This window comes from Dermacentor silvarum, chromosome 1 (assembly GCF_013339745.2).
Source record: "Dermacentor silvarum isolate Dsil-2018 chromosome 1, BIME_Dsil_1.4, whole genome shotgun sequence".
NCBI lineage: Eukaryota > Metazoa > Arthropoda > Arachnida > Ixodida > Ixodidae > Dermacentor > Dermacentor silvarum.
In genome coordinates, this window is record NC_051154.1 from 318,385,415 (window position 1) to 318,529,593 (window position 144,179).

The 144,179-nt window shown below is 46.9% G+C and overlaps 2 protein-coding genes, 2 long non-coding RNA genes and 1 other non-coding gene across 5 annotated transcripts; all 5 read left to right on the forward strand.

Annotated features, from left to right (window-relative positions):
- Positions 1–7,547: 7,547 nt before the first annotated feature.
- Positions 7,548–30,372, forward strand: LOC125943195 (probable glutamate receptor). Its single transcript, XM_049661766.1, has 6 exons — positions 7,548–7,553; positions 10,753–10,850; positions 15,421–15,511; positions 15,963–16,124; positions 19,198–19,335; positions 30,289–30,372. The coding sequence occupies exons 1-6, from the start codon at positions 7,548–7,550 to the stop codon at positions 30,370–30,372; spliced, it is 579 nt and encodes a 192-aa protein (XP_049517723.1).
- Trnat-cgu (transfer RNA threonine (anticodon CGU)) lies at positions 23,228–23,299 on the forward strand. Its single transcript has one exon. It is a non-coding gene; the product is annotated as a tRNA-Thr (tRNA).
- A 36,190-nt stretch (positions 30,373–66,562) lies between the features above and the next one.
- On the forward strand, positions 66,563–85,034 carry LOC119442666 (uncharacterized). Its single transcript, XM_049661769.1, has 8 exons — positions 66,563–66,660; positions 67,071–67,282; positions 70,563–70,674; positions 73,525–73,609; positions 75,797–75,888; positions 77,292–77,471; positions 80,666–80,759; positions 84,977–85,034. The coding sequence occupies exons 2-8, from the start codon at positions 67,184–67,186 to the stop codon at positions 85,032–85,034; spliced, it is 720 nt and encodes a 239-aa protein (XP_049517726.1). The 5' UTR covers positions 66,563–66,660; positions 67,071–67,183.
- A 754-nt stretch (positions 85,035–85,788) lies between these two features.
- On the forward strand, positions 85,789–101,490 carry LOC125942759 (uncharacterized). The gene is made up of 3 exons (XR_007465339.1): positions 85,789–85,911; positions 87,338–87,503; positions 101,407–101,490. It is a non-coding gene; the product is annotated as an uncharacterized LOC125942759 (long non-coding RNA).
- Positions 101,491–115,920: 14,430 nt separating this feature from the next.
- LOC125942760 (uncharacterized) lies at positions 115,921–121,640 on the forward strand. Its single transcript, XR_007465340.1, has 2 exons — positions 115,921–115,994; positions 121,493–121,640. It is a non-coding gene; the product is annotated as an uncharacterized LOC125942760 (long non-coding RNA).
- Positions 121,641–144,179: the final 22,539 nt, after the last annotated feature.

The following is a 144,179-nucleotide window of genomic DNA, read 5'->3' on the forward strand; positions in this document are numbered from 1 at the left end:
GACGGCTTCCCCGTAATCGCATTCTCCTCAGGCCGACGATGAACACGAGCAGTATGTTGCAGCCACTTTCTCACCGATCGTCCTGTAGCCTCTTTGCGTTCAGACCGATGTTTCATTTTCAATAAGTTTCCAGTTTTTAAGTACACTGAGGGGTGTAATGAGGCGGTTCTTCAGGGTCTCTATTTGCAAATCAATTAGTACGCTATATAGAGTGGTTCATAACAACAGATGCCATCCTATCGTGATAGCCAGCGTAGTGTAAGTAATGGCGGGCGGCAAACGATAAAGTGTTTTTATTTTTTATTTTTTTGCTAATTGAAAGCTTGCTCGCATGCTGGGTCCCACTACTCGTACTACAAGCAGCTCTGTGCAATGCGAGCTCAGAGGTCTGATTTACACAAAAAATTGCGTTAATGTAAGATCTTGTCATTGGCGCGCGAGCCATTGGCGCGAGTCATTGGCGCGCGAACCTTCTAACACTATAGAGTACTCTCGCTGTCACAGTTGGCCAACGCGAGCTTTTACGAACTGATTTACAGTATGTGTACTAGCTGTTATGCTTTACGAGTCCGAGTTGCCGTAGTCGAGTGGACGCTGTCTCGTAGATCCAAAGGAGCGAAACTTCGAATCCGTCTAGGGCGCACCACCAATATTCCAAACTGTATTTAGTGTATGCGCTTTTTACACACAGCTATGGCGAAAGCAAAATAATTTACAAGTGGTCATGTATGCCCGATCGCCTAGGCTCCTCTTCTACCTCGGCAATGTTATTCGCACTTTGCAGATACGCTGACGCGCCGCCACGTGGGCTTTCTCCGGAGCCGCATATATCGGCGACGGGTTCCCTGACCATGCGGTTGCCGCAGTGTTTCAGAGCTCTACGAATTCGCGACAAACAATGGACAGGCGAAAAAATAACCGCACCTGCAGTGTGTCATAATATAAATATCGCCCAACCCCAGAAGATAAAATAAGCCTGCACCGCTTTCCAGAGGATAGGAAATGAACGACTTTGTGAGCGGTTAGAGCTATACGGATTGGCAAAAATGCTAGCGATGAAATAGTCGTGTGCGCCGAGTACTTAAAGACTTCTTTTCAGGCCACCTTGATTAGTGTTATGAATGCTGCGCCAGCTTTGCTTCGACAATGCGTCTGCATGCTACTTCCATTTGCTACGGCTTCTTGATGAAAATGCGCGGGCGTTCGACTTTTTTGTATTTTTTTTTTCTTTCCCCCCATCCCACAGTGGCAAAATCGATATTAGTGCGTGGTGGTGGTGGATGATGGAATTCAAATGTTCAAAAACGAGGGTGTTTAGATGTATATTAGCGAGGAAAGAGTGAGCGGGGTCCTGCTGATTCTTTCAAGTGGTAGTAAATCTTCGTGTGTAAGCAGGCGTTGTCAATCCTGGGGAGCTTCATTTTCCCGGCGATATAGAGGTGTGGCCTTTTCTTGCACCGAGTGGATGGCACTTGTAATGAAGTGGTAGAGAATTTTCGTCTTTGCGGGATGTCGACGTTTGGGCAGAGGTCGGTGAGGACGGTATGCGTTTCGACGGGCCCAACATCTCCGGACCGAATCATCCGGATTGTGTACCTTCATGAAGCGTTATGCGTGTCGTGTCGAATGCGGGAGTTGATTGTTTACCACAGTAGTCGGCTTCTTCGGGCCCAACTTCGTCAACCGATATTTCTGGACGGCCGTCAATTAACACCGAATCGACAAGGACCAGCCGGAGGATTATGTTATGGTCCGTAGGGAGTTCTTTTCTTCTTTTTTCTGTTTTTATGCGAAAGCATTATGTGCCTCATTACGCGAAAATCCGGCGTCCTCGGCGTCGCCACCGAGCGATGGTACCAGAAATGGCCGATGGCGCAAAGAGTAAAAACTCGTCAAAAATGCTCGGATTGGCTTCGAATTTGTCAAGGAGCTAGGTTCCTATAAGCAAGCAAATCAATAGCTTAAAAAATAAAATTTGTTAAATTTAAATTATGAGGTTTTACGTGCCAAAACACCATCTGATCATGAGGCACGCCGTAGTGGGGGGACTCCGGATTAATTTCGACTACCTGGCATTCTTTAACGTGCACCTAAATCTAAGTACACGTCTGTTCTGTACATTTCGCCCCCATCGAAATGCGGCCGCCGTGGCCGGGATTTGATCCCGCGACCTCGCGCTTAGCAGCCCAACACCATTTGGTAAATTTTGGTCTGCGTGGAACCCGGGTCTGCGGGGTGCGAGACGAGCACGCTTCCCCAACACCACGGCGGCTCCACGGTTCTGGTTGACTAAAGGTGTGGCATAGTGCGTGCGTCATTGGGCCCGTGCCGTCGCAGCCAATGGGGAGGAGGTGGCGCCCCATCGTGAGTGCATGGAATGAGCGTATCAAATAACAAGCTATGATGTCCAATTGAACGCCGCTGAGCGGTCCTTCGAGTTGAGAACTCCTCGCGGGCAAGCGAGTATACGTTGAGACGCTTGGCGCGTTTTAGAATGCAGGCGAGAGCTTGCGCGGACAAGGAACGCGCGGAATTTCACCAAAGGGACGATAATGCTTTCGCATTCCCACACGCAAGCAGTTTTAAGTGCCTCTGCAATTTTTATGGTTATTTTCTATTATTGTCGCGTACGGGGTGGCCGGAATGCACGTATAGGATGGGTCACACGTTAGGAGTCTGGAAGACTGTTTTTCTTTTGAAACGTACAATTTTTTGTTTTCCGACGCACACATATTTTTTTTCTTTTTTTTTGGTCGAAAGAGATCTGTCGAGCAAAAAAACTTAATTCGTTGTCGAGGTAGCGTTCCTCGATGGAGCATGAAGTAGAGAGACAGGACCATTTATCCCATTCTCTTTGCTATCCTGCATGGTTTTCGCATTTTATACCGCTGGCTTCATGAATTTCTTTACCGTTGGTGCTGCATTATAGGTGAAGTATGTTTTTCTTCTGTAGCGTCGGCTGAGTGCCTGAGGGGTAAAACTTCGAGTGCTACTCTCTGGTACCGAGGTTAGAATCCACTCGGGGCACTGTGGATTTCTTTTTCTTCCCATGTTTATGGGTTGGAAATGCTCGCAGGGCCCTTGCCCCCGCAGGGTAAGTGAAAACTTTAGGCCTATATGTGATAAAACATATGTGCCTATATCCATGCGTCTTCTAACAGGCTTATATAGTCATGGTGTTTCGACCTGTAGTGCAGTACCAGTGGGAGCATCTCTATTCTACGTAATTAAGCAATAAATATCGGCAGAATGCTTGTTTTAATATAGTCCGGTAATAGGCACCACCTTAAAACCCACACATACCTACCACATACCTAATACACATACACATACACAAACATACACATATAATCACGCTATATTGAATGCCTTCGGACTAGCGACTTTCAAGTATCAGCACGGTAGCGACATGTGCAAGGAACGGGTTCCTTGACAGCTCATAACACACCGTAGCATCAAAAGAGTGTTTTAGGTGAACAATACATCCTCACAGCAACGAAAAGGTTGTTTTGTGAGTCAAAACACCGCTACACCCCCGTTTTCGCAAATTTCTGCTTGGCAAAATGGTCATTTTGGGGCTCGAATGCTCCTTAAGGGTGCAAATTGGTTTACAGTGTAGAACAGCTTTTAGGGCCGAAGGTGCTATTGGTCGCATTCGCTTGTGCTGGAACGTCGTTATTATTATCTGCTAGTTTTCGCAGGTAAACGTCTCTTTGGAAAAACAATCCGAGTAGCAGCGCTGAATGTAAGTGCGCACCCCCCCCCCCCCAAAAAAAAAAAAAAAAAAAAAAGAGAAATGTAATGAAATGGTATTGCTTCCGTAGCTGCACACTCTGTGGTAGTGCCGTTCTATAGGGTGTTTTTGTTTAGCTGCACCAATTTTTTAAAATTGCCTGTGGCAGATCGCACAATTTTAACACTAGAGCTAAATGTCTCGGTGAGACGGCCCATTACTTCAACGAGAAATCAAAATGCTTAATTGAATAATTATCATAATTGCGCTAATGACGTTTTTAGATAATTACATTGCGGCCCATATTTTAATCTATGAATAGCAACCAGGGGGTTTGCAAGGCGTATCGACTTGGAACGATATCTGAGGATGGCACCGGTTTCAAGATATGCGCCGTCAAATTGCGGTAAAGATGCACTGTTGTTCCACTTACTTTTTAAAGAAAAAGCTGTTTTATGCTTTGAAGAACAAAAGTAATTGGAACGCCAATGCATTTCGTCGGGTGCTTTGAAAATTATATCAAAACTCGTGTAGTTATGACAATTCATTCCAAGTGGATACCTCTTGTGAACTCACCGGCTACAATTCGTAAACTTAATTATGTGCTGTAAAGTAAGTAATTAAGAAGTTAACTAGTGTAATTGCGTTAATTAATAAATTAAGCGTTTTCGAGTAATTTAGTAATCGAGTAATTTAGCTCAATGGTTAGAATTGTGCGGTCTACCATAGGCAATTTTTTTATTTAGTGCAGCTAAAAAAGAATAAAAGCACCTGGTATACAGGACTCAGATTTGCTAGAACAATCGAATGTCTTGGCCACATTGTATTCACAATGAACACAATAGCTTTTTTTGACGCAGTTATCTCTCTCACACACACGCACACGTGCGCGCGCACACATGTGTACACACACACGGTATATAGCTGGTATAGATCATTCAGGCATACGCAAACACACAGCTAGTGGACACGTGACGGGCGCATCGAGCACAGTTAAATTGTGGGGTTTAGCGTCCGGAAACTAGAGCATTGGGCTATGAGGGACACCGTAGTGGGTGGTTCCGGATTAATTTTGCCCACCATGGTTCTTTAACGCGCGTCTAAATTGAAGTACACGAAAGTTTCTTTTTTTTTTTTTTTTTTTTGCATTTCGGTCCTATCGAAACGTGGCCTCCGCGGCCAGGAATTTAGCTCAGCAGCAGCATAACCAGGCCACTGTGGCAGGTACAACGCGCAGTGGCTGTGGGGTTTTGCTTCCGAGCAAAATCTCACGTGCTGAAATTTTGTCCGGGATTCTGATAAACGCATGCGGAATGGGCGTTTTACGGGAGGGGCGGAGGCGTAAACGTGAGCCGCTTGACAGGCGATGGCACCTCGTGACGCAGAGCGGAGCCAGACAAACACGAGCTTATATTGCATCAACCAAGTGTATTCTACTTCTCTGCTGGCGTAAATTTTCGGTAGCGGCGAATTGTGACACAATTACGCCGCTGCTAAAATTTAACCAGCAGCGAAAAAGAATACACTTGGTTACAGCCATATTAGCTCTGTTTTTGTCCCGGTTGAGCCACCAGGTGGCTGCACCGCTCCGGTGGCTCACGTTTACGCCTCCGCCCATCCACCCAGTTCGACTACGTTCAGCGGAATACCAGACAAGCTAAAACTCTCCCCGTGGCCCCGGAGCATGTATTTCGTACGGCGTGGTGCACACGGCGTGGTAACTGCTGAAAGAAGTTGCATTTAGCTGCCGCTTTACGTCCATGGCAGTGACAACACGCGAAATTCGGCCTCAACGAAATGGGCCTGCCAACGTGACGCAAAACAGAAATAACTTTCGTGCGGCTGCCATTTCGGGTGAGTTCAGCTACCACGTACCCCACACTTTCACAGGATGAGTAGCCTTGAACACTATACAGGGTGTTTCAGCGAACACTTTCAAAATTTATTTAAGATTGCCTGTGGCAGATAGCCCAATTCTAGTCAATGAGCTGGTCTACTCGAAGAGGCGGACATTACTTGGACAAAAAATTGAAATGCATAATCTACTAATCATAAAAATTAAGTAATTAAGTTTTTAACTAATTATCTGATGGCCCATATTGCAATTTACAAATTGTAGCCGTGGAGTTCGCAAGGCGGATCCACTTGGAATTAATTCTCAGGATGACACCAGTTTGGAGATATTAATTCCCGAACTTTGCGGAGAAATGAATTGACGTTCCAGTTAATTTTGCGCTTCAATGCATAAAACACCGTTTTGTTAAGAAACTAACTGGAACGCCAATGCATTTCTCCGCAAAGTTCGGGAATTAATATCTCGAAATTGGTGTCCTCCCGATAATTCGTTCCAAGTGGATCCGCCGCGGCTACAATTTGTAAATTACAATATGGGCCATCAGGTAATTAGTTAAAAACCTAATTAGTGATTTTTGTTAATTATTCGATTATGCATTTTAATTTCTTGTGCAAGTAATGTCCACCTCTTCGAGTAGACCAGCTCATGAACTAGAATTGTGCTATCTGCCACAGGCAACCTTTACGAATTTTTGAAAGTGTTCGCTGAAGCACCCTGTACTCATCTAGGTCAGTCTTGGCCAGGCGTACGTCTGCGCTGCATGCCCTCACACAGTGCGGAAAGTGTACAAGTGAGCACAAGCGAAAAACGCCTTATGGCGTTTTGAGAAACACGCAAAATAATAGTGATGCATTGATGGTTGTGTACGTTCACGTACCGTCTTATATGTTACTTACATGTTACAGTCGACTAAAGGTGTTGTAGCTGTTCGGTATGCTCTGCGCTCAGTGTTCTTGGCGTTGGGTTTGCATATTGAGCTAATGAACTCTATGGTATAGGGGGTATGCACTGAACCTTGATCCGCGAGGCGGCGACAGCTTCGCCGGGCAGCCGCGCCATGTTTACGGCCGTCGGTTCGTCCGTGCGAGTCTGTACGTCGCGGAAGTATTGGAGATCGCTATCGTCCAAGCCGTCGTGGGGAGTTCGCACACAGCAGTGTTTTGTGCGCGGGGCCGTGAATGCATGTTATTACTTAGAAAGTACTTGAATTAGTGTATCTGCGTGCACGGAGAGACTATACGTGCCGCGCTATTGTACGCCTATGCAGCAGCGGCATAATGGTGAACTGCGCGGTGTCGCCGTCTTCTTTTATAGGAAGCCACGGCGCGAGCGGCTTTTCATTTGAATGACGAAGCTGCCAGTACTAACAGACAGCTTAAACGTCGAGATCTAAGAATTTGAATTCAATTTGAAAATTGTGGTGACTGCAGATCGAGTTGGAGCACTTACTACTTTTCAAAATAAAACAACGTTAACGCTAATTTGTACGATGTCAATGAATGGCATTTACGGGACTACGTAAATGCTGACGATCATTAAAAGGTAAAGAAGTTACAAATACAATACTTGTTTATTTCGAAAGCTGCGCGTCTCTAAGCAGCACTAAAACACATGCACCGCACGCAGCGGTTGTGGAGGTAAAAAAAAAAAAAAACATTTGAAAACAACCGCTGGCAACTGCTGCATCTAATCCCTCTCCGACCGTGACATCCCATTACTGTGGTTATGGAATGCGCACACAATTCACGCGGCTGTTTCACCAAAAAAAAAAAAAAAGAAAATAACGCGAACAAAAATAAACGACGGAAGCTCGCTCACCTTTCCGACAACAACAACAACAATTTGACGAACGGCTGCTGCACCCAGCCGCTCGTCAAATAGTTATGGCCTTCCATGAATTTCTATGATTTTAGTTGCTCGCGCGACACAAAACTTGTTACGTGCACAAGATAGTCCTTGATGTCGGTGAGATCCACGCCGGGCAGCAGCCCGACATAGCGCTAAGTTCAGCGTGTTTAAGCTCAACTGGGTCGGCGCCGCCGCACAAGCGCACTTTTTGTTCGTAGCGCAATCGCTCATGTTTATCTGAATCGCGTGCGTATGCACTTAAGTGCATTATAGTCACCGAACACACCAATGGACTATAAACCTGAAGTGCAACCTTCCGCTGAATCGTCCGTTGCGCTACTGCCAGCGCCTACGCCTATAGGCCACCTAAGGACGGCGACCGCCAACATGGTGGCAGCCGAGGACGACGGTAGCGCTCCTCGTGGATGACGTCAAGTGCATACACCCTATAGCCTACTCAGCCTTTCCCACAAGTTGCGAAGAGCCCTTACACAAACCTCTTAACTCGAGGCACATGCCTCCGTTGTACCACTAGCCCTGCATGTGCGTATGCTTGCTCACGCAATAATGTTGTTATAATATAGTCCGCGGGAGTTTCTCACCACCATGGATGGTGGATGTGACATCATTAATAGTAAATGATCATTAGCGTCTTTCGCGAGCGCAAGGAACGCCTGCGAAAAGCTACTTGCGTGAGCTGCGTGGAGGCCACACATTCCTTCTGGGGTTTGACGTGCCAAAACCAGTTCTTATTATGAGGCACGCCGTAGTGGAGCGCTCCGGATTAATTTTGACCACCTGGGGTTCTTTAACGGGCACTACAACGCAAGCACATGGGCGTTTTTGCATTTCGCCTCCATCGAAATGCGGCCGCCGCGGCCGGGATTCGATCCCGCGACCTCGTGCTCAGCAGCGCAATGCTTTAGCTGACTGAGCCACCGCGGCGGGTTGGAGGCCACACAAGAAAGACGACTGACTGAGTGAATAATTGACCGATTGGTTGACTGCTTGCTTGATCGCATTTAACCTTCTAAAGCTACACGGGGGCTATGGTGAACACCGTAGTGGAGAAGTGCGGAGTAATTTTGACCACCTGGGCTTCTTAAACGCGCACGTGAAGCTCAGCACATGAGCGTTATAGCGTTGCGCACCTCAGAGGGAGTGATCCAACTGGGCGGGAAATTGAAACCGCGCGGCTCTCTGCAGAGCAGAATGCCATAGCCACTAAGCGACAGAGACTTGCCGTCGAAGACGAAGCCAGCAAAAGCGATAAACGTACTCGAAGGCAGGGGCGTAGCCAGGGGGGGGGGGGTTCAACCCCCCCCCCCTCCCCCCACTTATCCGCCCTTTTTTCTCGTCGCTTCGCGCTGACATATTTCAAGAAACCGGTGCTACTATCACAATTTCATTCCTGGGCGCTTCCGTTTTGGTTGGTAATTTACAGCGAATCATATGGAAAAAAAACTGTCACGGTGTTTGTCAAGGCTTTGACACTCTGTGAGGTTTTGGGCGAGAATGTGGCGGCCGCATTCTGCAGCAATAAATGCGGCAGCCGCATTTTAGATGAAGGCGAAAATGCTCGAGGCCCGTTTAGATTTAGGTGCACGTTAAAGACCCCAGGTGGTCTAAATTTCCGGTATGCATTTCCGCCGCTACCCTTCAGGTGCCGGTTAGGTCGCGCTCGCGCAGGATCTTAGTCTGCGCTCGAAACGTCTCTTGTATGCGATTGCGCCCCTACGGAAGGCTGGTAGTTACTGTTGTGTTGTTGAATCCCAAACCAGCAATTACGGAAGGCTGGTAGTTGCTGTTGTGTTGTGGAATCCCAAACCAGCAATGTACACACGAAGGGGTTGATGCCAGCAGTGAAATTCCACCGACTCGCAACAGAATGCACGAAACAGACAGCCGATAGACAAGCATGGATTACTGCTGTGCGCAGTACAGCGTAAGTAAACACTTATTGCAGGCGCCGACAGTTCTCGTCGGAGTTCACGCGTCCTGAGAAATTGATTATGTGCACTATGCACTGAACAAGACCGGAGTTCATTCCTGCATCACTAGTACACCAATCAGTCGAGATTCTGTGATGTACAAGGCCGCTTCCTGTTTGCACCGGCGTAAGTGAAGCAGAAATGAGTTGCACGTACTACTTAAAATGCGTACACATGCCATATCTATGCTGTGCGGTGAAATATTCTGTACAATTCTGAATCTGTTGACGTAACGGCAAATGATGGCTGCACGCTCGCACACAGCGGAAGACACAGCGGCACATGCACTTGCCACCGGAAATGCAACCTCCTCGTATGAGGGAGCAGGCCGACGAAAGCTTCGGAAAAAAAAAAAAGCATTACGCGTTCTTGCGCGTATTTAAGTCTTCTAGCGCAAAGACGCAGCGAACAAGCTATTGCATGGGAGTAGGTATATAGCCTGGTTAGAGTGTACTAGACAATGACCATATTCTAGTACACTCTAAGCCTGGTCACACGTGCATTTTCACGTGTATAGCCGTCCTTGACTTGTGAAACGCACTTCGCCCCGACGAGGACGACGCCATCTGTATACGCTTAATTAACGAAGATTAACAATTAATGATGTCTTCTCCGATCGGGCGGGTCGTCTCAATGATGCGTTTTCGAAGACTGGTCCATTCATTGGCGCGATGAGAGACCGTTGCTCCAAACGCCCACTGTACCTGTCGTACTTACTGTATTTTACTGAGCTTACTTTACGTTTTACCTAAATTCTTCACAAGCACACGCGAGGGGGCTGCTTAAACTACCGGTATTTATTATCGAACACGGCACACAGAGGAAAGCAGACGCTTGCCCCCCCGTTCGGGCCGGTGAACCCCCCCCCCCCCCCCCCCCCCCGAAAAAAATTTCTGGCTACGCCCCTGCTCGAAGGGCAGCGCGCGAAATAATGAACTAGCTGGGCGTCGTTGAAGCGATGTGGTGGCACGGGCCACGTTATTCTCCGACGCACACCTGTTCCGAAAATTGTGAGGTGATCACGCGTCACCGTGCAAGCACAGTAAGAGCGAAGAAAAGGCCACGTCGGAGAGGGATCTACGTATACGTGGATTCGTCTCCGACGTGGCCTTTTCTTCGCTCTTATGCAATGACTTCCAGCTCAACTGTGGGGGCGCCACTTTCGGTGACAAGTGCGTAGAATTAGTATGTATTAACTCTATGGACAAGTGCTTGTAGTGATGAACACATTCACAGAGCGCTCTCCGCTTGTGCTGCTCGGTTTCAGATACGCGCATGTACGCCATTTTCGTCTCGCGGATTCGCAATGGGTTCCATGGCTGCAGTTAGACTTCAGCGGCGAGGGTGACGGCCTGGATGATGTTCGCATGTCTGGGCCCATGACCAGCCTTCTGGAGCTGCTTGTTGATGAGCTCGTATTCAAGTGAGCTACTGCATAAGCACAGTCTTCGGCGGGGCATTCTACAGGAGCATTAACAAGACTCCTCGGCAATAGTGCTATTATTGTAAATTGAAGGAAAAATTGGACAATAGGGAGATTTAGAAATATCGTCCCCGTGGCGTTGCGCCCCCAAAGCATCCCGCCCTGTTTGCGTTCTTTTGAATGTGTTTTTGTGTACGCGCGGCCGATAGCGTACCCTATTTCCCCATTTCTAAATCTCCCTAGTGCCCGGGAAAGTGCTGAGGAACAATCTTCTGATTTTGGTGCTTGATAACTTAGAAAAAGTCATATGGAGGAAAAAATAGTCCGTAATTGGTTGTGCAAGCAACATCAAGATGAGAAAATGCGGTTTGTACAAGTGACAGTAGCGCTATAAAGGCACAAACACACAAAGTATGCAACAAAGTTTTGGCTCCTGAAAGCACTAGTCCGCACTGTTATACAAGTGCGGCGTCAGCTGCGGTGCCAGTGCTAGCCTCGCCCAAAGGTCGGTGCATGTAAGCGCGAACGCTTTCGAATGCCTGTAAATATAGAAGCTGTGAGCCGGGTATCGAACTCGGATTGTACCGAAAAAAAAAGAAAAAAAAATTATTTGTGCGCGAACTGGTACTGAACCGGAAGGTTAAAGTTTCTTTTTTTTTTTTGACTACGGTGTGAAACCCAAAAGAAAGAAAAAAAAATCCCATTAATGTGCGCCACCTTCCAGAGCTTTTCATTCGCCTGGACTTGTGGCTCAACTATGCTACCTGGTTTGTGAACACACGAGCTTTGTCCAATTTCACAAGTTGCAGGGCCCTTAGTACAGGTTTTCAACGTGTCGCGTCGGAAGGCAGGCTAGTTAATTACACACCCGTGAACACTTGAAATTATTGACCGTCAAACATTTCTCCGTTAAGAAGAGCTTTCTAGCTGGGCGGTCGCTTTTGATCACACTGATATGTAAACTGAAGTGGGCGCTTTAGAAAATTACGCATTATTACTTTTGAGGTCTGCTTCCACGACGTGACTTTTAAAGCGAAGCTTTCTTTTCCTATGCTATCACGGGTTGTTGTTGAAAATGTTTATTTCATACTACTCTCATCACCGTCGCCTAGTACCACATTGCAATACGTGACTTAACCTCGCCGAGTCAACGTTAAAGAGAATGGGCATTTAAATGGTTGTATATAATTTATTAAACCGCTTCACTAACGCTTCAGTTCCCGCAGATTCCATCATTTGCGTTGCATCTGCACAACAGTTTTCGGGATCTATACTGGCAGCCTCAAGACGAGCACACATACTTTGTTTAGTCTTTTCGTGGAGCTCACGAGCACACTCGAGCTTTTGCACAAAATAACTTCGTTCTGTTTTCCCGTGAATATATAATTCGGTTATGCAAACAAACGTGGAACATGCTTGAACCGGTTTGAACCCTTATTTTCTCACTCCATTAATGAACCGGAATTGAGACGCTTTCGCTGAACCGGGACGAAAATCGGAACAAAGAAACGTTTCGATACTGGGCTGATTCATTCATGCGGTTTATAACATCGCAATGCAGCAATTGGGAGTCGCCGTTCTGAAGGGCTCCACATTTATTTTAGACCACCCGGGGTTCTTTCACGTGCGCCTGAGTCTAAGTGCACGAGTCTTCTTGCATTTCGACCCAATCGATACGCGGCCACCGCAACCGGGAGTCGGACACGCGGCTGCGCGTGTTCAGCGGCAGAGCAACATAGCCGCTGAGCCACTGTGCGCGGAGGAGTGGGAATGTACCGGACTACCAATACGAGTATACGCGTGAACACGACAAGTGATATACGTTGGCGAGTGAGCGTCGAGCCAATTTGGCAAGGTGTGATATCTTTTTTTTTACATTTTTTATGAATACCTCAAATTCCCCAGGCACGAGGTCTTACAAGAGAGATGGACCATAATTTAGTGATATTGATTTGATGGCAAGCTTGAAACCATGTGAACTGCAGTGGAGCACAGCGTCTTTGAGAAGAGTAAAAAACAAAATAATAATAATAATAATAATAATAATAATAATAATAATAATAATAATAATAATAATAATAATAATAATAATAATAATAATGGTAATGAAAGAGCGCAGGTGAGCACCAGTCTGCACCGGTGGGAGGTAGACTGCTTTGGCATGGTATTGAGGCCAGACGGGCGATGAGCAGGCAGAATTAACGAGGTGCTAAAAGAGTGTTGTTAAAACTTGTGGTAAAAGCACAGCCTAAATGTAAGACGCCTTATATATATCTATAGGTTTAGGTTAGCAAGATGTACTTCCGATTTTTGTTTTGTGATACCGGTGTGATAGGAGTAACCAGAATGAATGTAGCGAGCTGCAAGAATTTGAACCGCTTCAAGTGTATTAGAGAGGTTAGCTTGGATTGAGCGCCAAACAGAGCATGTGTATTCCAACTTAGGCCAGACACTTGTTATATAGGCTAGTATTTTGACGGAGGCGGAGAAATAAGACGGAAATACTGTCGAACGTATTCAAGGGTGCGATTGACTTCGTTGGGGATACTTGCTATAATATGAGATGACCAAGAAAAAAATACTCGAAAAGGTGACGGCCAAGGTACTCGTACGTGTCGACAGAAGATATTCCGGCGTTGCAGATGACATATTTCGGTGGACAGAAATCCTTACTGCGGGTAAAAGGAACTAGTAACGTTTTAGTAGTGTTCAGTGACATTAGTAAAAATTAGAAGCCCAGCTCAAAAGTAGCCATTTCGACACGATTGCTTAAATCAAGCTCGAACTGCAGAACGCCCGACCCCTTCCGGAAATAAGACGTCCAGGACATGCAGGGAAAGTGACAGAAACGCTGGAAGCGCTGTATTGCTGCGCAAGGGGACTATTTCAAGACAGTGTTTGAATACACATATAAATTACTTTCTTCAGGACAGAGCCACACTCGACCCTTTTTGATATCACATTAAAAGAGATGTTAGCGGGAAGATCGCTAATATAAATTAGAGAATGAGGGGGTCTCAAGACACTGCAGCCCTGAGGTACCCCGGAACGAACAGGATTTCTAGCCAAGGAAAAATTGCTAGCGTAAACGAACTGCTCTCTATTAGTGAATAAATGAGGGATGCAGTCTGAAACAAAGGATTAAGGTTTAAGCTAGCGGTCCCCTTAAAGCCTTGAGCTTTGGTACCTATATCTTGTTACTCTGCTTTCATTTTCGTGAGTGAATAAATAAAATTCTGCTTCTTCTTTAACGTTTTAGAAGAAGCAGTTGACGTGGGACTTGTCCAAAGCCTTTAGAAGGTCTAAAAGAGGGCGTCAACGGGAATGTTCAAGTCAAGGCTAGAGCTTATGTCATCAAAAAGAAGCGTTAATTGTGTGTCATAAGGTATACCTTTATGAAAACCATGATGATTAGGAAAGAGAAGTTAACTGACAATAAACGTCTTGTATAGAGTGTCTCAGTAAATTACATGTTCCGTTATAGTTTGGAACACATGCTGGTTAGGAAGATAAGGTGGTAACTGCTGCACGAAGACGGTTAACATTTCTTCGGCACTGGAATATTATTGTCCACCTTCCAATCGTCTGGTACCACTCCTAATGATAATGACTTGAAAGAGATGGATTTCCCTTACAATGCATCTCGTGTTTTTTATAATTTTTTTTATTTTTAAATTTATGCCATCAACACCTGATGAGGATGATAGCTTTACAGAATCAATTATATTTGCAATGCCTGCAGGACTCGAGGTAATACCGGGCATAGTGTGATGGTCGCAAGCTGGAAAATTAGGTAAATATTAACTAGGCTATAAAGGTTTGTAAAAACAGATGTAAATGTGCGGTTAAGCGTTTTGCCAGTTTCACAGTCAGGGACGTGCTCGTTTGGGTCGTAGTATAGGGCCAGTGGTTGCGAAAGACTGGGATACAAAAGTTCCCAAAACTGTTCTCGAGTTACTACGCGCCGTGTTAGGAACGGTTTACGAAAAAAGGCGCGTTCAGTTTTTCCGCAGCGCAATAATTCTTTCATGCGCATTCGCTGTTAGAAGTTTTAACATCACAGAATAGTCTTTTCTTTTGCTATTCAGGCACTACATCGTCGAGTATAACCAAGGGGATGATTCCTTTTCTGATACGGTTATTGTAGGCATGTATGCATTTCACGCATGTGTAGGCAAGTATATCTGAAGCGAGAGAGCTTGTCTAAGTAGTTGTCGCTTGTTAAGTAAAGATGGCACGTAAAAACTGGCTGCCGGCGCATGAAAACGCATCGTGACCATAGGCTGAAGAATGGAAAAACGCAAATTATGGATGTGTTTAGCGTATGATAAAACTAACGCGAACCAACTGTCTGTTTGGTTATACTCGACGATGTAGTGCCTCAATAGCAAAAGAAAAGACTATTCCGTGATGTTAAAACTTAGCGTAAGACTGAGCGAGTTCAGAGAAGTCAACGTGTACAATCAGTACTGTCATGGAATAATATAGGGATCGGAATGTGTAGGCATTTTGGGGCTCACGAAGACCTCACTTGACGTCACTATACGCGAATGCTTATCGCCACATGCAGCTACACCATACATTCTCCGGAAGACGGCCAGTGGGGGGTGCCACTCCCCAACGGTGACTGGAGCGGCCTGGTGGGCATGGTCTACAACAACGTGAGTTTGTTTACCAAAAACTGTCCTAAACATTCTCGTTAATTTTTTAAGAACTGTATGCCATGCACACTGCTTTGTACCTTATATGGAGTAGTAAACACATGTTCTGATGACATGCGTACCTAAAGTCGTGCACCGAGACTCTCGTGACATTGCGGCGAGCTGTAACGGGATTGATGTATTTCCAAGGTTGACGTTACGAGCTAACTGAAAAACGAATGAACGAAAGATGAACACATTTTGCGTGCTCGATAACGACCGATAAGGGTTGGTAGTTGTGTTTATACGGGTCGGGTCAATTTTGATAAAATTGATGATGACACCGGGCTGCGTGGAGATGGGCAAGTGGCCCAATGCTCAAGCATACTTAGACAACGCCAGTGGAGTTCATGCATGATTTTTTTTGCCTTTCAAAGATGGCGGCTTCCCATTTAATTATCTAAAATTCCAGAGGGCCGACTTGGCTCTGGGCCCGGTCGCCATCACGAACAGCTGCTCGCGTGCGGTCACGTTCACCTCTCAAGTGACCACAGACTACCTGACCATACTGGCCGGTTTCTCAGACATCGTTGAAGCCAGCATGCTTGGCCCACTCATGGCGTTTGAATGGCAGGTGAGCTGACGTCGTTTGCACGGAGCGTGGGCTAAATGAAAACGCGCTGCAGGTGTCACGTACGGTAAGGTACGGTACACAACGTCGTTAGCTGAGAGGGGATGCAGCCGAGAGCAAACGTGGGTGGAGAAAGGTTGGCAGAACGCTAGCTTCGTTTAAGTGCTCCCTGAACCCGCAACGCCCACTCTCAGAACACGAGATATAGCATTAAACTTTCTTTTTTTCGGTTAAAAGTATCCTGCAGATCACTACGTGAGTGACCAGAGCTGCTGCTGCTTGGTCATGTGTCGAGGCTCTAACGTGCTTAAAACCTGTGGAAGGTGAGGATCCAAGTTTCTGGCGCACTTCCGAGTTTTGAAGTGCTGGGATATGAGTCCAACCACTGCAACATAGCCCGAAGCCAACTGCGAGTCTTGTAATATCGTCAAAGTTTCGATGTTCAGCGGGATGCGCCATGCCGTACACGCTCTTCCGGTACATTAATCTGTGCTCGCCGTTGTGCAGACGCCCACCCTTCATTCGAGAGTACCCAAGCCCACCAGTGTCGGAACGAAGGAAGCGAGTTTTGAGTGTAACTGCTGATTCCGTGAGTAAGGGGGAACACACCGACACGCACGAAAGCCGATCGACTCAGCAGCTGCGGTCAAGTCCCGCTTTCTCTGTCGTGCAGCTTAGGCGGAAGCGATGAGGTCAATACGGCTGTACACGAGGCATTGTTTCTTGATTTTCACGACGGGTGTCACGCTGTCAAAGAGTGGGCAATTGCGCGCGTTGCTTCTTTTTTTAATGATTCCATATTGCGTGAAATTTTTGTAAGCAACATCACGAACAACATCACGTGGCAAAACCTGCTTAAAGGGATACAGACACGAAATCTGAAAATTTTACGAAACTGCTGGAAATGAATCCTCAGTGTGTGATTACACCGAAAAGAAGTAGTCACTTAGCTCATTTTTGAGCGGATGGTTTTATCTTTGGCGTTTTTGACGTGACCTCACGACACCCTCGTCGGATAGCCAGCGGGCCGGCCGCGGTCATTTGAAGCGCGCCGACGCCGCCATCGCGAGAATGTATTCCAGTTCTGGAGCATTTACCAGCGATGAGTGCACGTCTGAAGACGAGGACCATTCCAACTTGACAAGAAATATTACCGCTTACGGTTACGAGCCTTCCGCGTTAAGCGACGAAGAAGAGCAGGTGGCCGTGGAAGAGCCGGTCAGGTTTTCGCGAACCGTAGCGCGAAGATTTCGCTCTGCACCAGACACTTGTGCAATAATTATTTGTCATTTCCTCTGTAAACTTGCTTTTTCAAGAGCGCACACAGGCGAGGCAGCTGCGGGGTACTTCAGCAATGCGTGGATGACTGAATAGTAGTTTATGCCGTCGGCGTGAGCAACTGCTGTGAGGTATCAGTACCTCTGAGACTCTCACGTCCACTTCACCAGCCGACTGACAGATGGCAGCACCTGTCTGTCGTTCTGCTCAGTTTTTTTCTGTGGAGAAGCAGAGCTGTGTGTGTGTCTGATCTCGTGAGTCGCGCTCGCTAGCCTTGTATTGTTTTACTATGCTTTGCCGACATTTTTAAAGACATTACTGCCTTCGTGCCCAGCCTCGGGCATCTCGCCCCAGCCTCGCCCTCACACTGCTCAAAAAGGCAGCAAGTGAACGAAAACAGTACCGACATCTTTTCGCCTCCTCTTTTCCAACGCGCCGCTCATCATTTCTGCCTTGCGTTTTTGTGAGAAGACCGATGGCACATCGTCAGGCTATAAGCATTGCCTTTTGTAGCGTTAGCTACACTGGCCTAGCCAAGCCCGTTTCGCGCGGCACATCAAGAGCCGTGCTGCGCATGCGCAAGGATCAGTGATGTCGCGCGGCTTGCGCACCGGAGCCACCGGAGCCGGCACCTCTCGCGCACTCCGCCGCCGCCGCGCGCGACTCACCGCCGCCGGTCTGCGCATTCCAGAGGAGTGACGTCGTAGCCGTGGTAGACGCACTGGCGCCGGCGCGCGCTCGCTGTGCAGTCGCCGTCTGACACTGCGCTGGAGCCGCTGCGCTTCATACTGGCGTTTGCCAGTGTGGTATAGCCATGGAGAAGGAGAGCGCAAATGCTGCTCAACAGCGCAGAAGAACGGAGAAGCTTGACTCATCGGATCCCGAAGTAGTTGCCTGGCAATTAGCGGTTGAGCGTAGGAGACAACCAGGAAAGCTAAGAATAATCAGCTGAACCTTTGCTAACGCTACGTATATCCTGGCATAGCCGAGCTAAGCCACTGCAACTTTTTTAACTTCAAATGCCGAGGCTTGCACAGCCGGGCTGGTCACATAATCACCGTCCGCGATGTTGTCCGCGCAAATAAAGTCATTTCTCAGAGGGCTCCAGGCTGTGCGTGATGGCTGACAGGCAGGTATCCAAAGTTTACGCACCTTCTCGTCTCTGGGAAACGTGTGCGACGTCGTGTCACGAACGACGATGCTGTTATAACCTATAAACGTTGGTTATAACAGCAATGTCTGGGCATTTTCTTCCGCCGCGACGAACCAAGCGACGACCGCGGGAGGGCGCATGTAAGACGCACCACCTGCGTGGAGCGCCGACGGGGATAATGTTTCGGACTATAGTGTTCTAGTTCACTATATTTCGGACGGACCACGTGCGAAGAGCGCCGAAAGGGGTTAAAGAAACATTGCAAGGGACCGACACACCCGGAAACACTGCGACGGCTGTGGCTGACCTTGGCCGCGCGCGCGCGCGCGCGCGGGTGGGTGTTACGACGTCAAATTTCAGCTTCTGCCGGCGGCCGCTTGGAGGCAAGGAGCCACAGAAAATCGAAAAAAAAAAAGATGTTTCTTGTGTTTTTTTTTTTCAAAGCATCTTGTTGTATTCGTCATTTTCAACAGTTCAACTTTTGTTCCGATGCAAAAAACCACTCGCCAACTTTTGTGTCCTTATCCCTTTAAAACTTGCACGTTTGGTTCTTACGTGCTCAAATAAATATGCATGGCGTTATAAAGTGGTAAGTATAGGAAGCAACAGGCTAATTAGGTGATAAGGTTTCCTATGTGTTGACAGGTGTGGCTTGGCCTCATGTGCTCTCTCCTGGCGTGCTTGTTCATGGTCATCGTAGTGGATGTGGTGGCCAGCGGCTGGGCAAGTGAGACACGCGGACTCTTCGGACGTTACTGGTGGCTCTTCGCGGCCATTTGCTCGGTATGTAAGCTCTCACCCGTCGGCTCGTTTGGGGAAGCGTCTACGTCTCGAGTATCGAGCTTGGGTGCGCACGTCACCTGGGTTAGAAGTACTGGCCATGCTATTTGAACGAGCACATTGAGTAACTAGCGCACTTGGATAGATCGGAACTGAGATGCATGAGGAACCACATTGAAGATATGCTCTCGATTTGCTAGCGCTTATAGTATACCCATCTAGTATACCCATTATAGTGTCTCCACAAGAAAAGTAGAAAGTTATCTATCAAGAAAGGGGTCAGGCAAGGAGACACAATCTCTGCAATACTATTCACTGCATGCTTAGAAGAAGTTTTCAAGCTCTTAGACTTGGACGGCTTAGGCGTAATGATCAACGGCGAATATCTCAGCAACCTTCGGTTTGCAGATGACATCGTCCTGTTCAGCAACAATGGGAACGAATTACAACAAATGATTGAGGACCTTAATCAAGAAAGTGTAAGAGTGGGGTTGAATATTAATAAGCAGAAGACAAAGATAATGTTCCATAGCCTGACAAGGGAACAAGAATTCAGGATCGCCAGTCAGCCTCTAGAGTCTGTAAAGGAGTACGTTTATCTGGGTCAGTTACTGACAGGAGACCCTGACCACGAGAAGTAAATTTACAGAAGAATAAAATTGGGTTGGAGTGCGTACGGCAGGCATTACCAAATGTTGACTGGGAGCTTACCACTGTCGTTGGAAAGAAAAGTGTACAATCATTGCATTCTACCGGTGTTAACATATGGGGCAGAAACTTGGAGGCTAACAAAGAAGCTCGAGAACAAGTTAAGGACCGCAGAAAGAGCGATGGCGCGAAAAATGTTAGGCCTAACGTTAAGAGACAGGAAGAGAGCGGTGTGGATCAAAGAGCAAACGGGGATAGCCGATATTCTAGTTGACATTAAGAGAGAAAAAAAAATGGAGCTGGGCAAGCCATGTCATGCGTAGGATGGATAACCCGTGGACCATTAGAGTTACAGAACGGATACCAAGAGAAGGGAAACGCAGTCCAGGACGGCAGAAAACTAGGGGGGGGGGGAAGTTAGGAAATTTGCAGGCGCAAATTGGAATCAGCTAGCGCAAGACAGGGGTAATTGGAGATCGCAGGGAGAGGCCTTCGTCCTGCAGTGGACATAAATATAGGCTGATAATGATAGTATACCCATCAGGCTGGTCTGTAAAAGCCTGGCTTTCGGCAGTGACAATGTCTGCTTAAATGTCACATAGGGGCTCGACGGTGTTGTCATACGGGCTGTTATTTCCTTTCTCGCAAGCCGTGACGCACCGTCCAATGTTAGGGGCATGCATAGTGGCGGCAATCGAGCTTGTTAAGCTATAGCATTTTCGCGCAAATGCACTGAAAATGGTGCATCTCTAAAATTTACGCGTCGCAGCTGTCATCTGATATTGAAATGCTTCAAGGGGTCCTAACCAAGTTCGGGAATTGCAAACACACAATTGTTGTGCGTAGATCACACAATGGCAATGGCGTGTGCAAAGTAGTACAGGAATGTCGACCTGAGAAACACCTGAAAATCACACCAAAGCTCGCGTGCTCTTCTCGAAGGAGCCATTGAGGAGGCCCGCGCAATCGAACTTTTGGGTCAGCCGCAGCGCGCTTGCGGCGCACGAACAACCTGCTGCAACAATTACGATCAAGTGGGGGATTCCCGTGGAGCTCTGAGCGCGCAAAATCGTCTCTGGAAACGAGCTGCACAGCCAGATAAGAAGAGGGAAAGAGTAAAGCAGGCGGTGTTCACTAAAATGTGTCCTGCTTGCATGCTACCTTACACGTGGTAAGGAATGAGGAATTGAAACAGAGAAGACAGGAGCGCAGACCAATAACGCGAACTAGAGGCACAGAGTGTCTATACAACCGGGCTGTCCAGTCTGTCGCCTTCAGGTACTGCATTGTATATCGGAGCTGTAGAAGTACTGTACAAGATCTCATGTGGCTTTCTGGGCTGAAGAGCTGTGAGACCAGGCTCCTAGCATCTGTAAAAGGTCGATCGTCCGGTGTACTCAAGGCACACGCTCTGGAGGTACTGTATATGCTGCCAAGGGTAGCATGTACAGGAGGGGGCGTTCTACTCCGGCGGCTGCTGCGTATGGGACGGCCGCGCGAGCCCTATCTTGAAAGCGATCTACGATGCGGACAGAGTCTCTAGGCGCACCGAGGGCCGACAGCTTCGTGTGCGCTATAGCACCCATACGCTTGCGCGTCACGCACGTTTACGAAGTGAAACGTCTGTGAACCTTTTTGGGTGAAGGCAATTGGTCAATAAACCCACGATATACCTGAAGGCATCAAAGCTGCCACATTCAAGACCCTCGCTATGTAATGAACGAGAAGAAAGGAAACCGAGGGGCATGATCTTTATTAGTCATATCGTAAGAAGCCAACAAACAAATGCACCAAGGACAGCATAGGGGAATCTAATCTACGTAGATCTTAATTGAAATTGATAAATGATAAATAAACGGAAATGAAAGTAGATGAAAAAACCAGCGGCCCCAGGTGGGATACGAACTATATATATATATATATATATATATATATATATATATAATGAAGGAAATGCTCACACGATTAACAACAACAAAAATACTATTATTTTACTGATATTTCGGCCAGTGGTCCGGCTTTCATCGGAGTGAATGAGAATACACAAGACGTTCGTTCCCAAGGTGTCGGAAAGTCACGTGGAAAGGACATGTAGCTCCAAACAAAGTTTAAGGGGAAAAAATATAAAAATAAAAATAAACAGACGTTTTTTTTTTTTTTTTTTTTTTAACGAGGAACTAACAGATGGACAGAGAACCACACGTGGATAGCTGCGATGAGTCATGGAGGTGGAGGCGTTGTCCTCACCGGCGAAGAAGCCGAAAAAAAAAAAAATTCACGGTGGCGGAATGGAGAAAAAGGGGGAAAACACATGTGGGTGACTGTGATGAGCCGCCCCTAAGGCAGGCAGCGCGTTCCCCATTCTCAAGGGCCCACCATCGTTTAAGATAAGAAGACGACACTCCACCGCAGACACGCCGTGCGAAGGGGGCATGCGACACAATAGCGTCTTCAGAGTGAAAAAGAGAGAGGATATGCGGACGTGTCAGCACGAAGCAAGACCGTTTTACATGCGTCGCGGTAAGATTACAAGGAATTTACTTTCGGCTATAACCACTTGTTCTAATCAGAAGGCAAGCATGTGGGTTTCCCGGTGCTTTCATTAATACCCGAGGCGGCGGTGGTATTAAACTGATAGATAGGATATGGTGGTCCCTCGAGACTGGGGAGAGCGCTGCCTTAGGGGCGGCTCATCACAGCGACCCACATGTGTTTTCCCCCTTTCCGCCACCGTGAAATTTTATTTTCCCGCTTCTTCGACGGTGAGGACAACGCCTCGCAGCTATTCACATGTGGTTCTGTAACAGAGGGACAGAGAACAACAACAACAACAACAAAAAAAAGGTGTGTTGTATTTGTTTATACACTATTGTTTAGAGCCACATGTCCTTTCCACGTGAGTTTCCGACATCTTGGGAACGAACGTCTTGTGTATTCCCATTTACTCCGATAAGGCCGGACCACCGGCCGAAACGTCAGTAAAATAATAGTATTTTTGTTGTGGTTACACGTGTGAGCATTTCTTTCATAATATGTTCACCAGGTTCAGCGTAGACTTCCAATTAACTATATATATATATATATATATCATAAGAAGCCAACAAACAGTCACACCGAGGACAACATAGGGGAAATTACTTGTACTTACTAATGGTTTGTGAGTTTGTGAGTGGTGGCACTGACTTACACTCCGAGGGTTAATTCTGTTTGTAAGACAAATACCCCAGTAAGTGGATGGGAAAAATGCGCCGCGGTAGCTCAATGGTGAGAGCATCGCACGCGTAATGCGAAGACGTGGGTTCATTTCCCACCTGCGGCCAGTTGTTTTTTCATCCATTTTCGTTTTCAATAATTTATCATTTCTTTAATTCATTTAGAAAGTACAAGTAATTTCCCCTATGTTGTCCTCGGTGTCATTGTTTGTTGGCTTCTTATGATATGATTAATAAAAGTCGGGCCCCTCGGTTCCCTTTCTTCTCGCTCATTACATAACGAGGGTCTCCAATCCGGCAACATTGATGCCTTGAGGTAGCATATGTGGGTTCATTGACCATCACCCAAAAAGATCACGTGCTCGCGACGCCTGCGGCAGAAAGGATGTTCCACATCCGCCGCCTAGTATAGGAGCAGAGATCCAAGAAGCTGCGATTGTCCTTGGCGCACGGGGGAAAGTCCTTCACTGCCCCCATTTTGCCTTGATCAGAGCATACACCAGAAGAATCGACGAGATGTCCCAGCACAGAACTTTCACGCCTACCGAAGTGGCATTTGGATGAATTGAGTTGTAGCCCCGCCTGACGGAAAACAGGACCGTCGATAGGCGCGTTCGAGGTGCGTCGCAAAAGTCTGAGAAAAAACGATCACATCGTCCATGCAGGTAGCAGAGGCAGGTGGACCACTTGAAACCGTGTAGGAGGGCGTCCATCATTCGTTCAAATGTGGCCGGGGCATTACATAAGCCGAAAGGCATCACTTTGAACTGATAAAGGCCATCGGGAGTAATAAACGCCGTCTCCTCACGGTCTCCGTCTCATCGACGGCAATCTGCCAGTACCGGGAGCGAATGTCTATGGACGAAAAATGTTGTGCTCCATGGAGGCAATCCAAGGCATCGTCAATGCGTGGTAGCGGATAGACGTCCTTCTTTGTTACCTTGTTTAGGTGCCGATAATCCATGCACGGTCTCCAAGGTCGAATAAGTCCCAGTACGAGGTAAGCAAGCAACGTAGGTCATGGGCACGCTGAGGCGGAAGGTCAGGAGCAATAATTTTCATTAAGGCATTCAAGTCTGAAGGGGCAGAAGGTGCAGCAAGAGTTGCACTCTAGGAGTTGTCAGAAGTTAAAGCCGAAATGTGGTGTTCTCGGGCCGGCGTGATTTGCGCAAGTAATATGCCGCGCGGGAGAACTTGTGCACAAAGTCCAGAGTTCACTAGCGGAAGACAGGACGTGTTGTCCGTAATGGTAATGACGGTGTGAGGAAACTCAACGTTATGCGAGAGCAGGACATCCGGATTAGTCACCGTCTGGTACAGGCGGAACGGGGGAAACACCTATGTAGGTAACGATAAGGTGAGGGAGGCGAATATGGTCTGTGGAACGTAGCCGGATCGGAGCACTATAGGGGGGATCAATAGCAACAATATACAGGCTGTTCCAGCGAACTTTCAAAATTTATTTAAGGTTGCCTGAGGCAGATAGCCCAATTCTAGTTAATGGGCTGGTCTACTCAAAGAGGTGGACATTACTTGCACAATATATTGAAATGCATAATCCACTAATTAACAAAATTCACTAATGAAGTTTTTAACTAATTACCTGATGGCCAATATTGCAATTTACAAATTGTAGCCGTTGAGTTCGCAAGGCGGATCCACTTGGAATAAATTCTCGGGATTACACCAGTTTCGAGATATTAATTCGCGAACTCGAGATATTAATTGCGTGCCTCCTCTTTCGGGCATTATCTTTCTATCCTCCGTCGAATGCGAACAGGGCACATGCGGTGCATTCTTGCACCTACATTTTCCCTCAATCGAATGCTATGAAATACAACAAATAAAATAACGAACATTTTATTTCTTAATGTATCGGTTTTCGTTTTGAATGCTATGAATTTGTGATGACTAACGGACATCGAGTGAATTATTAAATTTTGCACTTTTTTGCCGCGAGTGGCGACAGTGAGGCGAAAGCTTACAAGCGGATACATTCTAGAGGGTCGCACGCATGAGTGAGTTCATACGATGAGCAGTCGCCAGGGGCCCTGTAGTGCTATTCTCGATAAAGTCAGTCATGACATTGATGTGTCCATTTCCTGTCTATTAGGGGAATGGCAACGCAGCGCTGTGGCATGACTGTTCGCCGCAGGTGCTTCACTGAGGCGGCTATTAAGGCCGCCGCTTTACCAACTGAAACTGAAACGACGCTCTAGCCATAGAGACGGGAGCGACGGCTGTCGGTGCAAATTGGCTGCGCGGTATTCTAGGGTCCGTAGAGACGCAGCACAGTGAAAATGCACCAGTTTATCTGCGTGCGCGAAGTCTCCGCGATGCATTGAGAACAGGAGTGTGCGGCCAAGCGACACAATTCGTCGCTTGTCACCGCTTGCCCAGTAAAGGTGCCTCCATGCGCATGTACCCAGAATTTGAGTGTGTTGTTCACTCCAATGTGCTTGCCGATTGCCTCTGATGCTGAGCTAACAGCGATCGCAGATGGATATCGTAAGGACAGTGCAGCAATCGCATTTGGCGGGTGAGGGCTCTTGTGTGCAGTTAGGAAATTAGACTTCGAACGCAGGAAGGTGTTGCAATTGTTTAGTGTGCCGTGCTTGTGATGAAGAAATGCCATCGCACTGGGTGTGTTTGCGCTGACCGTGAACGTGTTTGCGACACTGCGGCTCCGATACATCACCGATGACAGAGCAGCCATCTCAGACAGCTGCGATATGTTGTCGTTGAAAAACACGACGTACTGCTCAGGATCGTCGTCCACCACGGCGCATTGACGCCTTGCAAGAAGCTACAGTGACGTGCCGATAATTCGTCGCCGCAATGCAGGCAATGAACCGCGTCGACGTTTTTTTTTTTTTTTTTTTTTTTTTGATAGTGGTGCTCAGCACATCAACGATTACAGCGCGTTGTGCGTGTTTTATTTCGGCGGTCAAGATTGTTGATGACTCTCACTTACGCACCACGTCGCTGTAACCGAAAAATAAGTTGGGCGTGACCCAACCGTGGTGGGCGCGCACAAGAGTTACATGCCTCGCGCGGGGCGTGACCTATGGTTTTGATTGACAGGCGAACTCGTGCTTAACTCATACATCACGAAACCCCCCTCGAGTTGAACTCGTGAACATGGCGGCGGCAGCAGCTTGTGTCATCGCATCCAGCGGCAGTAAGCGTAAATATGACTGTCTGGACCCGTTCACCTACATGACCGACGTAGAGTTTCAGCGTCATTTTTGCCTTTCCAACACGTCAGTGCGCTGGCTGCGTGACGAGTTAACTCGTCTGCGGAGACAGCGTGGCGGGCAAATTATGCTTTCCGAGCACAGATAGGTGTGACTATAAGCTGCGGAGGAAAAGTTCGTGCGATCGATTCATCTCTCCCTGGCATCAAGCGCTGTTCGTCCACCGCGGCCCAGTGCCAGACCAGGTCCGGCGGCATCATCGGAGTACTGGAGCACCTGCAAGCACCTGTGGTTCAAACCGGACCAACCAACCTGCAAAGGCGAAGTGGGCACATTTAACAGGAAGACTCAGAATGGACGCCGGGCTGCTTTCCGGTGCAACAGGTGCCGAAAGCAGTTGTCGCAGTTACACGGTACCGCTGCACTGCACGGGCGGAGAGGCGAAGGAAGTTAGTTCACCAACACGGACCGCCTCGGCCGTCCGAACGTCCACCTCTCGAGACGGCAAGTGATTTGGCTCACGTACTGCGTGAGCAAAAGCGTAGACTTGCGGCTATTGAAGGAGATAACCGGCGACTTGTTTCCTCTCTCGGAGCACGCCTCGTCGCCTGGAGGAACTACGCCCGTGAGGTCGTGAGGGACGAGCTGCTGGCGTGACCTCCACTTGGTGGCCCCGGGAAGATAGCGCAAATTGACGAGTGCCTTCCTTGCGGCGACGGTACCATCGAGGCCGCCTAATGACGGGCGAAAACGTTCCGCCGAGCCGCCAAAATTACGGCGGTGTTAAAGATGGTGGCCCATGGGTATTCGGCATGATCTGCGCGACCAGAGGGGTGCTGCGACTTTTCAAGGTCGACGTGGCGACGCTAGGCGCCATTATTGCAGCCAACGTTCAACTGGGGATATTATTCATAGTGACGAATTGACCGCATACAACTGTATCCCAAATTTAGTGGATGCTGACGGGGCCTCAATCTGCATTGGTAGACAGTCAACCACAGCGTGAACTTGGTGGACCCCTACAAGAGCGTTCACACGCACAAAAAAAAGTATAAAGTTATTGTCAAAAAGTGAAGCGCCACATCGTCAGCGGCGGGTACTGGGTAACTGCACCGATGCCGGAGTCCCACCTGGGATGGATGTGGTGTCACTCAACGGCCACGTGCGCTGCGAAGACCCTTTCTTGCGTTTCTTAAAAGACACGGATCACTGGGCTATCCAGTATGAAGGCTCTTTCCTGCGGTTGTTAGAAGCCATCGCTCGGCGCTCGCCAGTATGAAGGTGCATCACAAAGTTAAAAAAAATTAAGTGTAGTTTTGCGACCGTTAGCTTTCAACCATTCATGCGTGCTTACTCGGTAAGCGCGCCGCCAACCACTTCTGCGCTAGCCGACGCTCACTTCGTCTCGCAGCCTTACTTTAGCGCGAGTAACGAGCGATCTGTTGAAAGTCCAGTGGCGAAAACCAAGCGCACACCAATCTCTGCTCGGAAATGCTAGCGCAAGCACGTAGTGAGCCGCGCCAATTCAATCCAGAGGAAAAAAGAGGAGGGCGAGCGTCCCCTCGTGGTATAACGCGAAACGTAATAAACTACAAATTAGTCTAATACACATTCAGTGTACATCTTGTAAACTTTAAAATGCTTATAAACCACGTTAATATCACTAATATTATTGTACTAAATGCATTTATTTTATAACTTGCTTGTGCCTGCAATGCACTCGGTGGAAAGACAAACAAGTGAAAGAAAGCACGACCATGAACCGACCGTATGATCGCGTGAGCCCCAGTTTGTCGACCGCCCATATGGCAACGCCCCAGAGATGATAGCCACTCAGAGTGAATATAGATAAACCAATGAAACTGGAGGCGTGCCGACGGACAAACTTTGTCTTGTTACCATTAGTTCTTTCGTCTTGGGGCGTCGCCAGAGCTAGTGAAGATCCCGAGTTTCGCCAAACTCGGCGCATCCTGCATAGCACCCCTGACCTGTAATCGACGACATAATACAGACCAATAGTTCTGTCCCTTTAAGATACACTGCATGTGCTGCGGATTATTCCCATGCTGCTTTAACGGTTCATATTAGGGGAGCACGCACACAAGCCTTGTCTCACAGTTCGGACGAAGCTCTAGGCGCAGCAGTGTTCAACACCCAACCGTGGTTCCCTGCTGCGCCTCCGTTGGTCGCCAAGCGCACGACTTCAGGTGTTCTTGGCTCAACCTCGCCGCACTTTCGAGTGCAGAGGCCGTGCCCGTGTGAGGAGAACCGGTCGACGGCAGGCATGCGATGAAGTCGGTCGCTCACATCGGTGACCACTGTTGCGTCCCGAATCGGCCGGGCGCATTCTTTGATTGTTTCCCATCGAGGCAGGCCCTTTCATCAGCGTCGCCCAGACGGCGACAGTGCCCGACACCGACGAGACGGGCAAACAAGCGCCCCAACTCGGCAGCGCGCATCCTGTGGGTGCTTTCCCCGATGCCACCCCCTTCATCAGCGGCCGCCTACCTGGCGACGCGGCCCGACACTTGCAGTGACGCGAGGACAAAGAAGCTCACTTAGAAGCGACCGACCACAACCGCCACCCTTCGTTAGACGCGGGTATAGTGAACTAGATAGGGTGAACTAGATAGAGTGAACTAGATCTAGTTCACTCTAACGCGGGGATTAGCGCGAAGGCCATTCTCCCGACCCTGGCAAGATGTCCGTCGGAGGGCAAGTAATTAAGCCACCGACTTTCGTGGAAGGAGTGTGATCCCGCCTGTTTCCGGATTGCCTCGTCCTTGCTTGGAAGGTGCAGCACTCATTAGAGGCGGAGTTCGGTGAACAATACGACCCCTCTGATTGTCCGCATCAAGGTCATCTGATTCCCTAGCCGGGTCAACTAGGGAAGACGAATGTTTTATAAGGAGACACCTTGAACACAGTGGTGTGTCCTGACGTGTTCTGATATGTGCTCAGACATGTAGTGAGCTGAGACTTTCAAAGTGCTCCCCCGTGGAGTGGGCTTCCATATTTGGAGCCACTGTAAATATGTAGAATAAACCCCTTTTTTCTCTCGCTATTACTCCCGGCTGAAGGATCACCGGCCTAAACGCTACCCGTGTCCCAACACCACTGCCCCGAGTGCCCGGAATGGAAGTGACGTAGATGCATCGGTGTTGTCACTCTTCTATCCATATTGTCTTCGACTCGCCTCGGGCAAGTGGGGAATAACTCGCGGCACCACTGATACAGAGCGTTGGAAACGGTGGTCTGCCAATGAGCCTGCGAAAAGCCCGTTGCGATGGGGAAGGTCCCAGAGGCGGGAAATTGATTGTCAACGTATAGTGCGCAGTATATGTCGGGAATCTCTAGGAACTTCCCTAACATTACCAGTTTCCGCAATAATACTTAAATGAGAACACTACTCTTCAAGCCTCCCCATTTTATCTCGTGCATGTCACGTGGTCTGCGACAAAATGCACGCGATACAAGAAATAAAAAAAGGAAAGATGAAAAAGGCGAACGTCACTGCACGGTCCTTCCCAAAACTACCGCGAATCCAAAGTGATTGCCCCGTTACATTTCTTTTTTTCTTTTATGTTTCATACATTTCAGTTCATGGTCCCTGATTTTTCTTTTGTCATTGCCATTTACCTGCTGCCGTTGTTACAACAAGAACCTCATTTGAAACAGCTTCCTGAAAGATCGCAATTTCAAAAAGCGTTCTACAGCATTTTATAAAAGCAGGCTTACTAAAAGTTGGAGGTGGTTGTATGCGGGACAAACAATTTGACTAAGAAGAAGCACAGCAGGAACACTATGGCTTATATTAAGAGGTACACTAAAGAGAAAAATAATTTGAGCTGTGTTATTAAATTGCCTTTCTACAATACCGCCACTCTTGCTTTGAGCAGGGTCAGACAGAAAAGACACAAAAACGAGACATGGGTGGCAACGCCGCGTGGAAGTTCCCGTACCTGCTGGCAGTGACGTCATGAATTTTGGCGGCGTTTAGTTAACTTTTCATAGGTAAAAATGACTACATTGGTTCTAAAGACACCGAAGACGTGAACTCGTCAAGTTTCGAGAACTCGTATTGAGCCATAACGGCCTCAATTCTATCAGACTTCCCAACCATCACGAAACCTCCAAGCTCGAGCTGCCAGTACGTCACAACGTCACACAACACGTTGTCACTACTGGCCCTCCAGTGTTCTCTTCTAATAGCCAACTTATTACCGCGAAATTAAGAAATAGTGTTTTGAAATAATACTTTATAGTCTGCAAGAACCGCTTTAGCATTTAAGTATGAGTGACGCAGATTCAGCTTGCATATTCTAGAACGGTTATATAACTAAAGAAATGTGATCCTGATTGTGTGGAATAGGTTGACGTGCTTCAAATGGCCCTGACGGATCGGGTCATGTGCCGATGTCTTTTTCTCTGTACAACCATGGTCCCGTTTGTTCTCAGAGATATCTGAACTATTTTGCCGAATAATTAATTAATAATTAATTAATTAATTAATTAATTAATCTTGCCTCCACAAAAGATACACCTGGAGAACCGTTACGCTTGGCGCCTTCTGGATCAGCACATACTGCTCTCGAATGTAGTGCCCTTTGGTCGTGCGTTGAATTAACACGCACCCTGATTGCTATGTGCCGCAACTTATGCGCTGGCCAGAAATAAACGGGCAAGCAGCCATAAAAGATCAAGGTATCTGCTCGCTTCTGGAATCGACGACAATTACACCAATTTATCTTTCATGAGCCTGTCTGGCATTTTGCCGGAAAAAAAGGACAAAAAAAAATTAAATAAAAAGAAAAACGCTGCACTACAAAGTTGCATCTGTTGATTGTATTTTTGTGACTCTCTCATACGTTAAACATTTCCTGCCGCAAGAATGGCTATAAGCATGTTTCTTAAGAAGTCAAAAAAAAAAAGAACGACTGGACTCTCGTGCACCGCGAAAAAAAAAAGAAGAAGTAAAATGTAACGTTAGTTTTCGCAACCAATTTTAAAGGGCGCGATGAACGAAACGTTTCTTGCATCATCCATTTGCGGAGATGTTTGCGTCGGGAGTGGAACCTGATACGAAGTAGGCAAGGACTCAATAAATGTGTAGGAAAAACACAAAACCCTCAGATAACAAAACAACGGCGATGAGCTTTTGTGACTTCCCTTTAAACCTGCCGGCTGCTGTTTCGAGTATGTCATTAAGTCTACGCCTCATTTTTGTCCCACACATACTAAGTGAAAAAAAAAAAAACGCCACTTAAAGCGCCTGGTATCTTCTCTCATGTGCATCATCCGATGACATACCGATGAGAGTTCAGGGGTTTCCTCGAACGCACAGATTGCGTCCTCACAATTGTCATGCCTTTACACACCGGGTCCCCTGATCTGTTGGGCCCGCCTACGTATAGCACGTGGCACCGGTCGCCCAGGCAAAATAATTATAAGCCAGGCAAGATATATATCAAGAAATATATTTGAACGGCCGTCTTCTCTGAGATCAGGTTCCCGCCTGCCCTAACTAAGAAATACTCAACCAAAGTGGAATCTCTGCTTTTTGCGCATGAAAGAATCTCACCTCGATAACAGTGGACTGCACAGGCTACTGACGCTTTGAGAATCGCGTTTCTATAGTCATGTTATCGGAGGGCAGGAATGAAAGTCGCACACATGCTGCCCTTCGGACTGGTTTGGTTTCCTTATATAACATGCACTGTACGCGGCCGTCTTTGGATTCCATGCACATTAAAGTGCGGCCAGGAGTCGGCCTCGTGCAGCAGTTAAGTGATTGAGTGGTTGCGATGCTGAAAATACCTGCCACAAAAGTCGTCACCATTGCACTCACACGATACACATGGGAACATCGAACTATTTTGTGAGAGAAAGGTACGCTGCGCGACCACCCCGAAATTGAGATTTCGAGGGTGAAACAAACAAACAAACAAACAAACAAACAAACAAACAAACAAACAAACAAACAAACAAACAAACAAACAAACAAACAAACAAACAAACAAACAAACAAACAAACAAACAAACAAACAAACAAACAAACAAACAAACAAACAAACAAACAAACAACGAACAACACCAAACAAACAGACAAACAAGGAAGCAAGCAAACAAACAAACAATGCTGTATAAAGATGTTCCTGTTACCTATAGGCACATAACGCAAACAAAGGATATGGTTTGGTATATACCTTGTTTCGTCAAGAAAACAAGTTACAGACGAGACTATTCGTTGATCGCATCCACCAACGGGTACCGCGCGCTCCGACTTGATTAACACTACGTGCGCGGCATTGCGTTTTTTCCCCTTCCGGATACGGCAACTCTATCAGTAAACACACAAAAGCACCTACAGGAATAAAAAAGGAAATAGATACAAGGTGGAACTGTTCGCCCCACGTCCACCACCTCGCAAACGTCTTTCCTCCATTTGCACCGACGAGACACGTTGTGGGGTGCCCCGTCGATCGTCTTACACTGCCGTCGTATAGTTTCTGCGCGTTGTTATTGTCTACTTCGGCGCACCAGACAAACAACGTCACAAGGCGAGCTTAAAATTCCGTACGCCAACCGCTGCATTCCTGGGGGAAGATCTCGGGGCATTCAGAAGCAAGCGTTTCCCCGGCAAGCTTGTTTTTCGCTTCAGCCCGCACTCCTGCGAAGGCCTTAAAGCACTGCTAGTGCAAAATATACTATATGTCACATAGATGTGTCTGTTTACTGCTCAACCTTCACCGTCCCGTAATATGTCGAAATGCACCCGTTAGGCTCTCACCAGTGCTGAAAAAAACACTGAGCGCGTTAAAGCGCAACTTTGGGGTGTATACACACTAATCGGTTGCAAGACGCGCCGTATTTACCACACTACTGTCACGTAAGGCTCTTCTGGCAGAATAACGCAGGCTATGAATCGGCTATGAATAACGCAGCATTCCTTGTGAATCCACGGAGGCTCTTTGGGCAAAAAAAATGTGGCCACGTCTGCTGTGGCGGTTATGTATAGTCAGTCTCACTTCACCTGTCCGTGCATTTCGATACGGAATTCGTATACTTGGACATGAATGAGTGGACATAAACGGCTTCAAGCACCACCATAAGATCGCAACAATTTATTAATTGTGGAGTTTTGTAGCTTATCAGGTGGGCGGTGGATTCCTCGTTTCGGTGGATGCTTTTCAGCAACCTGTTTGATGACCCGGCTTTCCACAATCGGACGTGGGCCTTCAAACCACCCCCCCCCCCCCCCCCCCCCCCAAGAAAAGAAAAAGGGAACTAGAGCGCGACCCAACTATCTTCAGCTTGCTGAGTCTTGAAAGCAAAATCGTTATTGTATTTTCTTGGTTCACTGAACAAAAAAAAAGTATCTTCCATAGCGTTCTAATTACAAGTTACGTGCCGATCGCACCATACCTGAGTATTATTATTGGCTAACATCATCATCCCTCCATTGGAACCTCTCGCACCCACAAATACGTTTATCTTATCATTGAACCGACAGCGCTGCTATAAAATACCACTGCTTCTGTGGTCTACTCGTTACATGAGCGGCCTACGCCGGGCGCTTCCTTTTAATTTTAGATATTGAATATCATCAGTTTTCATTTGTTTTTTAATACATGCCGCTCTCTTGTTATCTCTTGACAACGCCAGAAAGTGTCAGAGAAAAAAAATCAGAAGCAGAACAAAGTAATAGCGTAGAGTAAGTAGTGACACCGGTCCCATCACGGTGCTGACGTCATGTGTAACTATAGGAGACGCGGACCGATGACATCAAAACCTGCTCTGTCCGGCCTCCTCCGTACGTCGGCCGTGTCCCGTGGGCTCCATCGCTGCTCGGGTGACCTGCCACTTTCTTCGGCCATTGACCAGAGCAAGAGGAGCGGGAGACAGCCGTCTCACGAGGCCTAATATGTGCTTAATGTATGCCGAGTTAGTCTGGGTGTTTTGAGATGCTTTTTACACCATGTCCAAAGTGGAACATATCCGCCGCCTGGCTGCTTGATTTCGCTTATCCGACTGGAGATCAGCATCATGAATGACTGCGATCTTCGATAAGCTGATATTCGAAGCGGTGCATCTACCACGGAAAAAAACCTAGGCCTAAGTAGCCTTCGAAACTTTATCACAGCAATGTTGGTGTACTGAAAGCATACTAATTTACTTTCACCTCGACGAAGGTCATAACGTAATAATCATTCTGATACGACGCGCTCTTAGTTTTAGAAGAGTCAGCTATTTAGATAACGTTTTTTTTTAAATAGATTGAACGGACTTTCCTGCCCAGAAAGGGGAGATAAAATGCTATCTTCTTATATCATTGTATGTGTGTCTGTTTGTGCCTGTCTTCAATTTTTTTTAAAGAAGGAACTCATGGCCATGGCCAGTTGCACTAGCTGGATGTAAACGTGTTTCTTGTGTTTGAACACACAATACACTATAGCATACTTGCTTTGCCCACCGTTGTCGCTGGCACTGTGCATTCCACTCTCCTACTTCGATAATCACATCTTGCCCTTCACGTTTTATATGCTATTCTGTGACTGATTTACTGGAATCTTGTGGAACATGTTGATTGTGCTTCGTAAGATTACAAGGATGACAAAATTTTTGAAAGTGGTTGATGATTGCTTTGTCTTAGCTAATACTGAGACATAACTCAACTATACGAAAGTTAAATTCTCTGCGAGTAGCAGCGCAAAAGTGGCCAGCGCATGGCAAAATGTGGGCGAGGCTGCAACGCCCACAAATCCCTAACTCCCTATAACATGCAGATACGCCCTCTATAAACGTCATCATCGTTCACAACAACGGCACTTGCTATAGAAAACCGGGTGCTTTCGCCTATATAGTGCGGCACTCACGTTTTCAAAGAACCATATAGCAAATAACGCAGTTTGTACCAAATAAATTAGGGTTACGAAATATCCAGGTAGCCCAAGAACGAGACATCTTTGATTAAATGAAGGCTAGTTATCATGCCACAAATTATCTGGGCCCGTATTCACAAAAATCTCTTACGCTAGACTTGTTCGTAAGAGCAAATTCTAGCCAATAGAGATGCTGGACACATCGTTAGTGAAGGTGACTCACCGATAGCAAAGAACAGTTATGAACGAAAAGTTTTGTGAATATATTACGGGCCCTGATCCATGTGCTCAATCAGTAATTTCCGTAAACTCTCCGCAGCAACAATGCATTTTGCTGCAGAATGGCTGTGGAAATTGCCAAATATTTCCAGTTGCGTCAGATTACCGGAGAAAATTTCAAGCGGAAGTATATAGCCAACGTTTGCTCAAGACAGCGTTAGTATAGGCTCTAAGAAGCGCAGTTAAACTGCATATTCAGGCTTAACGAATATTCGAAATTTGAACGGAGGGGCAGAAGAATTCTAGCACTATGTTCGAAATTTGCAATATTCGCTCGACCCTAACGTGATGCAACACCGTTCAACATTTCCAACTCAATGAAGTAAAGTTGCGCATACGCAAGTGTCTCGTACGAGACTTGCTTATGTGCGAGACTCATCTCGTACATTTGGTGCGTGCGCATCTGCTGTATGTTTGCGTTCACTGAGTGGTGAACGTTTATAATGGTCCTATTGGTGGCTTGTGTCGGTAATGTTTGCCGCCCCGTTCCCACTTCAACGGCAATCAAGAGGGTCGGTCGTGACCCCTCGCTCTTGACACAAGTACCTTTGTGCAAGCGGTGAAAGGAGATAGCAGAAAGTCTCGCGTCAACGACACACCAGCTGGCACGGGAGAAAGTTATATTGCCGGGTCACTGCTGAAGCCCCTCGACGGCCATGTCGCATAAGGGAAAGCCCTGGCAGGGAAATCCGTTCCTGAGGGTCGAGCTGCTGCCCTCCCCGTTTACACCCTAGGTGATTAACCCCTCCATCTCTGCCCCCTTCGCCTTCTCGTCGACATTTAGATCTCAGTGATACCCTCGCCAGCCACGTGTCACTGTTTTATCCTTCATCCATCGCGCACCTCTGTCGCGATGTACTGATCAAACGTCGGTTAATAGCACAGGAGATGGAGAGTTACAAATCTACGCACTGTGAGAATCGGGGTAAGCAAAGCCTTGGTGAGCCGTCAAGAGGAAACGGCACATCATGATAAGACACACGCACGAAAAGCTTTGTGAATTCAGCCCCATGGGACGAATTCACAAAACGTATGTTCGTAAGTGCTTTTTGTCATTCGCCGGTCGCCTCCGCTTATTATATGTCCAGCAACAGGATTGCCGGGTACCTTCACTAGCGAACCATTCTATAGCGTAAGCACGTTTTTTTGTAATTACGGGCCCTGATGCGTGGCTCATTCAGCGAAGCACCACGTGCAACATATATGCTTCTTTAGGCTTGGTCTTACACATGTGCAAGTTCGCCTTGTTTTCTATGTCCTATGGCTTTAGAGATAAATGCACACAAAATTTTCCGTGCTTGGCGAAGCGAAATGGATGGAGTGGGCAAGTCTAACGATTGTGACTAAAGCTGAGCGTTGATTAAACTTCTTAACCCAATTATTCGGAGATTCTTAATTGATGAATTATTCTATTCATCGAAATTACGCACACGAGCTTAGAATTCTAAACTGGGGATTTATACGAATAAACATTGAAGAAAGAACATACCGCTCTATTTGAATCGACTGGCGACCTTATTATGCAACCGGCCGCACTTTTTTGCTTTGCTTCTCCACGGTACTTCCGCATATATCCAACGACGCATTCTTGCCAATGAACCCCGATGCAGTTGGTGTTGAGAGACTGGTTGACAATTTGAAAGTGTTTTCGTCTGATGGTATAGATTGTATTTCATCAAAAGTTCTGAAGTTTACACAGGTGTATTCTTCATTGATTTGACCAAGGAAGATTGTACAGTCATTACAAACGATTGCACTGCCTTTAGACTGAAAGGTAAGGAAGGTGGTCCCTGTGCATAAATCAGATGATGTGCGTTCTCCCAATAACTATCGTCCGATTTGATCAACATCCATTCTACTTAAAATTTTAGAGCACATAGCCAGGTGTACTCACATATCATCGATTTCCTCGTGTTGTGGAATAAGAGGTGGAAAACTTTTCACTTATGGAAAAACGACAGACGTCCGTTCACTTAGAGCGCATCAAGAAGACTCCTTTATTTTTACTAGAGGGTACAGGAAAGGGGCGAGAGAAGAGTGAAATAGAAAGCGACAATACACCGTGTCCAACAGGCTTTCTTGCGTTCTTCTTTCACCCTGCACGTGCAAGCGACTCGCTACAAAGTTCAAGGGCATCACCGCACCACCTGTTGATGTTCGAAGAACGCGCCCGCAAGGCATTCGCCCGTAGTTCGAGTGGTGACAATTGTCCGGCGCTTCTGCCACAACGACCTTCAGCAGTGCCTTAGGCGGGGGAGTCCTCCCCACCACATCGGTTACCATATACCATATACATATGTAACCATAACACTGGCGCTATAACGTAAAATGATTCCAAACTGTTTTGATTCCAAACTTCTGACGTCAAATTTACGTAACCACCGACGCAAGCATCGGGCGGTGACCCGCAGCGTTGTCTGAACAACCCAATCAAACACTCTCCTCGTTTATAGGAGGTCACCTTTGTTCGCTTTTAAAACCAATAACATTGTCTACAGTGACAGTGACAGTGACAAGAACTTTTATTGGTCCTGAGAAACTGGCCAGGGGGAGCCGAAGGCTCCCTCAGGTCAAGTCGGTGGCTCCGCCCACGATGGCACCGGGAGGCGAAATCCCGTTGCGATGTCGTGGGCCCTCTGGACTGCCTGGAGTTGGATCTCCTCCCACTGTTCCTTTGTGGCAAGCATAGAGTTTTCTATGGCTGGGCACAGCCAGAGCATGTGATCGAAAGAACATGAGTCGGCTCCGCATTTGGGGCACGACTGCGGGAAGTGTGGGTCTATCCTGCTAAGGGACCGCGGAGTGGGGTACGTGCGGGTTTGTAACATTCTGAGCGTGCTAGCTTGTGGTTTATTTAGTTTTGGGTGAGGAGGAGAGAACCACCTTCTTTCCAAGCGGTAGTGTGAGACGATCTCGTGAAAGGTGCACAATGGGTCTTTCTGGATGCTAGCCTCGTTACGAGGAGGGCCGTTGACGGCTGCGCGGGTCGTGAAATCACGCGCCAGCCGGTGAGCCCTTTCGTTGGGGTTGCAGCCGTGCGGTTGGATTGAGTCTCCCAGGTGGGCCGGGAACCATGAAATTTGGAAATATGCTTCCGTGCCAATTTGACTGAAATTAGTGAGCTTGTTGATCGCAATTCTATTCGCCCGTTTTGATACGCGCGCCGCCGAAAAGGACCTAACGGCTGTACGGGAGTCCGAGAAGACGAAGAGGGGAGAATGTGCGCTGTGTATGGCCAGGGCGATAGCCGCCTCCTCCGCCTCGTGAGCAGAATTGGTGCGCACAGAGGCGGCATTCCCCAGATTGCCTTTCGCATCCACTACCGATAGGGCGAACGCGTCTTCACTGTCGTATCTAGTGGCGTCTACGAATAGAGCGTGTAATCCCTGTCGAGTGATCTGTTTGAGGATTTCCTGAGCTCTCGCACGTCTTCTACCCTGATTGTGTACTGAGTGAATGTTGCGCGGAATCGGATCTACCTTGATTAGGGAAATAACGTTTTTAGGTAGACAGACTTTAGCCTCCGGGTCGTTCCTGGGCCGAATGCCTGCCTCGTTTAGTATACTAACTCCTGCCTTGCTGGACGATAGTCTATAAACCTGTGCCGCCGAGTGGGCTTCTATAATTTCGTCTATCGTGTTATGGAGCCCTAGCTTCAGTAGTCGTTCCGTGCTCGTGGACTGGGGAAGTCCCAGCACACGTTTGAGGCCCGTTCTTATAAGCGCGTCTAATTTGGCTACACTCAGCGGGTTTTCTTATCTAATTGGCTGATAAGAGGCGGTGAGCACGCTCTAGTGGAGAAGGTTTCGATGGGGCCGAGCCAGCTCAATAAAAATAGATAACCGCATGAAGAGGGTGGTGCCGGCTTCTCCGATTGGCCCGCTTCGCCTTACTTAGCTTGCGGTGGCTGGTCGAAAATCGCGGCGGGGTGCAACGGAAGGATAAGAATGCCGCTAAAACGGATCGTCAGCAAGGAAGAGTGGGCAGAACGATGTCGTATGCATGCCGAAAGTGCTCGATAGCGTTTTACTGCCACGCAAAAAGGTTTATCATGCGCAAATAAACACATGCTCACCGGCAGGTGCGAGTAGCGAGGGCCTGAGCGAGTGGCAGGCAGCCATCTTCTATTCCTTTCGGAACGGAGCAGTCTGTGGCTATTCAGAAAATTTTTCAGTTTTGTTCGGCATAATGATGCATTTTTTTCGCGCACACGTCAATTTGACGTGGTGAGTTTTCGCGGTTTTGTGAGGTCGCGTGACAGACATGCGAAGTGGGCGTAGCCAGAAAACATTGGACCAATAGCAGAGGGCTAATGGTGAAAAGGCGTCGAATCAGGAAGGATTATTTTTCTTTTGTGCTGTTTAATCATGCATAATCAGTGTGTACACGTTATATCAGATGGGGAGCTATCGAGGTTTTCGTGACTTCGCGTGACAGACAGGCGAAGTTGGGAGTGGCCCGAAAATGTTTTGACCAATCGTGGATACTGATTGCAGAAATTGGAATCAAAACAGTTTGGTATCATTTTACGTTATAGCGCCCCAGGATGGCAATGCAGGCGATTAAATTTAAGCTGCAAGCATGTGCAGAAAATAATGGCATATTGGGAGAACTTCAGAATGGTTTCAGAATCGGTAGGCGTCTGGATGATAACTTATTTGTCCTTACTCAGTGTACTGAAATATCCAGAGAAGAAAGGAGACCGCTATATGCGACTTTTTTTAACATTACCGGAACGTATGACAACGTAGATCGCGACATTTTGTGGGATATTCTGGAAGGGGAAGGTATAGGCAACGACTGCATACAGATATTGAGGGAGATTTACCGAGAAAATACCGTTTGCGTTGAATGGGAAGGGATGAGGAGCGAGAATAAAGTTGATATCAACAAGCTACTGAGGCAGCGTTGCCCTTTATCCCCGCTGCTGTTTATTATGTACATGGTAAGGATAGAAAGGGCGCTAGAAGGAATCAATGTCGTGTTTAACCTCTCGTGCCAACAAGCCGGCACAATAGTTGAGCAGCAGCTTCCAGGTTTATTTTATGTGGACGACATTGTGTTGCTTGCTAACATGCAAGCAAATTAAGGGATATGCAACGTCTGGCTGATATCTGTGGAGAAGAATGTGAAAATTTAGGATTATGATTTAGCGTTAAAAATCAGGTTTTATGGTGGTGGTGGTGGATTGTAGCAACAGGCGGGTTTAGCCTGGTGATCAAGGCCGGCAATTGCTCCGCCTGAGCGCCTCTTACAATATCACTGAAGGGTTTCATCATAGCTCCATCAAACCAGTCTCTCTTAAGAATTCCATAAGGAGACGTGAAGTTTCTGTACGGGCTATAACTGATCCCTCGGGAAATACAAGGTGTTGCAGGCACGCACGCGGAAGGTCCTTTTTTTTTGTAGATTCTCCAGGAGAGCGTCCCTTTCAACTTGGAATTTCGGGCACGACCACAGAAAGTGTTCAATATCTCCTGTCTCGTCGCATGCTGTGCAGTTCGGAGAATTGATTCGTCCCGTCTTAAATAACCAGGCCGGTGTACTAGCAGATCCTGTCCTGATTTGATATAAAAGTGAGGCTTCCTCTCGATGAAATCTCTTGGTTACGCAGGGCTTCTGTGGTGGAACCCAAAGCGATCCAAAGTGATTTCGAATGTCCGATTTTTTCAATTGATTACTCTTTGGAGCCTTGACTTTGGGAGTATGATAGAGCGCTGCGTATGCAAGCGCATCAGCTTTTTCGTTGCCAGAAATACCTATGTGGGAGGGAATCCACTGAAACTTTACCGCGAAGCCTTTGTTCTTGAGTTCTTTCACAAGGGCTAGTGATTTGCGTGGGAACTTGATGGATGGCAGACCACGGTATAGTTGTTGTAAGGCGGCCTTTGAGTCCGTAAGGACAACCACATTCTGCGAAGGCAGAGTCTTTAGTCTGCGTAGAGCAGAAGCTATTGCTACGCCTTCCACAACTGTCGACGAGGCCATGCAGTCCAGAAGGCCAGAGCATATATATCTCAGAGAGGGAATATAGAGTGCAGCTGCGCAGTGGTCTTCTACTTTGACAGATCCATCTGTGTATACGTGCAGGTGATTCGGTAAGTCGTGTGCAAATGTTCCAGGCCTAGTGACCTAATTGGCTTCTACAGATGGAATGCAGATCTTTGACTGCAATCGTGGTATACTTAAGTCACATGTGATGTCCTCGAATGTCCAGGGCGGTTCTATCTTTTCCCTCTGTCTCGAGCAGCGCAATCCTAAGATGCGAAGTGTGTTCAGTGCTGCATAAAAATGTGAGCGCGGCCTGTTACTTATACGTCTTAACAGGGCTTTGTCGGGCGTAGACTCACTCAATCGTAGTAGCTGGATCATGAGAGTCTGGGAAGCCTGAAGTCGCAGAGGGCGTGACTCAGCTTCGTAGAGCACTTTCTTGTTCGACGCTGGCTGAGGGACTCCATTTCAAGGCAAAGTCGAATACCTTTTCTGTGGATGGCTTCTAAGCGCTCGTATTGGCTATCTGAGGGTGACATCAGGGGTAGCTAGTATAGGGTCCGACTGGTAACCAACGCTGTATGTAGCCGTAGCATCGACGTCGGGTGGTTGCCCCAGCGTATACTGCAGCGACTCGCTTGAGCACATGTAGCCTCTGTGACGATGACGCCACAACGTGGTCAACAGCGCGGCGCCAGAGTAGCCTGTGGTCCAAGGTAACGACAAGAAATCGGACGTTGGTGAGTTGCTGTATGTGGTATCCGTCCATATTCATCTTCAAGCGTGTACATTTTCTTTTAACTCCAGGAAATAGTACGAATGATGATTTCTCTGCTGATAGTGATAGTCCAAGCGTTGCCAAGTGGCCCTGAATGACATTTACTGCTCCCTGGGCTATTCGTGCGAGGCGCCGATGCTGGTAGCCGGAGACCCATATGCAGATATCATCGGCATATATAGATATCTTCACTGGTGTTCGATGGTTTAGTACTCTTGGGAGACTAGCCATGGCGATGTTAAACAATAAGGGAGATAAAACACTTCCCTGTGGCACGCCGCGAAATATACCTATTGTTGTATTTAGAATACAGAGGAATGATGCATCCGATGCCTGAACATCATCTTCTTTATTTAGTGTCCCCGCGCCACCATCCTCATCTTCTTTCCTATACAACATTTTCCCGGTCAACAAAAAAAAAAAAACTATCGCTTGCGTAACGCATAGTCCCTGAACTTCAATGGAGTTCTTTTAACTCGTGCGCTCTTCCGTGGGGGTTGGCCGGTCATTCTGTCCTGCAGTGAAGACGGCTGAGTACTTGAGTCACTGCTGGCTTGTGCTGCTATTTCTTGCCGTGACGTAGATGGACAGTCAGCATGTTGTTCACTCACAGGAAATGCACTACCTTGAAGAGACTCGTCAGGTAGTGGTAGAGTCCATTCTAGAATACCAGGTCGATTGCCTGTGAACTTCTCCGCAGCTTCAGGGTGCATCGCTTGAAATTTGGAAGCGTTCCACACTCGACCGTCATCCAAAAGAAATGAAGCTGGCCCTCGTTGCTCAATAATCTGCTTCGGTTTCGAAAAGCGCGAAGATATTTTCCCGTGAACTGACGACTTTCTCACGCGGACGTAGTCGCCGACGGCAAAGTGTCTTGTCCGGGCTCCGCGACGGCAGTCTGTGTAAAGTTTGGAAGATGCTTGGTTTTGTCTGACACGTTGGCGCAGCCATTTCATCGCTTGTGCTGGATTTTCGTGAAATGAAGAATCCGTAATCCAACAATGCTTAAGCGTGTTCGTGGCAGTCGTCCGTGCAGCAAAACGGCGGGTGCAACTCCCGTTGTGGCGTGAGGTGTGCAGCGGTAGACCCCCAAATAGTCTGTCACGGCGACACGGATATCACGCCACTCGTATACTGCCATCTGGACAACAGATTTGAGGACTCTGTTGAACCTTTCTACAAGCCCGTTTGCTTGCGGGTGATAAACAGAAGAAAAGCAATGGCGTATGCCACGTTCCTGAAGGAATTCTTCAAATTCAGCCGAGCTCAACTGCGGTCCGTGGTCGGAAACTATTTCACTCGGGTAGCCTTCACGAGAAAACACTTGTAGCAGAAAGTTCTTGACTGTCGCCGTAGAAACTTGTCTTAAAAAAAACTTCTGGCCATTTGCTGTGATAATCAATAAGCGTCACTGCATAACGGCATTTGATGGGAGCTTGCTCAAATGGGCCAATAATATCAATGGCAATCTTCTCCCAAGGGTTGTCAGGGAAAGCTACTGGTTGCATAGGTGCTACGGTTGGCCGTGCTGATTTGTCACATGACTGGCAAACAACACATGTTTTAACCAGTTGTTCCACGTGGTTATCCATTCGAGGCCACCAGTGCAACTCTCGCAAACGGCTTTTCGTACGACTGATCCCCCGGTGTGATTCGTGTGCGACTTCCATCAAACGACGAGTAAGGGTACCTGGAACTACGATCCTGTCACCACGGTAAATTAAGTCGTGTACAATGGATAGTTCTGCACGTACATGAAAATATGGCATTAGCTCCGCTTCCAGAGATTTTTTATCCGGCCAAGAGGACAAAACAAAGTCCATGACTTTTGCGATTGTACTGTCAGATGCACTCTCCGCTTGTAATTCTGCCATGGTTAACATCGGAGAAAGAAGGCAAACAAACTCATCTTCGGCAACCTCATTGGTTTCTCCTTGCAAAGGCAGTCGAGAGAGCGCATCAGCCACCACATTATCGCTTCCCTTACGGTACTCTACGGTGTAGTTGTAGCAAAGAAGTCGCGCTGACCAACGTGAAATTCGCAATGGCCGATGTCCAACACCTTTGGTTGACAGCAAGGTGACAAGAGCACTGTGGTCGGTTCGCAAGACAAAGGGGCGACCCCAAAGGTACACGTGCCAATGTTCACAGGCCCAAACACATGCTAAGGCTTCACGTTCGCCTGCAGAGTACTTCCTCTCTTGTGGGCTCAAGGTACGGGAGGCAAAGGCAACCGTCTGTAGAATTCCCTTGTTATCTTGTTGCAGCACAGCGCCCAGTCCATACCCGGAGGCATCGGTCGTGACGATGGCGGGTAGGTTCGGGTCAAAGAAATGTAGAACCTTGCAAGTTGTCAGCAGTGATTTCAAACGAACGAAACTCTCTTCGGCAGCTGGCGTCCAAGCAAATGGCTCGTTGCCTCGAAGCAATGCCCGTAAAGGTTCCACAACATCCGAAAAATGGGGAACGAACTTGGAATAATATCCCGCCAGACCAAGCAGGGAACGAAGTTCATTGATGTTTGAAGGCGCCGGAGCTTCTTTCATCGCTTGGATAGATGACGCTAGTGGAAAGAGTCCTTTGCCGTTCACAACATGTCCCAGAAACGTTAGTTCCGTGACGTCGAAAACGCACTTCTGGTTGAGTTTCAGGCCCGCTTTAGAAAGTCGTTGCAAAACGATGCGAAGATTTGAAAGATGGTCTTCTCGAGAACGACCATATACGATAATGTCGTCGATGTAGAAAAGTACACCTTTGCACCCTTTCAGTATGAGATGCATCATCTTTTGAAATGCTGATGGGGCTGAAGCCAAACCGAAACATACTCTCTTAAAACGAAAAAGTCCGTCGTGCGTGATGAAGGTAGTCAGATCACGACTCTCAGGATCGAGCTCTAGTTGATGGTAGGCAGACGCCAAATCCAGTTTGGAGAATCGCTTGGCGCCAGCTAAGCTGTGCAGCAGCTCGTCTGTCTGTGGTAGTGGAAAGCTGTCAACAATTATAGCTTTATTGGGCTCTCGCAGATCAACACACATTCGTATTGAACCATCCTTCTTGCGAACAACCACTATAGGAGAAACCCACTGAGAGGCGTCAACGCGCTCGATTATGTCTTGGGCTTCAAGCTTCTGCAATTCAGCCGACACTTGTTCCCGAAGGGTAAACGGCAGCCGTCGTAGCTTGCTGGCAACGGGTGGCACGGAATCACGAACCTTAACTTTGTGTTTGAATCCTTTGGCAAGTCCGAGCTGTTTGTCAAAGAGGTGTTCATACTCTGAACGTAGCTCAGCTGGTAATGTAGGAGTGCTGGAGGCTAATGCAAGGCACTGAAGCGATTTACCTTCAATATTCATCTGTAGTGCCGCAATGGCGTCTGAGCCCAGTAAAGTGGTGCCTTCAGATACCACATACAGAAGAATACAAGCAGTTCTGTCTTGGAACGCAGCTGAAGCGACAAAACATCCTCGAACTCTTATCTTGGACTTGGAGTAGTCGAAAAGCTGCACTGAGGTAGGTTTCAAAGGGTAAGAGCTTGCAAAAAACTGGTGATAGAGTTCTTCAGTCAGGATAGTGACAGAAGATCCCGTATCAACTAGAAACGAGATAGGGTGACCTTCCACAGCGACGGATGCGTAAATGCCATGCTTGTTTCCATTGACAACACAAACTGTTTTTCCGCTACTCTGGGAGCTAGCGTCGTCGTCGTCATCAACTTGTCGAACTTCAGCTGAATATCCAGACGACCTACACATAAAATCTAAGTGGCCAATCTTCTCGCAGCGACGACATCTGCGCTTGCGGGCCTTACATGCAGGACTGTTTGCAAGATGATCAGTCGCTCCACAACGATAGCAAGCTCGAAGGTTCGTGGCACCTTGTACGGGATGCTCAGATGCTTTGGCTTTGCACTTATTACAAGTTGTGCGTTCATTTGGTTGTTCAGAAGACCGAGAAGAGCTTTGCGCGGTTTTAACGTGATGAACTGAAGCCTCGTCGCAAAATTCCTTAGCATGACTCACGGCTTCTTCGTACTGATTAGCAATTGTTATAGCTCGTGAGAGCGTCAGTGATGAGCCCTCAAAAAGTAACCGCTCACGTAAATGATGATTCGTCGTTTTCGAGACAAACTGATCTCGTAGCATCTCATCAGCGAGGCTTCCGAAATTACAGTCTGCAATGAGGATTTGTAAAGCAGAGACGTATTCTTCCGCTGTCTCACCTGCATGCTGAGCACGGCGACTGAAACGTTGTCGAGCCACGATGACGTTGACTGAACGCTTGAAATGATCCGAAAGCAGGGCGATTGCAGAGTCATATGCGTCATTCGTCGACCCGGTGTCACCTGTGCTCGAAGGACTAGTAGCGGGAGCAGAGCCAGACTGCAAGTCCGCTGGCTTCAGTGTAGAGAAGATCCTCTGCCCCTCCATACCAAGGCATGTGAGCAGGATAGCTTTTCGGCGTTCGGCTGGAAGCTCTGAAGCTCCAGAAGCCACCATGTACGTCTGAAAGGCCTGCTTCCACTGGTCCCATGGGACAGCCGGATGACCAGGCGAAGGCAGGAAAGGCGGTGGCGGTTGCAATCCCGGAATGCTCATTGTGGTGATGCAGCAGGAATCACCAGGACTGTTGCACTTGCATGGGTTGAAATCTCGTCGCCAATATGTTGTATTTAGAATACAGAGGAATGATGCATCCGATGCCTGAACATCATCTTCTTTATTTAGTGTCCCCGCGCCACCATCCTCATCTTCTTTCCTATACAACACCTATTTCATCGCTCAAAGTGTCACCGAGACGGACTCTGATGCGGCGATCATTGAGAAACGTATGTGTGAAGTGCAAAAGATGACCCGTGACGCCTATAACTTGTAACTGGCTGATGATGGCTGTTTGAGACACGTAGTCGTAAGCCTTGGAAACATCCATAAAAGCAGCACGTGTCGACAGACTATCCGCACTGTAATGTTCTATGTGGCTTAGCAGGTCCAGCACATTGTCTTGAGCGCTTAGATGCTGGCGAAACCCAGTCATGCATGGCAGTACTTTTCGACCCTGCTCGACAGACCAAGTGAGTCTTGTGCACGCCATCTTCTCCATTAGCTTCGCTGCACAGGAGGTCAGCGATACCGGTCTGTATGAGTTCAGAGCAGCAGGATTCTTTCCAGGCTTCAGAACCGGTACCACCCATGATACCTTCCATAAATGTGGCGTTCAATGAAAACAGTGAACAGACAGTGTTGATACAGGGCCAGGAAGTACCTCGGGTAAAATAATACAAATACCTTGGTGTAGGGATAAACGGAGGCGATAGATATCTGGAGACACAGGAAAAAACAATAATTGCAAAAGGGGAGAGAAATGCGGCCATAATGAACCACAGAGCGCTATGGGGATACAATAGATACGAGGTGCTCCGGGGTATGTGGAAAGGTGTAATGGTTCCAGGGCTTATACATTTGGAAATGCGCTTGTTTGCTTTAAGTCAGGGGTACAATCAGGACTCGATGGCAACAAAAGGTTAGTGGGACGCCTAGCGGTGGGCGCTCACGGGAATACTACTAATAAAGCGGTGCAGGGGGATATGGGCTGGACAAATTTTGAAGTAAGGGAGGCTCAGATTAAAATTGATTTTGAAGAACGACTGAGGAAAATGGAAGAAAGTAGATGGGGTGCAAGAGGTGTTCAGGTATTTATTTGTACAGGCAAAACATTGACTCACAGTGGAGGAAAAGAACTAGGAAGCTTACCAGCAAGTATGCGACCGGTATGGCCAGCAACACGGCAACAAAGAACGTCAAACGCAAATTGAGAGGGGCTGAGACAATGTCATGGTTGGCGGCAATGGAAAAGAAACCTGCTATGACTAACTACCTGAAGGGAAAAAACGAAATCAGGAAAGAAACAATTTATGATAACTCCTTACTTTTCGAAGCGAGATCAGGGTGCCTTCGAACGTGTAGTTATAAAGCGAGGTACACCAAGGACGAAGCCGCATGTGTTTGCTGTGGTAAAGCTAGAGAAACGGTGGAACATGTTTTATTGGAATGTGAAGAAATCTACCCAGCTGCAAGTCTAGGCTCCCCTGACCTCCTTGAAGCCCTTGGGTTCGGGGATAGCTGGGGGAAAGTAAACATGTCCGCTATAGAGATTAGTAAGAGGCGGTTGGAGGTTTGGTGGCAGAAAAGTAGGGAGACCACAAACAACGGAGACGTACAAAAACAGAGTTCCCAGTAATGGTTCAAAAAAAGTTTGATGCTTGGAATTCTTTGTATTTGAGTGTTTTCTCAAAAAGAAAGGTAGGAAACTAGACAAAAGAATAACAAGAGCTTGGTGGCGCAACCCACCACCCCGTTTCAAAGGGACGCTCATAGCATCCATCCATCCATCGTCGCCGGCCCCCAGCGCGGGGACCCTCTTTGGTTCCAGAATGGAGGATATACAACACCTCGAGTCTATATTCCTTCTTCAGTAATTATCCGCATGAATGCCGGTAAACAATTCCGTGCGAAACGCCATTGCTAAATCTTACTAATGAGCTCTTCAATAATGCTTATCTTGAATTTGACACTCATTTCATATTTATTGCTTTTACTAAGGCATACGACTCGGTTTCACATGACTTGCTTATTTTCAAACTTAGCCAGCTAGCACAGATCCCAATGTGCTCGCGTGGATTATAGAATTTCTGTATAACCGTAGTCAGTATGTGAGGGCTAATGATTTTCGTTCACATGAAACTGCCGTAACATCCAGGGTTCCGCACGGGTCGGTTCTGGGCCCTATAAATTTCTTAATTTACATGAATGTTCTTCCTACTTGCCTTTCTTCTTCAACTGTCCGGCTTTTTGCAGACGATTGTGTAATGTACAAAAAGAAATAAATACTAACCATACGGATTCCCTTTACCTTCAACGTGAACTAGATGCGTACCTGAATGGTGCAGCATATGGCTTATGACCTTGAACACGTGTTTCTCGTCACACTTCAACCCATTGCACTTACGTCCTGAACAATATGCCATTATCATCTCTAAACTGTTATAAATATCTTGAAATTTATGTCTCCTCTAACCTCTCCTGGAATGTGCATGTCGAACTATGCGACTTACAACGCGAACCGCATGATCGATTGCCTGCGTGGAAAATTTTCCACTGTGCCATCCTCTACAAATCTCTAGTGCGCTGTAAGTTGTACGCGTGCGTCCATGTGCGATCCCCAGTCAGACCGACCTCAATCACTGGAAGCCATTCCGAATGACGCAACATATTTCATCTTATCGAATTATTCAGGTCATTTCAGTGTCACGTAAATGAAAAAAAAAACTCAACTTGGTTGCCGGACGCCCTTTTTTCACCCCCCTCATTACATGTAAGCTAGAGCCGACCATTACTACCAAGTGTGCTTACCGTCTTGTCACACAGCCTTGCATAACGATTCTTTTGTTCCTAGAACAAGCGTCGTATTGAACCACCTTCCTGTCACCATTGCTGCTGATGCCCAACAATTAATTCAAGATCGCCTTGAAAAATGTCCTGTAATATTTTTTTTATTGCGATAGAAATTATATGGACACTTCAACCGGATTTCTGCCGTCGTCGTCGCCGTCGTCGTCGCCGTCGTCGTGAGGTTCCGTATAGATTACAAGGGCGATAAAATCGTCGCCGCGCGCCGTATGCGCGAGCGAAAGCGCGTGGGGGACGCGCGCTATCACGGAGAGCGAACGCACGGCGAAAAGCAAACGCGACCGTCGTGCGAAAGGCCGTGTTGATATGGGAGGGAGGGAGGGAGGCGGGGCGACGCTGTGCTGCTTCACCAAATGCTTATCTTGCAACCGGGCGCAAGGGGAACTGGCCACTCAATCTCCCACGCGAAAGCAAGAAAGCGGGAAGGCAGCGCGGGAGGGAGGGGGGGGGGGCGCAGCTTCTTCTCTGCCAACAACTTCTCCTCTGCACAACTCCTCTGCACTTTGCCCGGCGGTGGCGCTCGCCCGCACCGTCTCTTATCTCCACACGGCTCTGACCTTTGTATGCGCTGTGCATTCGCCGCTCAGTTTCCGTTGAAGCGATAGACCGCGCGAACCTTCCCCCGCTGCGGCGGCTCCGCTTCCTGCCAGCGTTTTGACAGTCGTTGTCTGCGATCATTCAGTGTGATCTATTCATGTTTGCTTGTGCTCGCTGACACCACGATTGTTAATTCAGTTAGTAAGCGAATGTGCCCAAGTTTATGCAGCCGATAAAACTACTATACCTACTGCGAATAGCTCTCTACTAATTTGCTATCGCAATCGATGCTTCGCCTTTCGGGCGAAACTGCGACATTTTTTTTTGTATTGCTACTGCTAGCTGTACGGCTTTTTGCTTTTCCCCTTCTTTTCTGTAGTGCCTTCGGGCCTAGAAATTATTTTTAATAAATAAATATAAACCCATTTCCATCAAGTCGACTCTTTCGCATGTGGTGAAAAATCCCGTGGCATCTGTTATGAACTCCTTTTTTTGACAAGTACTTACGAAATATTCTTGCACAACATAGCTTCATTAAAACATAATTGAGCGCAATTTGTTTACTTGTCCAGGTGCTTCCAAGCAATTGAATCATGAACTTATGTTACAAGAATGAAATACCTAGGGTTTCAGGGAACACTTTCAAAAATGTTTGGTCGACCATTTCACAGACAGGTTGCAGTACGTAAAGCTCGAGGACAAACACATTCAAACATGTAGAATTTGGCATACCCAAGGAAGCTTACAAGCGCCTCTATTATTCAAGAGAGTCAGACAGAAGGGAAGAAGGAAGGGCAGGGAGGTTAACCAGAGTTGGTCCAGTTTGCTACCCTACACGTGGCGAGGGGGATGGGGGAATGAAAGAAAGAGAGAGAGAGAGAGAGGAGACACGAGTCTTGGCTGCACTTTCACATGCACTAAGCCAGGTGCAGCATATCTAAAGTCGGACCCTCAAGTCTGTTGACTTCAGGTACTGTAGAAAAGCTCGAATGGCTTTATGGGCTGATGAGCTGTGAGGCCAGGCTCCCAAGACTGTTTGCTTCTGTGAATGGCCTATCGTCGAGTCTATTCAAGGCACACTGGATTGTCTGGCGTTGTTTATTGAAGCGAGAACAGTGGCACAGAAAATGTTCGATGGTCTCTTCACACTTGCACTTAGCGCATATGGGGGAGTCAGCCATTCCAATACGATAGTTGTAGGAGTTAGTGAAGGCTACTCCTACCCACAGCCGACACAGTAGTGTTGCGTCACGTCGTGAAAGGTTTGTTAGTAATTGCAGTTCTGCTGAATATCGCTTCCACGGTGTTTCAATATGCAGATGACAAAGCCCTGGCAATTGCAATGAGTGTTTACGAGTGTGTCCCTTTGTGCTTTTAATAACAACCCTTCATAACGTGCCACCTAATGACAGAAGCTTGCCAAATTTGAAATTTACTGTGATGTGAAGATCGTTATTATTAATAGTGGCTCAACTCTTCCAATACTTTTCGAAAAGTATTCCCTATTCGATTGGCTTCTGGAACTATTCGATTCCTATTCTATTCGCGGGCTCGAAAATTTCTGTTCGCATTCCCGATTCCCTATTAGAAGCAGGACACGCATTCACAGAGCAGTTCGTGCGCAAAAGCTGTCCGCAAGAACTCGCGTCGACCAATCGGGATGAGGAAGATAACGTTAGAGAATGCTGCCGACAAATGAGAAGCTTCGTGAATACAGCCACTGTACAGGTCCATGGGAGCGCCGAGAAAAAAAAAAGGGGGGGGGGTGTCTTCGATGACCAATACGCTTCGAAAAAGGCCGGAAGATGGAAGGCATCATGGCAGGCAGACGGTAGTGTACGCACTTGGCATTCGTCGTCACACGCAGGCATCCATGGTTTGATTTCATGGGTCTACAAAATGCTTGTGCCTCCATAATATTGAAAGCCGCGCAAAAATGAAGTTAGTCTGGATATCAATACAAGCAAATTAGTTGAAAAAATGTATTGTTATTGCGAATCATCAGTGGTAATTTAGTTTCAGGATAATGCGCCTTAAAGATGTGTCGACTGTGTACTCTTCTTCTGCTATAAAAACACAGTTTTAACTGCAAAAAAATTTCAAAAAAAGAAGAGGGGCATTTACTAACTGAAGATCAGTAACTAACTGGCACATGTATTGGTAGGTTTTTACTACTGCAAAGCCTAGTAGCGGAAATAGCGAGATTTGCAAGCTCGTTGCATAAAACGAGGACAGACTTCGCTATAACAATTCGTGCTAGTACCAAGTGTTAGTACACTTCGCAATTTTTCAGAACCTGCTCACCGAATAGTACGCGAGAGAGAGAGAGAGAAAATGATTTAATGAAAGGCAGGGAGGTTAACCAGGACTGAGCCCGGTTGGCTACCCTACACAGGGGGAAGGGAAAAGGGGAGAGAGAGATTAAAGGAAGAATAGAAAGCCCGCTGTTGATATCGCCGACGTTGCAACAGATCTCTGTTCTATCACTGATGATCAATCAGTCCGGATCATAGACGGTCACTCAGTCCTGTAGTTTTCAAAAATCGCAGCAGCGATTTTGTGGCCTTTTGCAGCTGTGATATTCGTGCCATGGTCCCAAGATATTGCTCAAGGTGAACGGTCTTCTATCTAGCCTATTGAGAACGTTGCAGAGGTCATGTCTCTCGTTTTGAAATGATGGGCAGCAGCATAGTAGGTGTTCTATAGTCTCATCGACACCGCAGGCATTACACTCGGCGCTATCAGCCATTCCAATCAAACACGTATAAGCATTGGTGAATGCAACACCCAAGCGTAAGCGGTACAGCATTGCTTCCTCATTACGAGGAAATCCAGGCAACAGCCGCAGCTGCATAGATGGGTCGAGAGAATGCAACCGATGCTCGGTGAATTCAGTTGTGCCATACTGTGCGCTAGCTTGCTTAGGTGTTGGGCTGCGTCAGTCCTCGATAAAGGCACAAAAAGAAGATTTGCTCCTTCGTGTGCTTTCCTAGCAGCTTCGTCGGCGATGTCGTTGCCGGAAATACCGCAATGACCCGGCAGCCACTGAAACACGACGTCGTGTCCTTTTGCGATCGTATGGTGGTGCATTTATCAGTATCTCCGAGACGAGTTGTTCGCAGGACCCGCAACGAAGTGCTGACAAAAGACATTGTAGGGCCGCCCTTGAATCGCATAATATTGCCCACCGATTAGCCGGTTGGTTGTTAATATAATCAATGGCACCTCGGAGGGCAACAAGCTCCGAAGCGGTCGACGATGTCTTGTATGTGATCCTCATAGATCAGTGATGGCATAACCACTGCGCCGGTGGAGCTGGTCTGAGTGGAAGAGCCATCCGTATACATGTGGATTCGGTCAGAGTAGAAAGTGTGCAAGCAATCGAGAGCTGCTTGCTTCAAGGCCAAGGTAGGCAGGTCCGTCTTTTTTGATATTCCTGGAACGTGAAGGCGCACTTCAGGTTGTTTTAAACACCACAACGCTGAGGGTGAACGTGTCGAGGGTGTGAACCCCGATGGTAGGGAGGCACGATGAATGCTGACCACGTTGGAGAATGACGCCTATGGTCGTCGTTCTGGCAGGGAGGCAAAAGAGCTTGATTGCATCCGTGAAACGTGGCGAATATGGGCCCTAAGCGTGTCGATGGTCATGTAAGTCGTGATCGGATGGTCTTGAGCCGTGATAACTGTTCCTGCTGTTCCTAGCACGCGAGCACATAAAAACTGACATACGAGATCGCAGTACGTCATCGCAGCAACAATTACCACAGCGAGCCACAGCAAGGTCGCAACATCACTTGACAGTGCGATCTCCACTTATCACGTTTAACAGTGGTCACCTCAATGAAGACAATTGAAACAGTAACCACAGGTGCTTCGCTAAAACAACAACAACAACAACAACAACAACAACAACAACAACAACAACAACAACAACAACAACAACAACAACAACAACAACAACAACAACAACAACAACAACAACAACAACAACAATAATAATAATAATAATAATAATAATAATAATAATATTAGACGTTGTGCTCAGTATTTGACTAATCAGGGGTCTGTCCACAATCGTGTGTTCAGAAAATCAGCAAAGAAATGAGCATCCTCAAAGAAATTGTTTGTCATATAACAATAACGCAGCTTGTACCCGTTTCTTAACGTTTCCAAACTGAACAAGCACGTCGATTATGGATCTCTCGAATACTTAGTGCTTAGTGTAAAGTTTGTAACACATTAGAATGAGTAGCAAGTGATGTCGTGATACTTTCTGGTAACAATTTTTTTTCACTTTATGTGCTCCTACGTACTTTTCGCGTTGTGCATAACACGGCGACTACTGTGTTCACAATAATTGATCAATTAAGTCTCTCCACGAACATAAGTCGAGCTTATTTCAACCTAGATTTCCTAAAACCTTCGTTTGCGCGAACCGGTGCGAACGGCCCTACAGAAAGGATGTACATAAAAACGAAGCGAAATCTAGCTCTGCCTCGGCCGACTCCCCCCGTGGCTCTCAGGACAACGCGGAAAGATTTTACCGAAACATCTCCGGGTGGAGAGAATCGACAGCAGCCATACAAGATGGCCAGAGCGTGCAACAGGATATTAACTGCAGGTCGTTGTAAATGCGTAACGCCACCTCGAAGAGCGCCTCATACCGCAGCGCCTTGGGCAGCTGCTAAACCTTGACGGGTTTGTTCGTTTAATGGGCCGGCAGGCGTTCATTCTGTTCGTCTATGCGGCCAGGCTTCTTAGCTTCGCTTATAATGCCACTTATCGAAGTATATTCCAATGCTGGAATCAGAACTTTCGCCGCGAAAAACCTGTTCCCGTCAGCGACGGAGCGTCGCACGATATAGATGTAGCCAGGGCAAACAACTTCGGTTCCCATTTCCGCTCTTCATTACGGAAACAGTCACTACGCGCCGCGGCCTGACGCTTACGCAGTTCTATGTCGCATAATATGGAAAATAACTTCGCATAACCTGTAAACTCCCGGTGGCACCTTGCTGTGTCTCCGTTCATTCGTTTTTTTTTTTTTTTTTTTCGCGCGAGCTATTGCGCGTACCTGTTACCTAAACCCCGAAAGCGCTCATTGTTCGTTAGGGAAGATGCCTACAAACTGCGATGTCGGGCATACGTAACTTTAGCGAAGGCTACTGGCCAATAGCAAACAGAACTTACAAACGAAAAGCTTTGTGGATTTGGCCCCGGGCTTCCAAAGAAATCTCACTCGCAGTTGGAAGCTGTAGCCACTCTGATCGTGCATCTCTGTGACCGATACTCATCAAAATGAGTATTGTTTTCGGCGCAGTGGTTGATGTCTGTCTCTTTCTACGAAGATCTTGACCAGGCTGTGTAACATTTATTTTACTTCTATGCTTACGTTCAGGCGCGGTTTTATGCGCACCATTAGGAAAGCACACCTACACTCTGTCATTTTCTTCCAAGTCAGAAAACGAACGTGTCATCTAGACAGGAACCCGACCTGCGATCAAAGTAATTTCTGTCCATCTCGGTAAGGATTTCCTGAGTACTAAATAAGGGTACTTGGTAAGTAGCGATGAATGAATGAATAAACTTTAGTCTAGAGGAAAGACACGGCTTTTGGCCGCTGTTAGGAATTAGGTGAGAATTAATTAGGGGTCTGCATGGATTAGGGAATTGTGGGGTGAAGTACGTCTTCATCTGGGTCTTTGTTCTTCCGGCCTATGTGGACCATTGTACATCTTTCTTGGAGCTTGCTAAAGGGACCGACAGCGGATTTTCGAGCATTCCCATTTTTTTGGAGCGCTAGAAAGCCTATATTATATATCTGAAGCATGTACACCCGCAACAGTTTATCCGGGAAATGTCGGGAAAATTTTAAAACGTTAGATTTTCGATCTGCGAAGACTCTTCTACTTACTGGGCCTCTTCCATTATGAGTACCTGACAGTCCCGGACTGCTTGGGACTGCTGTGCCACGTCCGATGTTGCTCGGACAGCTTCGGAAGCTCCGACCACTAGTCCGAGAGCTGCCAGAATCGCGTTACTTTTTCTCGGACTAGAAGTCGCGGTCTTTCCCCGGACTCTTGGAGCTGTCAGACGATTTTTGCTGGGACAAGCGCAATCAGCTGGCAGACGACGGCTCTCTGAAAAAGATGCGCGCGGGGTTCGCCGCCATGTTGTGAAAGAGGCCGTGCGCTTCTGCGTACTTTGCGCGTTCCAGACGGCATATATTGTGTACTCAGCTATTGCGTCTATTACATCGGTGCTTTGTTTGCCATCATGCAAGCTTTTCCTATTCCGTGTAATTGCTGCAGCTTTAATCTTCGTGTTTTTTAAGAGGCAAGTACAGTGGTCACGTGCACAAGCTTGTTTTTCTTGATGCATTGCGCTAAATCTGTCATGCTCATCGCTTTATGTGTAGTAAGCAAGTGGATTTCGTTTTTCACGGGAGTTAATTAATCTTGTGTGCGAGGATGTATATAATGTGGCATGTGGCTATTTCACGCTAGTACTTGGGTTGCATGGTATACAATCGGAGCTTAACCGATTATTCCGTCTGTTACCAACTTCGAGCGTTTGCTTTTACAGCGAAAAGCAGAACAGTGGAGGGTACCAGGCGTCATAGGTATATCTGACGCGATCTAAGTGCGTATGTGGAAAAACTGCGTCGTTAGAGCTCCGGCGGTATCGCGCGCGAGCGTTCATACACATGTTCAAAGGCGAGCAGATGCGGGGGCACCAAGCGGTAGGCGGCTTCTCTCGAAAAAAAAAAGTGCCTGGAACGCCGTCGCCTGCAGACGACTACTAAGACAGCAAAATGACAGTTCCAAGCACTAGAATCTTCAATACCATCATAGTTGTCCAGGCTACCAGTCTTGTGTTCCGCTGAATTACTCAAGGCATAAAACAAATGATACCAACACGTCCACATCGCAACAAATATATGTCATCAACAGCATAATTTCTTTAATAAAGAAAACCTTTCTAACTTTCACGAGTTTTGAACAGCTGAACTGAAAAACAAAGGACTAGGGAAGACAGACAAGGACGTCGCTGCCTGTATTCAGCTGTTCAAAACTCTTCTTAGCTATGAACTAACTAGCTCAGTTCAATGCTATTCTCACATCCTAACTTTCTTCGCCTACTTTTCTAACTATTATGTAGGCACAAAATGACAAAATATCGCCATCGGGAATGCCAGGAAATTTGCGTGATGATGATTTCAGGCAGTAAAGAATTTTGTCTTAAAAATGCTATTATGACATTCCCAATTCGTCGTCGTCGAATAACGTGCGCGCGCTTTGCAGGCTGCGATATCTCGTTTGAGCCCACGCACATCGCTGATTAGCTCGTGCCTTACGGCAGAGCGCCAGCTCGGAACCCAGATGTTTGCAGTGCGGTTCCTAGCCTGACAAGCTGCTTCTCGTCAATTATACTGTCGTTTGCTTTGTCACTCATCGCCGGCGGACGAACAGTGTTTTTCTATGAGGGCGCGAAAACGTAGGTACAGACTGCTAGCTACGAGTGTGACACACTTTGGCGCTTTCACAGCACTACAGCAAGCAGGGCAAGCGCACTGCGGATTGTCTTCAGGCACAAGAAACACCTTTAGCAGACTTTATAGTCAGCATTAGTATAATTTAAAGGTGTCATTTTGGTCAGAGAAAACATTCAGCAGTACCAATCAAAGGCAAACATTCGTCATATATCTGCCTGGTTGGGAACAACTGAACTAAAATAGCACAAGAAAACTCTAACCAAAAGTTATTTTAACTTTTAAAACTCGTCGTTTCGGAGCCCGACCAGCTCCGAAATGAATGAAACGAATGAAAGACCTGCCAAACGGTCGCTTTGCCTGCAATTTCCTCTTAGTGGGATTAGCTTTGTTCGTGCGTCCCTGTTCTCGTTACGTTGCGCTGAACGTCATTTAGGCTTAGGAAGCTTAGGAAGAACGAAGCTTAGGAAGAATGAACGAGCAAGCCTTTGAGCGCCATCAGTACAGCAACGGAACTTCTTTATCTCTCGATATAAATCAGCCTTCCGCTAGTTCGCAGGCAACGGTACCTCGTTTTTCGTACACAGTTATATACACGTCGAGAAGACGTGCACGAACTCACGTTCAATAGTATCTTATAGTGCCCTATCGCTAGGGGCGATGCCTTTTACTTTTGGTGCAACTGTACCTCTGCCAACGGTCGGCGAAAAACAAGTGATCGCTCAGAAAGGTCGGGCATCGCCTTACTGCAACAAAAAATAACGGGAGCAAAACAAATCTCTCGGTGCAATGAATTCCACTCGGTGCAGTCTGCAGTTGTGCGTCACGTCGGTGCCCGAGGCATTCCTGTCCTTAGAACGAACCATTTTGTAAGCGATCTTAAACTCGGCAAAGAGAGAGAGAGACAAAGAAACAACAACCATCCAGAAGTGATCTCTCCGAAATCCCCGTGATTGACGTAACGTGTATACACGCCAGCGTTGCGACCTTTCGCCTCCCAGTCGGCGGCCTCTCCAGCAGTCCTGAACTGGCCGCGCCCGATAGCGCCCCCATCGGCATTCGGCTCACGGACGCCCGGCGAAATGAAGTCCCCTCACCCACCGTGACTGTCTGCATTCGTTTCAATTCTTCGCGACCCGTCCGACTGGCCCAGCTCCGCTGTAGGCAATTCTAGCGAACGGCGTATACGGTATCTCTTGCGCGGCGTCTAGTAATTTATTTGTCGAAGATACCTCGCATTTCACTCAAGCTTTTTTTTTTTTTTTTAGCGATGCGGGAGAAGAAAGCAGTGTTGGAAGGTAGGGAAAGAGGGCCCAGAGAAAATGAAAAAATATAAACGCATGTATAGTGTCCGGAAAGCTTCACATAATAGTGAGCTCTAGCCGATGGAATCGAGTGAGGTGTTATAAAGCACTGGTACCGAGGGGGTTCCGCGTCATTTCTCCGACTAGGCCTGGCTTCGAAATCACGTCCTCCGAATCGTGCCGTTGGCACGGTTGGACTAAAAGCGAGCTAGTCGTGCCAAGCGAGCTTTGTGTTTCGCTGTGCCATACGATCAACGCTTGCTGAGTGCAAAGAAGTGCTTGCTTGCGCGTCGACGGCTCCCAGCAGGCCGCCGTTACTGAAACTGCTGTGCCACGTCCGGCGTCGTTCGCTCACATCGACGGCCTTTCTGATCGGTTAAGCCTGAGAATACTCTATGTCCCGTTCAACTTAGGACTACGTCGTTGATCCCACTTCACAGCCCGTCTTCGTCATCGTTAAGCTCTACCGTTAAGCTCTATCGCAAAACGCATCCTGAAAGAAACTTACCTAAATGAAGCTGCGTTTCCCTGTCATGAGCGGCAGTCGCCTGTCCACTTGGTGGTTCGATCTACTCCTGGTGTTCTGCCTAGGGACACTCCCACAATGCACCCGAGCTTCAGCCGCAACAGGTGGAAACTCCAGCGTCCCGGCGGCTTCCCCTTCGAGCAGCAGCAACGCAGTGAGCGTGATGGAGTCGGCGCGGCGCCTGGTCAGCCAGCTGCTACTGTCGGCTGACAACTCACCGTTGTTGCGCAAGATGCTCCGCGCCGAGGTGTCACCGGCGTGCACCGTCGGCATGTTGAGCTTCATGCGGGCTCTGCGAAGACTGGATCCCTGGGCCGTTCGCGGTGAGTGCATCGTGGCTCCTGTACTCGTCTTTTCTTTGACTACTATTCTTGCTTTTCCATTCATCTTCCGCACCTTCCCCCGCCTTGTCACATCTAGAGTACCCAAGCTGGTTAACTTCTTCAGCTGACCTGACTCAGTTTTCTGGTGCGCATCGTTAAGGTCTCTGCACTTTCCTGCACTTTCCTTCTCACGGATTTACAGCGAGGGTCATCCCCAAGTAGAATTCTAGGCGAAGCCAGTGTTGTTCTACGTAAGAAAAATGTGACTCGATGTAGGGCGTGCACTGGCCATGCTCCCTACGCTGCTATGGTCTCCTTTGCACACAACCCCTGGTGCTCAGAGGCAGCAAACGCGAAGTATCAAAAAGGCGGCAGTTCGGCCGCAAGCACTCCGTAATGTTGGTGTTCAATGGTATGGATTGGAATTTGCGCTGGAAATTGTTTGCCTGTTACTGCGAATGAAAGGCAACAATGCTTGCTGCCGGCAAAGAAAGCAATGTGAAGCCAGGTTGTAGGGTTACACAGGCCCTCGTCATGCAAGCCAACTCCGTAATGGGCAAACCTCTCATAGCAGTACGGTTAAGCGTAGCACGTTTTTTGGCTTTTCGTAAGGTCTCACCTTGTCTTTTGATCACTGGGACAATTGTATGCTCGTTAAGAAGCCGGCGATTCAGTAGTCGTCGACATTTCCAATTTTATATCATATTTTTCAACAACCCCCACGTGACACATGCAACCGCGGAATACAGTGGTCTCAGAGATGGGCCCACTTTTCATTACACCATCTACGGCATCAGCGTAGTTTACTATTGCACAATCTCAAGGATCTGCTTACTTCAATCGGTGATAAACCAACCGATCAGACGTGCCAAATCCCGTGAAAGAATGCATAGATATATTGTCGATTTATTAAACGAATTAGGTGCTTGAATGCCTACATTTGCCGCAGTGACCATTCGTTTATTCATTGCTCAATTCCATAGAGAACAGAACCGCTTTTGTAGTGGTATCGCATTTGTAAGAATATTTGTAGTGGTATCACATTTGTATCACATTTGTAAGTATAGACGGGGGTAGACATGTAAGCCTATTCGTTATACGAGTGCTGTCCTGTATGTGACGTACCTGTTGGGCAAGGCAGCAGCAGCCACGGCCCGTAATGTTCCTGGAGTGTTCGCCAAGAAAGCTTCGCAATAAATCTGTGGTTCCGCCCACCTTCCGACCGTCCCTTGGTGACCTCTCGTCTCATCAGATGAGGCTGGGCGGATAGCATTCTTTCACCGGCGGCTGCCGTCAGAATGCACGACCGAAGTCGTGATTACAGAGCCTCGCGGTTCCTAAGTGAGACGGCGATGTCCAGGGTCCGCGGTATACCGGAGGGAGAGAGAAAACAAAACGCGCTCTTGGCGGTTGACGGGCTTCTCAGGCCACGGCTGCGCGTTATTTTCCTATTGATGCTATGCGTTCCGTGCACTTCGCTGAGTCATCGCGATCATTGTTCCAGCGCTTACAGCGTCACTCCCTTCCATCGCGAGCACTCTCATCAATTGTAAGTAATTCTCACGACAGGGTAGGGTTTCTACGATTCAGTATAGCTTATGTAATGCACACATGAATTTTACACTGATTGTTTATTGGTAAATGTTGCATTCTATAGAGAACCAAGTACTCAACTTTGCAAGTTTCGAGAACGTTTTCTGCCACGAGAAAATTCAGTGAGCAAGAAAGCACTTTTAAATCCCCAACTTCACACGGACGTAAAGGCGGCGATGTTGCGGCTAGAAAAAGAAAGTAAAAAAAAGGGGGGAAGGTTCGTCGTCATTTTGTCCAATAGTTTGCAGTCGCGTAACAATAAGCGGCGCTCTCACTAAGAGTTCGAGAACATAACATCTCGGACACATGTGTGCTCAAATCCTCTTCTAACCAGTTCGTCAAATATGGCACAAAGCTTATATGTATCATGCTGCTTTACCAACCGCAGTGATCGCTCTGTTGAGGCGCGTCGTCTGCCTCATTCAGGAGGCTAGCTTAGACACAGCATAGTGATTTCAAGTCTGCTATGCTGGAAATGCGTGAGAACGATGCCAACGCGTGATGCAAATATTTCATAGCGATGGACACTTAGATGTTTCGGGGTTGCATTGGGCTGGCCGGACTCGAGACACTCACGTTTCAGTTCCCATGCCAAGTGATCGGACAGTGAGAAGATTTTCCAGTTCACATTGACAATTCGCAGACGCCGCTGCTCTTCCCCGAGTAAAAACCGATACAGCGAAAATAGTTCACGACGCGTACGCACATACCGCAGCTGATGATGCATGTTGCTTGTCTAAGCAGCCACGAATACTGTACTTACCGCTGCACCGAAAGGCTACACACACTGGTTCTTCGACGACCTTATGTGAACTGACATCACGTAAATTTCACAAACAGCGAGCTTACATCTCCAAATGTTTCCGCAGCAGGCGAGGGTAACACATTCAAGCAGATAGGAGTCGTAGCTCGCGGAGCGCCCTTTCCTCCTCGCCCAATGAAATGTCTATATCCTGTAAGGAGTGACCACGATGATGATGATGATGATGATGATGATGATGATGATGATGATGTCCCAGATTTATGGAGCATACGAACTAAGGGGAATGAGGCCAAGAATCGGGCGGCAGGGGGAAGCGCAAGAAATATTCTTTCATACAACGAAAAGACACAACAGACCAAGGAAAAAGACAGGCGAAAGGAAAGAGCGTCCTTTCCTTTCGCCTGTCTTTTTCCTTGGTGTGTTGCGTCTTTTCGTTGTATGAAGCATGTACCAACTAGCCCAACAACAAGCTTTATTAAGAAGTATTCTTATTCTATAGAAGGAGAAACAAAAAAAAAGAGAAGAAAAGCAAAAACAAAAGGTAAAGACCAGAAGAAAGAAAGATAGTACGCGAGTGAGCAGTCCGACTAAATGAAATAAAATTATGTAAGATGTACTGTATTTACTCTCAAATAGGACGACCCCTTTATATTGAACTCCACCGAAAAAAAAATTCGTTCGATTATAGGTCGACCCATATATTTTAACATATTTTTATAAAAACGAAAAAAAAAACTTTGAACATGACAAACCTTTATTTACCGTATAGGTTCGGAAATAAATCTCGCAGGTCGATGCCACAAACGGCCTCCTCGTAGGAACGGCCAGAGAAGCTGTACTCGTCCGATGCTTGGCAGGCATGCTCGGCACCTCGAATGACGTCGTCCTCGGTGCCATCGAGTGCATTAGATATGCAGCATTTCTTAAAGCCAGTCTGGGTAACCAAAAGATTGGCTTTACGGTGGGCACGACGGAGAAACACCGTTAACTCGGTACTTTTGCTAGCTTTGTTCACAAATGTAGGTCGAGATTCTTTGATTACAAATATAGGTTGATAGCTCATTTTCGGTAAAATTATCGAAAAAAAAGTCGCCCTATATTTGAATAAGTACTATAATAAGGAAGGAGAGATTAAATAACGCATTAATAAATAAATTTGACACTTCATTTTTTAACTATAGGAGTAGTGAACAGAAAAGAAGAGTAAAGAGAGAGTTGTTGGGTTTAATGGCACATAAGCAGCTAAGGCTATCATGCGCCAAACACATAAAGTATATATAAAAAAGATAAGCACGGTAATCGTTTTGTTTCACTTAAAAAATCAAACACGCTGCAACAAACATCTCTGTGGCTTTCAAATATACTGTCGAGGCCCCAAAAGATAGTATTTCCGGAATGTTTAATCCCAGCCCATTGTGGCAAAGTGGAGCTCAGAGTAACCTCTTTTTCTGGTATGAATATTGGTATAAATATCTTTGGCAGGATAAAGCAAAATGTTTTGTCGATTTAATTTCATTGCAAGTGTGGCATAGAGGGGAGATGAGCAGATCAGCTATGTAAGTAAAGATTTAATTGCGGGATACGGCAGAGTAGTGTGGTATATGAAGCTTTCAGTTTCCAAGAAGGACGAAACTCTTCATTACAGCGAAAATGTCGGAAATCGCCCTTGGGAAACCAAATAAAAAGATTTATGTAGCGTTCATATATGTTTATTTGAGCGCATAGCTTCAAGGTTAGCAAGATGGTGATTTCAGCGCTTGTGGATTGCCTCTTTTGCTCAGTGTTCTTCTTTTTCTGCCAAGGTTGCCACGCGGAACAACGCGGGAATGAAATAAATCTAAGCAGGGATACTTGTTTCATGCAAATGCCGCATGAGCAACTTATAAAAGGTATTACCCGCGAGCCATCGTCCATATTAGTCAGATCGTTCAGTTCTTAACTTCCCGTTCCTCAGTACGTTTTCACAGACTGTCATTGTCCTAGGACTTGCCCAGCGTAGATGCCGGGCATCCGCTGCAGACGCACCGTTGTCGTATACGGGTTGAGCGGATGAGCATTCTTCGGTTGCTGGCCGGCAGTGTCGATATCTTCGTCTCGCGGACCCCATTACCCCCAGTATACCGATGAGCCTCCCATCAATATTCCAATAAAACTTCCTCCTCCTCGTCATCATCATCCTCCACCTCAACATCCTCATTTTCATCCTCATCGCCGTCGTCATCAACATTTTCAGCTCTCATGGAACAGTCCTGCCCGCTAAAGCAGCCCAATGACACGATAGCAATTGCGCCCACGAATAGTCAGGCCAAACAATTCGGAAACTACAGATACCGCAAAAAAAAAAAAAAACGGCAGAACTTATCTCACGATCACTGCCAACGGTAATGGAATTAACAGTCAAGAAATATAGCGACACACCGTATTGCTGAAGTCAGGTATATTTAAAATCAGTAGTGCTAAAACGCAGTAAATTACGCTAACCTCTGCCGTGGAAGAGAATTCAGGAAGCAGCGCCTACGTACGGTAAGCCTTGTGAAAACGCCTTAATTGCATAGCTAGCCGACGACTAGATAACACCGCCAAGTTCAGGAGTCCCAGGGCAGCTATCTTGTACGCGTTCGAAAAGCCGACGTCCGGTTACGTTTCAGGAGACTGCCCAGGCCGTGCCGATATCGCGGCCTGTAGGCCCATCTAGGCCCGATCGCGGGAGGCGAAACTGAACGTCGGCTTTTCGAAAGCGTACAAGATTGCTGCCGCTAGTGTCACTAGATGACACCGCAACCTTCATGGCATATTGCCATTGTTACCATGACAGCCCGTTTCGGCGACTACTGCTCCGCTGTCACTAGATGACTCGGCAAGTTTCAGAACCTGAAGCTCCGTCACTAGCATCGCCTCGGCGCTAGGAAAACCAAGGACCGACGGCTTCAGAAGAGACCGTCGCGTGCGAGAATTAACGAGACACCATCGCCATACATGTGATTTAATATTAAACTTCAAATAAACAAAAATCGAGACATATAAAATTACACAAAGACACACTACGAAAAAGTTAATACACTTAATGCGTACAAAAAATATTGGGGTGTTGGTGCTGCCCGACGGCAGCACCAACACCCCAAGCCCGCGCCGTTCGCGGCGAGCGAGTCCTCCGGACGGCCCGTCACGTCGCCCCCAGGCCCGGCGAATGAAGCCCCCAGGCCCGGCGGATGAAGCCCACTGGCCCGGCGGATGAAGCCCCACCGCCGCTGCAACGAGGCCTGCGGCTGCGACGAGCTCTGCCAGCGCGGACGCCGCTCATTGCCATCGGCAGAGGCACCCCCGGTGTGATGGAGAGCATAAGCCGGGGGCCGCCGCGGACGGGTGCACTGGGCTCGCCGCCAGTAGGAGCCCCAGGGCGCAGGCGAGCAAGAGGCGCGAGCCCCCCTTGGCCCGCCCGGCGAGCTCCCGTTGTTCGTGCACACGACGCTTGGCCTCTGGCCGATGACGCCCCGCCTGTCCGGCTAGGCCTCGGCGGAGGAGCGAGACCCAACGCGAGGCCTCTTGCAGCGGCACCCGTTGACGCTCCGCGTAGCGCCGAGCACCTGCCTGGTGGTGACGTCCGCGCTGGAGGTGCCGCGCGGCCTCCTGCACCAGTGGTCCACCTCGCCTGGCCGGAACGGCTCGATGGAGGGCCCGTCCGCCGTTGGTCCAGGGAGCCCGGGTGCCCGATGGATGCTGGACGCGCCGGCCGCCGAGCTTTTCTCGCCGCCTGCCTGGACGACGGCTGGCCGCATCTTCCGCTCGCGGGTCGATGACATCTTTCGAGACGGGACCGCTACCCCGCATGTCGGTGTAGAGCGTGGCCGTCCGCTGCGGTGACTGCGACTGCTCTGGCCGCTGACGTGTCCTTTCGTTCGGAGCTTCGTCGCCTTTTACCACGCGGAGCGCGTGACCGCTCGAGAACACGCGACCGCGCGAGAGCACGAGCCCAAGCTCGTGTTTTGGTACTGGGGATAGCTGAAAAGAAAAAAAAAATGTTTTGTGGAAATTATTTAGCAGAGTTATACACTAAGCTTTTCGGGCAATTTGTCCCGAAATTACGCGTTCCATACATATGTCTCTTTTTGCGCTTCATTCGTGTTAACCGGTCAGTGTAACAACAGCCCCCGCAACCTCACCCCCGCGCCCCTCTCTTCCCGGCAGATACAAAAAGGTAAACAAAGTGAAGAAGGAAGAAGTTACCGCATTCTGCACCAGCCAGAGCAGGGAAACCAAACAAAACGTCGTAGTTTATTGCAGGACTGCTTTAAGGACAAGAGGTGACAAATGCCGCAAGGCCACCAATCCCTCCACTGGGTATGTGTCATCGTACTGAGCAAACGCGATGAAGTCGCCCATCCACGAGTCGTCGGTATTCCTGGAATGTATATACATGCCAACGCGGCGCGTACTTCCTTTCGTATGTTTGGTAGTGTTTTTCGCTGTAAAGCTCTTTCGTCAGAGTGCACTTTCGTTATCCTAGACCATCTTCTTACATTTTTTTTAAAGATTGCTACCTTTGTTGCAAATGACGGACATTAAGTGACTTGCATCGGTGAATGAATGCAGTTAACTGATCAATTTCGCTTTATTGCGATCGGTAGGCGGACCGCGTGCTGTTTCCTTCGTGTTGCTCTTGTCTGCTTTAGCAATGGGCAGTTGCAATCGGTTTTCTAGAGGAAATGTGTGATACTAACCGGCCGACCATGGTGCGTCTTCCTTCGCAGTGATCGACGCTAGTGCCAAGTACCCGACGGGGCTCTTCCAGGGCACGTGGTCCGACCTGGGCGCCTTCGACGAGTGCATCGAGACCGTGGCCCGCGATCAGAACGGCGGCGAAATGGCGCGCGGCCAGTACTGCAACGTCTACGTCAAGATGGCCAACGACACCTCATTCTTCGACGAGATGCTGCCTAACTTCATCATGGCCCACGAGCGGGTGAGTTGGCCTGAGTTTGGTGCAACTGGGTGGCGCGTATATCGAAGGAACTAGAAATTCATAAAAAAAATGTCCTAGTTTCACCCGAAAGGCGAAGCATCAATTGCGATAGCAAATTAGTAGAGAGCTATACGGAGTAAGGATAGTATTTTTATCAGCCGTATAAACTTGGACATGCAGAGAGAGAGCAAGAGAGAGAAAAAAAAACATTTATTTAGACCATCGAGTTGATCTTGAGGACGAGTGGGTGGTGTCCTCATTCCAGGACTCCACTGGCCATGGCTGCTCGACGTGTTTGCTGGACGAGAGCTTCTTGTCCCGCCAGGGTATCGCCGGTCAGCTGTACCTCCCACCACCCAAATGACGTGTTAGGCGTCTTTAAATGTTCAGGTTTGCCCCCGCACCCCCACGAGATGTGAAAGAGCGTAGGGCGTGTGTCGCCGCACGAGGGGCAGATGCCGCGATATGTTTGTGGGTATATTTTGCTGTATCTGTGTAGGTTTGGGAATGTGTTTGTTTGGATAAGTCTGAGGGCTATTGCCTCTTCAGTGCTGAGCTTTTTGTGAGGGGGAGGATAAATCCTGCGGTTGAGTCGCTGGATCTCGAGTCGGTCGCAGTAATTTGATGGCAGGGGCACAAAGGTAAAGGGTGGGGATTGATCAGACGATTGGTTTTCCCCCGCTTGGTTAATTAGCGCTCGAGCTAAGGCGTTCGCCCTTTCGTTCCCCTCCAGTCCCGCGTGACCCGGCGTCCACGTGATTTGATGGGATTCTTGCAGCCTCGGGCCTAGAATCTGAGCCGCCAGCACCGGTGTTCGTCCGTTGGTAAAGTTGCGGCAGGCCTGTTGCGGTCGGTAACGACATGAACTTCCCTGCCCACCCTGTCATGTTGCTTTATTACTAGCGCTGCGGCTATGGTCTCAGCCGCAGCTGGGGTCTCTGCCCTGACGGAGGCCGCGAGGGTTAAGGAGTTGTCTTTCCCGTTCACGGCAGCTACCGCGAAGAGGCCCCCTGCAGGGTACGCCGCCACGTCCACGTACGTTACGTTCGGGTCACCCTCGCTTTCACAGCGAATGTGAATGACATTTGAGTTTTCAGCTTTTACAATGTATGAGGCTATGGCAAGAATTAGCTTCTACAAACCGACTCGCCGACTGTATGAGGACATTCATTTGAGACAAACCTTCTTGATTCAGCAAATGAGAGATAGGTCGCTTTCACAGCGAATGTGAATGACATTGGAGTTTTCAGCTTTTACAATGTATGAGGCATGCAGCAACACCAGCAACGCGCAGAACTGTTGTCGACGCCGTCGGCGTTTTGCCCGCGTTCGCATCGAACGCGCGCGGCGTTGGTGACTGTTGCCGATGCCTCTGGGGGCGGCTCGGAGGTTACTCGTCGAGCAGCGTAGGAAGTCTTTACCACCTTCTCGCTTCGCAAGGTTTTTATATAATTACGCATTAGATGCCGCCTCTAAACGTCGCCTCCCCTCCCTCCCGTCCCCCCACGGCCTTCCGCGCGACGGAATAAGTCTCGTTTACTCTCTCTCTCTCTCTCTCCTCTCTCTCTCTCTCTATATATATATATATATATATATATATATATATGGTAATTGTAAAGGAGTAAAGAGACGCTTAATTCTGCAGCCCTTCAGGGATCACGGCGCAGAACGCGCGTTTGCTCTCCGCCGTGCGTTCGCTCCCCGGGAAAGCGCGCGTCCCTCGCGTGCTTTCACTCGCACATACAGCATACGGCGCGCGGCGACGATTTCGTCGCCGTTCACGTCATACGGAACCTCATGGCGACGATGACAGCGATGGCAGAAATCCGATTTGAGTGTCCATATAATTGCTATCGCAACAAAACTGGCGTGACAGACCGCAGAATCATCTCTATTGCCTGCATGATGCTCTCTACAAAGCGCAGAGCGAGAGATCAGTGTTGGGAAAACAGAGCAAAACGTACCACGAAGTGAAGTAGCCTGGCGGTGAGCGAGAAGGTTGAGGGGGCACTGAGGGGTTAGATGTTCGGTTGACTTCAGCACATGCGCTCAAGGGGACCGTAACTACAGAACCTTTCTGAAGTTTCGCAATGATACCTGATTGTATCCATTTACATAATGCTTCCTTCTAGGAGGACTTAAGGCAACCTTCCTCGAATAAAAAAAAATAAAAGAAATAAGAGCATCGGTTGTATGTAAACTCTCTTACGTGTACAAAACAGTATATACTACCTTTAGCACGCAGAGCACGGGAAAGATATACTATGAATTAAAAGGTCGCCGTTTCGAAGCAGTTTAGGTTGAGCGCGCACTACATCATGGCCGGGCCACCACTGCAATTTACGCTAGCAGCGTTTAACTTTGACCACCTGGGGTTCTTTAACTCGCGCACAATGCACGGTACACGGGCGTTTGTGCGCTTCACCCCCATCTAAATGCGGCCGCCGCGGCCGCGGGATTTGGTCCCGCGACCTCGTGATTAGCAGCGAAGCGGCGCCACAGCCACTTAACCACAACCGCGGGTTACATCCTATTACTATTATCACTACATTGCCGATTTCTATTAAAGTTGATTCCTCTGTATTCATTCATTGATTTTCCTACACGAGTGTGCTTAAATTTAAGTAGACCTTAAAGAACCCCAGCTGGTAAAAATTAAACCGGAATCGCCTTCTACGGCGCGCCTCATAATATCCCCGTGGTTTTGGCACTAACACCTGAGAATTTTTTTAAAAGTTCATGCTCCGTTTAACTGGGCTGACGTTGGATTGAGCTTCCGAAGCAGCCCGCAAACTAGAGTCCACGTGAACAAATCACGCGTCTAATACACGAAGTTGTCGTTCACGAAAATCCATAATTGACCGGTACCCGTACAACCCGCACTGTAAGAAAACGAGTCAGCGTGTTGGCAAATCCCGAACTGTTACGTATGATCAGCTTTGTGCATTCGGCTGTTGAGTGGCTGAGGCCGGACCCAGCGTCCCTAACGACGCACGCACAGTTTTAATGAGCCACGAGGGTAAAATGGCTTCCGTGCTGGTAAAGCATCAATATTTCGCTTTTTCCCATTGCATTCTTATCACCCGCCACTCTTCACCGGCTGGTTCTGGTAGCAAGGGTGAGGGTGGTCACCACTCTGACGAATAGCAGAGCGCAAAAAGGACTGTATAACTGGCAAGCAGTCGTTACTATAACGATGGCCCTGTAGTTCGCTTGGGAAGACAGCTGGGAAATGTTGCTTGCTACAGGCGTGGCCGACTGACACCATCTTCTTGCGCAGACTCCAGTGCTGCTGCGTGCGCAGGAGGATAAGCGAGTGCTGGGAATGCGCCTGGGTCTCTGCACCATCGCCGACTGCACCAGGGACGATGTTCAAGCCCTCGCCGAGACACGTGCGTCTCTCCCCCACTTTTAGTGTGTGTGTGTGTGTGCAGACCTCACTTAGCTCTTTCGTTACCGCGAGAAATGTGCTAGCATTCTATTTCAAGACCTATAGCAGTGGCTACGTATACTGCAACATATAAAATTATAGCCTGATCATTGTTGTCTTGAATGGTTGCATAGCAGTAATAATTTCTCCCCCAATTTTTGAGAAATCTCATGTGAAAATTCAAAGAATCAGCTCAAACAGCACGAATGAAAGTAGTAATCTGCTATTTTTAATATAGGTACTGAGAGCAAAAAAAAAAAAGAAAAAAAAAAGAGAAAAGAAATATACGCAATATGCACCTAATTCCCAATTCCCACCTTTTGTAAGTCAGATCGCGCGAATAAGTTATGATGAAGAGTTCTTGGCATCGATACTCACCATAGTGATGTCCATGCTATGAGGGAAAGCAATACCTTCGCAAATGTCAAAACAGGTAAGTTCATATTGTGCAGGGAGCATTCGTTTTTACTCAAGACATCAGGCACCTGGTTTGTTTTTTACTGCGTCATTTAGGCTCTCGAAGCAGTGGTTGTTATGGTGGTCAGGCAGCATGCAGAATCCTCGTCGTACTAGAATAATCCGTTTGATCAGCATTTCTGTAGAAGCAATGTGGTCTAGTGTGCGTTCAACTGGCGCTGGAGACTCCACATGCTTTGTTCAGCTCCTGTACAGTGCTGTGCAGTAATGCGGAGTGTTGCACAATATTGTACAGTAATGAATAAAGGGCACCTGTACAGGCGGCGTTCAAGATGTAAGAGATTTGACAGCTAGTCACGGTTCGGTCGAAGGTCGGTCTGAAATCGGCTGCGTGCTCTTGTGTGAGGGAAAACCCCACACGACGGCAAGGACTGCTCGTAATAATTTGTACATACGCTGTCGAAGCGCTGATGGATAAAAGCAATCCATGATGGCGAAAATAAAGTTGCACTTGATGTTAGTGGAACGCAATTATCAAAATAACACGCCCCGATGAGCATCTACCGTTGTTTGAGACATCGTTAAAGCAGCCTATACATCGTGTCGGAGAATTGACAGCCGGAGAGAAGCTTCGGTGTCTTCACTGCTGCTGTCATTTAAAATAATATGTGGCCGAGTGGAACAAAGTGTAAATTTGGGGTCTTTTTATTGAAGCGCTACTGGAGGCTAGTTTCGACGATACCTCCAATCGAGCGTTTATTTTTCCAGACTCCCCAACCTGCCAAAAATAGTCAAATCTGACAAATAGTTAAAGTTCAGTAATAATTTCAGACGCTGCATGATGTTCCTTGTAGAAGAATTTCAACGGAAATGCTTAACAACGCGTAGAAAAACTATCGATCAAATTGATCGATTTCGATAGACGCGGAATAGTTTGCGCTTGCTCCGCCCGCAGTTGAAATGCTGAAGTTAAGCGGGCAGCTAGCAGGGGGCGCGCGTGTTCGGCGATATTTCACTGATAGACGCAAACTGCGATTAGACAAGTTCAATATGAACGACAGCCACGACACATCAACGCAGGCTCATTGTGATAATCGGGATAGGTTCACGATTGTGCTTTCTTTAGCAGACATCTTTTCAGGGACTCAAGCTAGCCTCCCCATTAAAATGTTGCATGATTCTCCGCTGCCGCTGCCAGTTTCTTCAAAAAAACCCAAGGACACCTAAGCCCTTCTTATGAGTTGTGAATGCGAAAGCCTAATGTCCAATCAAACGCCGCTGAGCGGTCCTTCGAGTTATGAACTCCTCGCGGGCAAGCGAGCGCGTCGAGATGCTTGGCCAACGCCTCCTAGGTAGCACAAGGCCGGTGCACCTCGATCCGTGACGTCATGCTACTTTGCCTGACTGCCACAGAATCTAAGGGTGAAGCTCTCGAGTAAGCCGCGGTGATTTTGACGTCACCGCTTTCGTCACGCCGGGCTTGGCGAGGGAAATTTCGGTCCAAATAGCATGACGTCATAAAGCAGAGTGCACAGGCCTGGTATCTATGAGGCGCTGGTTTAGCCAAGTGGGTAAAACACTCGGGCTCTGAGCATGGGTTCGTTGGTTCGAAACTCACTATTGCTAACGTTTTCCCTTGCGAATGTATTCTGTTTCTTTATACATTAATTTATTTATAGCAATTACCGAGGCGCAGTTAGAACGCAGGCGAGAGCTTGCGCGGTCAAGGAACGCGCGGGTAACACAGGCTTTCGAGAGTGAGGGTGACGTGGCGTCGTGGTGATGCCCTCACGCAACACCTGGCGCTCTAGTGCGGCAGCAGGTGTCCCCTTTCGCCCGCTCTGCTCCGTCGAGGCGCACTCGTTACGTGGCGTCGCAGCCAATGGGACTTTAGGTGCCATTTCGCTGCTCCAGACGACAGACGCCGGATTTCTCGCTCAATGGGCTATTTCATGCTTTCGCATCAATATAATGTTATTATTCAATACAGATTAAGATTGACCTGATATGTAGAACTTGTTACCAATTTAAGAACGCCAGGGCTGAATTACATCTACAACGAAAAAGTTCCGCCAGAATGCCTGAGCTGTCGAACGTGTTTTTTGTACTCAATATCACAGATTGATTTACTGTGGATACCACATTTCAGGGCTGACAAAAAGCGAAGCATACTGGAGCAGTATTGAGCTTTGGGCCGGCATTGAAAGCCGCCACTCGGTCAAAATCACCCTAGAGTGCAGCAGTACGGTCCGGGCCGTTATCCTACCACAAAAGAGGGCTGGCGAAGAGGTAGCTTATTGGCATACTACAATAAGGCAACTTTTTGGAAGTCGCTCTAGTTAATAAGTATGCAAAATGATATAAATTGATTCTGAAACCCTGTCCACTCTTGCAGTCACTCAAGGAGTAGCCAAGGTTACTGTGAGCGACTGCACAACCAACGAGCCGAAAGAAGTCACCCAGGTCCAGCTGGCATTTATGTAAGTCACAGAAACATTTTACGTTGTAATGTTAAACAGGTCCATCAAAGTGTTATAGTTCAAAACGTACGCAAGAAATTCCGCCCACGGAGAAACTGCCGCACACATGGAAGCAAAAATTAGAAGCAAAAATTACACAGCCTCTAGAAGTACTGTCTAATATCCGGTTGACACAAAAGTGCAATCTCCGCAATGTGCAGCGTTTTTTTTTCAGTCGATCTTCTCAATGAGTCATAACGGGTTGTCAAACTTTGACTTATGCAAGTACAGCTAATGAAGCCCGTATGCGCCTTCAATGTGGATATCGGTCGGCTCTCGCTGCTCATGCCATGTCTACAAGTCGTTGTGTGTTGGGAAAATGCTGCTTCCTTGTGGATCATAAACGAATACTGAGCAATACAGATGATCAAAAATTACGTAATGGATGGTAGATTTCTTAAGACACACACAAAAAAAGATAGGTACGACGACTAGAATGAGTAACTGAGTTTCATTTCATCGCGTGAAAAGTACATTCACCGTTTGCTAAGGCCAGGAAGCTGCGTCATTCTTTAGTAAGGACCAGCCGCTGAAGAAACACGTTATTCAGCATCCAGTGAAGATGATAGAACGAACCGAATGCATCTGAACAAGGAAATGGGCCAGCTGTATTGCTGTAATTGGTAAGGATGACATATGTTAATTTCATCATAGGAGGCCGCATGCAAAGAGTGCGTCATTGTGCGTCAAAGCTTCATCAACATGGCAACGAATATTTTCAGTACTTCGCGCTCAACAGGCGCGTTGTCTCAAATTTATGAGGCCGAATTAGCAAATGCACTGACAGTACAACCGCGATAGTAGTAAATTTTGCGTATAAGCAAAGCAGAAAATATCGCACTTCGAGCTCGGAGTCAACGTCCTTGTCACGTGGAACGAATGCGACACCGATATAGAGCACATTTGTTTTTTACACGTGTTGAATGAGCACATACGGCGTGAGCTGATTGGCCCTTCCAGCTTCAGTGATAACACCATCTTCTATACTACCTAACGTGCATATGTGAGCCCGGTGGAACCCTTCGAAACATTCGTGTTTCCTGTATGCTAGTTCCTGAACCCTTTCAGGGTGAATACCGTACAAGTACGGCCTCCGCGAACACCCTCAATATGGTCAATGGCATACATGTACAGTATCGCTTGTACATTTAAAAAGCGCGTCTCTTTCGATCATTTCTTTCGCTTGGCATGTGCTGCCACTCGACGGAAACTCGTGTAATTTTTTACTTGTGCCAATGCCTCTCTGGTTCCTTTTTTTTTTTCGTTTTTGGCAACGGCTCGTCGGCTATCGCTCGCGCATCCGGGCGCGCGCGCGCGCGGCGGCGACAAGTGCGCGATTCTTGCGATTATTTCTTTCGCTTGGTACGTGGAATCTTTTACTTGCGCCAAAACCTCTGTTTTTTTTTTTTTTTTTTTTTTTTTTTTTTTTTTTATACGGCAACGGCGCGTCAGCTCTTTTCTCCTGCTGCGGATCCCGCTTGTTGCACCCGCTGAACTGATGGCTATCTGGTTTCAAATCTCTCAAAGGGTGACCGCTTGTTACTCGATCGTTTATCGCCCACCGCGGCGAGATTACACCTGTTCCCAGTAAAGCCCCTATATTTATAAATATAGGGGCTTTAGTTCCCAGGCAGCCACGTATATACACAAACGATGCTGCCGTTGTTGCGGTTCCTTTTTTGGAGACCACAAAAGCTCTATCGCACCTTGTTGGCGATAAGACGAAGGCTTCTCACTTGTTTCGGTTTTCGGACGTGCACACAACCATTTTTCAGTGCGCTTATCTTCTTATTCATGAATAAACATTGTGTATTTTACAACACAAACGATTTTTTCCTCACTTTACTGTCACTTTAAAAAAAATTACGACCATATTTTTTTCGAAATAGGTTCTTTCGAAGAATTTAAATCAGCAATAAAAAAGTCAACCCTCAATGGGTTAATAGAAAAGGTACAGCTTACTCTCAGAACTAGCGTATACCCCGCTGTATACTCCGCAACGCGAAACGGTGATTTCTGTACGTTTGTATCGGTACTGGTTTATTCACAAAGGGTATGAAATGTATTTTCCTCAAGCCACTCATCCGTTCCGACAGGGCTATACAATGAACTCCCGTGCAGCTCCTGACGCATTCATTCGTATTGCAGCTGCTTTCTGGGACTTGTGATACTCTTCACGATTGTGAGCACCATCATCGACGTCTGTTGCTCCCGGAGAGGAGAGAAGCCGGCGCCACGAAGTGAGTTTTTGCACGACGTGTTTAAATGAGAACCGTATCGCAGCTCGGATTACATTATTTCAAGATTTGTCTCAGCGTATTGCTTGCACCATGACGTCATTTTGCGGCTTGACACTTCGGAAGATTGGTTTTTCAGCGTCTAGCAGCAAAAAAATAAATGTGAGGCATGGAAAAAGCTTGAATGGTATATTGCTATCATTCTGCCAATATATCGTGAAGAAAATCACATATAATGAAAATACACGTTTGAAATACCTTACAGGGCCGCGGCCCTCGGCAAGAAGGGCGTAGAGCGTTCCTGCGCTTTAAAAGAAGAAGAAGAAAAATACAGTTGTACAAGTTTATTCATTATTCGTAATCAGGCCACACCGCTTGAATCGAAGCGAAACTTAAGAATTTATTTGACCAAATTATTGTGAAAGTAAGTCATGGTTATAATACACATAGACTTTGCTACAGCTCCTGTGATTTTGATCACTTGAGCGTGCCTGGGTGCTCACGCACGGCACACACAGACCAAAGAAACTGATGCACTGGTGAAGCGGCAGCCACTATAGTTATCGGGGCCCTACTGGCTTCGGTCAAGCTACACCGCATTTATGGCCCACCGCAGTTATGCGCAGATATATGCGACAGCCTCGCTGCAATCATGTCTATAGTTGCCATGAGTAGTGAAGTAACTGTGGTAAGATGTTTTTTCAGAACTATACCAGATTCTGTGCAAATATACAAATACAAAAGCATACAGTGTGCCGTGCATTGGGCGCACGTTAAAGAATCCCAGGTGGTCAACATTAATCTGGAGTCCCTTGTTATCATATCGTGGTTTTAGCACGTAAAACCCTATAGAATTTAAGTTTATTTTAGCGTCCGATATATCACAATTGACTGGCACCTGGTGTTCCAAGGAACTTTAGCGTAAGAACGCGTTTTAGGGGCGAAGAACCTTAGGGCTGAGCCTTGTCCCTCGTAGTTGTCCGTTGTCCGTAGCTCTGGTTTGCATGTATACTGTGTATACCAGGGCATGTACATGTGTACTGCACACATGTACAGTCTATATATATATATATATATATATATATATATATATATATATATATAAAGGCTTCCGGTATTTTGCCCGAATGATCCCCCGGTGCTTCGCGCACTCATCATCATTCACTTCGTGGATATGCGGTGTTTTTTTTTTTGTGTCTGATTACGGGCCCAGTTATTTTCATACAGATCATTTTGTACCTTTGTACTGCGGGGAAGTGAACGAGCTTAGTCAGGAGAGTAATAGCACCGAATAGCACGTACAAATCGCACAAAATGGAGACCGACATCCCTTTGACGTTGTTAACACCCTGAGCTGAAACTACGGTTCACTAAGTGCGTTCTTCTTACTTCTTCGGCCACACTAGCCACGCTGCGCATCTTGCTGACGGCGTTCTCGGTGCCCAGAAACACGCGTGTCCTGCTCACGGTGAATCGGAACCGAAAGTCGGACTCGTACAAGTACCGTTTCCTGCACGGCCTACGTTTCTTCAGCATCCTGTGGATCGTGCTGGGACACTCCTCCATGGCTCTCGACCCAGTGATTTGTGAGTTATAAGCTTTGCTCATTGGATGAAGAGTTTATTTCTATTTTGAGGCTATTCGCGGCTACCGTTTTTGTGATAAGCTGGGGCCGCATCAACAAACCTTTTCGGTCGTAAGTGTCCAGCAGTATGATTGGCTGCAATTTGCTACTACGAACAAATATATATATATATATATATATATATATATATATATATATATATATGAACGAGAAGAAAGGGAACCGAGGGGCGTGATTTTTATTACTCATATCATAAGAAGCCAACAAACAATGATACCAAGGACAACATAGGGGAAATTACTTGTACTTACTAATTGAATTGAAGCAATGACAAATTAATGGAAATGAAAATGGATGAAAAAACAACTGTCCGCAGGTGGGGAACGATCCCACGTCTTCGCATTACGCGTGCGATGCTCTTACCATTGAGCTACCGCGGAGCCGTTTTCCCATCCACTTTTTGGGGTATTTATGTTTTACACCTACCACTAACCCTGGGAGTGTTAGCCAGCGCCACCACTCACAAACCTAAGCGGTGGATGTGGAACATCTTTTCTGCCGCAGGCGTCATGAGCACGTGATCTTTTTGGGTGATGGCAACTGGTTAATAAACCCACATGTGCTACCACATATGCTAACACTACACCTATAGGTGCAGTAAGGGTAAAAGCAGATCAATTCAGGCTGGTTCTCGCAAACAAATATGCAGCTTTAGAACAAGAAGATGAATAGAACATAGAGGTAATGAATGAAACCGCAACTAGGCTGATCTGAGAAGCAGCAATTGAAGTCGGAGGTAAGGCACCAAGGCAACCAGTATAGGTAAGCTCTCCCAAGTAACAAAGGACCTAATAAAGAAACAACAAAACATGAAAGTGTCAAACTCGAGAGATCAGATAGATTTCGCTGAAGTGTCGAAACTGATCAATAAAAAGAAAGTAAGGGATATCCGAACTTATAACGTGGAAAAGATTGAGGAAGCAGTAAAATATGGACGCAGCTTGAAATCAGTGGGAAGAAAACTTGGCATAGGACAAGGCAAAATGTATGCTCTGAAAGATAAGCAGGGTAATATCATCAGCAATTCCGATGACGTAGTAAAAACCGCGGAAGAATTCTATACAGACCTATACAGTACCCAGAGCAGTCAAGCTACTTTCATTCGAAGTAGTGATGAACAGGATACAGAGGCTCCTTCTATAACTAGCGATGAAGTTAGAAGGGCCTTGCAAGACATGACCAGGGGAAAAGCTGCCGGAGAAGATGGAATAACAGTATATTCCCTTGCGGCCCTTTATACGCAATGCCTCACGTTTTCAAATGTACCGGAAAGCTGGAAGAACGCCAACATTATACTCATCCATAAGAAGGGAGACGTAAAAGACTTGGAAGACTTATAGACCCATTGGGTTGCTTTCAGTATTGTATAAAATATTCACCAAGATAATTTCTAATAGAATCAGGGCAACACTTCAGCCAACGAAGAGAACAGGCTGGCTTCAGGAAGGGATATTATACTATGGATCATATCCATGTCATAAATAAGGTAATAGAGAAATCTGCGGAGTCACAACCAACCTCTCTATATGGCTTTCATAGGTTATGAAAAACAAACATTTGATTCAGTAGAGATACCAGCAGTCATCGAGGTATTGTGTAATCAAGGAGTACAGGAGGCATACGTGAATATCTTAGCAAACATCTACAAGGATTGCACAGCAACTTTGGTTCTCCACAAGAAAAGTAGAAAGATACATATCAAGAAAGGGGTCAGGCAAGGAGACACAATCTCTACAATGCTATTCACTGCATGCTTAGAAGTATTCAAGCGCTTAGACTGGGAAGGCTTAGGTGTGAGGATCAATGGCGAATACCTCAGCAACCTCTGATTTGCAGATGACATTGTCCTATTCAGCAATAACGGGGACGAATTACAGTAAATGATTGGGGACCTTAACCGAGAAGGTGTAAGAGTGGGGTTGAAGATTAATATGCAGAAGACAAAAATAATGTTCAATAGCCTCGCAAGGGAATAAGAATTCAGGATCGCCAGTCAGGCTCTAGAGTCTGTAAAGGAGTACGTTTATCTAGGTCAATTACTCACAGAGGACCCTGATCATGAGAAAGAAATTTACAGGAGAATAAAATTGGGTTGGAGTACATACGGCAGGCATGGCCAAATCATGAATGGGAGCTTGCCACTGTCATTGAAAAGAAAAGTGTACAATCATTGTATTCTACGGGTGCTAACATATGAGGCAGAAACTTGGAGGTTAACAAAGAAGTTCGATAACAAGTTAAGGACCGCAGAAAGAGCGATGGAACGAAAAATGTTAGGTCTAACTTTACGAGACAGGAAGAGAGCGATGTGGATCAGAGAACAAACGGGGATAGCCGATATTCTACTTGACATTAAGCGGAAGAAATGGAGCTGGGCAGGCCATGTAATGCGTAGGATGGATAACCGGTGGACCATTAGGGTTACAGAATGGATACCAAGAGAAGGGAAGCGCAGTCGAGGTCGGAAGAAAACCAGATGGGATGATGAAGTTAGGAAATTTGCAGGCGCAAGCTGGGATACGCTAGCGCAAGACAGGGGTAATTGGAGATCTCAGGGAGAGGCCTTCGTCCTGCAGTGGACATAAAAAATAGGCTGCTGCTGCTGCTGCTGATGATGATGATGATGCTAACACTACTAGACTAGACTAGATTCGAGCAAATGCAGTATGTGTGATGGTTCTTGCGGCAATTGATGACAAGGACACGTACTTGCATGGGGGACCACTCTCTCGCAACGTCCATTCCCTTTGTTTATCTTTTCATTATTTTTTATTGGTTATTCTGGACATTGGCATTTTCACTGCGTCAGCTGCGAGCTGTCCAAGCCCGTCCCGTTTTATCGAGGTTAGCGCGCTAACTTATGACCCGCACCTCGTTTCACCTGTGTTCGAACTGAAGATGAAGCTACAGATAAGTTACTGACGTGTAATATCTGCTCACTACGTGGAGAGGGCGAGAAAACACGATGCAGAGTGAACGTTTGTGCGCAGGGCTCTTTACGTAGGGTGATGATCAACGCAAACGGCATGTGTCCGCATGAGACTGCAAAGTTTGCTTATACTATAGTGTACTTACTTTATGAGTAGCGTTCTACGTGCGCGGGACACTCAGCATGGTGTAATGAACCTTTTGCAGCGAGGTACGCCAACGTGCTACGTATCACCTCGAGCTGGATTTTCTGCATCATCTCGACGTCGTTTCTGAGCGTTGACACGTTCTTCTTTCTGAGGTTAGTGCCCAGATTGTACTAAGCGAAGTGTGCTGCCAGCTTGCTTGATTTGTGAATGCGAAAAAAAAAAAATGAAGGTACAAACGGCAGGGGAGTAGATAGCAAGAGAAGATGATGTTTTGTAAAGGGAGCCCCGGAATTTCGTAAATGAGCGCAGCTTACGTGGCCGACTCGTTAAACCGCCTGAGCCTTTCCATGATGTACATAGTTTTAAAAAGCTCATTGGTTTAGACAACACAACGTACACTGCTCCATTTTATTAATATGGACTTCGCGTAAGCCGGTGGAGCACATCAGTGCACATTTTATCACAAAGCGTGGACAGCAGGGCTAGTTGGTTGTGATTAGCATTATGAAACATCGTTCCAGCGCACAAATAAACACGGCCGAGAAGAGGAAGGCAACAAGAACGCCGGACCTTAGCTAACGACACATTCACAGGGACACACTTTTTTAGGGGCGAAGCTCCTTAAGGTGTGGGTCTGTCCCTCCTCTGTAGTAGTAGTAGTAGTAGTAGTCGTAGTAGGTAGCCACGTCTACTTTTATGAAAAAAAATTCCGAAAGTTGTGTCTGTAGCGCGGAATCGAACCAGGGACCCCTCGCTTCCGAACGCGCCGCGCTAACCACTACGCCACGAAGCGCACATGGACACTCGCACCACGATGACAATAAACAGCCAACATAAACGAAAGACTGCGCGTTTCTAACGCGTTTGTGCTAGCGCGTTACGGCCCGTGTAAGAAGCTAGTGTAAGACGCTGTGACCTCTCCGCCTTACCCCCGTATTCATAAACGCTCCTCGACTTGAACTTGACTTGCCACCGCCTTGGGCAGCGCGTTCGAAACGCGTTGAAGGCGGTGGCAAGTCAAGTTCAAGTCGAGGAGCGTTTATGAATACGGGGGTTATACTCTCTCAGCAGTCATGTGATGGCGTCGGCAAACGCGGTGCACGTTCCGGCATGTGTAAACGGCTGACGCTGTGGCCTCTCCCTCTTACTAGAGAGTACTGCACGTTTCTAACGCGTTTGTGCTAGCGTCCCCTTAAGCGGGAGATGGTGCAATTATAATGAAGGGCGCTGTTATAAAATAGGAATGACGTCACATATGGCGCGTGTTATTGGTGGAAGTCAATCGTTCGATTTAGTGCGTCGAGACTGGGCGAATTACACGGAAGATTCACGGTTTACCGATGATTCCCTCCGGAGCTTCGCCCACTCATCATCATTCACCCCGTGGATATGCGGTGTTTTTTTTTTTTTTGTGATAGCCTGGTCTGCCTTCTGTGGGAGCAGAGCTTTTGGCATCACAACAAAGCCACCCTCTGTATCCCCAACTAATAGGGCAACAGTGAATCTAACAGGTAATTGAGGAGCAAAAGGCGCACCCCTATACCGCAGACACTCTACGCCTTTAGCAATACACCGCAGATGTGGCGGCGGCAGCCAGTTCAGATGAAGACGAGCGGTGTATATATATATATATATATATATATATATATATATATATATATATATATATATATATGCTACAGCAAACGCACCTCTTCAATATGTTGTTACTAATTTGTTCACTGACAATTGTATGCCTTACAGAACTGGTCAGAATAATAACTGGTCGCACCGATCAACTCAGTATTAATACTTGTTTAGCTCGCATCTTCGAGCGGCGCACGATGTGGCCCGTCACATTAAATTCCTATAAAATTGTGCTCTTACTGTTCAGTTACTAAAATATGTATTTCCTGTTTTCTTATCATATCAATGACATGGCAATAAAAGGAGTATGTAATTGTAAGTACTTGGATTTAAGGATATCGAAAACATTTGCGTGTCAGTGCTGCAACCTTTTTTTTTTTTGAGATACAAACTAAATGCAGCGCCTTCCGAGGCTAAACTCTTGGCATACAAATCTGCAGAGAGAAACGAGTAACAGCGCAAACAACGGGACGTGACTGAGACAGACGAAGCGCTGACTTTCAAAAACAATCGCGTCAAACTCAACCAAACTTGTCATGCCCCGTTGTTTGCGCTGTTACTCGTTTTCTTCAGACATGTACCAACCGGCCCGAGCTAGCATCTTACTGCATACAAAGCGTTCAACCTCCCGAATTTGGAATATGCTGCGATTATGTGGGACGCTTTGTATTCGCGAAGGACGTACGCAAATTTTACTGGTTCAAAGGTGCACAGTCCGCCTTATCTGTCATAAATATAGGTCGACAGACTCACCGAGTCTTTTATGGGTGTGAAAATAACATTCCTTTAGTTTAGTTGGACCAAATTCGCGAGACCGAATGTTTAATGTGCACTGTACAAGACTATCTAAAATTGTCGTGTATGAGTACATCCAAGCATACTATTCCCGTGCTTCCTAGCGCAATGCACAAAAATAGCCCGCGAATTCTGCGCACATAGAATTGTCCAGAAAGTTCGCTTTTTTCTTCTTCGTCTTTTTACTGAGTGGAATGCCTTGTCTGGCAATCTATTCACGAGCAATGCTGCAAGCAGTTTTCAATGTGCTTTACAATCTCTTTTCCAGTGATGTCCTTATTTGCAGTTATACAACTCGTTAATTCTGTGTGTAATATATGTAACAGGCTTTTCGTATCACACGTTGACTTTAATGTGAAATATTTTACTTCCTGCATGTGTAAAGTTTTTTTACAAGGCGTAAAATGTCAATGTTGTGTGCCTTTAATGTATTTTCAAAGCCACTTGCTAGGTCTTTCAATAGACGGCAGTGTTCAGCTAAATAAAAATGAGCAGTTTCATCCGAAGGGCGAAGCACTGATTGCGATAGCAAGGTTTACCGCTACGCTTTAACTCATGGGACGGTGTTCTAAGTTCAAGTTCCAACTATACGAGGATCCGACTAACGCGTACGCTACATACGCGGGTGCGGTAAAATTTCTGGCACCCTCAATAGCTTTAACACGCTGTGTAGGGCCTGTACTGACAGCGCAGAGGCGCCAACAACGCTGCCCGTAAGGAGCCGCGCGATTAAAATTACACCACTTTCAGGACTGTTCATGTTTTGCACTTTTGATATTCGTTGGTCTGAGAATATTTAAGATAAAGGCCATGCGCTGTGAATGTTATGTTTCATGACACTTGTTTGCGGGCTGCCATACTCAGAATTCTGGAGCTAATTAAGCCCCGAATTATAGATATGGTTTGAGCAAATTTGGCGGTTTAATAGTATAGCAATCTAACTTGCATATACGGCATGCACAATCGCATAGCATACGTATACCTAAATATATGCAGAGCCCCACGGCGACGACGACGGTGTAAGTTCGCCTGGAGTGTCCGTATAATTGCTATCGTAATATAAGATATATACAGGGTGTCCCAGCTGTCACGCAGCACGATTTAAAAAAAGAGGAACGGCGTTACGCGAGCGAAGCAAACGTAGTGCGTATTGTTTCCCGTACAGTGGAGTAGCCGCCAGTAATGTTTTCGTTACTGAGATTTAATTATGTAATGGTAATTAATTATCTAACTCGAAAAATGTAGTCCTAGTTATCAAAGTCTCAATGAGAAAATTGTAGAGCAACTCGAAAAACTCCTGATACAGCTTTCTGTTGCTCAATACGTGCTACATAAAAGTGTTTTTCCGAGCGTGAAAGAAGCCCGCGAATACACGCAGAATTGCCGCGAGACTGGCCGCTCGAGGCACTTTGCGTGTCTTCGCGGGCATCTTTCACGCTCGGAAAAACACTTTTATGTAGCACGTATTGAGCAACAGAAAGCTGTATCAGGAGTTTTTCGAGTTGCTCTACAATTTTCTCATTGAGACTTTGATAACTAGGACTACATTTTTCGAGTTAGATAATTAATTAACATTACATAATTAAATCTCAGTAACGAAAACATTACTGGCGGCTACTCCACTGTACGGGAAACAATACGCACTACGTTTGCCTCGCTCGCGTAACGCCGTTCCTCTTTTTTTAAATCGTGCTGCGTGATAGCTGGGACACCCTGTATAGAAAAACACGAAGCACTGGCGCTGACATAGATGACCTGAACACAAAAAGCGTCCTTAGGACACTTTTGGCTTATCCTCTCACCAATACCGGCAGCGTTTGGTTTTCAAAGCCTAGACGCTTCTGAACGCTTTCATTCAGAAGATGTGGTGCTTTGAAAACCAAACGCCGCCGGCATTGGAAAGAGGATAAGCCAAAATGCGCATGTGTCGCGCTGTCACCCTTTCCAGGAGAAAGGGAAAAGGCAACTGGAATAGCTTCCAAGTGTGGAGGAGCCTCTGCGGCTAAGCACAAATAACAGGCGACGCCAGCAAAATGCTTAATGAAACCGAGGAATCCTGACTTGGAAAAAGCGGCGATCGACGTTAAAATTACTGAGCTTAGAAACTGGATAGTCGTTATCAAGAGAATGAAAGCGAGAAAGGAAAGCTGTGACAACTAGGGCAGACACGCACAAGTGGTCCACGACTTTCAACTAATCTTTATCAAGCAAAATAATATGATTGATATAAACTGGTATTAACGCAGAAACAAACTATCAACGAGTTAGCCTTCCAAGGTGTGCACATTTGACGTGCCATTCGATAGTACTTATTTGTACGCGCTTTAAAGGCTAATTTTAATTCTGTTACAACACGTTGCATATAACGGTGTGGTTTCGCTCAAAATAAAGTTTAGTTCGCGTCTGTCCGGCTTGCCCATGTCTTGTTTTTCCGCTTCGCCTCTAGACATTATAGTGCATAGTGCAAACAAAGATGTCCATGGAGGCCTATTGCACGTCATTGTCAGCTTTAATCAGCTTGCGGTCTCCAAATCGGTCCTACGCATTCGCCCTAAGCCAGCGATTACAATATGTATTTCCCTGCTATTTTGACCACCTTGTGATTTGATCGTTCTTACTGTGTTAGTTGTTTTAGGGATAATTATGGGGCAAAAATAGGAACAAGCGGTGAAACACTCGAGGACGCTGATCAACAGAACATATCATTATCTTTCAGTTTGCTGCTGGAGTTTCATAATAGCCGGTTCTCGATATACGCGAACCTGCCTGAGTATTTGTTTTTCTGTTGTCTTTCAGTGGGTTTCTGCTGGCGTACAATGTCCTGAAAACGAAGAAAAATCCTGCTCTTATCGGCACCGTAGCCTTATTGCGCAGAATCATCAGGTAGGTGCGTTCTCAGCAGTGCACCAGCCATATATACGGTATACTCTATACACTACAAAAACATTCGAGACTACTGGTATGTTTGGTAAAGGAGTCAATTTCTTTTAGGGACCTAATTTTCGAAACTTTTCGTTTCTTTTTTGCACTTAACAACAAATTGCTAATTTTTCTCAATAAGCACCCTTGTGGCGGTGGGGTCATCTCACAATTGCTTCAAAATGTCGTCATGAAAAAAAAAAGTTCACAGTTAAGTTCTCGATAACAACGTGTTATTTCACTTTGCAAGTTATACGTTTTGTTACTTCTTTTTTTGCTTGGTCATAGCTTCGTATGGCACCGGTTCTTTTAAACGCACGCTACAGTCTACAAGTGCAGTCACAGTTGATTGAAAATTCCTTTCCTATTTGCTAGGGGTGTGCGAATATTCTCAATTTTGAATAAAAATTGAATTGCTCTCGCTAATCGATTTGTTTTCGATTCTATAGAGTTCACGGTATGAAATAGTCGAATATTCGTTTCTGTTCGTATATAAGCTACAACAAAACTTATTCGAGTCTCGACAGAGAGAGTACCGAAGCAAGTGAGGACTGTTTCGAGTGATCCCGCGGCAGAAGAGTCGCGGTTTTGCACAGAAGCAGGTAGTGATCGAACGTACGGCGCGCGTAACTTCTGCTGAATAATTTCCAGTCGTTGTAAAAGTATACCTCGTTTTCAGTCATCATGCGAATATTTTGTCTGTATTTAGATAAATCAATTTATTATTTGGCCAGCCTGACCAGATTTGCGTCTCTGTAAAACAATGTGCGCTGCTGTAAACAACGCCGCCCTCTACGTGCATCTGGTGACGTGGCTGTGCCCTTGTTCCAATACTATCGTTCTCATGGAGCTGACATCGGTTGTCTCTCATTTACACGCTTCTCGTTTAAGCGGATGTCGAGTCGCGATCGGCATTACTTGCACGTATTAAACAATCTAAAACTGTCTCATTTCTTTACGAAAAACGGACTCCAGACAAATCTTGTATTTCATTTTGATGAGAAATAAGATATTCGATTCAATATTTGAAGGTAATGTTTTTCAATGATATTCGTATTCAATACGACTCGGGAGTTTCGTTATTAAAATTCCTTACTTTTTATGTGTATGAACAGTGCATGAACAGATAGCCTAGACTCCATATATCTTTAAGACAGGAGGCACCTACAAGGGTACTATTCTTGCGTTCCTGGCAACTAAAGCGGACTTCCCCGACGCCACTGATCAGAATGACGAGCTCCTGTGATGCCTTGACAATGCACGTGAACAATAGTCTGTCCCGCGAAATGACATACTCACCAGACGCCCGATCGCGCACCATTAAATTTGCCGAGTATCGTAGCGTATTGCCGCACGAGAATTTCTGTCCTAACCTCCGCCTGTCGTGCAGGGTTACCGTTCCCGTGTTTTTCGTCCTGATGTGCTTCTGCCTGCTGCCACTGGTAGCCACTGGTCCGAACACCGTCATGCTGTTCAGCAAGTTCCACAGCGAGCTGGAACGACACTGGTGGAGGCTGATCCTTCAGATCCGGAACTTCGCCAACGCCAACGAATTGGTTAGTGCGCACGACTGCGTCACGCGCATGACAATTGTGCACCAAAGCTTTTTTTTTGTTTGTTTGTTTCTTTAAAGCTCGCGCGGAATGAGTTCTATGACGGCTCCTGCCTCTGATTAGTCGATCCTTTAGTTTCGTTTTCACTTTTCTAGACTGCACTGGCAATAGTTATCAGTAGCCGAATTTGCGAAGGTTTTGTTTCGTAAGTGCATTTTCGTAAGTGCGCCAACCGCCTTCGCTAACAATATGTCCACCATCGAGATTGGCGGCCATATCTACCCTTACGAACAGTTCTAGAGGAACGTTTTTTATGCGAATAAGGGCACATATTTGCGCTAGCGGCTATATGCTTGCTTCTAAAATTGCTTCTTGACTAGATGCGGCGTCATTATTTTATTGAGTTTCTTCTGTCTCTTTGTTTGATTGCTCGCTTATTGTTTTCTTCGAAATGCCTCATCTACGAACCCTATCAATCTTCTAGGCCCGTGTTTAGTGGGCTTTTAGTTCTTAAGTACTGTTTACTATTGGCCGGCCGCCTTTACTAATATATCTGACGTCACGATTGGCTGGCGTTTGTTCATACGAACAGTTCTAGCGTATGAACGTTTTTAAGAATACAGGCTCTTGATTTCGTCACGAAGCGCTACAAGAGTGAGCTTGAGTCACCAAGACCCGGTAGCGCATGCAGTATTTATAGTCTGGTACTAACTGTAAGTAATATAATGGAAGTAATAAATACAGTAAGTAATACTGTAAGTAATATAATACAATGTAATAAGTACATTGTTCACATAGGACTGGTTTTGTTGCTATGGCGAAAGCACGTACATTCGACCACAAAAGGGTTCGGACCACAGGATAGCAGGAAACGTTGAATTTCCCAGCAGCCTGCAACAGCAGCCAGAAAAAAAAAAAAAAACGCAGATCGCAATGTTCTTCACACATAAATGGAGGCTGGAGATGTGAATACCAGGCTACGTTGTGAGAATGCGGAGATATTCAGCTTTTTCTCAGATACCGCGGGCAATGAAATGTATTGGTGGACTATATACCTACGGGCACTGTGCTTCGGCGGGAACGTAAAGGGCAGAGTTGTGGCGGAAGCATGACTATTCGTGTTTCTTAAAGATATGCTTCCCGGCACCAATACACCAGCAGTCCATGTTACTACGTGAAAAGGGGAATAATTACTTCAACATTTTGCAGGCAAACTACAGGTTGGTACAGCGAACTGCGGTACGAACAAACCCGGGTACAGCAAATTATGCTTTGTATCGACCATGCAGAGCTTATTTAGTGACACTAATGCAAAATAAATTTCTTATTAAAAGAAGCATTTACGAGCCCCTACAACCAGCGCCATAAAACCACTCGCCGCAGCTTTTCTGTCTTTTTTTTTTTAATCATGAAGCTGAGTACGCTTGACAGCATGTTAAGATGAAAAAACATAGTGCGCGATGCGGTGCGTAACCCGATACTGGGTTGCAGCATTTACTTGCTCGAACTGCTGCGAGAGCCATGTCGACATGGGGTGTTTCAGCGCTGTCGCAAGTTTGGAATTTTTGTACAAGACGAACATCATTAAAGAAACGTTCGTTATGCCCGGGTTCCGAGGTATTGAACTACTTCATATATCCAACTACCTTTAGCGTACGAACCAGTTCATATAGGTTTCACTGCATCAAAAGAAGGTGGGGCAATAGGCAAAAACGTCAGCGAGCGAGCCCACTCCTCTTACCATTCGCAATTCGGTGCGTTGACCAATAATATTTCGCAAATATATATCATCCTTTTGATAAAACCCACACGCCGGCACGGTTGGTCGTAAATCTCTTTTTGCCAGCTCTGAAGCTGACCGCAACGCCGCCGCATCTTCGCAACGTTAGACTTAATGAGTTGTCTGTAAACAACATATAAAGCCTGACGTCGGACTGGGACATAGGGTGAACATTATAACATTACACTCCGTGCTTTTCTACGTGCCAAAACCACCATTGGATTATGAGGCTCGTCGTCGTGGGGAGGGGCTCTGGAGTAATTTTGACCACCAGGGGATCTTTAGCGTGTACCCAAATGCACAGTACACGGGTGTTCTTTGACTTCGCCCCATAGAAATGCTGCCGCCAGGGGCTGGATTTGACCCCGCAATTCCGTAACATAAAAAATTTAACTCTGGGGTTTTACGTGTCACAACCACCATCTGATTGTGAGAAGCGTCGTGGTCTGGTGTTCAGGAATAACGTTGACCGCCTGGAATTCTTTAACGTGCACCAAATGCGCGGTACACGAGCACTTTTTCATTTCGACGCCATCGGAATACGGCCGCTAAGGCCGGAATTTAACCTGTACAACCTCGAGCTCAGCAGCGCAGTGCCATACACACTGGCTACCACCCTGAAAATTATGGACGACTGGTTTAGTTTGCCTGTTCCGTCACTATGCGGCACACCGTGACTTTTTTTTAGTGCCGCTAACCAAATACTTCAAAAGTTATAGATCCCATCATATTACACATACATTCACGAAGATAGTTCTGTGAGACCAACTTTCGAGGTGCGTGGTTTCCTGTGTGGCCATAAAATCGAGAATGTTCCACTAAAGAAACCAGACATTATTTTTTTAGCGTGAGCTACACTGGCCGAGGTTGAGTAGTTTCGCGTGAGAGCCGTGCTGCGCATGCGCGAGGAGCAGTGACGTCACATGGCGCACAGGGGCTCTATTCTGGACACGCATGGCGGCTGCACGGCCGCCATTATCCGCCATCTTGGCTGTCTCATTGGCTGTCCGGAGGTCACGTGTTTTGAAATTTGTGCCGGGAAACGGAAGTTTTGCTAAATGCAATTTTGCGTTTTCGTCAGAATGATGAAACGTGACGTGGAGCTGCAAACTTTATCGACTAATACTTTTTTGTGGTCCTTGGCACCTCTATTGCGACTTTAGCGCTTAAAAAGAAAGTGGACAGTAGCGTGCAGAAGCTCGTGCAATGCATCTGCAATTTCGCGAATATGTGGTGGCGTCCCAAGAAAGCCGGCATGTCAGCTTGCTGATTGGCTGAAGGAATATCCTGTGAAGAGCGTCACAGGAAGGGCTGTTTCGTAAACGTCAATTTGGCGTTGCGTGACGTTGCGCTCGGCCGCCATTGCAGAGATTTTCCGCCATAATTTGTGGTGCGACGAGCCACGCGAATTATGGTAATGAGCGGCCATATGCAATGACAGTGGAGAGGCATGCGTATCGCCGCATTTTCCCTGTCATTTGGGGCGATGAAAATCTTTTGTTCACAACGCGTGCTCATAGCATTTGCATCGCTCTCGGGTGGTGTTGGCATTTGTGTTTTGAACCATCATTTCTATTAAAAACACGTTTATTTGAAATAATATTGGTGGAAACTAGCAAACTTTCTGCGACGTTTCGCACTTTTCACTATTGTGTTTGTATTGTAATCAATATTAATTACTTCTCGCGTCATCAAAGGCTATGACAACGGTGACTTTTTAATTTACAAAAAGAAATGTACGCAAGACGGCGCCTTGAAGTTTCCTCTCGCGGTGCGAGTAAGCAGCGGAGTGAACAAGAGATGGCAGTGCCAGCGTTTGCGTCACTCAAGCGGATACCTGTGGCGCGCGCAACGCTATCGATGATATTCCGTCGCTTCTCAGCCAGACGAGTCGGGCTGAGTCACTTGCGGATCACGAGATAGCGATAACGCGGCCTAGAGCGTGCGCTGATCATCACTGGCAGGTCGCGTATATTGTCTCAAGGTAGGAAGCAAGCGCGTGGGCGCCAATAAACGATGACTCATTCCGTTTCCCGAGGACACGCATCCTAGCTAATGAAGCAGACGACGCTTGTGCGCATGCAGACGACGGAAGCGAGAAACGATTTTGATGGAATAATCGTACGCTTTGAGCTAGCTGCTTTATTTTACTGGGGAGGAAAACTATTTTGCTTTATCAAGAACGCTAGGTTTAATGCGTACAGTCAACCACAAAAGTTTGCGGACCACGCGAGCGCGTGGCCAAGAGCCTCTTCGCGACACTTCCGCTACGTCACCAGCGATCGACAGCAGCGCTACGTTGAAGACGCATCCCTCCTTAAATCTATGGCCTGTCTATTTTCGCACTGTGCGCAAATATTTTCTACCTATCTCTTTCAACGTGACGCGCTCTTTGTTAGCCAGGGCTACTTGCTTATATTTTGAGAGCAGAATATCAGTACAAGTAATCAGACAGCGTATTCTTCGGCTGTTATCAGTTCTATTTTCGCGTAGCCACGCTGTTTTTTTTTTCGTGAGTGCGTGAGTGAGCGGTGAGGCAGCCATGGGACACAGATGCTTAGTCAGTAGGCAGAATTTTTCCGTTCCTCCCCCATCGCTAAGTGACAGTAGCGGCCGGGATTTGATTGCCTGCGCCCAGGTTTTGCTGCTCAAAGCCCGAACCACCGCGCTGCTATAGTGGTTACATTTAGAAAAATAAGAAATAATCGGGTGCGATGACTCTTTTTATAACCCTTTGCGACACGGCGTCCTCGTTTGGGGACTCGAACTTCGGAGGCGCGTCCCACGCCACGTGTTTCTTCAAATGACCTAAAACTCAGTGCACATTCGTGTCCGCTTCCTGATGGGACAACTAGCGGTCAGTTAACTTCATTGTCCTGCGTATTGCTGCAGATGATCACTTTGCTGGAGACACTACCATGTTAGACAATCGTTCGACGTGCCGCGTTCCAAGACCAACGTCAAGAGTATTTTTTTTTCTCCGGTCGACACGAATACAACCGAAAAAGCAAGTGTGCATGCGTTTCAGGCCTAATAGTTGATTCTTTTTATGCAAGCATTGAAGCTGACGGATTTCAGAATAATTAGATAATGAGTTATACGCTAATTAATTTTTTTTACTGAAACTCGCACAAAACAGCACATTGCTTCGTCTTCTTTCTTGGAATGTAATAGTGAGCGTCTTGAAATGATGCCATGCGCATTTGACGCATTTGCTGACAGTGCATCATAATTCGTGTCTGAAGGGGATGAATTTATTCACAAGACATTTACAGAAGTGTCATGAAACGTAGGTCTCTCAATGATCTAGTAGGAAGTGAAATGTCCGCCGTTTTCTAGCACCTTATTGATGCGTGTGGGCATCGACTCGTACAAAGATTCAGTAATCTCCGGTCGACCGCGCAGGCTTTCCCATTCTTGTGCGATCGCTTGCCACAGCGTATCGGCCGTGCGGCCGCGGTTGGCTCGTGTGGACAGCCGTTTCTTCAACATGCCCCAGACATTTTCTATGGGATTCAAGTCGGCGCCACATGGAGGCCACTCAAGCTGGCAAACAGCATGTTCTTCTAGCAATGACTGGACGATACGTGCTTTATGGATCGGGCTGCGGTCGTGTTGAAAAAAATAGCAGCCGTCGCTGAAGGGACCGTCCAGCGCATACGGAACGAGGTGTCTAGTGATGACGTCGCAGTACCGTGACGCAGTGAAGGGCCCTTCCAGACGCACAAGGGGACCAAGGCCATCTTTGCTGATTGCTCCCCACACGCTCACGGAACACCGTCCACTGGATAGAACACTCTGTGTGTAATTAGGCAGATATCTGCAAGAAATAGCATACAATTGGGTTCCAGCGGCGCGTCTAAAAATGTTGTGATTCCTCTTGCGTATGAACTTTATAATGCTGTTATAGAGTTGCAATAGAAAACGTGCAAACATCATTAGATAGTACTGAAAGACCCACTGGCAGCTTTTAATTAGCTTCAGAGTAAGTAGTACTATGAAACAATCGTTAATGTTTTCAACATAATACCACTACAGAAAAATCTCGTAATGTCCAAAAGCTCATTTTACGTGAAACATGTGATGCAGAATTAGCTTCGTGAATTAACTGCCAATACACTGTAAACACACCTGCAGTTTAGTGGACGCCAAACCCGCTTCCGTTGGTCCCAGCGCGTGGAAAAAGTTGACTCGTCGCTAAAGATGACATCGCCCCATTTCTCTGTTGTCCAATCTTTCATTGCTGTAGCGAACATGAGTCGTTCTTGTAGCTGGCTGTCTGAGAGGCAGTAGGGATGGTCGATTAAATATTTTAATCGATTAACAATTAATCGTTCGTCGGTTTAGCCTATAATCGATTAATCGCTTTCGATGCGGGGCTTTTCGTCGATTAATCGATTAATCGACTTTTTTTCCGGCGCTTTAAAAAGGCTGAAACACAGTTATCTACTCACGTAAGTACCCATTATAACGTTTGAAAGGTGGAACCAGGATAAGAAATACAAGGGTATAACCTTTGATAAAGAATAATGTTTGACTTCTTGAAGGCCAACTATAATTGCCACTAGGGACTAGTGAAGGAATAAACAATATACAGGGTGTTCATATTTAAGTTTTACGGAATTTTTCAGAATTACCTGTGGCAGGTAGCATAATTCTTATCGTTGAGCTGAGTTATTCGAAGAGGCGGACATTAGTAACACGCAAAATTGAAATACATATTTGACTAATTAACAAACATTGAGTAATGAACTTCTTAGTTAATTACTTTACGAAACATATTACAATTTATGAATTGTTGCCGATGAGTTCGCAAGACCCACTTGAAAGGAATTTACAGGATGACACCAGTTTCGAGATATTATTTCTCAAAGTGTGGGACGAAATACATGGGCATTCCAGTTACTTTTGTACTTCAAGGCATTTTGGTAAAAATGTAAGTGGAACAACAGTGTTTCTTTACGGCGAGTTTGATGGTGCATATCTCCGAACTGGTGTCATTCTGGAAATTCAGTAAGTTCTTGATGAGGGCTAGTTGGTTCATAGTTTGGAACTGAGGTTTGAACAGCGCGAAGAAAACAAGGACACGAAGAAACAAATACCACAAACAAGCGCTTGTTTGTGGTATTTGTTTCTTCGTGTCCTTGTTTTTTTTTTCGCTGTTCAAACCTCAGTTCCAAAATCTGGAAATTAATTCCTAGTGGATACGCCTGACAAGTGGATACGCCTGTTTTCTAATGTACTAGCAGGTGTTCATCAAGGCTCAGTCCTCCGACCACTTCTCTTTTACAGCGAAAGCTGTATATCGCTAGGTGAAACGAAAAACCATTCGTCCCATGTTTCGATAAACGTCTCCATTGGCTGCGCCGTCATTACGTCGTTCTCTACGTCGCACCCAAGCGCGCGCGCCATTGGCAGCTAGCGCCGTTAGTTACATCGTTAGTGAACGCGTTCCCGCCATTGCCACGTTGACGCTGCTCTGCCCGAAACGCCTCCTCCTCGGCTCGTCGTTGTCGCATGCGTTCGATATCTCGAGTTAGCTTGGCGTAGCATCCGCCCGCCATTGGCGCTTGCGTTCCACCTCGTGATTTCAACGTGGACGTTTCGTCGCAGCCGAAGCCAAAATGCCGCCCGAGAAACTCCCGCCGAAAGCGGGCGTTGGCCCGGCGAACGCGTTCTCGCCATTGCCACGTTGACGCTGCTCTGGCCGCAACGCCGCTTCCTCGGCTCGCCGTTGTCGCATGCGTTCGATATCTCGAGTTAGCTCGGCGTCGTGGTTAGCAGCGTCCGCCCGCCATTGGTGCTTGCGTTCCACTAGAAACACAAACATGCAGCCAATATTTGAGAAACGCTTCAATACATCGTCGGCATTAACCCACTGCTAAACATCGGGGCCGCACGTTTCAGCTTCGCTGGTTAACCATCTGTACGGAGTGCTTGGGCGATGTTTTTTAATCTATATTAACGATCTTCCGAACTGCGTTCTTTGTTCTTCCATAAAGCTATTCGCAGGTGACTGTGTTCTCTACCGTAAAATTCCTAATTCTTCCGATTCCCAAGAACTGCAGGACGACCTTAACCGCGTAACTGAGTGGTGTTCTAATTGGTGCATGCAAACAAATTAAAATAAATGCAAGGTCATGCGAATATCTCGTAACACTGCCATGCACACGTACTTTATTAATGGTGCACCTGTAACGTCAGTTACTTCTTACAAGCATCTCAGCCTTCACATATCAAATAACCTTTCTTAGCATTCGCATATTGGCTATGTTGCTAATAACGCTAACCGTATGGTTGGTTACTCGCGCCGTAATTTTAGCTCTGCCCCTTCGTCCCTGAAGCTAACTCTTTACAAAACTTTAGTTCGCTGCAAATTGGAGTATGCTTCAGCCATTTGGGATCCGACTCAGTCTTCATTAGTTTCTACTCTAGAAAGTGTTCAAAACCGCGGTGCACGCTTTGTCTTATCTAATTATCTGTTGGTGCACCTAAAAAAATGTCACACTTTCGCCCTAAGGGCTAAGCAATGAATGCGATAGCAACACAGCAATGTCATACGAAGTAAGGTGAGCGGCTTTGGTAGCAATATGAATTGTAGTAAACATGAGCTGATTAAGTAAGCAGGTGTGCTGCGGCGTAAGTAGACCGACATGAAAAGAGACTCGATGACCACGAGAAGGCGCGTGTGAAACGGTGGTGTTGATGAGAATGAGAAATTATTCTCGCTATGCAAGTATCTCATCAATGAAATGAACTCTCAACTTACCTGATCTTTCGTCACACCGCAAATGTTCCCGTCTTTCCCTTTTTCACAAAGTTTTTCATTTGAACCCTCTTCTAAAAGAAACCCTTCTTGCCCCTCCGTCTTATATTTCGTACTGAATAGTAAAAACCAGTCAAAAGACGAAAGACAGAGAATAGACGTGGCACACACGACGACTGGTTTTCCAGTCGTCGTGTGTGCCACGTCTCTTCTCTGGCCTTCGTCTCTTGACTGGTTTTTACTATTCAGTATGTACCAACTGACCCAGACAGCTACTCTACTTATATTTCGTCCCGTCCTGACCACAGCCTTAAAATCGGGGTGACATTGTGCCGCACAAACCGGTACAGTGACTCATTCATCCCTAGGACAAGCACGGACTGGAATCGCGTTACCGCATCAGTCGCACTCATCACCGACTCTACCAACTTCAAGACCACTGTTCGAATGCATATTGTTAATATTTTTGGTTTGTATTTTTGCTGCATTATTTTTTGTTTTTGACTCCACTCCTTTCTGTAACGCGTTCGGGCCTGGAAAGTACGTGAAATAAATAAATAAATAACTTCACCGGCTGCAATTGGTAAATTTCAATATACGTCGTAAATTAACTAACTATGAAGTTAATTAGTAATATTTATTAATTAGCCGAATATGTGTTTCAATGTCTCGTAATAATGTCCGCCTCATCAATGATAACAATTATGCTACCTGCCACAGGCGATTTCTAAAAATTCCATAAAACTTAAAAAGGAACACCCTGTATGTTAAAAATGGCACTTACTGAGGAGGGTGGGCGTGGAGGAAGGAGAAATTAGAAGAGAGCATTGCAGCACGACTGACATCAAGAAGTAACGGCCCAACACGTGATCGCCACATCAGAGCGCGCGGTAGGTTTAATGCTGCCGGCTGCAGGGCAGCAGCGCAGCTGAACGGGTGCGCACCGATTTGAAACTACTGCGAACCAAACATTATCGGCCAATACGTTGTCTCTCAGGGTCACGTGCTGACCCTATACTGCGAGGTAAACAGCGAAGGAAATGGCTTGTCGATGAGTTCGCTTTCCAAGACTTGCTGCCTCACGTAATGATCTCTCCTAGTTCATTTCTTCCTCCACGGGGGGCGGCCTCTCTCCGGCCCCAGGCAGCCTGTGTGACGTGTGCTTAAAGCGGGGAAACGCTTGGCAATCTCGGCAGGACTCGGGGAAAACAGTTGACAGTCGCTCTCGGTCTTCGCAGCCGCGCTGTCGTTGCTCGTGCTCCGCATTCTATAGTACGATTTCAAAACTTTCACGCCACTTTAGTCACTGTCTGGAAAACGATTAATCGAACTGCTTTCATCGATTAAACCGATTAAATTAAAGGTAGACATCGATGACGATTAATCGTTTTGCGGCGTACTTTTCGTCGATTAATCGATTAATCGTTCATCGATATTAACATTCCTAAGAGGCAGGGCTTCTGTGCTGCTACGAAAGACTGCAGGCCAAGCTCACTCAGCCTTCTTACAGTCTCAGACGATACCGTGAGCGAGAGCGCTTCTCGGATATCCTCTGCACTTTGAAAAGGATCAGCCACGATGGCGGCCGTAATCAGGCGGTCCTCTTCCTCAGTCGTGGCCCTTGGACGCCCACTGCGCTCCATATCTGTGAATCTGTCATCGTCGCGGAAAGCTTGAATAATCCTATTCACGGCAGTCCGGCTCCTGTTGGTTCGGCGGCAGATTTCGCGCTGAGGTATTCCCTCTATAAATAAACGCACAATGTGCCTTCTTTCGTCAAGTGGAACATGCAGCGGCATCTTTCCAAATAGGCAATCACCACGTGGCCTGAAGCAAGTCTACTACGTTTTCAGCGACTGATGAGAAGATGCGCCTATGTGTGAAAGAAAATTTTCTATGCATCCGCTTTTTCTTTGTTTTTGATGACAGTGAAACACCTCCCTACCCTTTCTCTCAAGACGCAGAAGCAGCAACACTCATTGGACCAAGATGCTGCCAACCAAAGTGCGCCAGTAAACGTCGCGTAAAAAAATCGTCGCAGCGCTTCGTGAAACTTATCTACCCACTGGCACACCAGTCGACAAAGGTTGCAGTGATTACTCCGATACTGCTATCAAGCCAGATATGTGGCGGTCTTATCGCAGACAGCGCTCTGCGTCAACACAACGAACTAACAATGTCATGCACGGGAATAAAAAATTAACAGGCAGGCGAGTACCAAGAGGGCTCATATCCGGGAGAGCGCCCCTGTCGCCGCTAGGTGGCGTACCGCTAGGTGGCGCGGATAGGCAGTCTGGCACGCGCTCGCGTGGTCCGCAAACTTTTGTGGTTGACTGTACATTACAGTTTCTTAGGCAAAACGTCAAATTTGCGTCACGTTACGAAAGCAAAACTGGGCCATCAGCGCCATTTTGTAAGCGTCGCGCCTACGTCACGCCTCGAAGAAAATGGCGGAATGTCCAGAATAGCGGCTCAGAATAGCGGCTCAGCTGGCGCGCCGGAGCCGCCGCCGCGCGCGCCTCGCCGGTCTGCGCATTCCAGAGAAGTGACGTCATAGCCGCGGCAGACGCACTGGCGCCGGCGCGTGCCCAACTGTGCGCCTACTTTACCTCCGTTGCGCCGTAGCCAACCAAGTCTGACGCTGCGCCGGAGCCGCTTGATAGCGCCTCTCATTTTGTGCGCATGCTTTTGCCAGCTATGAACTGGCAAATGTAGCGGTGCCCGAGGGTGAAGCCTGTGCCGTTCAGCTTGACGAAAGTGGTGTGGTCATCGAAGTCGTGTACGTGTCGCCGAACACACGGTGTAAGATAAATACTCTTTAGGTGAGGACACTCGCCAGACTCGACCGACCAGATAAAGTAGCAAAGGCGCGCGCCGATCGGCCCGGTGACGGCAGCGGATACCTATCGGCAGTACGACGCAACTTTAACACAGAAAGCTATTTATTGGTTTAATCTCTCGTTGTTATAGCAGCCGGCGGTTCGCGGGAAATCCGAAATGATTGAGTGACGCACGAAAGTAGGTCACCGGGGAGAGGGCATGCGCGCGTTCCTTGTCGGGTCGGCGCACGCTCTCCCCTGCGTTCTAACTGAAGTTGCGTCGTTCCGCCGATAGGTATCCGCTGCCTTCACCGCACCGATAGACGCGCGCCCTTGCTACTTTATCTGGTCGATCGCGTCTAGCAAGCAAGCCGAGCAGTGTCCCCACCTAAAGAGTATATATCTTACACCGTGGCCGAACAATTCAGTTAAAGACACTATAGACATGCTGGCTACGTCTATACCTAGTCGTGCGGCAAGTGAACTGTGTGTGGTGGCTGGTGACTTCAATCGTGCTCCAGACTCTATTGGTGTTCCTTTGAAGGACACGTTTAACCTGGACTTAGCCAGTGTCCCAACTGTACAGACGACCCCATGGGGGACCACCATTGATCTTGTGTAGCATAGACAGACAATAAATCCCAAATACTTCGTTGGGGCCATAGAGACGGCAGCGTGTTACTACACTGACCACCGAGCCGTCTTTGTGGCATGAGAGAAGCAACCAGACGTTGAGCAATATATATTGTCACGATTCAACGCGAACAAGAGGCAACACGCTGAACAAGACGGCGGAACAGCTTGAGAATCACCAGCACAAAGACATCTTCTTCGTCTTCGAATTAGCCTGTCATACTACTCGGAGTCAGTTAAAGTATATACTGTCATCGTCGTTTAAACGTCTAGATAGAGTACGCGTCAATATATATATATATATATATATATATATATATATATATATATATATATATACAGGGTGTTTCAGCGAACACTTTCAAAAATTCCTAAAGGTTGCCTGTGGCAGATAACACCATTCTAGTTCGTGAGCTGGTCTACTCGAAGAGGGGGACATTACTTGCACACGAAATTGAAATGCATAATCGAATAATTAACAGAAATTCACTAATTAAGTTTTTAACTAATTATCTGATGGCCCATATTGCAATTTACAAATTGTAGCCGTGGAGTTCGCAAGGCGGATCCACTTGGAACGAATTGTCGCGATGGCACCAGTTTCAAGATATTAATTCCCGAACTTTGCGGAGAAATGCACTGGCGTTCCAGTTAAGTTCTTAACAAAACGACGCTTTCTGCATTGAAGCACAAAATTAACTGGAACGCCAATGCATTTCTCCGCAAACTTCGGGAAATAATATTTTGAAACTGGTGTCATCCTGCGAATTAGAAGTGGATCCGCCTTGCCAACTCCACGGCTACAATTTGTAAATTGCAATATGGGCCATCGGCTAATTAGTTAAAAACCTAATTAGTGAATTTTTGTTAATTAGTCGATTATGCATTTCAATCTTTTGTGCAAGTAATGTCCGCCTCTTCGAGTAGACCAGCTCATTAACTAGAATTGGGCTATCTGCCACAGGCAACCTTAAATAAATTTTGAAAGTGTTCGCTGAAACACCCTGTATAATGCGTATACCGTGTGTGTGTCATTGAGGCAGCACTAAGCATGATAAGCTAATCCTAGACAACCAGGAAAGCTAAGAATAACCAGCTGAACCTTAGCTCACGCTACGTATACCATGTCATATCCGAGCTAAGCCACTGCTAATTTTTTCTCACGCGGCCGCTATAGCAGCACGCAGCTCCGCCTTCATGCCGTTTCACGCGTTCCAGGAAAATAACGGAAGTACCAAACGCGGTAACAGGCAAACCCTAAAATCACTCCATTGAGCAACATCGCGGTTATGGGGGCCAGTGGCGCACCGACGGGGGGGGGGGGGGGGGATTCGGGGGTTGTAACTCCCCCCCCCCCCTGAGGCTGACTTAACCCCCCCTTTTTTTAAACCCCTTTTCTTACGCATTTTAGTACTGCAACTAAGATGTAAGACGCGCAACCGTCTGCACACTAGCAAAAAGCGCATTTTTTTGACAATTTCCCGTGAACAAATCGAAATTAGTGCTGTTTAGATGGTATTGGCAAACTGTCAACCTCCCCCCCCCCCCCCCCCCCCTGGCAGAGATCCTGGGTGCACTACTGATGGGGGCTTCCCCCAAAATACAGGTTTTATAATTTATTATTACGTAAAACACGGAATCCATTTTACACCAGACAACTGAATGACGTATGTCACATGTAGACGGAAGAAGTGGAGCCAAGACCCGAGCTCACAGCGAACGCAAATACAAGTGCTTTATTGCTTCATCCCAAAACTGCCCCAGCCCTGCTCTCGTCACTCCCAATTCTGCTCGCAGCAGTAGGTGGCGCTAATAGCCGGTGGCGCTATACAGCGAGTGCAGCACAATACTATCAATTGACACAACCTATACATTCATTTTTTTTCTCTCTCTCACACCGTGTCACAGGAATGCTTTTCGCACTTGTGGTACCTGTCGACCGACTTCCAGCTGTTCTTGGTCTGTGTCACTATTCTTCTACTCTTCAAAGGGTGAGTGGAGTTTTGTACGCGAAGAGTCACTCTCGGGGCTACGACGCGCTGGGCACATTCGGCCGAAGCACATTTGACAGCGACTAAGGGCGACTGTAGTGCAGCGCGCTGCGTGGTGCCGCTGTTACCGTGTCGCTCACTCGTTGCGAAGACCGCTGTCAAGAAATGAATTGTGGCGCGAAAGCTTCCTTGGGGAGCATAGGAATAGCATGCGAAAAGAAGCACAGCTGCACTTGAAATGACTTTCGTTAGTACATTGTAGTACAGTACAAGCATACTACAGGGAAGTAGCAGTACAGTACAGCACCTTATAGTTCAGTACACGGGAAGAACCAGACGTCAATTTAACGGTCATATATTTATCATTTTTGAGAAGCTATCGGTGTCATTCCGACGATATGTTTCTACCACCGTGAACAAGGAGGGAAGGAGAGACGCACGATTATCACATAAAAAAAGTAATTGCTTGTGATAATAACGCACTTAGATTGGCTTCCGTATGCAGTACGTCGTGGTGTACGCCTTACAAAATGACGACCTGCCATCATTTTTACGGTCAAATAGAGCTGCCAAGATATTTCCCGTCATTTACTGTAATATATTTTTTACAGTGTACGGTATAGCACAGTATAGTATAGTAACAGATGCCCTTCTTGCTTGAGATTTGAAGCCATAATGGGGGGAAAAATGAAATGTTTCTCCGATCGACATGTGGCAACTATATATGCCACCAAAGTATTCCAGGAAATTTGACAGGCGTATACCCCACTACACACCAGGAGTGATGTGGCAAAGGAACGGGCGGTGGTCTTCAATGAAACCTGTGTTGCGTCTTGCTTGTGTGTGTCGTGGATCGCAGCGGCGCATGCACACAATCTTCCAGAGCACCGTCCGGGTAAATAAATAAATAAATAAATAAATAAATAAATAAATAAATAAATAAATAAATAAACACAAGCTCGTTAATATTCCAAGTGCTGTTGCTATTACGTTCAGGGTGATCAGAAGTGAATGCGAGACAACAATAGGCGATTCATAACAAAGCCTAATTAAGCGACGTGGTTTGTTCAAAAATAATTCAAAAGAAGCTCAACATTCTATCCTGGAAATCGTTTAAATAATTGCTTTTGCTTGCAACTAATTTTTATGGAAATAATTGCAAGTTATAATATATATATATATATATATATATATATAATTTTATACGTTAAACGTGTCTGTGTGTTTTCCGTAGCGACTTATAGTTTCCTCGGAAACACTAAAAAAAAAAAAGCTATACCTAACATTGTTGATATGAAAAATTGAAGCGCCATAATCGTGGGTACCATATACTTCCACTACCTCATTACGACGACATTTATAAATCTAAATAAATGTACCAGCTCAAGTCACACAATTTAAAAAGGGCAAAAAAAAGAAAGAAAAAAAAAGGGGAAGGAAATCGGCATATTTTGCAAGGATGAAACGTGAAAGTCTGCAATCGTCCAAAATCGCAAGAACTAGTGGGCGAAAAATCAAAAGCCTAAATCCAGCGGTTAAATCAGGTGGGAGTGCTCATCAGCGTCCCCCTTTCCCGCGATACTGTAGCGAAGCAGGAGAGTTATTATTTCGCTTTCTTGTTTTGTTTTGTTTTTGCATTCGTATATTGATCTTGTCTTTCGGCGATCTCTGGCTTTTCATCCCTCGTGAACCAATTTGGAAGGCATGTACGCTGCTCGCGGTCGCGTTAATAAACAGTTCGATTCGCCTGTCTTCGTGTACCTTTGTGGTGCAGGCAGGGGTAAATATTTTATTTTCTTTTTCTAAACCCCACAATAACAAATGTCTTCGTGTACCGCAGGCGCACCGCGTGGCTGCAGTGGTCGTTCGGCGCCCTGTCCGTCGGGTGCTGCGCCTTCTCCGCCTGGCAGATGAGCAGCGGGCGCTACGTGCCCGTCATCCCGCTCATCGTGTCCGACATCTCGTGAGTGAGCTGCCTTCGACTGACGTTGGCAGTGGCTGTATTTAGTTCTGCCTCGCTGTCGTCGGGAGACGACCGGGCGATTGCGACGTAATGTCTAACAATGTCACCGTCGGCGTTCCTGTGCTTTTGCCCTAATGAAACGCGTGGCAAACGGTTTTCTCACAGTGTTATTACTGCTTGAGGTGGAACGTTTCGAGGCGAGCGCGAGAGTGCTCGATGATGTCGTCCTGCGGGGTATCCCCTTCAGGAGCGGCAAAATCTGATTGTTGTAGTGTCCGTGACTTCATAGCGGTCGCAATTGGCTGGAGGGTGCTTAGAAATGCCCGCGAGGGTCACGATAGCCAGCAAAAATGCGATTGCGCAAAATTTGAAGGCGCATGCGCAGTTATTGCTTGAGGTGCTTGAGGTGCAGTGTACTGCGCCACGTACTTCATTCTCATGAAAAAAAAAAAAAAACTGATATTTATGCTAGACTTGAGGTGAAAATAAGAGTTTGAAATCTGAAGTTTGTTTTCGTCATATTTGTAGTCTGGGGAGGGTTTCTCCTAGGGCGTTTCTAAATTTCAGTTGACATAACGACATGGGCCCACGTTTTGGGGATATTAAATGCGGCTGTCCTTGCACTTAACATCACACAATGATGGAGAGTTATGGAGAGCTTTTAAAGAGTAAATTTTGCCCCTCTCCGAAAGAGTGAAGATCAACGGCTATCCACACATCCACAAGGGAGTGCTGGTAATGCAAGCAAATGTATTCTTAATCCGATATTCGAACTAAGGATTCAAGCAAAAAATAAAATAATATAAGGAGGGGATGACCCGGAAAGCATGTTACCCTTATTTGCAATGCCGCATGACTTCAAGTCCAGCCAATCCTGATGCGGGACGTGTTATCATAACGAAAGCGGCCAGCCAATGACAAAATAGAAAAAATTGTGTACGACGCCGCTTTGCGAATGAAGCCCCGGGAACGTATTCACCAAAAACGTTTTGACGCTAGAACTGTTTGTAAGAGCACGTGCCAGCCAATCGCCATGTTGGAGATTTTGTTAGCAAAGGCAGACGGTCAATGGCAAACAACTTTTCCGAACGAAAACCTTGTCAATTCTACCCATTGCCCCATTTTCCCCAAAACGATCTTACGCTAGAATCGTTCGTAAGAGAAATTTCCAGTCACTCCTGATGCTAGACGTATTACGACCAATGACCAAGAGTACCTACGAACGAGAAGCTGTGTTAATTCAGCCCCTGAAGAATTCCAGCTTGATTTTCGGCATTGTACAAAACATTCACCAAAGTAATTTCCAATAGAATTAGGGAAACTCATGATTTCAGGGACAACACATGACCCAGAGAAGTGGCTGGCTCCAGCAAAGAGAATTTGAAAAGGATATCTGTCATTAGTCAGGTATTTAAGAAATCTGAGGAGAACCAACCAATCTATATGGTTTACGTGGGTTACGAAAACGCGTTCGATTCAGTAGGTGTATCAGCCGTCATAGAGACATTGCGCAATCAAGGAGTACAGGAAGCATACTTGAATATCTTAGAAAATATCTATACAAATTCCCCAGCAACCTTAATTCTTCGCAAAGAAAAACGAAAAAAAAAATACCGATCAAGGAAGAGGGCAGGCAAGGACAGGCAATCGCACCAATGCTATCCACAGCATGCTTGAATGAAAGCTGTTAGACTGCTAAAGATTAGGCGTGAGGATGAACACGAAACATTTTAAGCAACGTGAGGTTTGTAGATGACATTGCCGTGTTCAGCAACGCTGGAGGTGATTTGCAACCAATAAATGAGAAACTTAGCCGACAAAGGGTAAGAGTAGGGTTGAAGATTCATATGCAGAAGACTAAAGTAATGTTGAATGCCCCAGCAAAAGAACGACAATTCGTGATCGGCAGTCAGCCTCTCGAATCTGTGCAGGAGCACGCGCATCTAGGCCAATTAGTCACAGAGGACCCAGGTGATGAGAATCACATCGACGGAAGAATAAAAAGGGGCTGGAGTGCATAAAAAATAATTATAGGGTTTTTACGTGCCAGTTCCCACGGTCTAATTATGAGGGAACGATGTAGTGGGGGACTCAGGTTTAATTTTGGCCACCTGGCCGTTCTATACCGTGCACCCAGTGCACGGTACCCGAGAGTTTATCCATTCTGCCCTCATCGAAATGCGCTGTCAGGATCGAACCAGCGACACCATATAGCAACATAGCTATCGCGACGGGCCAGGAGCGCATACGGCAAGCATCACCAAACCATGACCGGCAGCTTACCGCTCTCTCTGAAAAGTGTATACGATCACTTCATTCTACTGGTACCAATATATGCGACAGAAACTTGGAGGTTAAGAAGGGAGCTTGAGACCAACTTAAGGACCGCGCAACGGGCAATGGAGGGAGAAATGTTAGGCGAAACCTTAAGAGGCGAGGAAAACAGTGGGGTAGATTACAGAGCAAACGAGGGTACCTTATATTGTAAAGTTGACATTAGGAGGAAAAAGTGGAGCACGGCAGGCCATGTAATGCGTAGGGCAGATAACCGGTGGCCCATTAAAGTTAACGAAACGGGTGCCGAGGGAAAGAAAGCGCAGTTGAGGACCGCAAATAACAATGTTGTGTGATGAAATTATGAAGATGTTCAGGCATAAATGCTGTGAGCTGACTCTAAACAACGGGTAATGGGAGATCGCTAGGCGAGGCAACTTTGTCCTGCAGGGGACACTAAGATAAGCTGATGATGTGATGATGCGATGAATGATTACCCCAAAGAGATTATTCTTTCCCTTCGCGGTTGATAAAATATAAGAACAAACAAGTATCAAGCCGCACGGGTGTTATCATACGACGGCTTAAATAAAAGTAAGAAAGAAAAGAGAAAAAAAATACACAAGAAAAGCGTGGCCTCTGATGTCGAGTAATTGATCTTGCGACCGTTGTCATCTGTGCGCTGTATTTTAGCATAATAATCCATGCTAAATGCGAACTGAATCGTAATGTACAGCAGTCAGTGTACGCCATTATGTCAGAAATTTTTTGTCACGCTTTCGAACGTATTAATTCACAACATCCCAGAAGATGTATTGTCTAAATGAAGCATTACAAAAAAATTTGCATGTATACACAGGACAGTGCTCGCCTACATTACCTCTTATATCAGACATTCTAATATAATGGAGAACAGCAGGCATATGCACCTTAGCTCAATGTTACAACATACTTCGTCCATTCTGTCCGCACCGTTTCTCCACCGAGCGGAAGGGTTCTGTGACATTTCTTTATTGCATGCTATAAGCTCCTTCTTTGCCTTGTAAACATTGACCTGTGTTTGTTTTTGTTTGTTTGTTGTTCGCGACAGAACGCTGGCAAACACATTTAACGAGGTGTACATGTTGCCCACGTTCCACGGCGCCAGCTACTTCCTCGGCTGCAGCACGCTCATCTTCATCGAGAGCAAGAGAGATATCAAGATGTCAACGGTAAGAGCCTATCCTCGCGTTTTGCAAAGCCAACGAATGTTAGTCCTTGAGCCACTGTTTTCTGGTACTTTGAGTGAGCCAGCAGATGCTGCGCTTGCTAATATTCGTACAGCGTATTCATCGTAGGTTGTCTCAAGTTTCAGGGAACAGTATGAGGTGTACGTCAAAGAAATACGCCCGTTTTCTTTGTACACAACCATCACTTACGATATCGGCAGAACACACGCGACATACCTCCGTTTTTCTGCATTTGCCTACAAGCGTGATATGCGTAGTACTTTTTTTTTTTGTGAACTCGATCAGGCTCACTAATGCAAAAAGGGGCAACACGAAAGCAGTAGAACACGAAGGTGGTGGGCAGGCAAACTGCAATGTAAATTCTGAAATTTCGCTCACGACTGTCAGGGATGTCTACTGTCGATCCTTTTCCAGAACGTCTTAGCTATGTGGGAATTTTTATTTATTTGTCGCCTTAACGAACTGCTTGTCTATTTCAAGGCCATATATATATATATATATATATATATATATATATATATATATATATATATATATATATATATGAATATTCCGGCTCATATGCGAACCCTTGCTTCAGGTTAAGCAAGCATTGATGTGGGCGGTGTGCCTGACCTGCGGCGCGGTGTGCATCCTGTCGCGCTACCACTGGAACGGCGGCTTCACCTCCACGGGAGACTGGATCGACGTGGTGTTCTCCTTCTTCGACCGCCTTCTCTGGTCAATCTTCCTGGCTTGCCTGGTGTTCGCATGCGCCAACCGGAAAGCAGGTATACACTGCTCAGGGATTAAATATTGCCTAAAGCTAGCACGATCCGTCTGATCTGTACTTTTAGCTCCATACCGACCAAAAAAGTTCGCAGGAGATCCGGGCCGGCAGTGGAGAATTCTCATTGCCTGCTTCTGTCGCGGACCCGCATAGAATTCACAACTTGGCGGGCAGGTGCGATGTGAACTGCGTCTCTAACTCTTTTTTGTGGAGCTGAATGTAGGTTGGGTGAGCTAAAAAAATACTCTGTTTAGATTGATAGCGGGAAGCGCCGACCAACTGCCTGCATACGCAGTCACCGGAGGAGAAAAAAAGGAATGCGACAGCCGCATTGTGCTAGCAATCTATACTTCAGGACATAAAAAAAGAAAAAAAAGAACACACGTAGCACTAGAGCAGCTACAGATAGCACTGGCTAATCGGGGCCCATATTTAAAAAAAATTATACGCTAGGATTGTTCGTAGCAGCAAATAGTAGCCAACGCTGATGCTGGACATCCAATTACCGAAGGTGGCATGCAGAAGGCACTTACTAACAAAACGCCTCGTGAATTCGGTCCCAAAACTCACTCGCCCCTTTCGCAAAGTAGTGACAGCTAAAAATGATACAGCGCCATAAACGAGGCGTGAGGTGTCAGTGGTGGGAATAATGTAATGATTCTATTCCTCTTGTGGGGTAAAATTCACAAACGTTTTTGTTAGTACTTGCTCTTTGCTTTCGCCACTCACCATCACTAATAATGTATTCAGCATCAGGATTGGCGGGAATTCGCTCTTGCCGAACAATTCCAGTGTGAAAGATTTTTTTCTGAATGCGGCTCCTATTTCGTGTCGTTCGTCACCATCGGCCCGCGATGGCCGCTCCGCCACTGCCATCACCAGAATCAGTTGGTCCGGAGCGGTTTGTAATAAGAATGAAACAGAATGGAGCGAAAACAACCATCGCGTCCTAAGAGCATAGAATGTTATCCAATGTATACATCTTTAAGCCAAGTGGTAAGTAAAACAAGGCCGGGAGAGGCGCCGTCGACAAAGCGCGCGGCCTAATTAAATAGCCGAGCTATACGTCTCCCCTCAAGGGTTTCAAAGAAACGCTGAAAACTTAACAGCAGTGCAGCAGGCTACATGTGATGGTTGACGTACGCTGAATGTACCGATTACTCGCATCCTTCAGCGATCACATTTGGCACCGTTCAGCTTTTAAAAAAATATATTTCGCACGCAGGATTCCTGGGCCGCTTCCTGTACTGGCGTCCGTTCATACCCCTGAGCCGTCTCGCTTTCGGCATCTACCTGGTGCACATGCCACTCCTCATCACTGGATACGCACTTACTCGGGAGAGGGTGTACTACTCGTTCCTCGGAGTGGTGAGCATGCGTCATTTTCCATGGCATAGACCAATTGCAGGCACTCGGACGCTATAAATGAACTGCAGAGCCGAAAGCACACCTAAGTTATGAGCAGAATGAAAAGTTAACAAAACGAGGGCCCGAATAACGTAACGATGCTTTAATGTATTCTTTTTCGCTCTTCATCAGCGGTCTGAGCGGCACTCCGCCTACATTACCACCACGATCAGCTGGTCGTGGTCAGCCGGCCGTGATGGTAAGAAAGAAATAGAATCACGCGAAAGGAATACTTAAATTATACTGGCCATGGGAGGGTACAGTGTATCTATTCCTTTCGCTGGATTGTATTCCTTTCTTATTATCCTTCGCTCACGGCTGGCTGATAATAGTGATAACATAGGTGGAGTACCCCTGAGACCACTGATGAAGAGCGAGAAGGAATATGAGTGGAATATAGTCAATAATGTCCTGGCCAAGATGCGTACAAACCTACGTGAGCCCGAGCCAGCGGTATTTAGGAAGCTGCCTAACGTACTCATGCGCAGCTACCGGACACGGCGAATACGGTCGAGAGCGAGTTAAACGGGAATGGCGGATCGACATTCTGCTTACTCTGGGCTCTTGGGGGCATTCGTACACAACAGAAACCGCAATGAGCAATTTTCAGTTTTGCGGATGCTCTCCTAATGGGAAGGAATAGTAGGATAAATCAGGAGAACTGAGGGGCCCTATTTATTTTTAAGAAGCCCGAAATGAAGGAAGCAGACATTTAAAGCAAGGAAAGCATTGGGGAACCTACAACCTCCACATGACGCATGTGACACTCTATCAATTTATAACAAAACATTACTGAAATCATTAACACGTTGCTGGTAAAAGCGATTGGTCAAAATGAATCCGGGAGCCCTACACTACAGCGTTCCTTGTAACCCTCTGTGCAGTTACGGGACGTTTCGGAATTTCTAAATGCTCGTTGTTTAATGTGAACAAAACGTCGTTTTACGTGCGCTAAAAAGGAGTACCCCATACCTCCGCGTTACGCACACTGACACGCGCTCTCAATCAAAATACCAACTCCCTCGTTTTGCTCTGCGCTATCCGCAGGTGTCCAGCGCACTGACCCTCTTTGTGTGGAGCTGCATGCTGAGCTTCTGCCTGTTCCTGGTGTGCGAGTCACCAACCAGCATATGTGAGAAAACGCTGTTGGTTCCGGGTCGAGTTAAGCGCGACTCGGAAAACAAGGACGGTAGCCACAAGACGAGGAGGACCGTGATCACGTACATCTGTCCACGTCTAGTGGTCACCCAGGACCAGACGACGCAGGCCAGCACAATCCACCAGGACCAGTGGTGCCACTTATAAATAACTTTTGTCAGAAGCAAAGAAATGTCGTCATCTTAGTCGGTTGACACGGAGGTGTGTATAGTGCCAGCGCGCAAGTCTTTAAGGACTTCCTCGCAAACGCCTTAACTCGTATAAGAGGCATTTGGCGACGTAAAGGTGCGGCAAATGAACGCCATTTCGTAGAAAGAGCACAGCGTTCTGAAGATGGCATCCTCCTCCCATGGGAAACGGCTGTGAAATGATGAATAAGGAACCGATGCCGAGCCTTCCCGGTAGCACGAAACGGCGCCTGCCTGCGAGCCACTGGTGGTCAGACAAGAATCGAACGCATCGTAGTCTCTGGCATGGCTGCTGGACAGCTGATGCCAAACCGTGTTAGCACATCTCGTGTGGACATTGACGTTGAATCTGTGGGTGCAATGAGACTGATCAACGGCGCTAATCGCATTGGACAACGTGATGTGGCGAAGCAGTGAATTGTGCAGAAATCGTGCGTACTGCAACTGCTTCTCGCATATTTGTGTGGTTAACAAGCACATTAGCCGGGGTGTGCGAGAGCATACACGTGTGGTGACTGTACTGCAAAAAATGTTCCACCGAAGTTGTTAATTCCTCTTGAGAGTTCCTTGTGCAAAGCATCCCATCCTGCCCGTCACACAGCATTACTTCGGTATACATCCTGACAAATTCTTTGAGCCGATCGAGTTTCGCTATGGTTTTTTTTTTATTTCTATAGCTTTTGCGGCAACAAAAATCAATGCGGCAGAGCCGCCGCTTGTGGACTTCCAATCCCAAGTCGGCAATTAAATCAGCTGACATGGCGATTAGGTATTCTTATATAAGGCACTTTTGGTTCGATAACAAAAATACCGGAGTCACGTTTTACAGTTCAGTTTCAAGGTAGTAACATATTTGTAGAAAGCACTAATGGTGCCCCGATTGCCCATTGACCACTAACACCAGAGCTCTTCATCATTCTTTAAAGTGAGGCTCACGGGTGTGATGCTCTCCACAGGATCGGTGCTCGCACACATGTTGGCCATGGCCATTTTTTTTCTTTTTTATATGTGATTAGCTTAAGATGCATGATCGTCAAAAATTTCAGCTGGCAATGCAATGCTCTCAGCGGAAAGCTTCAAGACGGGTGGACAAGTAACGCTTACGAACTGAAACAGCCGGGATTAACATTTGCATTTGTGATGTAGACCTTGCGATGGCTGTAGGCAGCAGTATTGAGGCTTACACGACCACAGCCGGCTTTCTGTGGTCGTGCAAGCCACAATGCCGCTCAATGATAACTGGCGCTGTTCGGAGAAATAATTATTCCTGCAGGAGAGAACGCAGATTATTGCTGCTTCCTTCATTGGCCCTGAATGTGCCTCAATAGGCATTCGAAGCCGTCATCACCGAATAAAAGAACTGCAACTTTTCTCTCCCTTCACTTAGCGAAAAGGGCGAAAACTATTTGCGCTAACCTTTGACTCAAAGTGTTCCACACGTCGTTAAAAAAAAAAAAAAAAAAAAACAGCTACAACGAACAGTATTTACTTATGCTACGTTCAAGTCGACACACCTGGACGAAGTACTATACTACGTTCGCTGGCACTATTAATATATTTATATCAAGGTGGTGAGCCTCGCATGTTGTTGACGCTCACTAGTGCTCGCGCATCGCTGAATGTTGCTCTCAGTCATCTTTGTAAATATGGTTTCATTCTTTATATATTTTACGAAGTGTTGTGTGAAATGAACCATCACCTAATAGCGCAATAAATCATTGTAATGTCGAACAAATGGCTATTTTATTTTTTAACAGCGAGCCTATCGTGTGCAAGGCGACTGTAATGTAGTAGTGATGCAAGGACAGAAAGAGAATACAGTCAAACGCCTTTATAACGTAGTGTTTGGAACCCCCGAAATCTCACGGAATGTGGCACTGCAGCCGACCTTATTGCATTGAGGTACACGGCATGGCCAGCGGCGAAGCACGGCAGCGACGCAAGTTGGAGCTGCAGATTGTCGAATGCCGCTGTCGCCTGAATTGCCGTCATCAACTGCGACGTATTCGCCAGCCGTCGGACCCGCTGCAGCGTTACAACAAGCAGCGGCCGAGTTGAGCGATTTCTGGGGCAGTGCAGTAGCACAGCAACACTCGCTGACATCGACACGCTTTTAAAAGGCACCGTTGCTGTTAACGCTAGCGCAGAGCGCAGCTAAGTGGCTCTGCGGAGGGAAGTGGCGTGGGGCGACCCTTCGTGCCTTCATCCACCTCTTCATGGCTTTCGATTTCGTGAGGTCTGTTCAGATCGGTGACCGGCGATGGTCTGAACTAATGATGATGCTAATGTACTATCGACCCAAAACGTTTACGGACCAAAGGATCTGACAAAAAGCCGAATATCTCCGCAGCCTCAAAATGCAGCCTGGTATTCCTGTTTCCAACCTCTACTGGTATATGCAAACACCATTGTGATGTACGGTTTTACTGGCTATACTTTTAAAGCCTGCTGGGATATTTAGCGTTTTCCAAGATCCCGTGGTCCGTAAACTTTTTTGGCCGATAGTACGTCAACAAGAGCTTGCAAGATGAAAAGAAAAGCATCACTCACCTTGCGGAACATGCCCGTGTGTACAACTATTTGTACCTTTACAGCGGAGTTGTTGAGGTCTCGCTAGGTTGGTCTCGTTGTCGTGCGCAGCATCGTCGAGCTGGGAGAGAGTGAAAGCAGAGCATAGGAGGAGAGGAGGTGCAGAGAGAGAGAGAATGAAAGAGAGACGGAAAGAGAGCGAGAAAAAAATAAAGAAATCAAACAAATTGAATTTTCTTGGCGGAGGCGAGATTCGAGCCCGCGTATCCACGGTCCGAAGGCGAGCGTCTTAACCACTGCGCTATACACCCACGCTTGCAAAGCTTGCATTTATGGGAACCATATCGTTGCATTGTACCGACGATTGTAACGCAACTTGCTTTCGGCGAGAGAAAAAGGAAATGAGAGCGAGAGAAAGAAAAAAAAAAACAACCCAAACTTTTTTGGCGAGGCGGGATTTGAACCAAGGGACTCACGGCCTCAAGGCGAGCGTCATATCCACTACGCTATACACTCATGCTTGCCGAGCTCTGCTGTTTCATCAAATTTCACAAGCGTGGAACTGGCTTAATTTTTTGTCTTTGTTGAAGGAAGTGGAGAAAGCAAATAAAAAAAAAGTACGCCTCTCTTTATTTTTGTTCACGTTTTCTTTTAAAGGTAATAATAATGCATGCAAACAAAGAATTGTAAACATGAGTTCGTCCCATGATTTGCGAGCAGCTCTCTTTGTCATTACATGTTCCTGTGATGGATTTCGTTTGTTTAGGTAGAACGACTGTGTTTAAAGGAAGACCGTTCCCGTGTTAACCGTTTGTTAAAGCTACAACAAAAATTCCAAACTTTGGGCTGCCAGACAACCAAAACCCCGATTTCTCAACGGTTTTTCTCTTTACGAGATACATCCAATGTTTACCCTTCGAATTAAAAAAAATATAACACCCGAAAACGAAGGATCCTATCTATATGCCATTCATTTCCTTCAAGGATTCTGGTGCAGTGCTGGCATATAAAGTTTCATAAAGTACAGAACCCTGTTGCAGTGAACCTGAGCCGAAGACTGAGTAAGGTAAGATTGCACTGGGCCTGAGGCAATGTCCCAATTAGCTCCCATAAGTGCCTGAATTGTTCTTACCTGATATAGAGATGACAGATATAGCTATATGAAACGGGTAGCGAAGAAAGCATGTAAACAAATCATATAATCCTCGAAACTATACCAGCGAAAGTGAAAGTTACTTGTCACCTCACTCGGAAAACACAACTACGTACGTTAAGGTGAATTATCGCAGAATATCAGTCCCGCATCTGCCGCTGAACTATGGGTTCTACTGAGCTCTCAGCTGTCAAACGTGTCAAAAGCCATACGGAACATTGAATATTCTTGGAATTTTGCATTGCATCAGACCACTGCTGCTAGTGTTTTGAAAATCTAGGGCCGCTATAACGTAAAGTGATTCCAAACTGTTTTGATTCCAAACTCCTGACGTCGAATTTACGTAACCACCGACGCCAGCATCGGGCAGTGACCCGAAGCGTTGTCTGAACGACCCAATCAAACACTCTCCTCGTTTATCGGAGGTCACCTTTGTTCGCTTTCTAAACCAATAACATTGTCTACACTCAGTGGTTTTCTTATCTAATTGGTTGACAAGAGGCGAGGAGCATGCTCTAGTGGAGAGGGTTTCAATGGGGCTGAGCCAGCACAGTGAAAATAGATAACCGCATGAAGAGGGTGGCGTCGGCTTCTCCGATTGGTCCGCTTCGCCTTACTTAGTTTGCGGTGGCTGGTCGACAATCGCGACGTGGTGCAACGGAAGGATAAGAATGCCGCTAAAACGGATCCTCGGCAAGGAAGAGTTGGCAGAGGGATGTCGTATGCATGCCGATAGCGCTCGATAACATTTTACTGCCACGCAAAAAGGTTTATCATGCGGAAATAAATACATGCTCACCGGCAGGTGCGAGTAGCGAGGGCCTGAGCGATCGGCGGGTAGCCATCTTCTATTCCTTTCGGAACGGGGCAGTATGTGGCTATTCAGAAAAAAAAATTCACTTTTGTTCGGCATATTAATGCATTTTTTTTTCGCGTACACGTCACTTTGACGTGTGAGTTTTCGCGGATTTGTGAGGTTGCGTGACCGACAGGCGAAGTGGGCGTAGGCAGAAAACATTGGACCAATAGCAGAGGGATTAATAGTGAAAAGGCGTCGAATCAGGAATGATAAATATTTTTCCTTTAAGCGGTTTATTCATGCATAATCAGTGTGCACACGTTATATCAGATTGGGAGCTATCGCGGTTTTCGTGACGTCGCGTGACAGACAGGCGAAGTTGGGAGTGGCCCAAAAATGTTTTGACCAATCGTGGAGGCTGATTGCAGAAAGTGGAATCAAAACAGTTTGGAATCGTTTTACGTTATTGCACCCTAGGTCATCTGCAATTATCCTTAGGCATCTGGTGATGGCTTCCTTGAAATATTTCCGCCAAATTCGCGTTCCCAAATCCGCTTGGTCAGCCCTCTCTTCCTCGTGAGTTCACGTGCGTATGTTTGAGACAAAGAAGACGATAAGAAGGGAGGACCAGCACGTGCCTCATCTGCAGCAATGCCACATAAGCGATGGAGAACGCCGTCGCTGTCGGACGTGCTCTCGCGATTCTGTGGTTCCGGCCACCGTTCTGCCTCTTGTCTCGTATCCGAAAGGGGATTGGCCACATTTTAACTGCTCGTAGGGCTTTGTTTCTTCTATAGGTTTTTTTTTTTCAGGGACCGTGAATACCGGTCTCCGGCCCCGGCCAGGGCTCGCCCTGGTCGGCTAGCCGTCCCACTGAGTCGGTGCCCCTGGAGTGTTTTCTTCGGAACGGAGTCAGTACCTTGCCTTGCCCGTGGCGCTCGTTCCCACGGATGTTGGTTCCATTCGGCTAACCGAATCAGAAAGGTTCCAGGAGGAGCTGCGCGGTATTACCGAGCACTTCGTTGACATCTCGGAGGTGAGGCGTTTTGGCAAGACAGGTATTCTATGTAAGTCTTCTAATGTTCAGTGCCTTAATGATTTGTTTAACTGCACGAGATTCACTAGCATCGCGGTTCGTGCTTTCGTCCCTCCTCATCTTGCATGCGTGAAAGGCATTGTTCGCGGGGTTCCTACCGATATTACTCCTGAGGCCCTTTTGAAGATGCTCTCTCCAGCTGCTGTTGTTTCTGTTTATAGATGCAATAGGTCGGTGGGTGATAACCGAGTTCCAACTGAGAGCGTTATCGTTTCGTTCGCCGGTTTAACGCGCCCGTCTGAAGTGAAGGCTTGGCCGTATTTGTTCCGCGTGGAGACATTGTCACCTAGGCCATTGCAGTGCCGAAACTGCTGGAGATTCGGCCACAGTGCTAATGCATGTAGATCTTCAGTGAGATGCTGTAATTGCGGCGGCTCTCACTCTACATCAGCCTGCGACGAAGATGCACCTAGGTGTTGCTTGTGCGATGGATCTCATAGTGCTACAGATAGTAACTGCCCTGCGCGAGGCCATGAGATTCGGGTGCTTGAGATCGCGGAGAAACGTCATTGTTCCCGTGAGGAAGCAATATCAGCAATAAAGGAGCGCGATGTTGGTTACGCGGCAGCTGCTTCCCGTCACTCAACATCTCTAGAAGCCACAGTTTCGGCCGCTGTAGCCGCAGCCATTGACAAGGCAATGCCAATAGTTATGGAGCGACTGTTTAATACTTTTGCCGAAGGTATAACTGAGATGCTAACTGCCTAATTTAATAGCCTCCTCCAATTGCACTCTGCTGCTGCTGACCCCACTTCATCTAGTATTCCCGCGCGCCATTCAAATGAATCGAACTTTGAAAATCAGGCAGAGGTTGAGTCCGATACCTCAGTTTGTTCTCCGGTGTCAGCAACTGCGGGACCTAGCCACTCATTTGGACACATGAGGCTTGGGACCATCAGCAATAGACGCAAGGGTTCCCCACTTTCTCCCACGGATACTCCTAAATCTAAGCCTAAAAAAGGAAAGAACAATGATCACCACGAGCAGGATGCGTTGCGTTCTGCCGTGGAATCATCCATTCTAGGATCGCCATAGCATCAGTAAAAGTTCTCCAATGGAATTGCCGCTCTATATCCTCAGGTTACGTTGACATTCTTTATTTAGTACACAAAATAATACCAGATGTTATTTTACTTCAAGAATCATGCCTTTCGTCACATCAAATATTTAGTATTAATAATTTTCGAACATTTCGTTTAGATCGTCCAGGTAGGGGCGGTGGGCTGCTAATACTAGTTTCATCAAAAATATATCATAAGGTAACTGTAACTTTTGAACATGTGTGTTCAGACTGCGAAATTTTAGGATTAGATTTTTTGCTGCCAGGTTGCGTTGTGTTTACAGTGATTAATACGTACTTCCCGAACGGAGTCAAGAACACTGATCACCTGGACTCACTGTTCCGAAACTGTTCAAGTGCAACGCTCCTGGCAGGAGATTTTAATTCGCATCATACTTCTTGGGGAATTAAAACGGATGGTTGTGGAAAGAGGTTGTTAAATTGGGTGCATGACAACAATTTTCAATGTCACAATTCAGGACAAATTACCTTTCTACGTGGGCAATTCTCTTCTGCATTAGATCTGACTTTCTCCTCTGCTAACATGTCTATTTCATCTTGGGACACCTTTGACAATGGAACAAGTAGCGATCACTTACCCATCACTTTTGAAATTATGCTTTCACGTCAGGCTCCTATTATACGACAAAGACGACTCATTAATTATAAAACTTATAAATCAACTCTAAATGCAGGCTTTTCAGCGTTGAGTACTTATGATAAACAACGGAGGGCTGACTCAGTGGTATCGCTTTTAAACTCTTCTATTCAGCCTGCTGAGTTTACGGTTATGTCTTGCAGCTCGCCGTCGAAGTCATCATGGTGGAACGATGCTTGCACACGGGATTATAGGCGAAGAAAAGCAGCGTGGAAAAGTCTCCAACATAATCATTCACCGAAAAATTGGATGGACTATAAATTCTATGCAGCTCTATTTAAACGAACTGTAGCGATAGCTAAAGATGAACAAAAAAATGCTCTACATACGTCTTTGTCAAAACCAGAAAGAAGATCGGCACTTTTTAGGTTCTTACGCAACAAAAAAGATGTTCAACAGTCCGTATGGTCATTTTCTGCTGCTCTATCCCCCAAAGATGCGGCGGATTCACTAAATAATATCGCGAAAGGTTTTGAAGCACGCTTTTCTTCGCTGTGTCCCAGACCGAGGAGGTTCAAAATTTCGACATCTGAATTTGTAGAAGTTACCATGACAGAACTATCCGATGTCATCTTAACTGCACGTCAATCGGCTCCTGGACCAGACCGTATCACCATTACTATGATTAAATTATTGTTTAGCTCTTTCCCAGATGAGCTCTTGAATATAGTTAACTGTTCACTACAATATACATGGATTCCGACCTCTTGGAAAATTGCAAAAATTGTGCTTTTGCTTAAAAAGCAAAACCTCGGATATATCTTGGACAACATTCGGCCAATTGCACTTACATCGAATCTAGTCAAAATTGTAGAAGTAATTCATGTCCGGCTCCTTGAATTTACTTCTTCTCGTGGTATTCTGCGCTCGAGACAAATAGGATTTAGGCCTCAATGTTCCATTTGGTCAGCTCACGTTAATTTAGAAAGCCGCATTCGACTCGCAGGACAATCAGGAGATATATCGGCATTGGTAACTTTAGATATTGCAAAAGCATATGACAGTGTCGAACATGAAATTTTAGTTTCTCGATTAGTTAGCTGTTCTGTTCCAAACTATTTAGTAGCCTGGATACAAGAGTTGATTTTTGATAGAGAATTTTTTTGTTTCAAGGATGGGGTGACATCGGATACGTATAAACAGACGAGAGGCGTACCACAGGGATCAGTTCTTTCGCCACTTTTGTTTAATATTTTATCCTCTGTGCCAATCCATCAGGATGTACAACTCTATCTCTATGCTGATGACATTGCATTTTTCTCATCAGCAAGGGATATTAATACGTTATACCAAATTTTGCAGTCTTATTTGTCTGAACTCGAGTCCTGGCTTGACGGCCTGTCTTTTTCGCTTAACGTAAAGAAATGCGCTCTACTGGTGTTTCCATTGTCAAATTCTGTCTTTATTTCTCTTCGTTATCGTAATCAGCCGATTCCGCAAGTTCCAACTTTGAAGTACTTAGGGATAACTTATGATGGTAAGCTAAACTGGCAGCAGCAAATAGAAGCAAATGCTAATACAGGAGAACGTGCAATGGCATTGTTGCGCCGGTTCAGCAATAAAAACACAGGGATGCGTAGAACTACGTTGCTGATGATTTATAAGCTTTACGTCCGCCCCATCCTAGAATTTGGTTGTGTTCTTTTTTCAGGATGTGCAGCATACAAGCTAAGACCTTTAATTCTACTGGAAAGCCAAGCGCTGCGTCTCTGCCTCGGGCTGCCAAGTTTTGTGGCTAATAATGTTCTTTATCTGGAGTCTGGAATTATTCCGCTTGATTCCAGATTTAAGCAACTTACTGTCCTGACTTTCCTGAAGCTTTATGATACACCCCTTTCCAATTTGCAACCCGTTTTCATCAATTCACCAGAATCATTTTTCAGAACAGGATGGCGGCGTTACCGAGAGCCACAAGTTATTTTTGTTCAATCGCTGTTATCAAAACTTCAAGTTAGCCTACCGCGCCTGATTTCTCCGAAATCTAATTCATTCAAAATAAAACTCACTTTTGATGATATTTTTCCAAAACACGTGAAACTTCTCCCTGCGCGCATACTTGAAGGTCTCCTTCAAGACCGTCTTAGTCAATTTCCGTCTCATTCGGTTATTTCTACAGACGCATCACAAAATTTAGAGAAGGTGGTGTTGGCATATTTTCGAATCAACTCAACTGGTCTTTTGCTCTCCGTCTCGCTGATTACACTCCAATATTTCTTGCAGAATTTCTGGCAGTTATTCTTGCCATCCGAAAATTGGGTCCACAGAATGCTAAGGTAATAGTAGTTACAGATGCGCTTTCGGTCTGTACACATTTAACTTCCAATAATCAGTCACACCTACTGAGTATATTTTCGACTCGTGCCCCAGAAAATTTATCCGAAGTCGGCTTTGTTTGGGTCCCCGGACATAGTGGAATCTTTTTAAATGAATCAGCTGACTCGCTCGCTTCGACATCACTAAATGGTCCGGTCATAAATATTCTTCCTGATTTCTCTTTTATAACAGGAGCTAGATTTAAACGCCTTTTATTGCTGAATTGCCATGACTCGTCCATACTTTCTTCAGACGATTTTCAACATTTAAAATTTCGGTGGAACACGAGCAAGTGCCTTTCACGCCAATGTGAGGTGACGCTGTCAACTTTCCGCTGCAGAGTTCCCCGCCTAAATTTTTATCTTCATAGATCCGGTTTATCAATCACTGATCTCTGCTCGTTTTATTGCGATAGCAATTATATGGACACTCAAAAGCAGATTTCTGCCGTCGGCGTCGCCGTCGCCGTCGCCGCCGCCGTGAGGTTCCCTATGGCGTCAATGGAGATGAAATCGTCGCCGCGGGCCGAACGCTGTATGTGCGAGTGAAAGGGCGCGAGGGACGCGCGCTTTCACGGGGAGTGAACGCACGGCGGAGAACAAACGCGCGTTCTGCGCTGTTCTGCGCGTTAAGGGCTGCAGAAGTAGGCGTCTCTTTCCTCCTCTACAATCACCATATATGTAGAGCAAACGTGCCTTCTTCCGACGCGCGACAGGCTGTGGGGGAGGGGGGGGGGGAGGGATGAGAGGCGACGTTTAGCTGCGGCACGCAGTGCTCATTTATATCAGAGGCTCCGGCAACAGTCACCAACGCCGCACGCATTTTGAGCGAACGCGGGCAAAACGCCGACTGGCGTCGACAACAGTTCTGCGTGTTGCCGGTGCTGCTGCATGTCCAAGTTTATACAGCTGATAAAGCTGCTATCATTACTCCGTATAGCTCTCTTCAAATTTGCTATCGCAATTGATGCTTCGCCTTTCAGGTGAAACTGCGACAACTTTTTGTAATCAACCGGAGACTATTGACCATTTCTTTCTTTCTTGCCACCGCTTCTCCTCCCTCCGTAGAATGTTTCTGTTATTTCCAAGCAGTAATCTGGGTTTGGCACTTACAACGCCAAACATTTTGTCTTTTGGGGCCTGTCAATTAGGCACAAGTCAGGGTTCTATGATCACTGCTGTAGATAAATTTATTGAAGCATCCGGAAGGTTACGCTGCTAGGGTACCGACCGTGGGACATGTTATTTTATGTTTATTTTTGTAGTTAGTTTTCTATTAATTTTTTATTTAGTTAGTTTATGTATAGGGCATCTTAAAATCTGTGTTAAGGAGTTGCCAAAACCTTAATTTCGATTATTCACCTTTACCCCTTTGTTCGTCGTTAGGTGTATGTTTTATTTTATCCAGTGTGGCCAATCCCCCTCGTGGGTACGAGCCATGTTTTGAGGCAACAACAACAACAACAACAACAACAACAACAACAACAACAACAACAACAACAACAACAACAACAACAACAACAACAACAACAACAACAACAACAACAACAACATAAGCCTGTGGCATCATGCTAAGCAGCGATAGCGTCCAGCAAGAACTCGTTTCCCTCCCAGCCCGACGCATCGTGACTCCTTTCCAAAGTGCCATGGAGCGGGAGTGTCTGTACGCCTGGCGCGCCTAAAGCGGCGGTGGCGAGTGGATGGAGGGGCTTTAGACGCGCCGGCCGGCCTCCAGATCCGCAGGCTCTTGAGCACTGGGATTTCCAGCCAGAACTGCTTCAGCCTCGTCTCGTAGCGAGACGCGGACCACTTGTGCCGGAAATATCCTGCTATGACCAGCGCAAATGTCGCCAAATGAAAGGAGCTCCACAGCGTGGTGCATGCCAACGGAAGCTGCAGCCGCTATACTCAGTGCCATGACCAGCAGGACGGCGTTCGAGCGGCTGGATCCACATCGTGCCTAGCTCCTATGGGAAGTTACGCCTGCGCGGGCACAGCGGCGTCGGTGTCAGCGAACAAAGCGTTGTGGGTGAGCCCAGCCAGAGGACCATGACGGGGTTCGGGCCACACGACTTCGCCTGCGGCGCACTCTGGGTCCTGCAGGGCATGGCGTCGCCGTCCAAGGCTGCTGCAAGCGTATGCTTTCCATCGCACTCTCGGGCGCTGAGCAGATGCTCCCGAGATGTCGCAGTGCTTGCAAACGTCGGCGTCCTCGAAGACTCCGACACCACGGAGATGAAAGTGTGCGAGGTAGCATAAGAAGCGGCGTTTCCGGCCATTTAGAGGACTCGTTCACAGAGGATCGATAGGTGCTGGTGGTGCTGGCGCTGCCCATCAGCAGCAACAGCACCACAGCATTTTTTACCCGAAAATTATTTTTCAGTCTTGTATTATTCTTGTTTTCTTATATTTGTAATATTGTCTTTGTATCTAAGTGAAATATAGCACGAAATCGTGTCTGAGCAGCCTCTTTCTTATCAGCGCCCTCGTGGTGGCTCACATTGAAAGTATTGCATGCATGTCCGAGGATAGGCCGCACATACTATGGTGGGGCTCCTCTGAAAGTGGCTATGCAGACTTTAAATTGTTACGAGCAAGAGGTAGGCTTGCTAAGCTCCCACCTCGGTGACCAGCTGCATCGGAACAACATACGTTGAAGTAGTAAAAGCTAAAGAGCAGAAGTGGGTGAATATAAAGCTTTAAGCATTCTCGGGGTACTTGGTGCACTCTCCGAAGGCTATTCATCATGTTTGTGTCTAACCATATTCCTGCCTACCTGGTCAAAAGGTTAGCGGATCGGGGTGCTGTGCTGAGGTAACATGGTTCGAAACCAATCATCGGACGAACTTGGGTCATGTGGCAATGTACTCACATGTACGCAGCTCTTCAACGAACCTCTCTCACGCCGACGTGGTTCACTGTAGATGGGGAGGTGCCGCTGTTTGAAGAAACTCTTTGACATCGACTTGCAACACTGGGTATGTGTGCTGGAGCTGTGTTCTGTAATGATTTGGTTTCCGAAGAATTCGATTTGACGGTGGCGTCACATTTGGGTGGTCCGCTGACGTAATGAGAACGAGATGAAGGACAGAGGTCAATGGGCACGCAGGTTTTTTTTTGTTTTTTCTTGAAGTGAACGTCACAAACCAAGGGAAAATATAGGAAATTAGGAAAGATTCTTGGTAAATAAAATGTAATTGCCTCCCGAATTCTTCGTCTGCCATCTCAGACGCGTCTTTTCGACATCGAGGTCGTCTCTCACGGATGCTCGCTCAAAGCACTAATGCCGACGCCACAGGGATCACCATCGCCGTCATTTTGCTAGGAGCGCCGATCTCGCCCGTGCACACGGCACGCGCAGGCTCTGCACATGGCAAACGGCACCTTCGAAGGAGGCCCTGCTTCGAATCGCACCGTAGAGTTAATATGCTACCCAAAGGTATCATATACAGTAACTCTATCACACCGAAGCACCTCGCCCCACTTTGCGTCGTAGCAGACGACAATTCGGTTTCCGCATGATTGACATGTGCGTGAAATCATCATAATATGCGTGCGTGCGCCGAGGCGATGGCGTCACTCGGGCTACGACCAATCGCTGCTGGCAAAGTGAATTCTTCGAAAACCGAAGCGTTACAGAATATGGCTCCTGGTCTTCAATGAACCTCTTTGATGCCAACTTGGGTGACTAGGTATGTGCACTGGAAATGTGCCGCTCTACAATGACGAAAAACATTACGAACTTCACCACACCACTCTCTTTCGTCTTCACATTTTATCTGTCGCTCACCCAAACCCCTTCCCCTGCCTGGAGTGGCCGGCCAGAGGCACTACACTCAGACCGACCTCTCCACGTTTCTGCCATTACGATTCCTCTTGAAATATGAGCCCCAAATATGACGCAACACTACTTTTGAACAAACAACGAGCGGAAAGAATGAAAACCTATACAGCTGTGAACATATTTTGAGATAAAAGTAGGGGCGAGCTATAGGCTACCCGGAGCTCTTTGTGATGCAGTGCCTAAATATTCTAGAAGCAAAGCAATTGTTTTGTTTGAGGGAGCTATACCTTTACAGTGATTAAATAACCAGGCAACACTGTGGTGGTTGGAACACAGATGCGCTAAATGTGTTTCCCACGAAAGGTTAGAGCCAAAAAATACGTCGTGGGTGAGCGCAGCCAGAAGATGGCGACGGCGTTCGGACCATTTCCTCGCCAGTGCTCTCTGGGTCCGCCAGGTGGAGAGTGCAGCGTCGCTGTTCCATGGCTTCAGCAAGAGCACGCTCTCCATCAAACAGACCAGCTCTGAGGAGAAGGCCCTAAAATGCCCAGGTACTCGAGGTGTGCAACGCCTTCGAAGTCCTCGAGGCCACAGCTATGCGTGGGCGTGAGCTCGCTGAAGATTCGGTGGTTAGAAATCTCACGAGGACTTTTCCGCAGCGCAAGCACCATAAGATTTTTACCTTCATTTTCGCGATGGCTTTTCAGCCGTGAATTCTTCTTGTTATCTTATAATTGTGAAATTGTCTTGATATGTAAGTGAAATATAACACAACATTGCTTCCGAGCAGTCTTTCACTTATCAGCGCCCGCGTGGTGGTTCACATTGAAATTACTGCATTTCCGAGGATAGGTCGCAGGCTATGCTGGAACTCCTCTGAAAGATGCCCGGTAGATATTGAGTTATTTGTGAAAAGCACGAGGTAGACTTGTAGAGCTTTTAATTCGGTGACCGTGATGACTCGGAACAAAAAATCACAGCCGCAAATCAGTAAGTTTCTTAAGTTTGCTTTTACCGATCACGGGCTGAGCGGATTCCGGCAGCACAATAGTAACATTTTAATGTTTACTTGAAACATCTGGCATGCACGGCTGCAAAGGTTCCACAGGTCTGTGTAGCAATCTATTTTCTTTTTTTACTCAGAACAGAGGCGCGCTTATTCGAACTACTTTGTCAGACACCTCACAGGGGCTACATACGCGCGTTTGCTGGTACTTATATTCGACGATCATAGGGCTTTCGTATATGGTGCTTTTTTGTATAGTTAACATAATTTTGGAAGTCACTCATGGCACTTGGCACAATTTTACTACTTGAGCTATATTACTCCAAGAAGTGCCCACTATATTTGCAGGGAAAATCAAAATGACTGAGTAATTACTAAGTTATCACTAATTACCTCTTACACTAATTACTTTACGGCACATATTGCAATTTACAAATTGTAGCCACTGATATTGAAGGTCATATCAATAGGAAAATTTTCTGAGTGTGACCCCAGTTTCGAGATTTACGGTCCCAAAGTTTGCAACGAAATGCATTGGTGTTCCAATAATTTTCGAGCTGCAACGCATGAAAAGGAGTTTTGTTAAAAACGTAAGAGGAACAAATGTGCACTTTTGATGCAAGTTGGACAGCACTTATCTGAAAACTGGAGCTAGTTTCAAAATTCTTTCGAAGTGGCCGCGATCTGATCCCGCGCCTTCTTTTTCCTATACCTTGAAAGAACTTGAAGCAATATGTCAAAAACACGAAGCAATATGCCCCGAGCGGCCAGTAGTGCGGCAATTTTGCGCCTATTCGCGGGCTTCTTTCACGCTCGGAAAACACTTTTATGTAGCACGTATTGAGCAACAGAAAGATCTATCGGGAGTTTTTCATGTTGCTCTACAACTTTCTCATTGACACTTTTCATCTAATTATAATATTTGAGAAGTTGATGAACTAATTAAGACTAATTATGTAATTAGGCGGAATGCAAGTATTATCTGAGTATCTCCAAGCGACGGCAACCAACATTACCTTGGGCATGTCCAGCTATGCGTGGCATTTGCATATTTTTAAATCTTGGTGCATGAGAGTTGGGACACCCTGTATATAATCACAGTTGCGCTGCCATGTGAAATATGGCAGCGCAACTGTGATAGCGTACCATAATGTCACGTAATTAAAAGGCATGGTGCTGCAAGGTTGTCACAGCATGCTATACGCGTAGTGCGTGCCGACGGACGCGCCACTGGTGGTGAATTTGCTAAGTGCGCTGGGAAAGTATATAGGTATAGCCGGCAGGCCGCAGGTTTCTGCGTCGTTGCTCGTGATTCTCACATTTATTATTCTTTTTTGACCGAAATATAAGCAACACTCGTCGCATGCGTGTGATGGTCAAAGCTTCAAGGCATGTCGACGAGCAATTGTTGAGTTCTGATGTACTGAAATACCTGCAAAAACTTGCCGGCGACACAGTTCTAATCATTCCCGGCGAGGCCTCGTGAGCGGGAGCAAGGGCAGCAACGGATCGACACCGTTGGGCGGGAAATTTTTTGTTATCACGCTGTCTTTTGTCATCTCCATGTTTGTTGCATTCCATCATGTTTACACTGCAGAGCAACGACGTTAATCACCATCCATCCATGTTTCGGTTCGGTTTGCCCGCAGCGCAGCACGCGGGTTAAATCCATTTCACTTAGTTCCTGAATACCGTTTGCTGCTTCTACCGCGTTGCAGCTTTTTTTACCGCGTTGCTATAACTATAGGTTGTAGGACTGTACGAGAGCATCGTGTTGTGTCGTGAAGCTTCTCAGTCTTACAAGGGCAGATTTTGTTGGTTTCAAGCGGCCCGATAAATTCGTCGCACCATCTGTCACGCAGTTCATGTTCTTGAGTCTATTTGCGAGTGGCTTCGCGCATGCTGAACTGTTGCTAGTTGCTTCATTTGTTCAAGTATGAGGATCTGGCCTCGCCTCGTTTGCCAGGGGCGTAAATCACGCTGTATAAGCAAGTGCCTCTTTAACAGCTTTATTATTTTCTCCCGAGGACACCTTCGATATTGTGGTTGCTTGGGAAATGTGTTACAAAAGAGGTAGCTCAGGGCGAGTATTGCTGTTAGCTACTGCATATGGCATTGCTGTTAGATTTTTGCTTAAATATTTGCGTCGTTCGTGTGAAGGCTTTACACTTGATGCTGATGAGCGAACTTACGACGCAGAGTGCTTTGTTTGTTTCACGGCTCAGTGCCTTTTTCCGTGTGCATTTTTGCACTCAGTTGAATTCCTTCTTATTGTCTTTTGCGGCGTAGGAGTGCAATGCGTACGCGGCAAATGACGAAACCCGGCTTGGCCGCCAACGCCCATTTACCTTGGCCGGCGCTTCTCCGCTTTTAAAGAAATCGTTTGGGTTCTCTCTTCCGTAACATTCGAAAAAATGATACCCAAAAGTTGGTAAGATTTTAGCTTTGTACGTTTCCAAGTAGGTTACTAAGAGAATTTCAGATAGCGGCAACTGCGGCGCGACGTACGCAGCGGAATTAAATTATGTTATGGTGTTTTACGGAACAAAACCATGATCTGGCACGCAGTAGTGGAGGACTCCGGAATAACGTGGACCCCTTGGGGCTCTTTAACGTGCACCTATATCTACGTACACGTGTGTTTCGCATTTCGCCCACATCGAACTTGGGTCATCGTCGCTGGGATTCGATCCCGCAGCCTGGCGCTTAGCAGCTCAACACCATAACCACTAAGCAACCACGGCGCGTGGAGCAGAACTGCATCGGCGGTAACGTGCTAACTAGCGCTCTTGTTCACCCGTGCGTTTGCTGACATCGTTGGCTAGTGTACGCATTTCCAGTAACAGACTCTTAATTACTCTCCTTGAGGCGACTTTAAAGGCAGTTATTCCACGATGTCACGTGTCAACAACTCAAAGCGGCTGTTAAACACCAGCTCCACTTTGTATAAATGGGCTTCGTTGCGCTTGTCCGCAGGATGCACCTGTCACGTATGTGGACGGGGTTGTCCCAAAATCAGGTAGCACATCTCATCTCGATCGCTCAGAGCACATCTGCGCTCTGAGCGATCTAGGCCCGCGCCTTTCCGGCAGCTGTCACGCTGAAGTAACGGTCTAGTACCCGAACAAAGGAGAAATCATGGCCACGAGCTATCCTTGCTACAAAGTGCTGTCGCCTGCTACTGTATCTCAAGCTTGCTTTCGAAAGCGCCCGCTAGGTGGCCATCACTAATGATTCTATAGGCGGTGCACTACGCATATACAACACGGTTCCATGCCCTCCGCCTCGCCCGCGATGCCCAGAGTTTTTTCTGTTCAAGTTCACTCATCACCATCTTCACACCTCATCATCAACACATATCTCCCTCTCTCTCTCTCTTTTTATTCCCGTCTCTCTTCCCCAACGCTGAGTAGCAGGTCAGAACTTTCACTCAGGCCCACCTCTCAGTGAAACATCGAATATTCGTCCACCCCTACTTTGTTTCTATTTCTTCTAGGGATATAGCAGACGATAAAGGCGGTACCCCAGCACGTGCCTGGAAGCGTCAGCTGCTGCATCAGTGCCATTTATTGAGGCATCATCATCATCATCATCATCATCATATCATCACGCCAAGCTGCGATAACGTCCGGCACGAACTCATTTCCCTGCGAGACCAGGACGCCATGTGCACTCGTCAAACGCCCACAAAACAGGAGAGTCTGTACGCCAGGCATGTCCGATGGCCTTCGGATCCACACGGTCTTCAGCACTGGTACTTCCGACGAGACCTCCTTCAGGTTTGTCTCTTCGCAAGAGGTGGACCACTGGTGCCGGGCTTTGACCAGCGCAAACGTCCTCGGATGGAAGGAGGTCGTGAGCGAGGTGCGCACCAACTGAACCTTCAGCTGCCGCACGGGGCGCCACGACCAGCAGGGCGGTGTGCAAGCTGCGGGATCAACCTCGTGGCCAGCGTCTCTCGGAAGCTACACCGGTGCGAGCGCAGCGGCGACGGCTTCAGCGAACAGAGAAGCGTCGTGGGTGAGCGCAGCCAGAGGACCGTCACGGTAGTCAGGCCAGAGGTCTTCCCCGCCGCCTGAGCTCTCCGGGTCCTGCAGGTGGTGAGCCCAGCGTCACCACCCATGGCTGCCGCAAGCACATGCTTTCCATCACACCCTCGGACGCTGAGCAGACGCAGGCTCTCCGCAGCTGTGGTTGCAGAGGCCGACGCCCTGAAAAACTCAGAAGCCACGGCGATGTGAATGCGGGAGCTCGCACAAGATTTGGCGCTTCAGCAGCTCCAGAGGACGTTCGGCAGCCGATAAAGCGGGCTTGTGGTGCTGCCGGCCAGCAGCTACAGCACTACAAGATTTTTACCTGAAATTTGATTATCATAGTGACGTCAGTTCACCCAGTACTGATGTTAGTCCGGGGTTTAGAATAAGCATCTCCGGCCAATCATAGGAATTTTGCAGAGACCTTTCATTTTACCAAAAACGAAAAGTCTCTGCAGTTGTAGCCTCTTGGTGACTGTAAACATAAATGCGCGCGCGTGTGTGTACGTGTGTGTGTGTGGAAAACACAGGGAGTGCTGGAGATGGAATTCAAAACGATGAGCAACAGGAGAACAAGGTGAGAGCTGGAGCCAACGTTTCGACAAGTAGACTTGTCTTCTTCAAGGCGACATATGCTCTCCTCAGCATTTTATATATAGGTAGAGTTCTTCTAAAAGGGAAAGAAGGTAAGGTGGCTGAGTGAGGTAACGAGCGAGAATGTGTTAGAGGCGGGAGTGTAGAATTCAAAAGAAAGCTAATGCACTACTGATAGGTAGTGGGGGAATTTGAGGCAGCGCCGTGTGTTAGCCGGTTGACGTGTAATTGTAAGTTCCTCTTTTATAGGTAATACATCAGATACATACAGATAAATACATAAGGTTCCCGTAGAAGAAATATTCACAGCAGATATCCCAGGCCGGCCCATAGTGTCAAATAACAACACACCTACCGAGTCACTATCTAAATTCTTAAATCACCATCTGTCAAACATCTCAACCACCCTACCCTCTTTTGTTCAAGATACGCCCCACTTCCTTCGAATTATCGACTCGATTGACGCTAACCAAATCCTCTCCGACGGCGCTATTCTAGTAACTTTAGATGATTCTGCTCTTTACACTAACATACCCATGAGTGAAGGAATTGAAGCCGTGTCGAAGTCCCTCGCAGTCAATCCTCAAGCGCACGCTTCTGAAGTTTACCTTTCACTTCTCGATGTAGTCCTCACGCTCAACTATTTCGCATTCGATTCTATTCACTACCTACAAACTTTCGGCACAAGCATGCGAACACCATTCGACTCCACGTATTCCATAATTTTCATGGGACAGCTTGAAGCAAACCTGGTAAAATCATACCCTTTAAAACTGGGAACACGGCACAAACGCGCTAACCAACCTAATCAGCCATTTCAACCGCTTTCACCCGAGTAATAAGTTTATTGCTCATCGCCTATTCAGATCAGCTTCCTCGACACGACGGTTTACATAGAAAATGGAAAACTGAGAACAACACTTTACCGGAATCCTACGGATAGCCAGAAGTATTTAAACTACACCAGTCACCACCCGCGACATTGCAAGCGAGGAATTTTTGTCGGGCAAGCGAAACAAATAAGAAGAATCTGTAGCGAAGACAACGAGTATATCCACCGCCTAAATGACGTGAAAATAACGCTAGCGGCACGAAACCGTTCACAAATTGCTCTCGACCGGGCTTATGGCGTCGCGTCAAGATAAGAGAGGCAGTCGGCATTAGCTAAGAGACAACCTACACCAGAATCTCATAGACCGCCAGCCTTTATAACGAAATATTCTGACGCCCTCCCAAACATAAACAACATCCTACGAAAATACCACCCAATATTATCAAGTAACGAGCGTCTGAGAAAAGCATTCCCTGATGCACCAAGGGTACCTACCGCCGCATCGGAAACTTTAAAGACATGTTAGTGCATGCAAAAGTCAGCCAACATCATTCCCCCGTAGTAAAAGCATGTTCTCGCCCCAGGTGCAAAACCTGCAGGCACCTTCAAAGTGACCTTAAAATTAAAAGCACGGCAAATAGCTACGCACACGAAGTGCAAACCAGCTTTACTTTCACTAGCTCCGACGCAATTTATATGCTCGAATGTTCCATCTGTAAGAAACAATATATCGGCGAAACGGGACAATCAATGAACGTCAGATTAAACGGATATCGTGGGGACACAGCTAAAAAGCTTCCCAAAGCCGTCGCCGAGCATTTAAACCAACCAGGTCATAACTTTGAGGAACTCTACATACTACAGTCAAATTTCCGTTCTGCGCGAGACAGAAAAATATAGAGAATCGTACCTCATCTGTAAGTTCAACACATTGCAACCAATAGGCATTAACGTTTCAAAAAGAGCTTTAGAATCTATTCGCTATGCTAAACTTCAAACCATAGGCAAGAGCACTTAATTATTTTTCATTGAGTTTCTTACTTGTTTTTTTTTTTTCGTTACTCGATTGTCCATAATATTCCAACCTCCCTTAGCTTTCACTCATTCCTTTCGTTCTTTTATTCATATATTTCCATCCCCCCGGAATTTTTTTTTCGTTGTTCCACGAGCGCCATTCTACTGCCGCGACATTTATTCTCCCTCTCTCTCTCAGACACGATAGTTCACATGACCTCCAGCGGAGCTGATACCCCCCCCCCCCTCCCCCCTTCCCCGTCGTCCAGGCCCCTTCCACGAAAAGAGGCACTTACAATGACACCTCAACCGGCTAACACACGGCGCTGCCTCAAAGTCCTCCACCACCTATCAGTAGTGCATTATCTTTCTTTTGAATTCTACACTCCCGCCGCTAACACACTCTCGCTCGTTACCTCGTTTCCCTTTTAGGAGAACCCTACTTATATATACAATGCCGAGGAGAGCATGTGTCGACAAGTGCACTTGTCGAAACGTTGTCTCCAGCTCTCAACTTGTTCTCGTGTTGCTCATTGTGTGTGTGTGCGTGTGCGTGCGTGCATGTGTGCGTGTGCGTGTGTGTGTGTGTGTGTGTGTGTGTGTGTGTGTGTGTGTGTGTGTGTGTGTGTGTGTGTGTGTGTGTGTGTGTGTGTGTGTGTGTGTGTGTGTGTGTGTGTGTGTGTGTGCGTGCGTGCGCGCGCGCGCGCGCGAGGATTGTTCGCTTTGTTCGTGCGATGTATTTTCTTTCACAGCATCATAATGGCGGCACGTGATTTTATACGCCATTTCTTTTTTTTATATTTCATCGTATTAACGTCCCGCTTTATACCAAAGACCGTTGTACGCGTATGTTGATTCACACCGTAGTCAACATAATGAGCAACACCGTGGGCACAGACTTGTGCTGAATTCAAACTATGAGCTATATAATAGAAGGCTGAGGCTAACAGCACAGAAGACTGCAGCGAATTGTGCTGCAGCAGCAAGTTTTGATAAGTACAAACGTTTAACCGATTTTTTTTTTCATTGTTTCATTTCGCATGGAGAATTAGAGCCTCAAAGCGTTGGAAAAAGTGGTCATACGCAGCCCAATGAGCAAGAGTAAGCTCAAACTATCATTAACTAACAATCATTATTCATGAATGTGTAACTTCCATATTTGCCTTCACACAGCACACGTGTCCGCAACATCTCAGGCTTCGACACTGCCTCAGTGATAGTTGTGGCGTCACACGTTTTAATTAACCACAAGAAAAGTGGAAAAATACTTATCCAGAAAATTCTCAGGGAAGGAGACGCAATTTCTCCAGTTATATTAATCGACTGCTTAGAAGAAGTATTCAAGCTATTAGACTGGGGAAGATCGAGGGCGATGGGATCAACGGCGAATATGCCGACAACCTTCAGCTTGCCGATGACATTGTCCTGTTCAGCAACGCTGGAGACACATTGCAACAACTGATTGAGATCCTTAACTGAGAAAGTGTGAGAGTAGGTTAACAAAGGTAATTTTGAAAAACCTACCATGTGAACAAGAATCCATGATCGGCAGTCAGGCTCTAGAGTATGTAAAGGAGTAAGATTATATATTGGTCAATTACTCATAGGGAACCCTGATCATGAGACGGAAATTTACAGTAGAATGAAAACGGGTCGGACTGCATACGGCCGGCATTACCAAATCGTGACCGGGAGCTCGCCGCTGTCGTTGAAAAGAAACGCGTATAATCATGCCATTTTTCCAGTACTATCATATATGGGGCAGAAACTTTGAGGTTAACAGTGAAGTGTGAGAATAAGGTAAGGAGCGCTCAAACAAGCGATGAAACGAAAAATGTTATGCAAATATAACGCTAAGAGAGAGGAAAAGAGCGGTGTGGATCAGAGAGCAAACGGGAGTATAGTAGTTGAAATTAAGAGAAAAAGTATAGAAGCTGGGCAGGCCGCTTAATTTATGGGGCAGATAATCGGTAGCCCATTAGAATTACAAAGTGGGTGCTAGGGGAAAGGAAGCGCAGTCGGGGAAGGCGGAAAATTGGGTGGGGTAATAAAATCAGGAAATTTGCAGCCATAACTTGATATAAGCTAGCGCAGGTCAGGGCTAATTAGAGATCGCGGCCCTTCACCCTGTAGTTAACATAAAAGTATGCTGATGATGTCTTAGAACACACAAAATTCGGGTGGAATTTTAAGGGATTGCTGCTCTTGAGCCGCATTTCGCTTCGTATTGCGAGGCTGCGTTCGCATGTTTACAGAAGGGAGTCGGGCGCCGCTTGGATACCACCCAAGCGGCACATACCATACCGCTTTGGCATATCGTACTACATGTGCAGTGACTGCTCTGAACAAAGTGAGTAGTGTCGCAAGATCAACGAGTTTCACCAATTTGATCCGAAACTAGCTAGAATGTTGAACCGCTATGTGCTTCGAGTACGGTGCTGTGCAGTATTCTGACGTGCACTTGAGCGTGTGTTCTTATGAGGCTAGTAAATTTATAGGAAAGTTGGCGCTGAGCATCGTGGTGATGTTGACTGATTAGCCTTGTCTTCTACGTGGGGCCACTTCGGCTATGGCAGACAGTATAGTTAAGGGCTCCAGGCCCTGATATCGCGAACCTATGATTTATTACCGGTCTCCAAAATTGCTTTGTACGCTCCTTTGTACATTTCGCCTCTGTCGGAAAGCGGCCACCTGAACCGGCAAGAACAAACTCTTGACCTGATACAAGGCATCATCGTGTTTTATCAATTCAGGAGAAGCTAAGAAGAAGCGATGAACGCTGATACGATGTCAAAGTGTTGATAGGCAGGGAAGCTTGCAGGTGTGGATTTTACGTAGTGAAGCTTTCTCTCATAATTTGAGAGTATTGATAGTCACGGCTTATTGCTGAATTTCTTTTTTAGGGCTGCTTTAATAACTTTCCGTGCTCTAGACAGTGATCCTGTGCAAAGGGAGCGCGCGTTTCGTCGTCTGTTGGCGTTTGACAACGTCTTCGACCAGCCTTTAGACGGTACGGGCTGGCGAGGGAGCAGATATTGAACCTATGCGCGGCATTAGAACCGCACCTGCATGCAACAATGTGCCGCGCGATCACATACCATACCGATGAACGTACGGGTGGTGAGCCCTTTGCCTTGAGGCCATACGAACTATATGTTATGGAACTTTTGTTTTGATTCCTTAATTAATATCGAAATAAAGACATTTAGTAGCTTTGTAATAGGTAGGTGGTGGTGGTGATGTATACAGGCGGGATGAGCCTGGCAGACCTGGCCGGCAATTGCTCCGACTGAGTCTCTCTTTCTGAGCCAAATATGTCACCATGTGTCAATCAGTCCTGTCTCTCGCGGAAATGTCAGCAGAATACGTAACACATTCATTGCGATACTTTTGACGGCGGTACGGTGAACGGGCGAGCGCGATTGAGCAAGTCGGCGCTGTAGTAGACGCCAGGAAAAGGAAGCTGTCGAGTAGGGGTGTGCAGCGATTTGCCGTAAGAATATAGCCTCGACTACACATTCATGACGTGCGATCACGCTATCAATTCGCCACACTTCGTTCATTTCTTGTCGTTTATTCCGAGCTTTGTTTCCTCCTCGCTCTCATAGGACACCGTAAGTTAAATGCGCTGCCACTTCGGTTGCACCCTTATCTCAGCGTAAGAACGTTTTCGCTAAGAAATTGCGTACGAACAACGCAGTTTAGTGAATTCCGCCCCAGCTGAAAGCTTACGATGAGCCTGACACACGCCACGCACAGAATAGTTGTAATAAATATTACAGAAATGGCAACATCAGGCAACTCACAGGCCCTCATGATACACCTGCAATTCAATGGCGTTCTGGTATCACCACCGACATGTACTACATTGCCTTTCGCCTATGTAACGCGTGACCTGTAAATACTTCTGACCGTAATATCAATTTCCCAACGTAGAGATTTCTACTCACGTACACACATTTCTGATGGCTTCATTCTTAATTTGGCTTTTCTCGTAAAAACGCGCGCAAAACGCACTAAACACCACCTTATTGCTGTTCTCTGTACATTCTAGTCTCTTTGATCATGATACCGTTTAGGTGCTTCTCTCCTTGACTGTTGTTCTCCTGTTTCAGCGTTCGGACGCTTGTCGCTTTCTCACCCTATACATTCGGCGCTGACGTGTAGCCTCCTAAATACTTTGACGATTCACTTCAACACGGCCTCTGCCACAGCCTTGGATAGAACCCTCTTGGGACTGGGAATTTTGGCCACTGGTGAGACTCTGGCTTAGTGATCCTATTTCTTTATCCACTCGCGCCGGACGATGCAACACCGCGGGTGTTTTCCAACAGGACCGACCTCCCCTCAGTCTTTAAGTGAGCAGCGGCAGCATGCCGGAGGCGGTACGGATAAATCCTGTGCCACACGTACTACACGTCTCTTCTCCTCTCGGCTACCCTCTTCAGTGTTCCGCAGCTGTCCTACTCATGCTTGACCTGCGATGATCCCTAACATGAAGGAAGAAATCAACTAGGAGGGAGCATGACGTCTGATATCTAGCAAGCCAACTTCCTCTGGCGCCACCTCTGCTTTCCTATATATATATATATATATATAGTTTCCATTTAAATCAACCTGGCTGCCAGCTTTGGTCTCTAGCACGCCAAGAACATGGTAAACCATCTATAAGTAAAAGCATCAGGACCCACCTTTGAGCTCGGGATCCTGCTCCCATCCTTTTTTATACTTTGTCGCATATTTGGCCAACTTCCCTATGTGTGGAAACTGCTCTCCGAGGAGGATCCGATATTAAGTCGAACCTGTCGAGATAAATCTGGAATGCAAGCACGAACAAAAATTGACTTCGCAGGAAAAGGAAAATAGCAGTAAAGCTTACTGTGAAAAACGTGGCGCAGGTCGAAAGCTAGCTGTGCCCGGCGGGATACTTGACCCAGATGCCATGACATCATGAACACACTGGAGCGTGTCATCTACGCGTGCTTGCCTTCTTTCATGCCGGCGCTACAATCGCCCGACCCTATTTTATTATAGCGAAGCTATATACCTCTACCAACCAACGGCTCTTTCGTGTGCCTACAGCAAAAAACTTCCGCAAAAAAAGAAAAAGTACAAAACAAGCGTCAAAATCACATGACATATGATAAGGTCCCTGTTGTCAGCAATTGAAGGCACAAAACAGCATATGTTCCTTGCCATATCTTCGCCACGCAGAAACCGGTCTAGCCGCACAACCGAGCGCTTGTTTTCCAAGAAAAAAATTTTGCAGTTTCGCCCGAAAGGCGAACCATCAATTGCGATAGCAAATTAGTAGAGAGCTATAAGGAGTAGGGATAGTAGTTTTATCGGCTGCATAAACTTTACACATTCGCTTACTAACTGAATTAACAAGCGTGGTGTCAGCGCGCACAAGCAAACATGAATAGATCACAGTTGTTGACCCCAGACAACCACTGTCAAAACACTGGCGTGAGGAAGCGCGGCCGCCGCAGCGAGCGAAGGTTCCTGCGGTCTATCGCTTTAACGGAAAATGAGCGACGTAAGCACAGTGCATACAAAGGTCAGATCCGTGTGGACATCGCTTCAAAGATACGGTGCGCGCGACAACACCGACAGCCCGTGCCGGCGCAGAGTACAAGAACGCATTTGTTGGCAGAGCAGAAGTCGCCCCCCCCCCTCCCTCCCGCGCTGCCTTCCCGCTTTGCTCCTTTCGCATGGGAGATTGCGTCGCCAGTTCCCCTTGCGCCCGGTTGCAAGATACGCATTTGGTGCCCCAGCATAGCGTCGCCCCCCCCTCCCTCCCTGCCTCCCTCCCTCCCATACATCCACGGCCTTTCGCTCGACGAGGTCACGTTTGCTTTCCGCCGTGCGTTCGCTCTCCGTGACAGCTTCACTCGCACATACGGCGCGCGGCGACGATTTTATGGCCCTTGGACTTTATACGGAACCTCACGGCGACGCCGACGGCAGAAATCCGCTTGAAGTGTCCATATAATTGCTATCGCAATAAAAGAAAACACAGCGCAAGCGCCGCACGTCTGGCAAAGTGCCCATTTGGCAATCACCCAGTGCATGAGGTATACAGGGTGTTCTATTTTAGCTGCACCAATTTTTTAAAAATTGCCTGTGGCAGATAGCACAATTAAAATCCTTGATGTAAACTACTCGACGAGGCAGCCATTATTTCCACGAGAAATCAAAGCGCCTAATTGAATAATTAACACAATTACGCTAATTAACTTTATAATAATTATTTTACGGCACATCTTTTAATCTACGAATTATAGCCGCTGAGCTCGCAAGGCGTATCCACTTGGAACGAATTCCCAGGACTGAACCACTTTCGAGATATTAATTTTCGAAGTGTCCGACCAAATGCATGGGGGTTCCAGTTAACTTTTTGAGGAAAGCACTATTTGTTGCATTGAGGCACAAAGTTAACTGGAACGCCCATGCATTTGGTCGGACACTTTGAAAATTAATATCTCGAAACTGGTTGTCCTGGGATTTCGTTCCAAGTAGATACGCCTTGCGAGCTCAGCGGCTATAATTCGTAGATTAAGAGATGTGCCGTAAAATAATTATTATAAAGTTAATTAGCGTAATTGTGTTAATTATTCAATTAGGCGTTTTGATTTCTCGTGGAAATAATGGCCGCCTCGTCGAGTAGTTTATGTCAAGGATTATAATTGTGCTATCTGCCACAGGCAATTTTTTAAAAATTGGTGCAGCTAAAATGGAACACCCTGTATATAAAAAAGGGAAACCATTCTAGCAACGCCTTCAGTTCAACCCAGGCTGCCATGGGGAGACCATGCAAAGTGAAGACTGCAGAAGAAGAGCGGGAATATCAAGCTCGAAGAAAAGAACAAAACAGTCTCGCTGAAGCGTGTCGTAAGCAGGATCCGACATACGCCGCTAGACATGCCAAGCGTATGCGACAAGCCCGCCAGGACGATGATGAGCGTCGCGAAGCAGAGAATGCTGCGAAGCGACTAAAGTACCGCGCCGACAAGGTCGCCACGTTCAAGGGCGCGACGGCGAAATTCAAGCTCCCCGACGTGGAATTTGGATTCTCCTGTGCCGTGTGTGATCGCCTGTGGTTCCGTGAAGACTTGTCGCGCATCTCCGCCGTACAGAACGCCGCAAAGAAAAGCAGGGCCCTCGACGTTCTCGCTCGTGCATTCCCCGGACAAGCCGTGTCAGCTTTCGACGTGTGCGGACCTTGACCAAGAACGTTTCAAGCATCAAAACAGAAAACATAAGCGTATACCACAGTGACCACAAAGCAGTGGTGAATGTCCTTGTGCAATAAAATAACTTTCATCATACACTGCATTTTACCGCATATTCTTTTCTTTAATAATTCCTTTGTTGAATCTCAACAGCTTCGCTAAAAGCTACCTTCACAGCGTGGATTGGACATCGATGTTTTTTATCTCCCTTTCGGAGCATAGCCATGTTTAAAAAAATTAATTAGGGGGTTTTACGTGCCAAAACCACGATCTGATTATGAGGCAGGCCGTAGTGGAGGGCTCCGGAATAATTTGGACCACCTGGGGTTCTTTAACGTGCGCCTAAATCTAAGTACACGGATGTTTTCCCATTTCGCCTCCATCAAAATGCGGCCGCCGTGGCCGGGATTCGATCCCACGACCTCGAGATTAGCAGCCCAACACTATAGCCATTAAGCAACTGGACTGGACTGGACAAACTTTATTTGGGTCCTGCAGGACGCGCTTAGGGCGTATTGGGCGTCTCCCACGTAGGGACCGACAGGGAAAACCTGGCGGCCGCTTCGTGGGCCTGCTGGACGGCCCATTGCTGGTCGGCGAGAAGCGAGCTTCTGAGGGACTTCTCCCACTTGTCCGAGGTAGAGTCGGGAAGAGCGTTTCTACACTCCCAGAGCATGTGTGCGAGTGTCGCCGTGTATCCGCACGAGGGGCACATGTCGCTAGGGTACGCGTCAGGATAGAGAACGCAGAGTTTGGCGGGGTTTGGGTACGTGTGTGTTTGTAATTAGCGTAGGGTTATAGCGCTTGCGGTCTGTTAAGTTTGGGGTGTGGGGGCGGAAAGATGCGGCGCCCAAGGTAGAAGTGTTTGGTGATTTCATTATACGTTGGGTGCATCCCGGTTGGTCTCTATCTCGGCAAGGTGAGGTTGCTCTGGGACGGCGCGGTCAGTAAGCGCACGCGCTGCGTCGTGGGCGATCTCGTTGAGGTTTGGCGGGGCACCCGGCACCCGTCCGAGATGGGCGGGGAACCAGATGACGGTGTGGTGCTTCAGGGTACTCTGATCCGCGCTGCGAAGGATGCGTAACGCTTGGTCCGAGACGACACCGCGTTCGAAGGCTTTGATGGCCCACTAAGCAACCACGTTTTTTTTTTACATTTATTGCTGGTCTTCGACATAACACAGTACATGCGGCATTTGGGTATCCAAATAAATAAAAATAAATAAATAAAATACAAAGTACCACACACTCTAATAACACAAATGCAAGCTGTTGGACAGCAAAAAATAAAGAAATAAAGAAGAAAAAAATCACACAAGTAAGTGGTACGTCCGTATAGGACCGACGTTGTCACGTTAAAATTCCTTCATGCCTGTCAGAGGTTCTAGCCTTGACAGCCAATCCGGTACAGACACTTGCATTTTCTGTTCTTCAATAAACCGAGAAATACATTCCTTGAAATAAATCATAGCGGGCCTCGCGTCGGGATCACAATGGTACCCTGCCATACGAGCCCGCCATAAACAGTGGACTGCAATCACCATAATACAGTCATAAGGAACCCCGTCGTCATCCTTACATGCCAGAAATTTTATCCCATGGGGGTCCACCGGCCACTCATTCTTGAGTGTTCGCTTTAATTAACACATCCCAGAAGTAAACCCCCTCCCAACAGTGCAAAAAAAAAAAAAAAAAAAACCGTGGTCTATGGTTTCGGGCTGCTTGCAGATCAAGCAGTGTACAACCCCGTTCTTTCATAAAAGTCTTGACGGGCATCGTTCCGGTGTGAAGCTTAAAGAAAAAGGTTTTTACCCCTGGTGGTACCTGCACATCCAGTCCTGGCCCTCCACGGTATATGGCTCTGTATAATGGCACTGGGAAAAGCACATCACAAAGATCTCTATACAGTGTTTGCCTTTTCACTTCGTGCGCAAAGATAAGCATTCGAAAAACGCACAGAGAGGAAGCGTACACTTTCGACCACTTCCTTGAAATACCCACGAGGTGTTCCGGTCATGCTTTCCATACTAACTACATGTTCCGGCAATGCGTCGCTCAACCTGAGCTGGCACACAGCGCTCAGAAAAGGATCGCGCACATCGCGAAAAAAAAAATCGATTTACCAGCTGTCTAACAAAAAGAGGAACCAAGCCCACACCCCCGTCCTTCATCCTTCTGAACAAGTTGTTCGGCTACACCTTTCCCATGTCGAACCCCAGATGAAAACAGCAAACACTCTGTGCAGCTTTTGCACGTTTGTTCGAGAACAATACAACACTTGCATGACGTAATGCAACTTAGATATAAAAAAAAAACACATTGCACACAGTCGCTCTTGCAAAAATGGACAGGTTAGTACCTGCCCATCTGTCTGCTTTTTCTTTCATTTCTTTGGTTTGACTCCTCCAGTATTCATCGCTACTATTGTAGCTGTCGAGGGGAACCCCGAGATATTTTGTCGGAGTTTTGATAGTTGACGTTTGCGAAGTTGTCTGGAGCTGACGGCCACTCCCCGTGCCACAGCCCGAGGGATTTGCCCCAATTTACTCTGCTGCCCATTACATCACAGAAATATTTCACTACATTAATTGTTTCGGTTATACTTGGTTTGTCTATACAACACACTGCAATGTCATCTGCACACGCGAGCAGCTTAACTTCGGCCGCTGCCAGTCTAAAACCACGTATTCTGACATTTTCAGTAATCGTCAGACACATTGCCTCAATATAAATAGCGAACGGGAGCGGACTGAGGGGGCAGCATTGGCGCACTGAACGCATGATGTTAATGGGGGCTCCCAGTGTTTTATTAACAATTAACCTTGTTGTGCAATTGCGGTACGCCAAGGCCACTCCCTCAGTGATGATGGAACCGACATTAACATGACCTAAGATGGCAAACAAAATAATGTGAGCGACACAATCGAACGCTTTCTCGAGATCGAGCTGAAGAACTGCAGCGCCAATATAGGTGATGTCACAACACTCGAGAACACACCGCATCTTGTGAATGTTCGAAAAAATTGATCGCCCCCTTGATGCCGCAAGTTTGGTGGTCGGCTACTATTTCCTTGATTACGCCTTGAAGTCTACTTTCCAGAATCTTCATTATATCTTATAGTCGACGTTTGTTAATGTGATCGGTCTATAGATGACATGAACCTTATTTTATCTGTTTGATCACTCTTAGGTATCAATATGGTGTGCGCTTTTCCAAAGGAAGGTGGCAAGGACTTCTGTTCATATGCGCCATTAAAGACGTCTGCTAACAAAGGGGCCAGTTCGCTTTTAAAAGCCTTGTACCACTAAGCGCTGAGACCATCAGGTCCCGGTGACTTGCCCATGTTCAAATCGTCGATTGCTTTCTCGACTTCCCTCTGGGTTATTTTGCCTTCTAGTCGCTCTTTGGTGTCATCACCCAATCGCGGCATGCGATGGAGAATTTAAAGGTCTCTACATTTGCTTCGGGAAACGCAAAAAGCGACTGGTAGTAGTCGAAAAAGGCTCGGCTTATGCTTTAGTTGTCTGCTGCAACAGTACCATTCATTGAAATCTTATCAACATGGCTTCGTCGTCCATGCGCCTTCTCGAGACCAAGCGCCCGTTTAGTGGGCGTCTCCCCTGCCGCTAGCGCTTCTGCTCGTGCTCGTGCACACTGGCACCTTGATAACGCTCCTTGTCGAACAGTTCGAGTTTTTCTTTGACGTTTCGCACGTCGTCTTTGTACGCACCGGGATCTCGAAATTCAAGCGTTATCAGCTGCTTAAGCAGTGTCCGCAACCCTTTTTCTTTCATTCCCCTCTCAAATTTTAAGCAGCTCGATCGTTCTAAGGCTTTCATTTTAACCTTATGCTTAAAACATTCCCACTTATCTGCGATTGTTTCAGCTGAGCCGCTATTCTGGACATTCCGCCATTTTCTTTTCATTCCGCCGACGTAGCGCCACGCTTACAAAATGGCGCTGATGGCCCCGTTTTGCTTTCGTAACGTGACGCAAATTGGACGTTTCGCCTAAGAAACTGTAATGTAGGCATTGAACCTAGCGTTCTTGATAAAGGAAAACAGTTTCCCTCCCCAGTAAAAATAAAGCAGCTAGCTCAAAGCGTACCATTATTCCATAAATATCGTTTCTCGCTTCCGTCGTCTGCATGCGCACAAGCTGTCGTCTGCTTCATTAGCTAGGATGCGTGTCCTCGGGGAATGGAAATAGTCATCGTATATTGGCGCCCGCGCGCTTGCATTCTACCTTGAGACAGACACCCGCCGTGGTTGCTCAGTGGCTATGGTGTCGGGCTGCTGAGCACGAGGTCGCGGGATCGAATCCCGGCCACGGCGGCCGCATTTCGATGGGGGCGAAATGCGAAAACACCCGTGTACTTAGATTTAGGTGCACGTTAAAGAACCCCAGGTGGTCTAAATTTCCGGAGTCCCCCACTACGGCGTGCCTCATAATCAGAACTGGTTTTGGCACGTAAAACCCCATAATTAATTAAATATACCTTGAGACAACATACGCGACCTGCCAGTGATGATCAGCGCATGCTCTAGGCCGCATTGTCGCTTCTCGTTAAACGCAAGTGACTCAGGCCGACTCGTCTGGCTGAGAAGCGGCCGAACATCATCGATATTAAGTCCCTATATAAGATAAGTACCGCCATCCTTTGATAAACGCCGCTTCTCTCTCTCCTGTATCTCCGATTGGACGATGATAGCGCGCCCTTTGCACTTCTTTATATTTTCTTTTTTTTCCGCCTCGGAGCCATGTTGAAAGTCCTCTGCGCAGCTGCAGGCGGCGGCGGCGGCGGCGCGCGCCCGGCCTGAAAGCTTCAACGTGGACTTTCTAGGTGCGCCACCGTCGACTTGGCTTTCGCAAGCAAAAAGGAAAGAAAAAAGCAAGCGCTTTAGGAGAGGAGGCGGCGGAGGAAAGAGTAGATGGCGGTACTTTTCTTATATAGGGATTTTACATCGATAGCGTTGCGCGCGCCACAGGTATCCGCTTGCGCGACGCTATACGACGCAAGCGCCGGCACTGCCATCTCTTGTGCACTTCACTGCTTACTCGCACCGCGAGAGAAAACTTTTCTTTTTATAAATTAATAAGTCACCGTTGTCATAGCTTTTTATAACGCGAACAGTCATTAATATTGATTACGATACAAATGCAGTAGTGAAAAGTGCAAAAAGTCACAGACAGTTTGCTACTTTCAACCAATATTATTTAAAATAAACGTGTTTTTAATAAAAATGATGGTTCAAAACACAAATGCCAACACCACCCGAGAGCGATGCAAATGCTACGAGTACGCGTTGTGAACAAAAGATTTTCATGGCCCCAAATGACAGAGAAAATGCGGCGATACGCATGCCTCTCGACTGTCATTGCATATGGCCGCTCATTACCACAATTCGCGCGGCTCGTCGCAGCACAAATTATGGCGGGAAATCTCTGCAATGGCCGCCCAGCACAATGTCACGCAACGTCAAATTGACGTTTACGAAACGGCCCTTCCTGTGACGCTCTTCACGGCATATTCCTTCAGCCAATCAACAAGCTGACATGCCGGCTATCTTGGAACGCCACCACATATTCGCGAAAT

Coding starts and splice junctions, on each gene's coding strand:
- LOC125943195 (XM_049661766.1), top strand. Junction 10,851..15,420: donor GTTGATGAGCTCGTATTCAA/GTGAGCTACTGC, acceptor CGCCACATGCAG/CTACACCATACATTCTCCGG. Junction 15,512..15,962: donor TGGGCATGGTCTACAACAAC/GTGAGTTTGTTT, acceptor CTAAAATTCCAG/AGGGCCGACTTGGCTCTGGG.
- LOC119442666 (XM_049661769.1), top strand. CDS start 67,184: ATGGCGCGCGGCCAGTACTGCAACGTCTACGTCAAGATGGCCAACGAC. Junction 67,283..70,562: donor TCATCATGGCCCACGAGCGG/GTGAGTTGGCCT, acceptor CTTCTTGCGCAG/ACTCCAGTGCTGCTGCGTGC. Junction 80,760..84,976: donor GACACGTTCTTCTTTCTGAG/GTTAGTGCCCAG, acceptor CACCCTTTCCAG/GAGAAAGGGAAAAGGCAACT.